Here is a 136,077-nt window from a genome sequence, read left to right as displayed (position 1 = left end):
ACATCAGTTAATCCACATTTACTTCATTATAATATGTTGAAGTAAAAAAAAACGTATTGTCTATTGCCAGTTTATTTGCAGCCAGTTGATGGTGATGTAGAGATCATGCAGGGTCTTGAAATATGCTGTCTAACACGTCTACATAGGGAGCAGGTCTCTGTGAACAGAGGTTGCCATGTTGCACCACCAGGTTTCCACGGTAGCCCAGAACAGACAAACCCGAGGGCCTAAATTTAGTGGGTGGCCCGCTGGAAATGACGAGGAAGAAGAGCGGGTGGCTGCTGTTTCCTACCAAACCATTTGTATTGTGAGAAGTTTGAAACCACAATCGGTGGATCATTTTGTACAAGAAAAGTCACAGGAGCGTGAATTGTTGCTGAAATAACTATCTCCAGGAAGCTAAACAAGATCAGGACAAGTGTTGGCATAAAACAAGAACAAACATTGGAGCTGCCTTTCCCAGATGTAAATCTCTGATGATAGAGAAATGTTTGCTGGCTGATGGCAACTTTTTGCTTTCTGCTGGACAAGCAAGAGTAATGTTAAAGATTACAACATAATATATATTTCCCCCCGCTGCTAATGGTACAAAACCTAGATAATGCACACTGTTTATTAGCAGTACATTAGTTTCACTGATAAGAAATGCTGCTATGTATAACATTAAATATTAGCACACCGTAGCCTCAGTCTGTGCCTCTAAGAGAGCTGGTGGTATGTAGCATTATCAACATTTATTTAGGTTCATTGCTTGTCTGTTGCAGTGAGACAACACATGGAGCGATAACTAACTAAGATATTTAGGGCTGTGTGCCAAAGACAGTCAAAGTAATGACTTAGTATGACAGATCAACTGAGGAGCAGTCTGCCCATCACCATGTTAATAAATTCTGTGAATATTTTTCACAGTCCTCCAGAATTTCTTTGTATGATCCTAATTTATTTGAGTTATAAGTTTGTTTTAATAAGTTATAAGTTAAGTTATAAGTTAGTCTTAAGTTATAAGACTAAATAACTAAATACCTCTTTGACTCATCACTTGAACTAGAAGAAAAACTCTACCCTTAGTCCATATTTTGATAATGAGTTTCTTGTCCTTGAGGGCCACTGTAGCTTGTGGAGCTTCTCCACCATCCTTGGAAAGGGACGGGTGAGTGAGGGAGTGTTACAATCTAGAACCTCACTGCTAGATGCTGACAGTTTGTCACTTATGGATTTTAGCTAACTGAACTGACATTACTAATAACGTGTTGTTTCTCTTTTTACTTAGTGTTAACAGGGTTATGTTGTGTCACACTGGTGTTAAAAGTAAACTGTTAAGCCAAAACCTTTAGTGTTCAGACTTTAACAAACAGGGAACCTGCCATCAGTGTGGACCAACTGAGGACACTTTGATTTGTTCTGATTATAAAGGCAACCTTTTCTAGAAATGTATGTAGCCTCGGTACTTAATGTGTGTGTGTGTGGGTGTGTGTGTGTGTGTGTGTGTGTGTGTGTGTGTAAAATATAGTCAGCATTGGCACAGTTTACTGTATTTGTATTTTCATTATGCATTATGTTCCATACTGCTGTGCTGCTGTGCTGCTCTCTGGCAGCAACTCCTCTATGAATGTGATTATGATGCAGCAGTAGTGTGGTTTGTAATTAGATGACAGATCAAGCAGCGCTGTGTGCTGAAACTATAAATTGTTGAGTCTGCCACCATAATTGGAGGTCTCTGTCTCAGCCTCTTTGTCCTCAGCGCTCCTCTCAACACTAATGATTTGCCACCAGCTCTTGTGATTGTAATCAGTGTAGGAACAGGACAGAATGCACTGTGATGTCAACTTGACTGGTAAATCTCAACATTGCTGTATTTAAGATCAGTGTGGAAACTTGGGGGGAAATGAGAGGGATGTACTGTAGCAGTGTATAATTATCAAAATGGGAAAGATTAAAAAAAAACAATGTTAATATTAATATCCACTGTTCCGCGGCCAGGGCGGAATCCGCATTGTTCAACCTGAATCAGAGGTTCGACGATCGGACGGACCCTCCTTTCTAGCACCCTGGAGTAAACTTTCCCAGGGAGGCTGAGCAGTGTGATACCCCGATAATTGGAACGCACCCTCTGGTCCCCCTTTTTGAAAATGGGGACCAAGTGAAATACAAATACAAGTGAAAAAATGGGGTACAGCAATGATGGGACTAATCAAAATAAATGGTCAGTTTAAAGTTGCACTCGTAGTTTTGTGGAAGACATTCTAGCCAGAAGAGAAAGATGTGGCTGATTTTTTATGTCTAAACAAACTAAATAATCAAACTCTTTGTTTTCATGACTGAATAAACTGATGAAACAAACTGACCTTAAAGGACAAAACAATTTATATTGTTTTACTTTGTGTATATTTGCCACCTTTATAGCTTCAAACAGTGTTCTGGGACCTTAGCTTCCTCTGAGAACAGCTTGTTTATTCACTTATGGAAAAATGCATATTTATGAGTTTGTATTATTACCTCATTAATATTGTAAATTTTTATTCTGGAAAACTACAAGGTGTCCCTTTGAGAATCCATTTGCATGACGACAGTTCTGCTAAAAACTGAAAAGTTTCTCCTTTGGTTTTTAAAATAGTTTTGTGTTCATACGACAAGTTATGAAAACAATCCTCGTGAACATAGATCCGCAAAAACAATTGAAAACATTGTAGTATTCATGCCAGGCCAGTGGGTGGCAATGTAGCTTTGTGATTCACACCACAGAATAGACAGAATACACTTTTTTCTACAGAGTGGTGAGTCATCACATCACAGTAAAATCTACACTTTGTTGGAAGAGCGTCACTAAACTCAGTGAGTCAGTGGCACAAACAAAGTTAGAAAGTCTGCATTATTCTTGTCCTCCTATTCACACATGGCTATTAGGCTGAATACGTAACACACAAACACAAAGTGGGGCCATGTTGTCAAAGTTTTCACAGGAACTGTGTATTGGCAGTTTACATGAAGATGGTAAAGGTGCCGTTTTCAAAAGATTACACTTTGTAACCCATTTTGAAAACTTTGCATTTTCAGGTCCCCAAGACGTCATTGTCACTTGAAGGAAGAGCCAAAACACAGCAGAAGTTCACCCTTTTGTGCAAATACTATTGTCGTTTTATCACACAACACAACGCCACAGAAGTTTTGCGGCTGTGTGCCTTTGGCAGGCTGACTGCAGGAAAGTCTATAAGCCATTTCTAATGTTTTTGAGGATTTGGAATGCTAACAGCCTTTCAGCCGCAGACCTCATGTAACAATAGGTAACATTATTTCCTGTCTCCTTACTTCCTACAAACTACTCCTCTTTCTGTAACAGCTTACAATCCAGCAGAGGAGAACTGCATAAAATGGATGGTGCATTCATTGTTTTGGACTCTGGCTCTTCATTCCGTCACAGCTCAGCACTGTCAAGATGATTTCCTATTAATAAAAGGTACAAGTTCTCGCGTCTATATGTTTGGATTTACTGCACCCACTCAAGCAAATGGTGTGGATTCCATTGAAGTTAATTGGTTTAATTGTGAAATCTTGTTATCTTAAATGCTGGTGTGACGGAGCCTTTGTGAGTGCTGTACATTTAGCCTCCATGCAGCCTCAAGGCAGACCTTTGATTGTGTTATTCCTCCTTTTCAGACAGCCTGTGGCTTCCATTCTTATCTACACCACATGAAAATCCATTTGCATGGACAAATAACTTGCCTGGTAGGGGCGAAGAGGTTATTGTTGTGTGGTAATGCAGCGCAGACTGTTCAAGTCAATGAAAAGTTGGACGGTAGTAAAGTAAAACACGGAAAACATAATACTTCTTTAAAATGTATGTGTATTAGAGTTGTGCAACCCAACTGCTTTCAAGTTACAGGTCAGGTGTGTTTGTTGGATCAAGTTTGGGTTCAGTGATTCTATAACAACATTTTTTTTAACAACCTTCTCCCTTTTTCCCTCTTTGACAATGTGTGCTGTGCATTGTTGGTATGAAATGCCCAGTGGAAGACAAAAGAGAGACAGAGCTCAGTACTTTAGCCTGTCGATCTAATCAGCAAAGAAACTTAAAACCTCGACCTTTTCTGTGAACATTTCTGCCTGAATCACATTGAGATTTTCATAAGATGTATGTGATTGAATAACAATCAAGAAAACAACTCCCACGATCACACACTTCTGACATCTCTTGTTTAGTTTTGATTGAGAGACCTCCAAATGACTAAATTACACCCTGTGCATGACTAAAACACTTTTATTCATGACATCAGTATTGTATGGTTGTGGCCCCGTGAACATTATGAAAACATGCTCAATTTGATCAAATCTACAGTATACCTGAAGAAATAATACATTTAATGTGTAAACGTGTTTTCTACACAAATGCACTGCTTTTAAACTAACTATTGTGAGCACACATTCAAACATGAAACGTGCAAAGTGTAATGTGTCTCAACCAATCCCCCCCAAAAATCTCTTTATGGAACTTCACCTGATAGTTTCACAATATTTTCATCGTCCTTATTTATTATCCATCGTTCAGTAATGAAGTGAGTACCAGCCATGGTAGTGTCAGTCTGGCTGCATTTCCTACTGGTCACCAACAGAGGTCATCGGCTGATCAGAGCAGAAAAGAGACAGCAGAGAGAGGAGAGGCATGCAAAAGACTGATGGGCATAAATCTACAGAAGAGGATCAGGGCTGCATGTGAAACACATATTTTAGTTCTGACTTCAATGTCGTCAATCTCAGACTTCTGACATTAAAGATTGAACTCAAATGAAATTTTCACATACGGCCCTGATCCTCTTCCATAAAAAACATTCTTGGGCTTCTGGAAATGCATTTTTTCATAATTTTCTAACATTTTATTGGCCAGATGATTAACAGATTAAACAAGGACGTCTGTAGCATGATCAAAAACATTGATGACTCAATTCGACATACACAAACCTGCTGGTGGGAAGACTCACTACTGCAAATGTGTATTAATGCGTTTCTGAAAATATCCCCCAACAGATGCACTATTGCGTCCTGTTTGCATGATGTTTGATGACAACTACAGTGACCAGACTATACCACTGTATATATCTATATAAAAATATATATTTGTGAGGAGTTTTTAAAGATTTATATATTCAGTGTGAACCACTGGGCACACTGCTGAGAGAAGTAAGAAAGTATTGAGATTGCTGGCTTTAGAGTCCACAGTACTGCTCTGCTCATCACTGCAGAGCTCTGAGACCATGTGAGTGTCAGTGTTATTAAATGTCCAGGCCTGGGGAGTGACCACTGTCAGAGGTCGTTGTCTTACTGCTTAGTTTTGCAGGCGACCCACTTTTCTCTCTGATTAACTCCTGTGTGTGTGTGTGTGTGTGTGTGTGTGTGTGTGTGTGTGTGTGTGTGTGTGTGTGTTTGTGTGTGTGTATGTGTATGGGCATGTGGGTGGTTGGATATGGCCCGTTATCCCCTCGTAAGGCTGACAGGCTGCAACACATTCCTGCAAAAAATTCCTGCATCCTGTCATCATGGCAAGCGGTTGCCGTGGAGATAATCTCCCTCATCTCATCACTGTGATCCAAGTATTACAGAGCTTGTAGACGGACAGTGCCTGCTGTAAAATGGAACAGCAGGGTGGGGTCATTGTTCGGATGCACTTTTGGAGAAAAGCCCATATAAATGCATATATAAATACATCCATAGACACGTGTGTATGTATATTCCTTTACACGGTTCACTTCACTGTACTCTTAATAAGGACAACGCTTTTAAAAAGCTTTGTTCAGCAATAAACCAGATAATATGGGAAACTGGGCACTGAACACTGTGAACACAATGTTGTTACAGTAGAAAAAAAATTATGATAGCAAACAACTAGTCTAATGAATAAAAATGACAATATTAAAGTAAAAGTGTTATACAACAATAACAATGCTTTAAGAATATTTTAAAATGCATCATAAGATAAGATATGATATGAGATATGAGCAGTTAGCAGCACGGGCATATTGTGTATCAAAAATCACATATTTGCCTCAAGCAGCATACAGCTAGCATACAGCTAGCATACAACACCCTCCGTACATGTAGTCCCCCAAGAAAATCTTGGAGACAATGGAGGAAACCTCAGAAAGAGCAACAGAGTGATCACTCTCCCAGAAAAGAACATGCAATGATGTCCTGTGTACAGGATATGCCATCATAGTAATATTTCAGTGTTGACAATCAGGATGACAAAATGATGAGATTGATCATAAACATGTAAATAATATGAAACTGGGAGTTTTTTAAGCAACATCCAGTTGCCACCAAATAGGACTACACAACCGCCTCTCATCAGTAATATATATATACACACATATTGAGTGTCTATGAAAGATCCCGTTGGCTTTTGGTTGTTTTTCTTCTGCAGTGTATGACATAAAATTAATTTGCATGGCCACATAACTTGGCTGTCATGGTGAAATATGGGTTAGGTTGTTGTTAATTAATAAATATTTTGTGTGTATTCATCTCAAAGCAAGACTCATTGTGTTTTTGTTTCCATAGACTGAGTCCTTTCACCCACAGAGGGAGCAGGTCCTCTTCCAGAGAGTCCGCCATGTTTCTGAAGTTACCCAGAATGGAAAAACCAAACACTCTCTCCAGAGGGGGCTCTTTGTGTTTTTAATGTTTTTATGTTTCATGTTGCAATAAATCTTACACACTGGACCTTTAAAGCCCTGAATGTAGCATTTGAAATCTGACTCAGCCTTATAGAGTCAACATTGCATTGATATTGATGGCTGAAGAAACAGCCAATAAATGCTGTTTTCATTGTGGATCTTTTCGTTCTTGCTGGCATGTAAAACTCAGTCCTGTCATAAATGTAATCTATAGAATTGTTGCCTCCATAAGAACACTAAATGTCAGCAGCCCTTATTTCACTGGAGCTGGAGCTTTTGTCTCCCTCATAACTCAACATTGCCAAAGGTTATTAACAATAAACTGAGTGAAGGCAGTGGCTGGATGTGCTCATCTTGATGAACCAAAGCCTCTGCCTTGATGAACTCAAAGCCTTTTCTAATAGAAAAGCTACTGAGCAAAATCCTTCTGACAACATCCAGGCTGTCTGAGCTGTGGCTGGAAGCTGAAGTGCCTGTCTGCCTCCTGACCAACTCTCAAAGCTCCACTTACCCCAGACTGAGCATAGGCTGGAGCTGCAATCAATTTATACTGTCTGGATTGGGTTATTGTGATAAATCATGCATGTCTCGGTCTTAAAAAAAACTGCAGGAGCATTTACATTTTCAGCAAGGGGCTCCAAAGACTAAACACCTGGATTTATGGAACTTCAATATCCAGGTGTCATCCTGTGTTGTGGGGTGAAAATGGCGAAGGATCCTGATCTCACAAGAAAACTTGTCAATTATATGGAACTAAATCATTTTCCATTACTGGGCCTATATATTGACTGCAAAAAATTATGAAATCATGACCAACCTCAACCAATATTACTGACCCTAACCTAGTTTTGAATGCATACACACAAATGGAAGTTGTACATAAAATGTAAGACAGACAAGCAAAAATTCCATGATGCCTTGGGTCACATAGAGGCTATGCTCATGACTTGTTGAGAATTCAGAGGCAGATTAGGGCGGGTCCTTGAAACAAAAGCAGTGGGATCCATAATGACGCCACTATGTATGAAACATTACCCTCTTTCATTTGCAGCAGACTTCCTTAAAACAGTGCTGCGTTGTTAACGCTTGCTGCAGTGAGCAACACTCATGTTTATTTGTTGCAAATGGTACGTTCAATTCACTGCTCACCAAAAATATGGGCACGTTCAGTGAACATGCTCAGTCCTGAATGGAGAGAGGTCGGTGAGAATGAACAACTGTCTGTATCATTATTGCTCTTTATGGAGGAAATCTGAACCAGGAGCCAGAAGGTACGATCAGAAACTCTGAATGAAAGTTGTGGGAGCTGACTTATAGGATGCATTTAGCCTGTCACACTACCCGTCTGCAGGTCAGTGAGGTTACTTTGACCTGACCTTCGCTATTCTGGAAAGAGCATTTTTGACACTGAGACTGCCATACCAGCAAGTTACAGAAAATGTTAAGACAGACTGAATGTAGGATTTAAAAAAGATGGGTCATGAGGGTCTTATCCACATGGCACTTTGATATTTTGCAAAGGCATAACGGAAATAATTGTGTCAAAGATGAACCAATGAAAGTCATTGCTCACATTGAAGCCTAATGTTAAAGACCACAAAGCAGAAATGTTGGTTTAGTTGTGGCCTAAGTTTACTGTATAAACGTAGTTCTTATGGTTCTGAGTTTAAGTTCAGTGATTTCCTGTTTCATTTTTTAGGGTTTCATCCCAGGTCATGTTATGGTTTACACTATCTCTCATTGCCTCTTTTCCACCTTTATTATTCTGCCTGGATTTTTGCATTTAGGTCCTTTTTTTTGGTCCCTGACAGTATGAATTGACTGAAATGGACCCACTGGACACTAGCTTCCAACTGTGGGTCAGAAACAGCATGCACAATTTCTTCTTGTGTATGAAGAGTAACATGGGCATGAAGGATGATCCGTTTTGAGCCAGCTAGCATCTAGCCTGCTAGCTCCCAGCTAACCTCCCAGACCTCTAACAGCCAGCCTAACCATCTCTGTTCCTGAGTTGGAAAGCCATTAGCCTGCTAGCCTCATGTCAGTTGACTGGTAGGGTAACACAGAGCCAGCCAGTTCCCTGTCTGATCCTGCCATTGAGCCAGCTTCTGCCCTCCAGAAGGGAGCGGGGCTCCTACCAATGTCCTGGCTCTCTGCTACCTAGCTCCTCATCCTCACTGCGGCCCAGCTCCTTGAAGGTCCTGCTGCCCAGTGCCCCTGAGCCTCAACTGTTTGGCTGTCTGGCCGAGAATTCTGACTTTGTGACCAGTTTTAGAAAACACTTTGTTTGTGCAACTTGTCGATGCTTTATATTCAGTAGGCTAGAGTACGGCAATAGTGTCCATACAGGTTTTTCTGAAAAGTGGATCAAACAGATGAAACTTATAGTTATAGTTAACTTATGAGTAATCTCAAAGCGTTCTGTTCCTCAATATGACCAAGAAAGACAATCTCATAACTCCTGCTCGCAGATCTTTACACTTGCTTTTCATGTGTTGGAGAATTAGAGCAGCAGCATTCAGTTTTTATTCACCACATATCCAGCACAAACTCCAAGAAGGTTGACTCTAATTCTCAGTTCTTCTGTTTAAATCCAATTTTTATACTTACTTATGTTTAAAATATATTCACGTTTTATTTGTCTTCATACCTTTTCTATGTCTGAAAAGCACTTTGAACGACCTTGTTTTTGAATGGTACGCTATACACAAACTCAAATTTAAAAAATGAACTGCACTATTATTGAAAGGTTTTCTTTTGGGAGAGTTATTGTTGTGAAGCACTCTGAACCCATCCCGACCTCTGTCTCTGCTCCACTGTGTTTGGAGGGAAACAGCTCTCAGAGATTAGATTTTCTCTTTCTGTGAAGGTTAAAAAAATGCTTCTGCTCATTTTTTAGAATCATCTCCAACTCCAAGACTCCTGGTGAATAAACACACATCCATAAATGCATTCACACAACAATGAAGAAATACGTTCACACAGCGCTGTTATGTGAGTAAATGTTGGCTTGGTGTGTGTGTCGTGCCTGGTAAGACAGGTTGATGAATTAGCCTTCAATGAAGCGAGGTAATGAGCAATGTGAAGCTCTGCCATAATTCTGCATCGGCTGTGTTTTTTCCCTTCGGCAGCACGTGTCTAAAGCAATGCTCTGCTGGATCTGAAAACACAACAGACATGAGAGCAAAACATTTCTCTCACTATTACTGCAGCAATAGCTCAGTGGTATCATATCTGGCTGAGGAATAAGAGAAACCTTTGAGATGACTAAGGTAAGGCATCACCTCGGTTAACACACACAGCAAGAGAAAAAGCTGAGTCTGCAGGTTTAGCTATCGCCCTGCAAGAGCTTCTCATTGTTATGGAAATGAGAAGCAAATGTATGTCAGTGGCAGAGCAACACAGATAAGAATGGATCTCTTCTCCCTCTGAGGCAAGAGAGGAAAAGATGATAATGTAATAACTTGTAATGTCATCATTTGTCAGTAATGTCACAAATGTCACTGTAAATGAGACAAATCAGTTACAAAATCATCACGATGACATTTCTCTGTTTCTAGTGATAGGTCCAAGGAGTGTTTGTGTCTTACAGTCAGATGTCTTATTGATGTGTTATTGATGTCCGAGCTTGTTAGTTGGTAGGATTGGTAAGGTTTTGTTGTGAGGCAGATGGTGTTCAAACCTATGACAACATTTTTGGATGGACTACCAACAGTAACCAGGGGTTGGTGTGCAGGACACCATGAAATAGCTCTAAAGCTAACTGCACCTAAAACTACAATGTGTCATTGTTACTTTTTCAATATCTGCAAATAACAACATATAACCATTTTAAACTTTTGGGGATTTAGAAGGAGTATTATCGAATTTTAAGGCATTTATGCTCACAGTATCACCCTGCATTGTGTCAGTGCGTAAGCAAGGCTGAAGATGTACAGGACTGATGTACAGTATGTAGTGGACACACAGAGATAGAGCTGATATTGATCTTGTTATCTGACTATGGATAGTGGTAAATTCAGACAGACAGGATATCAGCCCATAATGGCCATACCTGATGAACATGGGGAGTCAATGTATCGCGTCGTGGTAAACGATAGTCCACACAATATCTGGGATGCCTCACAATGTTCCAACAAAAAGGATTTCAGAAGTAGTTAGCCTTCCCTCCAAGAGTATGCCAGTTTTTCAGGCCATGGACCCCTTAGCTGACCGAGAGAGACCCCCTGCTAGAAACAAAATTCTGTTGCATATTAAACTGGGCCTACAATAACATGTAGATTGGCCTATAGTGCTATGTATGAACAAGTCAGTAGCAGTTTGAGCGTGGCCATTGTTAGCAGCGTTAGCCTCACCCTCTGCATCTTCTCCAGTGGTTTCTGAGGCGGTGGGTCTTTCAGAGTCTCCTCTTTCATTAGTTACAAAACATTCCACTGTGTCTCACAAGAATGTCTGTACACTTGAGATCATAAAACAGATAACTGCCCAATATGTTTCAGTAATACATAGTTGTGGATGGGTGCCACACAGTGATTTAGAGTACTGTTAGGTGAGCTTGCTCACATGATTGCACGAGCAATCATGGATAGATATTAATATTGTGTTAATAAGATGTTATTTTTTCACAAATTAATCTTTGCTAATAATATGTTGGATTAAATAAAGAACATTAATGATAATTCAAAAAATATCATAAAACAATAAGCTGGTGGCCCCCATGCATTAATCTGTGGAGCCCCTGATAAAGACCCATAGATAGAGAGCATAAGGCACCCATCTGACTGTTGACATGGAGAAACAAAGACAAATGATTTTTTTATTTAATTTCAGTAAACCTGTAATAATAAGACTTAAGAAAGTCAGGAGCTTAATCAGCTCAATCACTAGCTCTGAGGATGTGACATGTCCACTGTACCTGCACACACTCACCTTCTCTATCCTGATGGTGAGGAAACAGAGAGCACACCTTCAACACTGAAGGACATCATCTCAATCTGACAGTGTTAATTTCAAAAGACCAAAGTATTATGTAGTTTGATCCTGGCATAAGGCCTAAAATAATACCAAAAATGGAAGTGTTGACAGAATGTCCTCTTTTTACAGGAGCTCCTGCATGTGAGGAAGTTTTGCTTTTGTATTATTTTACTGCATTTGTTACTATTTACTTTCTACTGTACAGTGTCTCTCACTCCATGTACCTCTATTAATGTCCATGATTGCCCTGATTGACAGTTCCGGTTAAGTCACCCCACTAGTGTGTTCATGCTGAATGCTGTACATGTCATGATCATGACTGATCCAACACATGGTCCCATAGCAGCTTTGCTTTCTGTGGGTGCAGTGTGCTTAGTATCTCTGCCTGATGTATTCCTCCTGTACAATATTTGGATCTCTCCTCAACCCATTTTGTTCTCTGTTTTCTTTTGATTATCATCTCTTCTCACTCCAGAAGAGTTCCAGTGTGTAAATAGCTCATTTTTGGAACAAAGAAGAGGAAATGTCAAGAATCATCAGTCTGATCCAGGAGCCTGTCAGCAGAAAGATCAAGAAAAGAAAGATTCCTTTAGAACTTGAAGAAATGTTGCAGTCTTTGCTGTTTTTTGTTTTTTACTGGAAAATGAACTGCACTGCTGTTATTCCTAAATTGTCTCAGTGAGTAACTTCTCACTTTATAAAACTAGGGAAGGCATAGTTGCCTTCCCTAGTTTGCTAACTCTCAGGTTGACCTGGATGACTAACCTACCAGTCACCGCAAGCCCACCTCCATTAATCAGCCTCCTGGGAACTGCAGGGCACTGGAGCTACCGTCTGCTCTCCCTCCCAGAGAGGTTCCCAGCAGAACCTCATTTTCTCCCACTTCCTTTATGCTCTACTACATCTGTCTCTGCCTGAAAGTTAGATTCTTCTTTGTCAAAAATCTCCCACTGGGTCAAGAGGGAGGAAATGCAGAAGACAGCGATCAGGCAGCAGCACTCTGTTTACAGTAGGGTGTGGTGAATGCTGTATAAATGCAGCAAGTGAACCATGTTAATTGCTCAACCAGCAGATGTTTCCAAGACATGACATGCTCTCTATAGCCCCCCTCATCAAGCTCCTTGGGCTAAATGCAAAAGGTTAGACTACATTGCACTTCTTTTGCTAACATCTGTTGTGTTCTGATAAAATGCACACACTTAAATTAGTTAACAACATACTTGAGAAGTGTACTCACAGAAGACAAAATGACAGATTCTTTTAAAGGATCACAATTGAAAAATTAGGACCAAAGATGCCCTCTGAGATTTGAGCGTGTTATGTTAGCAGCAGCTAATGTAGCCAGGAGCCTCTAGTCTCAATCAGAGATTCATCAGACCTGGCACAGCTCCCTCTGGAGACGCAAAGGCTCTATACAACTTATTTCACATGCAGTAGTCCCCAAATCTGAAGACTTTGATGTGTAAAATCATTGCTGTTCCCCTTTAATCAAGTAATTTTTCCCACCCAACCAGGTTAAAACCTTGACAAACGATACAGTATGTCACTCATGCGAACAATAACGAGTGACAAATGTTGTTTATTTGGGAGGACTTGTTAGGCTTTTGAGGGCTGAGTTGACTATAACTCGTTTCCTGGGCAGACTGCCTTTCAGGATCTCTGGGGAATTATTCCTATTACTTCAGTGACCCCCCCCACCAATAATTTTGTCAAGCACCACCATCAGGCCAAAATGACCATTTACATAAAATATATCATAATGTGACGGATAATGAAATGCACTGAAATTTGATGACCACATCAAATTTACCTTTCACCAGCCTCGGGACAAACTCATTTTATGGCTGGTAAGGCTGCTGGAGTGAGCAAATTTGTCACTAGTATCTTGTCCCAGATCCTCGTATCCCCTACAATTATGTCCGTACTGGAAGATTCCCCCTTCTGTGACTTACACAATGCATTCAGTGCTAATGAAGGAAGTAGTGTGCCCTTTCTGTAGCGAAGCTAAAGTAAAAGCATGTAGCATTCTACAAGGTAACAAGGTCAAAAATGTTTTGTAATTTTTTAAATCACAAGGATTTAAAAAAACAACAGAATGTTTGAGTCCTTTGTGCTACATCTCTTTTATAAAAAGGAGTGTTGATGATGAGTTCAGCAGTCTCACAGCCTGGGGAGTGAAGCTGCTCTGTAGTCTGGTGGTATGGCAGTGGATACTTCTGTATCTGTTGTCAGATGGCAGCAGGGTGAACAGACTGCGTCTGGGTGGGTGTTGTCTTTTAGTATCTTTGGGCTCTGTGCAGACATCTCACTTCACTGATGTCACCAGTGCTCTGTAGATGGTACCAGTGATGGTCTGGTGGTTTTGATCACCCACTGTAGAGCCGTCCTGTCCTGGGCCGTGATGAACCATGCCAGTCTGTGATGTTTCCAGTCAGGATGATTTCTGTTGCTCCTCTGTACAAGTTGACCAGAATCTGGCTCCAGAATGTAGCCTTCCTAAGTTTCTGTAGGAAGTAGAGCCTTTCCTGTGATTTTATAACCAGGGTGGTGATGTGTGATGACTGAGATAGGTTCTCAGTGATGGTGATTCCTATAACTGTTCACCTGCTCCACCTCAGCTCCACCTGCTCCACCTCAGCTCCACTGATGTAGACAGGGGTGTGTATCTTTGCCTCTTTTTTTCTAAAATCAACAATCAGCTCCTTGGTTTTGCTGACGTTTGCCAATACAGCTGAAAGAGTAGAAAAGTTTCATTTTGAACCAGCAGGGTGAGCAGACTGCGGCTGGGTGGGTGTTGGCTTTTAGTATCCTTTTGTGTTACTAAAGATATGCTTACCTGACCCACTCTGCTGACTGAAATTCAATTTTCAAAAAACAAAAAACAAAACAAAACAAGTACTGAACGATTGAATTTACAAATCATATGAACAGAAACTTAAATTTGATGGTAGTTTGGGCAGATTCCAGTTTTTAAAGGTCAACTTTTAAACAAAAAGGTCAACAGACATGGCTTCATCAGTTTTACCCTATAATGTAGATACGTCTCACTTGTTCAGCATATCCATTCAGAGCCTGTGCATCTCCTCTGAGAGACAGTGACAGAGACAGAGATGGAGATGGAGCAGATAAGGGACAGAGAGCTTTGCTGGAAGGCAGCGACCCTGCTGTAGAGGTTATGTACACAGGACTGGAGAGATTTACTGTGAGGGCAAGTGTAGATGGGAAATAGTTGAATCAAATGCCATTAGTGCTCTCATCACTAATTGTTATAGTGGTCAGCCTGTTTGGAAGAAGTGAATCAGGAAAGCATTTATGTAAAGTGCTCGAGGAAATTGTTAATGAGAAGAAGCTAAAATGTGTTTCTGTATCAAACTGGAGAGTCTCTGAGGAATCACATTAAGTAAGATCCAAGTTTTACTCTCTGAGGGTGTTTAATAATGGATCGATCTCAATGTTTGCTGGTCGCAATGCTTTACAGGATATAAGAGCTGGAAATGTTCAAATGATGGCTGTTGAAGCAGGGGGAGAAAGTGAGAGGAGGGTGGATGAAGGAGGCGACAGGGGGAGGTGGTGCTGTGTGTGGAGGGGGTGGGGGTGGATTTGTTTGCTATATTACCTAATCCAGGCAGCATCACACACCAACACCATCTGTCACCATTCACATTTGAAGTCAGCTGCCTGCACTGGACTGCCGGGTACTGACGGGTACTGGCTATTACAGGAGGGTGCTGCTGGGCAAAGGCTGGGGGGTTCGGACACCTCCCTCAGCCTGTGGTCTGCACGGATCGCACGGGGTCTGTGTTTCCAGCCGGGGCGGAGGTGGAGGGGAGGGATTTGTGATTTGCCAAGCAGCATCAGCAGCACTGTGATGGTTGGGTGCTCAGTGAGGAGCGGGGAGGTGCAGAGGAGGGAGAGACCGACAGAAACACAGTGATGCGGTGACACATGGCTGACTGGACCGCCTGCACGCTCTGACTGCGGCTTCCACTTCCACTGACCGGGGAACAGCAGAGGCTGCTGGACACTGGGATGCTGAGAGACGCTGCTGGGAGGCTGGAGGCTGCTGCAACCACCGAGCAGGATCAAGCACAGACCAACCAGCCCTGAGGAGACCGGGGACCGTCCACTGCTGAGCGCACAGCCTGCTGACCATACTGCCTCTTTGGTAAGCCGGATTCTGGCTCCACCTGTCATCACCTGCAGTGTTTTATGAATTGTAGCTGGGGCTGCCTGCTTTCACAGCGAACACAGTGCAGCAACACATGTTCTGCATTTCATTGTTCCTACTTTACCCTCTCATTTTGTTTTAGGCTGTATGCGACCAATACACAGGAGGTGCAGAAAATTCAGCAGTTTTGTAATAGCTTTTAAATGCTTTCATATCTTTAAATTTCATATAGCTTATTAACGGTCGTCGGGGCCTGTGTGGACAGCTCAGCCTACTCAAGGTGACATTCATTCGCTAAAGTTTGTACCGTCAGGTGTTTAACTTAATGCTTAGTAATGGACAGTAGCTTCAGCTGTTCTAATTTATTTTTGTCATTTTTTTAAAAGTTTAATATGAGCAAACTTTCCTATTGATAATGGAGTCCAAATAGTGGAACCACCAAACTAAATGAAAACCTGGACTGATATGTATTCGTGGGTTTATTGTTCTTCTTCTCCTCATAAAGACATGAATAGCCTGTGAAACAACAAAGATAAATGAGAAATCTGCACCTCGAAATGTAAAACGTACATTGTTACAGCCTAAAAATAAACTGTATGAGTTTTATTGTCTTCAAAATAAAAGTAGGCTGTATGCTATTTTGCTGATTTATGATTCTTATATTCTATAATATATAGGCTATATATATATATATATATATATATATATATATATATATATATATATATATATATATATAGCAAAGTTCTCCTTTTTTATTAACGTGTTTGAAATCCATTCAAACATATTGTTGTCTTTATTTTGTAAGAGGAACAGCCGAGATATAAATTTGCCAATTCACTGCGACAGACTAAACGCATAAAAACACATTTTAATGACCATATTCCATCCTCATATTATTAATTTGTGTCATTTTGGTGTGACTTTAATTAAAACATTGCCATTTCTGAAACGCGATTGCTTATTTTCCTTCTAATGGCCGTGCAGTGTGTCTGAGGGTTTTTATCCCTGCCGAGCCGCCGTAGCGATGGGAGATAACATGTCCAAGCGTCTGAAGCTGATCTCAGCTACAGAGGCAGAGATGGAGGAGCGGTCCTTTCCAAACCCCTACCCGGACTGGGACCAGGGAGCCCTCACCTCCAACTCCGGAGCAGACGTAGACTACAACGAGCCGTTTGATGCGGAAGGAAAGGTGAACTCTTTACTTTTAGGCTATAACATTTGTTAAAATAACATGAGCTAACGTTAGCTTAACTTGTACCTCTGTCGTAGCTAAGAGCAGCTGTAGTGTAACGTTACATTATGTGCAGTGAGTAGTTTGAGTGTATCAGTGAGTGACAGTGTGAGGAAACTGTGGCAGGTGGGCTACACGAATAGCAACGGTCATGCTGACTCAGGACAACTCGTGAAACATTGGTTGATGAACGTTACTACGTATCGTTTCTGTGTGAACACAAATGCAACAGGCTGAAGGACAGTGGGCGTGTAGCACTGACAGCAGCAGTCTGTGGTGTTAGGAGGCCTGCAGTTGTCATTACAGTCACCTACATACAGGTCATCAGCAGGGAGGTGGCCCTCATCACACACTTTGAAATGAATGAGGAAACTAAATTATAAACCACATCTGTAGACATGTGTACCGCCCCTTGTTAGCTCCCTTAAAGTAATTTAAAGGTGTAATATGTAAGAATTGGCCAGCTGTCAAATACATGCTCCAAACAAATAGGGGGCAGCATATAATTAGATATAACTGCACACTTGGTGTTGTTTACTATCAGACTGTCACCCTACAGAGTAGCTTGGGGCTAGCTGGTTAGCATGCTAACTTCAATAGACGTCTCTGCAACATTACACATAGATGTGAGATATGTTATATGTTTACAAAAATATAGGGCTGCAGCTATCGAATATTTTTAGAATCGAGTATTCTACCGATTATCCCATCGGTTAATCGAGTAATCTAATAAAAATAATTTTGCATTATTAAACAACAATACCAAATAATGCATAACCAAAATGACAGGCCTGTTAAATAGACCAAGCAATTGGCTTTTATTCCTGAAAAAAACATGCAGGTATTTATTCCAATTCCAACTCTTGGCTGTGTTTGTTTGTGTGCGCATGCGTGCGTGAGGGAGAGTGAGAGAGACGAGATGTGTTGGGAGTTATTTGGTGTGTAGGCTATTACTCTCTTGCAATTTAACACAAATTAGTTTCCACATCTTAACATGATATCTAGTCATAGCGACATCAGGCTACAGCCTCTACAAATGCCATACGCACTAACTAGCGATGGTAGGCTGCGTTGAATTAGCTAACATCATTGTTTACGTTATCTTGTGTTGGCGACACTTGGTGAGCTGGTGTTAACAACTGGATGCTTTTGGTTCAGATGTTGAATCATTGTTGACGTGCTGTTGTGGTACGCCAGTTCTGCTTTGCAGTAGACACATTGTACTTTGTTATCTTCTTTTTTAAGTGTGAAATGATCCCAAACTTTAGACCTTCTCTGTCTTTTACAGACGGTTTCTTGGCTCTCTGCCATCGCGCCCACTCAATTCTGAACGTAGTGGTGTGTGTCTGCAATAACAGTCCGTGTGGAAAAATGATCCCTGAGCTAAGCAGGCCACATAACGCGGGTGATAGGAATTAAACGAAGCCTCGAGGCAGAGATTTTGCTTCGACCATTTTTTGTAATCGAATTACCAGCTTCTGGCAGTGTTCCTGAGGAATCTTAGCCCATTCCTCATGGGCAAGTTCTCTAATATTCTTGGGTTTGCATGCTGCAACCGCCTTTTTCGAATCCCACCAGAGATTTTCAATGGGGTTCAAGTCAGGCGACTGTGATGGCCACTCTAATATCTTCCAGGACTTCTTCTGAAACCAAGCCTTGGTGGACTTTGAGGTATGCTTGGGATCATTGTCCTGTTGGAAGGTCCAATGACGCCCAAGCTTCAGCTTCCTCACAGACGGCATGACATTTTCTCCCAGGATTTCCTGATACTTGATTGAATCCATCTTGCCCTCCACACGCTGCAGGTTTCCAGTGCCAGAGGAAGCGAAGCAGCCCCAGAGCATCACTGAGCCACCACCATGCTTCACTGTAGGCAGGGTGTTCTTTTCAGCGTATGCTTCATTCTTCCTCCTCCAGACATACCGCTGATCCATAGGCCCGAAAAGTTCCAGTTTTGTTTCATTGCTCCACAGAACAGCATCCCAAAACCTCTTTGGCTTATTTATATAGTTTTGAGCAAATTGGAGCCAACTTTTCTTGTGCTTTTGGGTCAGTAGTGGTGTACGTCTTGGAGTTCGGGCATGGAGCCCTTCAGTGTTTAGTATGCGCCTTACTGTGGAAACTGAAACGTCAGTGCCTGCTGCCACCCAGTCTTGCTGCAGGTCTTTTGCAGTCAGTTGAGGGTTTTTGACCACCTGCCTCCTCAGGACTCTGGTGGCAGCCGTTGATAGCTTCCTCTTTCTGCCACGTCCAAGTAGTGTAGCCACTGTTCCATTAACTTTAAACTTGCGAACTATGCTTCCAATTGTATCTCTAGGAACATTCAGTGCCTTTGCTATCTTTTTGTATCCTTTTCCTTGTTTGTGCAAGGCAATGATCTCTTCTCTGAATGTTTTGGACAATTCTCCTAAATTATATTTCACCCATACCCATATTTCTAACATGCAATGAAACGTCACCGTCAACAGTCCAGGTATTTGAGGTGTTCTATCTCAAGCACACCTGATGCAACTAATGAAGTCCTTGATTGCTTGCATGAGGTGTGCTTGGGACCACACCTGATTTCCAAAATCATCTTATGAGGAATTCTATTCAGGGGGCTGAATATTTTTGAGACTGCAGTAGTCATTGAAAGTAGGATTTAGGGTTGAATTTGGATAAAATCCTTGTAATATTAATTTTATTTAACTATTTTAATTGTACTTGTGTAATTTGTAATATGATTATTATCATTGCAAACACCTGAAAAATGTTAAATTTCGCCAACAAACCTAAAACGCAATGGGGGTTGAATAATTTTGATTGCAACTGTGTAAAATATATATATATATATATATGTATATATATATATATATTAATTTCACTGCACTTTACTGCTTTTTGCACTCTGGTTAGACTGAATCTCATCTTATTTTCATTATTAGTCTATATCAGTCTTATGTATAGCACACACCAAGCATCTGTTTTTTTATTAAAATGTAACATCCAGTGGTCACATATACTTCTCTTCTCTCTTCAGATGCACTTTTAAAATATTGAATACATACATGCAGTTTCTGTGTGAGTGTATGCGATGCAAGGGGGCGCCAGCTAAAATCTTGCCTAGGGCACCAAATTGGTCTGGGCGGGGCTTTAGGCTTTCAGCTTTGTGTTTCATTTTCAGTTGTTCTCTCATTCTCCTCCTTGGCTTTCCTGAACATACCATTGTTATGCTAAACAGTAACATTTATTCTTGTGAAACAATCCTGTCTGTCACTGCTGCTTTGTTCTTTTCCTCTACCATTGATCCCTTCTTTCATGGATGACTATAGCAGTGACTCAGAGGAGAGAACAGACAGGCTTGGTCATAATCCTCCCTGTTTGAGGAGAGAGGGTGGACTGTTGGGTCGGTTCTGTTATGACTGGACAAGGAAATTAAAGGATTTTCTGACTGATGAGAAACTGATTTAAAACAGAATGCAAACAAGATATGTTGATGGTAGTGTTTCCTGCGGGATTATTGACTGAATTATTGACCACTGACTAAATTGCTGTTGATAGAAATTCTTGAAAAAAATCTTTGAATATATGACAACCACGTACACTGGAAGTCAGTCACAGTTGGGGGTGCTGGGAGCTAAGTCATAACAGCATCATAGTAAATGGTGTGCCACATGAATCTTTTTTATATAAATTTGAATTGCCAGGATGTCTTAAAACAAGTAGTTATTAACTATTTACAACAATTTGCGTAGCTTTGCAGTACAGGATATGGCAAACTTGAACACCAACATACTATAGGTCAGAGCAGCCACAGCAAAAGAAATTCACCAGACTCCCTTGTAAAATCACTCAATTTTGAGCGTTGTTGAGATGGAACTTTATAAACTTTATGAACTTTGAAATGGTGACTAATGGTAATGAATTCTAAATTGTTTGGGCCTTGAAGTGAAGGAATGGCTGACTGTGGCTATCCTGTCTTGACTTCTACCAGTTTGGGGAAACGAACCCACCATAGGTGATCGCTCAGAATCATGAGCCAGTAGTTCAGGTTTAATTCAAGTCTTTATTGTTGCTGGTAATAGAAAGCATAATAGGTGTGGTTTCCTATAAAGGAAACAAAGGAAATAATGATAAACAAATTCAGGCTGGTGACTGTGCAACGTAACCTTCATAATTGTAAAAATATACTTGTCACTTTAAACAAAGTGCTCTTGAAAACCACCATAAGTGTATCATCAGTGACAGTCAACCATAAATCATTAAACCAGTAGAGCTCCCAGTGAACCAACATTCCAACATATGTGATCAACAACCCCACCACCAGCTCCTATAATGTGTACAAACCTATAGTAATTATCACATCAAGAACACCAAGTTATGACCTTACTCACATAAGTACAGTATGTACGCTCGCACACCATGCTGAGGGACAAAGGGCTGGCTGTGTGGGTGAGGATCAACTATATGGGGGACAGCAGGTGGACTAAATGGGTGCACTGCAGGTAACAATGGCCCATCCCCCGGAATGTACCATTGTTGTGGGGGAGTTTGATTGTCTTTTGTACAGGCCTTCTTGTAAATTTGGCCTATGCTATACGTTTGTTTATTTTCTTTTTTGTGTAAAAATGGTTGTGTTTATTTGCACATAGAGCGATAATATGAGACCCGATCACAAAACCCAATTTTTCAATCAATTGATGATTTTTATAATGGCTTGTTTTAGGGAATGCTAATGATGACAACTATCCGTAGCAGACTGAATCAGCTCTGGCTTGCTAATTAGGCTAAGTTTAGCTTCATGAGTTGGAAGAAAATATTTGACTCCAGCCTCTCAAACTTAAATATGATGGCTGAATACGATACATACTGAACTGAGACAAAAGCTGCATGTCCCAGGAAAACAGTCAGCGTCCTCACTAGTTGGTGATGCATGTTGAATCCATCACTAATGACAATAATTGTTAGGTGCAGGCCTTAGTTTACCTTATACCCCATCATGCATTGAGTAAAATGGTGACTGCAGATGCCGAGTAGTACTAGCTTGGGAAAACCAAGTCTGTACATGAATCTCTTGCAGCAGCAGAGATTGGCTGGAAATGAGAAACCTGTTCTTGAAGTGGTTCCTGTTAATTTCTCAGGCCAGTGGAGAGGAGTAAATGGACCTTGACTACCAACAAATAGCTCTTGTGTTTCTCGTGCAGTCACAGACTACTGTGTGGGTTTGAAGAGGTGGCTGTTGAGAGACACTCAGAGAGACGATCTCTCTTGCTGCTTTGATTCAAAGAGCTTCCCACCTCCTTGTTCCATACAGTTTGCACTGTAGGCTGAATATGAATGGAGCCTGTAGAGAATTAATTAAGTCTGTATCCAGGATCAAACCAGGCATTGAAGCATGGTCTGACCTACACTGCAAAATCTGTAAAGGGTAAATAGAGCCTTGAGCTTTGTGCAAAATAACCTGATTAACATAGCCTGTTTCCTAAATGAATCCTAATAATGAAGAGTCTGGGTCACAACCTACTGGCCGATATCTGAGAAATTATTAGACTTTCCACTACTACCTTCCGGCTTTTAATAACCTCTGGAATTAGCATGGCAGATGTCAACCTGCAGTTTATGGGTTCACTCACCTCTTTAGATAAAACATGCTTTGTTGCTCGTCAGATGAAGTCATTAGTAGCAGTATGATGCCAGCTGTGAGGGCAGCAGGTGACATTAGCAGTCTACAGTCTGGTATCTCTGTTTGGGAATCTGTCTGGCTCCTGCTGCTTCTCACAGACGTTTGTTTCAGGAGCCATTTTAGCATGTCACAGTCGGAAAAGATCAGGCTGGGTTCGACGTTTTTTGGTGGGCAAATGGGTCAGAAATATACCTGCCTGAAGTCAATAGCATTTATTGCTTTTCTCCATTTCATACCATACTAAATTGAACATCCTTGGGTTGTCAGACAACGCAAGCATATGGGTCAACCAACTCACCCAAAATCCAGAACTTTTCCCAGTTCATGTCACGGATTTTCTTGAAAATAATCATGTTGAAACTTCTATTTAATTCATGGGAACTTCTCCTATAGCTGTCCTATAGTCCTAATCCTATAGCTGTACTCCAAATACTTTTTTAAGCTATGAATTTTTGATTTGAAGAGTATTGAACAATGAGTTAAAATTTATAATGAGGATCAAGACCTTCACATACAAAGTTTCAAGGAAATTAAAATTATCTCTCTTGGGAAAATCTACATTCAAAATAATCCTGCAGTGTGCTTTTGAGCTCTGCAGCTTGTGTCAGTGGCACAATTTTTTATGCAGGACCAAATAACTTCAGAAGAACAACAGAACAACATTAATACGACACAGAACTTACATTTGATTGCAAGAATGTGACAAATTAGTATGAATTTTTGCTATTTGGTAACTGCTTAAAAATAGAGGTGTGATCTTCACAGGCCTCACGTTCCCATTCGATTCAGCTGTCAACGATTCGAATGCAAAATGATTCTTGTTGCATCTCAGTGTACGGCATCCTCAATGACCTAAGTTACTGCAGCTGGCTGCTTTTTCATCTTTTAAATTCCCCTTTATTCAGAAAGTTCTTCCAACAATCAGACTACAGCAGTCAAAATAAAAACTGCATCTTTTCAAAACAAATTTACAAAAACATTACAAAAACAAAATATGTGTCCATCTGCAGTGCCTTATATGTTGTAATCTACAATAATATTGTTTTCACACGGCAGCTTTAAGATAAGGCATCTATTGACTCTGCTGCACACACTTCTCTCAGAGCTGGACGGCAGAGTTGACAGCACCTCCTCAGATCTTGGCTGATTAGACGTTAGCTTCAGGTGGAAATGGCTGACGTGATTAGTAATGGTTGTGAGGCAGAAGTCACGCTCAGCCTGGGTCTCGTCTAGTTTGTGCTTCCCAGCAAGTTCATAAAATCCGACATGTGCCCATGTGTCCGTTTTAAAAAAATACTCGGTGAGTTTTTTTTTTTCGCAGATGATTTGTCCACTCACAGTTCAAAGCATGGGAGCAACGTCGTGACATAGCTTTATTGTCCAGAGGCTGGACAGTCAACAATCAACATGAGCTGCAGACTCTCTATTATGCTCCATCTCTGCATCAATGATGAATCTTCCACATCCGCATTGCGATGCATCTTATGATACAGAATTTTCCACCACTCTGCTAAAAAAACACTAGAGGAATATTACTTTTCCATTCTTGCAGTTTGGTTCACAATTATAATACTTCTACTATCCATACTAATGGATACAAAACTCATAAATAAATCATACTTATCAGCCAAGAGTGAGTTTCATTGTCATGATGACGCCTACTCACACCGCTCCCTCACCTGTACAGACCACTGAGCTGTTATTCCTTAATGCTTTAATCAGACAGGGAACAGGTAATGTCAGTGTCATTTCAATGTAACTTCAGCTTCTTTTCACAAGGACAGAGCGTGAGCATTGACTATAAAGCCCTATTCGCACAGGACTAGTATTATCAAGGGACCTCATGTGCTTTTCGAAATTACCATCCAATGTTTGTGTTTCGTGTGGCACATTCACACGGGATAAGCAAAGTCTGGTTCTTACTCGTATTTCTGACATTACTCCTGGATATGTTGTCAACTTCGGTGAAGATGGAATGGTATACACAGGTTTGAACTTCCGGGATCAAAAACTCAACATTGTCAAAACACAAACAATGCCAGATTCATTCAAGATAGACAACAAACTAATTTCATCCAAATTTAACTTAAATTACATTGTTCTCAATATGCAGCCGGCTGTCAGGCCAGTGCACAAAAAAAAGTCTACAAGGATCTTTCACTTTACAAATTACGGAGATGGCGGATTCGCACAGGATTAAGATCCCAGACTTCCTCTGCAATTATTACAAATCGCTAAAGGTCCCCTGGCAAGATGGATACATTTCCATCTTTTCAATGTCTGGCTACAATGCATCTTTCACCTCCTCTGGAGCTGGTTCGAGCAGTCAGATTTAGATTTCTGCTTAATTCTATTTAAAATTAATGCAGCCAGCCTTTTTTCATTGAACATTATTGAATGGTTTGGAAGTGGTTTAAATGTCAGACAATTGTAAATTTCACAAATCACTAACTTCCAGAGCCCAATTTGGCACACTGGCTTCTGTATGGGATAATAAAAGATTTTGTTGCGGATCGCAATAAAAAAACACTCGCAATTAGTTGATTGTGGTGAGTTTTCATTACCAGAATAATTGTGAATGGAGATAATCATGAATATCCTCACATGAATGACTGTCTAGCTCACTGACATGCAGTAGTAGTAAAGTAGTAGTGTTGGTTTCCTGAGGTTTTTTTTTATTGTCTAAGCTTGTCACCATGGCTGAAGGCTTGTCTTGCACATAGTTAAATCAGATGTGTGTAAATACTGCAGATTCCACACTGAAACAACAACAGGGAGACGAGGTCACCACCTCGTTACTGTATTTTCCCTTTATTTGTGACGGAACACCTTTTATGATTCATGTTTACTTATTTAAGATTTTTCGATTGTTTGAAAAAATAAAATATAAATGTGTCATCTGTCATGCAATGAAAATATTAGTTTCCTTACAAAATGTAAGGTTAAAGTTAGCCCAGTATGATTTAGTGCAATCTTAATTTCACTTAAAAGTTTTAAGTTTTATGATATTGGAAAATGTTGGAATCTGAATTATTTTGAGCAGGATACTTATGACATAAAATTGTCATGTTGTTCCATGCAGGGTTTATAAACGAGCTCTCTCTCTCTCTCCACCTCAGGTGAGTGCAGCTTTCCAGAAGAAGGTTCAGAATAAGATTAAGGATCTCCTCCAGCAGATGGAGGAGGGCCTGAAAACGGCTGACCCCCATGACTTCTCTACCTACACCGGCTGGGCAGGTCTGTCTCCAGGACATTAAAACTATGATGACATACCAATTACATGTGTCAGATTCACCCTATGACTGATCCCAGATCTACTGTCTGCACTATAGGTATTGCCTTGCTGTACCTCCAGCTGCACCGGATGTCCCAAGAGGCCTCCCACCTGCAGAGGGCACTAGACTATGTGAAGAGGACCATGAGGATCCTGAATGGTCGCAAAGTGACATTCCTGTGTGGTGACGCTGGGCCGCTTGCAGTGGGTGCAGTGGTCCACCACAAGCTGAACAACACTGCTGACAGCAAAGACTGTCTGTCCAGGTGAGCGTCCGGGCCTGTGGCTGTTTGCATAGATGTGATTGTTCAGCATGTTGCATCTAAATTTGGCCACATCACCTTCTGAAATAAGACGCAAAATTAGTGTTGCCATGAGCACATTTTATGATACGGCTGCATGTTTTGCGAACTTTTCTGTCACTATAGAACTTTTTCTTTCGAAACAAGTGTGATTGGAGAACAAGCGAGGGAGGGGTTTGTCTAACACACACACTCACATACACACACATATTCACACACACATACACACACAATAGAGAGTGTTACTTGGAAAGTTGTGTGTTTTTTCCAGCAGTATTATTTTGGGGTTTGATCTGCAGATGTTAATTGATGTAGTCATTTCTCTGACTCTTGTACCGGCTTTTGGGATATGGACCGTTTTATATTTACTCCCCTTGTGTAATATAATATTGGCTTTGATGTACAATGCTACTGTTATTTTATATCGGTAGGCTGTTTTTGCCTCAATCAACATCGTGTTAGTCTATCTCTCAAAACTGTCCGACCCACCTGCTCAGTCTGTGTTAGTCCCAAGCTCATTTATTACAGGGGGAAAGACAATGTGTGCCTGTGCTTGGGGCATGCAGGTGTCCTGGCCACCAGTGCAGTCAGGTTAACCATGAATGTAACAGTAATGCAGTTTGAGCTACAGTTTGTCAGAAAATAAATCCTAGAGCCCCCGAGTTCCAGAAGCAATAGAGTATTATATGGACCTGTTTATAATAGTAGTTGCAACAGATGTGAAACAAAAAAATAAAATATTAAAAGGTGTTTTTAGCTACTGCATATTTTAAATAAATGTTACTTAGTCATAAGCAGTGTTTCCCATAGGTATGCTTTAGCTTGGCTGGCCACCAGGTGGCTCACCTGCTGTTACAACAATGTAATCGAGCGTAATTAGAATGACCATGACCTGGATGAATGAGAACCTTCGTCAACAACATAATCATGGGTGAAAAAAATGTTGAACATGAGGTGTGTTTTTTGGGCAACTTAATAAAAACATACTGCTAAAGAAGAAAAAGGTGGACAGTTGAAGCAACACTATGTAACGTAGACAAACTCTTAAAGCGATTCCAATCCCTGGCTTGGTTTAGCCAAATAAGTACCAGTTATTGCGTTCATGCTAATGTATTGAACCACAGAAGACTTACTTTTATGTATGCCTGTCCCCCATGACTGTTTGATGATACTGGGGCTCAGTATATTTTCCCTTCAAGTGGATTCAAGTCTGTAAAACCAGGTGTCATGCAAACTCATGTCTGACTGACTCAGGTACAAATGAAAACTCCTGCTGTTCTGTGATGCAGAAACTCTCATTTATAATTGTAGCATCAGTCAGACTATGTATTGATGACACGTCTAGTATTTTACACACTGACCTCAACATCAACTTTATTTGATAATCAAAGTAAAACCAATGTTCAGTTCATGCTAGTTGTAATGTTAACTCCTTGTCAAAGCTTAATGCCATGCTCCTTTATTTGTTGAACGTTGGGGCTGATCTGTGAAAATAAACTAAATTATTTGTATTAAAAATAGTGTAATCAACTGTGGGGGTGGTGGGCAAGTCATGTAATCATGTCTCTGTAAAATTAAAGCCTCCCTTCAGTCGGTATGTCTTCTTGTCTAACGGTCAACGTTCTTTCTCAAACAGAGAATGGGCACGTGGTTAATGGTTAAATGGTGGTTAAATTTGAAGAGTATGATCTAAACCCTGCTTCAATTGAGAAGTATCATGAGAAAACCTTTGTTGTGAATTGGCGCTATATGGATAAAAATTGACTTGACTTGACTGAACACCATGTAACACCAGTAACAACGACTATCACAGCAAGCTTAGTGCACAGGTGTATTTAATGAACCGTTATTTAGTAATCGTTTTTGAGGTAAACATGATGTTGCCCAGCCTCATAGTGGAGCTCTATGGCACAGAGGAATATGAGCAGTCAGTCAGGCTTTGAGTACACACACACAGTACTTGTGAGCAGGACACATTTATTGTTGGTTGTGGTCTTTTTTATGGGATATATCCTCATAAAAAATCGTGGAATATCTGAAGACGAATCATAGAATATATTTGTGGAGGGCTGCCCAAGTATAGTCTGTGTGGGAAACAGAGTTATGATCTTTTGAGCTGTATTTTTCAGTCTTGAATGGTAACCTCAACCCTATCAGCAGTAACACTAACACCAGAGCCTTTGTGTGTGTGTCAGGCTCGTACAGCTGCAGCGCTCAGTGCTGAGTCCAGACTCTGAGATGCCAGACGAGCTGCTTTACGGCCGGGCCGGCTACCTTTATGCTCTGCTCTACGTTAACAAGGAGATCGGAGCTGACACGGTGGATGAGGGCACCATTACAAAGGTGAGACACATACACACTTGCATGCATATTTTCTTTCCCGAATCTCATATTTGTCATATTCAAATGACATCATAGAGAGCACAATCGTGGAAGGAGACAAAGACATAGAGAGTTAAAGTTTTTTGCTCTGAATCACGTCACATAATCACCACCATTCAACTGCAGGAGCCACCTGGCTCTGCTGCCGGGGACAGACGCTGTCTATCAGGCAGAAATGTGACGAAGAGACAGTAGGACAGACAGGACGACAGACAGGAGCACAGACAGGAGGACAGACAAGAGGACAGAGGCTTTTCCACGTAGAACTGTGGTATTTTTTTCCTCATAAGTTACCAAAGACACTACCAGTTGCCACATTACTGTTGTTTGGTCCTGTAATGTTGCTTCGTGGGTTGAAGGGTGGGACATTTCTCTTTTATTTGATGAGTGAAGGATCTGTTTAGTTGTCAGACTGTGAACACCATCAGACCGACTCTGTTCTGCGCCTCCGTCTTTTCCATTCACACAGACGTGGGCTCTCCTCTGCTGTGGCTCTGATTCTACCTCCAGAGGCGGTTCAGAGCCACAGCGAAACGGTCCTCCTCAGACCAGACTCCAGTGATCATACATGCAAGTTTATGTCATGAGTGTCATCTTTGCCTCTGCTCGCTCTCTCTCTAGCAGAGGAGGTGAAACTGTGTTTGGAAAGCATCTTCAGATGGTAGACATGGTAATAATCCCACCACTCTATTTTTATTATTTATTTCAGCTTGCACACACTCACTGCAGAAGCTGCATGACCAGCTGTCCCCTTTGGTAAAGTGCCAGGCCAAAACACATATTTTGTACACACACACACACACACACACACACACACACACGCACACTGAAACACAGTGAGACAGAAGGGATTAGAGAGTAGGTAGCAGCAGTGGGCTCACAGACGCAGAGGTGTTGGATAGAGGTGTGATTCTGACTAATGAAGGAATAAAAGTGTGAAAAATTAAAGCTCCAGTTTCCTGCAGCACTGCACTGCTGTTCATGTCCTCATCATTTGTACACGTATAGCTGTGAGCAGCACACACAGCACAGCAGCACTCTGCAAACTTGACCAGACAGTGGCTGTGCTCCAGCAGCTCTTTGTCTTTGGACTCTTACCTTGGTGTTGTTCTCTCTCAAGTATTGTGAGACTTTTTCTTCTTCAGAACAAGAATTTCTCTCTAGGTTGTTTCATTCTCCTTCTCACTGGGGTATTTTAGTGTGTGTGTCTGTTCAGCCTATTACTCAGTTCTCTGCTGGGGTTGGTTCAGAGTGTTAATCTTCTCTGACTGACAGCTTGCAGCATAGAGTTTTGAAAAGAACATTTCAGCTGAGGGTTATGTTTTAAAGAGGCAGATACAGTATCTCCAGTTTGTACCAGCTCAAAAATGTTTTTAAAGGTGTGTGTGTGTGTGTGTGTGTAAGCGCGCGCGCGCGTGTGTGTGTGTGCGTGCGTGCATGTCTTCTCCAGCAGATGGCAATCTGTCAGCCTACATTCCTGTGGCAGACTGCTGTTATACTGCGTCGGCCCTGCTGTGTTTTTGCTTCTGCATTTGCTTTACTGAGACACAAAAATCTTCCACAATCCAATGCTGAAATGAGATGAACAGTGTGAGTACTGGAATAACAATGACAAAATGTCAAACTGCTGATTAGAACTCTTATTGTGTACCACAGGCCATATTCAGATCTAATGTTGGTAGGGGTGATCAATATGAATGTAATCCTATATTATGTTATATGAAATATGTTATAGAATGAAATAAATACATCGAGAACATCTCTTATGCAGGTGTTCTGCCCTTGAGAGGTTTACATGCCCTTTCAGCGCAATGCCACTTTTCCTGCTTGGTTGCCGTTGATTTAAATTGCACTGAAAGGCCGACTTTTAACTTTAACTACCTGGAAATAGAATTTACCATAATGACCCTTTTTAAGAGTGAGAACAGAAACACTGTGTAGCTGAGACTTCACTGTTACAAAACTGACATTTTAAATCACGTTCAATAGTGAAATCTTTTGAATTGATCAATATTGATCGAGTTGAATCAGAGTTGCTGATATTGGTCCAGTATGCTGGACTACAGTATATGGTCACATATCAGCAGGCTGTTTTCTAAGCTCCAGTGACTGCTTATGTCAGCATTTGACACCACTGACAACCAAACCTTCAAGTAACTGTGAGGCTGTATGTCCCTGTTGTTCCTGTCCTCAGTTTTAGAGTTTGTTTTGACACTGCATCCCATTCCACATGCAAATGAATAGGTTTAGCACTGAAGTTATGTCCACAGCTCATAAATCAGATTTGGTCTGCTCAATCTTCTTGGTGCTGAATCCCACAGGCTTCAATTTGTTTGCAGTGATGAATTTATACTGCAAACAGATTAATTCCCACTTAATTACATTTTCTCCCTATAAGAGAGACAGCTGATTGCTTATTGAATCTGTGTGTGTGAGAGGAAGAGAGATGTGGAGGTTTGGTGGGTGGTGCATTCTTTGAAAAGAAATGGGAATATAGATGAGTATAGATGTATAGGAGTAAAGGGACGTCACACTCAACAAGCTGACTAAATCTGCTCTGTCATGAGGGAGGCTGTGCTGCTGCTGCTGCAGAACGGTTTTCCTTTCTTTTTCACTCACTCTGTCTTACATGGGGACTGCATAAACTGCTGACTCAGAACCCCCGGCCCCTAGACATACACCCCTACACCCATAAGCACACCCACATGTATACACTGCACAGCCTGTAATCTAACCAATACTGCTACACAGCAGTGGTGCCAGAAACTCACAGTATGGCTTGTAAAAACCTCCTACTGGTCATCTGACAGGGTTGTGTTCCCTGTCAGATGACCAGTAGGACCAGCCACAAACCAAACATAAGCCCACTACCTGGCCCTTAACCATTAATTAAGAATTGAATACATGCATCCACAAGGAACTTGAGTTTTTTGGTTTGCTGTGGACAAAAGCAGTATTAGCAACACTGCCTCCTGTTTTAAACATCTTGATGCATTTGTTTTGAAAGTGAATGAAAGAAAAATGCAACATATTTTATGACCACTTTTCTGTTTAAACAAAGCTGCTTGCATGACACATGGTGAAGAGGTGTTGTTTCTATTTGTGGCTGTGTAAGATTAATAACTATAATACGATAATGGTGAAACAAAGTAAACTGTGTTAAAGTGCTGTTCATTGTTAGGGAAATTCTCCTTGTTGAGGTAGAGAGTTGCTAATTCTTTGAAGAATTTTCGACTCCCACGTCATACACCTCGTTACATGTAACTCTGTAAATTTGTTGAACTAAAGCTGAAGTTAGCAACGTTCCATAGATATATTATGTCTTTATAAAAATAAGCCAACAGCACAATATATCTTGGTACATAAAATGTTAGGTTATAAGCCAGTTTTATATAGGCAGAATTATCTGCTGCCATATCACCATACGGGCGGCTGTAGCTCAGGAGGTAGAGCGGGTCGTCTAGTAATCAGAAGCTCACTGGTTCGAATCCCAGCTCCCCTCAGCTACATGTCGAAGTGTCCTTGAGCAAGATACTGAACCCCAAATTGCTCCTGATGAGCAGTTGGCGCCTTGCATGGCAGCCTCCGCCATCAGTGTATGAATGTGTGTTTGAATGGGTGAATGTGACAAGTATTGTAAGGCGCTTTGATCTGTCAGTAGACTGGAAAAACACTATAGAAATGCAAGACCATTTACCATTTACCATACAGCCGCCCTCAGCTTTTACGATCTACTGCATTTGTTCTCCTAAATTATTTGCATGATGACCATCTGAATTTAAAACACAGAGTTAGAGTATGGAAAGATTGTATTCAGATATATTATTGAAAAAGTCAGCAGTGACACTAAACACCAAACCATTATCATTCCTTTACCTTAAACTGTACCACATGCAGGATGTGAACCCTGGTCTCACTGAGTCAGTATTCAAAAAGTGCCTTGTAGGCTTCCTTGGAGGACATAAATTGAATGAGATTAAATATTTGTGGCAGATCTCAACTTAAATTTTAACTTATTCATCTTGTATCAATTATTAATCTACCATGAGAATATCAAACTAATTGAAACGGGTCTTAAATACTGAATGGGTCAGGCTTAGTTTTGGTTTGCTCGAAACTCAACAAACCCAAAGCTTAGTGCACCAAAAAAGCCTCAAACCTGAAAAGAAACCTGATGTGAGCAGGTTTTATTGAAGAAATGAGCATATCTACAGAGCATGTTTATATTGTTGCCTATAGAGGAAAAGATTTGATCTCTGGCTTCCCCATTATTGAGTTCTGTAGTTGACCTCAGCTAATTTGTTCCTCTCAGGGCTTGCTTGGCCTTCTGTTACTTTTCCATATTGCTTCTTTCATTATGGGAGGCAGTGACGCATGTGTGTAGGGCACAGTTAGCCCTGATAAGATTTCAAATGTCAGTGGAGTCTACCATGCTCAGAGTTGGCCTTTATTTTACTGTTCATATATTTACTTTTACCTATTCATAGTGTTTCTTGTACCTTTACAGTTACTGCTCAGCATGAACTCTGTGCATAAACATGTGTACACACGAATCATCCATGTGGAGAATAAGCTTAATGCAACTCCAGAATTCCAAAAACAAGCTCTGATGATCCGAAAAGTGCAAATACTTGGCTATTGTCCATATCATTTAACCCTAACCCTTACTGTACACCAGGCTATATTTTTAGTGTATTTATGGTGTATCCAGCAGTCTTGAATTAAATTACAAGGTTTAATTGCAGCTGAGAAGAGTTATAAAGTTTGATATTGAATCAAGGCTGGGCAATATATTGATATTATATCATTATCGTGATATGTGACTATATATGGTCTTAGATTTTAGACAAAGTTACATGGTGATATGTCATAAGTGTTGTCTTCTCCTGGTTTGAATGGCTGCAATTGAGTACAGTGATATCATTTTCTTACCAGACTGCTTTTTAAAAAAAAAAAAATTACATTGTGTTAATATTTTGTGCAAGACCCAATATATATTATATTTTTTTGCCCAGTCTTAGCATTTATGGAATGCTTTGAAGAGATGATCTCGCAAGAGGAGAGGATAGTATCAGGATATACGGTATATTGTTTATGATACAGTCTTGTAATTTTGATATTATCTTAAGGCCATATTGCTCAGCCCTACAATATTTGTTTATATTTAAAAACCTTGAGTTCGAGTGACACATTTCACACAGTTAATCTTGCAATGCTTGGAAATGTAAGGTTCTAGACTTCAGCACCTTTGTCCCGTAGACTGGATAACATCTTAGTTCATGACCTGTGTTTGAATTTCTGTAGAGAAATGAATGCAAACCAATGAGGTACTGGCTCTAAGGACACTGAAAACAATGTAAAATGGTAAAAATACAAGCAAAAGAAAGAGCATTAGCTGGAACAGTATTAAAAGCTGAGCTCAGATCAAGAGAATCTAAAGTACTTGTAGAGACATGCCAGAGTCTGAGCCAAAAGCAGATTATTTGGGACTTTAGGAAGAGATATTTCTGCACTGTACATGACCATAAAAACCTCTGAAGAAGGAAATCTCTTAACAGAACCATTGCTGCACATGCGTTGAAGGTATGACGCTGCAAAATGTCTAGTTATAAAATAATCCTGGCTGACCATGTTTCTATGTTCGATTTAGCAGTGAAGTTATGAAGAAAATATATACAGTATTGAATATCTACATACCTTAAAGTTAAAATCTGTTTATATTTTCTTTTGAACAATATTGTCATCGTCATTCCAATATGTAAACATTTTTCGACTGGTATCCGTCTTATCTGTAGCAAAGTAGTTATAAAATAATTTCACCCACAAAAGTAGGTTCTTCTTTGAAATTAACAAGAGGGGAAAGAAGAAATAATGATACAGTGTATTTATATCACACTGCATATGGTGGGACTATATGTTCCATTTAAAACCCTGATTTCAGGAAGGTGGGATGCCATATAATAAAGAATAAAAATAGAAGGCAATGATTTGCAAACCTTTCCCAACCTATATATTTCACTGAATACATTACGAAGGCAAAATAGTTAATGTTCAAAAGAATGTTCCAAAAAAGTTGGGACTGGGCCATGTTACCTCTGTGTTGCATCATCTTTTCTTTTAACAACACCCAGTAAGAGTTTGGGAAATGAGGACACTAATTGTTTTTAGAGTTTCCTATTCTTGCTTGATATATGACTTCAGTGGCTCAACAGTCCAGGGTCTCTGTTGTTGTATTTTGTGCTTATTAATGCACCACATATTTTCAAATGTAGAAAGGTCTGGACTGCAGGCAGGCCCTAGAACCCACACTCTTCTTCTCCAAATCCACGCTGTTGTAAAACATTCAGAACATGACTTTGTATTGTCTTGTTGGAAAAAGCCGGGATGTCTTAAAAAGATGACTGGATGGCAGCATATGTTGCTATAACACCTCTATGTACCTGTCAGAATTAATGGTGCCTTGGGTAACTTGGGTAGCTTGCTCTTCACAGCACATTTTTCTCAATAGCATCATTCCATCACTGATGAGCTCTGGGCCAGAGAATGACTGAGCCTTTTCATGGTTGCCCCTTTGATACCCAGCTTTTCCATGTTGGGTATGAAAGGCCCTCCCCTCCCCTCACATGAATGTTTGTGACAGTGAAAACATGAAGACTGACCAAACTGTTGCTTGGAGGAAATGAAAAGGAGGATGACGACGCTTTTTATGATTATAAAACCTTAATTTGAAGGCATAGTGTGAAGGAACTGTCGGTTGTTGTTTATTAAAAAGAAAATGTAAATTGATAAAACAAACTTAAAATGACAAATGTATAAATATGTAAATAAAGTAAAATTCAAAATACCAAAGCTGAAATGGAAATGCTACAACTGAAAGCATTTGTAACTCGAATGGAGAATTGTTCAGCTTGATTAAATTAAATTAAATTACATCAAGAGGAATTAATCAGTAGGTCTTAGCAATGCATATTTTTCAGGCTACAGATGTCAGAATAGTAAGTAAAATATAATAAAAAAAGAAATCTATGAATGTAACTCAGGAATGAGTGGAGTTGTTATTACATCCACAAGTTACAGTGCGCTGACAAAGGAATATTCTGCCGGTCTTCTGCACATTTTATAACCAGGAATTCATATCGTAAACTCTACGATATGACTTGAACAGACACGATCCAGCCAGATAGGAGATTTTGACCCAGTCTTGGTTGTAATCAGGTTTGTAGAAGCACAATCTGATCATGGCAGATTCTGTGTCATGCATTTATTTTTCAATCAAAAGGTTGTATGTGCAATTAATGTGCTATGTCATACACCCAGATTGGTGGAAGAAAACTTCTACTGGTATGTGAGGTTAGGTAGAGAGAGCCACTGACAGTAGCAGGGACACTATTGCGTTTGAAGTGATGTCCACAGTATGTGGTTGTCATGTTGAATAACTCTTGTACAACTGAAAGGTGAGGCCCTGCGTGTCAGATCCTTTTCCTTAACAGCGTTTACTCAGCTTGAATCTATTCTATAAAAAGAAGTGAAAAGTACAGTCTGATATCACATCACTATACTGGCAAAATGGAGGGTCCTGTCCTGTCCATTTTGGGTAAAAGTGGAAGGAGTCAGGATCTCAAAATGGAAAACCACAGAATTATGATTTTGAGAAGACGGTTGAATAAATAAAAGTTGAGGGAATGTTGTACTCTTAACAAGAATACGCAACAAAAATAGTATGCACAGGTGAAGACATTTGAATTCTCATGGAAACAAAGCACTAATTTTACAGTAACTATTGCATTATATTCATAAATATGTGTATTGTCTGACCGTCAGAAAGGTGTGTATTCAGTGCTATTGTAGAAATACAATTTAAGACAGTTTTTTTTATTTTCTAAAAGGTTCAAATTCTCATATTAATATCCGATAAACAAATTGCTTATCTTGCTACCAACAAATCTCTCATCAATGTCCTTGTTCTTTGAAACAGCTATGGTTTTTATCCAGCAAAAATAACTATCATCCCCAGCTGTACTGTAAATAGACCTTTTGGGTGTTGTCTGATTTAATGTTTGCTCTGTAAGCTGATGTCTTCACACAATGCACAAGACTCATTCTGGAGAGTCCAGTGGCCCAGTGGTTAGAATGGTAAACATATAACCATAACGTCATTGGCCTCTTAAGGCTGGTAAGCTGAAGAAATTCAGTTCCCAGAAGGAGAACTAACATTCTCTTTCTCCGGATACAGTCAGACCTGTCATTGACCTTCTGCAACTCTTTCTCTGTTTCCACTCCTCAGGTGGTGATGGCCATTGTGGAATCAGGGAAGAATATGTCAGCAGAGCAGAAAAAGACGGAACGCTGCCCTCTGCTCTATGAATGGCACAAGAAGCAGTACATTGGTGCTGCCCACGGCATGGCTGGCATTTATTACATGCTCATGCAGGTAAGAAATCAGAAGAGGCTGAAGGGTTCCACTGGCTGGTTTTTGGTTTTGTCATGTGGCCTATGATTAATTTGCGGTTTTGTTCTTGGTCAAATCTTCAGTTTGTGGTTTAGGCAGATCTTCAAATATTTGACAGATGCACACATTTATAAAGAATTCTAGTGTCATTCTTGTGGTTATGAGAAGATTACACCCACCCTACCCTACATTATTACACAAAGCCTAAGTTGTTTAACATGATGCTGTGTTTAGGGTGGAGATGTGACGAGATCAAAAAAATGCCAAATTCCCTGTAGTAAGGATGCAGTGAAGACAGCAAGGGATAGTCTGCCTTTGTCAAAGACATTAATCCTTTTAGTTCTGTAGCTTCTGCAAATGTTTTCATGCTAGTGTGGTTAATCAATCTCTGATTGCCTATGGAAATAATTTGGTAGATGTGTTTTTTTGTCTTTGCTGAGGCTTTAATCTTACTGTAAGTACAGAAAGATGCAGATTTGAATTGTTGGACTTTGTGTGTAAACCAGCCACTTCAACTCAGCCAACATGCCTGTTCTGTGTTTGCCCCCATATGTGTTCCAAATGTAGTTATCTCATTAATTTGGGTATTTACATCAAAATTGAAGAAGGGGTTTAGGAATTGCAAACATTTTCATACATGTTGCCTGTTTCGCTTGCAGGCTCCTTTGACCGCATGTTGTGGATTTGCAGCAACAGCTTCCAAATGAAAATGCCACACCGGACCTTTTACCTGCTTACTTGATGATGAAATAACGAGGAAATAGCCCACACCTGCTCATGAAACAGCTTTTGACTTTGGGTCCCTTGAAATGAGGGGACTATGTATGAACATTTTTGCAATTCCTAAACCCTTCCGCCAGTTTTGATGTAAATACCCTCAAATTAAAGCTGAAAGTCTGCACTTCAATTTCATCTCGATTATTTCATTTCAAATCCATTGTGGTAGCGTACAGGGCCAAAATTATAAAATTGATGTCACTGTCCAAATATTTCCGGACCTAACTGTATATCATGGCAGTCTTGAGTTCCATGATTTCTACAGCTCTCATTTTTTCGGTGATGAATGAGTGGAACACAAACTACTGTGTCACAAAAACATTCATGAAGTTTGGTTCAATAATGAATTTGTTTTAGGTCTTCTGTAAATGTGACCAAATCTGCTGGCTCAAAAATATACATACAGTAACTTGAAAGATCAATTTTGGTGATTAAAGTTATAATTGTGTGAATCAAATGTTCTTTGTTGCATCTTAACTTCTCAGTGATTCTGATTGATAACAGCTGATGGCTTCTCTGGGTCCATCTTAATGGGGCTTGTTTGATACAGACATTAGACTCAGCCACAAACACTACAATGGGGAAGTCTAAGGAGCTCAGCATTGATCTGAATTATTGATTTGAACAAGTCAGGAAAGTCACTTGGAGCCAGATAAAGGTCCCAAGATCAACAATACAAACAACTGTTTATAAGTATAAAGTGCATTGCACATTTGTATCACTGCCACAATCAGAAAGAAAAAACAACTATCACCTGCTGCTGAGAGAAAACTGGTCAGGATGGTCAAGAGTCAACCAAAAACCACCAAAAAGCAAGTCTGTGTTTTGTATCAACATGAGCTGAGAGGCTGCCATACAAGAAAGAAGCTCTTGATCCAGACACAGCACCTTAAAGCTCGACTTAAGTTTGCTGCTGATCACATGGACAAAGAACAAGCCTTCTGGTCCACACCAAAGGAAGTTACTCTCTCTTACAGAAAACACTGCACCTGCACTGCCTGAAATGCCTGGTTTGGAGTTGAGCCTTTACTTCCGTAACTTATGTGCGTCTATATGTAACAGGGGCTATATGAATATATATTTTTATATATTTATTATAGAATATATACACTCCAGTCAGTCAGCAGACATACAGTTGCTACTGCTGTAGCGGCGTTATTTTGGATCACACTACCTTGCTCGGTATGACCCGTCCTACTCTGCCACTGATTGGCTACATCCTGCCCGTTAAGTAATGCACATGTGCAACTCCCACCAGAGATTGAACAGAGGCAAGATGTCTCACTCTGTAGCTAAAACAGAGCGTACAAGACACAGTGTGAAAAGGGATGCTGTAGCAATGCACCATATGAGAAAAAATATGTTTTTTGAAAATTAAAGTATGTAAACCTATTCTACTAGGACCCCCAAAAGTATGAACCTGAAAATTAGCATAATATGACCTCTTTAAAAGACTTAGGGCCCTATTTAGATGCTCTGGAGCACATACGGTAGTTTAAAGTGCAAGGCGCTAAAGGATTTAGGGCGTGTCCAATTCCATTTTGCTAGTTAAACGGTGGATAGTCTAGGTGCAAAGTGCGGTGAATGGCACAAAGGGCTTGTATTTAGTCTCTGAATAAGTCATGGGTGTGTTTTGGGCGGAACATAGATTAAACCAATCAATTTCATCTCCCATTCCCTTTAAGAGCCAGGTGTGCCAGGGCCTGGCATGTTAAACAGCAGCACCTGCTTCAGTGACATGTATGTGGTCCTCGGCTGCTGGACCTTCTGCCTCGCTGTTTCACAATCTTCCTTCCCATCAACAACTCTGTTCGACTGCATATGATACACACTGATACTTAACTGAGCTGCTGCGCGCCCATCTGTGTGTGTGCGATTCTCAGTCCATGGATCAGGCGGCACGGGATCAATAACGGGTGGAATGAGAGGGTGAAATGCGTCCTAAATGAGGAAAATATTAATGACATTACCTGCATCGATCCTCCAGCAGCAGATATGATCTGTACATTAATATGGACATTGTGCACAAGGAATCGCCAGTTGCTACTGGTGGACTCGTGCGACACAAACAAACTGGAACTGAATGTTTCTAAAACCAAGGAGTTAGTAGTGGGCTTCAGCAGGAGTCATGTGGACCACCTACCCTTGATCATCAACAACACAGAGGTACAACATGTGGACAGCTACAAATTTCTGGCAGTGACAATCTCTTCTACTTTGAAATGAGGGGAGAACAGCAAGATTATTTTTGAGGAAAACTCATCAGAGAATTTTCTTTTAAAGAGAATTGAAAAAATGTGGTGTTTCCAGCAGTTGTTTGGTGCTGTTTTATTGAGCAGCAGCAGAGAGAATCCTTCCCTCTTTAATTACTGGTTTGGAAATAGGTCAGCAGAGGATGAGAGACGATAAGGTGGTGGGCACTGCATCAAAAATCACTGGTTGTGACCTTCCACCTGTAGCAGAAATCTACAGTGCTTAGACTACATAAAAAGGGCCTTAAGTTTTTAAAGGACTCCTTCCACCGAGCTAACAGCCTTTTCAATTTTCTCCCTTCTCACAAAAGACTAAAACTATTCTGACAAGAACAACCACATTTCAGAAAAGCACATATCCTGAAGCTGTCCGCCTTCTTAACACTCTTAAGTCAACCCTGCAGGCAATTAAGTACATTTTAATTACTGGGCAAGTGGCAAATGTTTTTGCTTTACTATGCACTTACTGCACTTGATGCACTTTATCTAGTGGGTTGTTAGTGGGACTAACCCTAACCCATCCCTGAAATGGGTGCTAGTATGTGTGTTTCTGTCCATACTGTTTTATTGTATTTATATATTTATTTTAATGATCAGATTTGTTTTCCTTATCTGTTCACACTCTTTTAATGTATTTAATGTATTTTATTTTACAAGTGAGTGGTTCACTTGTTTGTGTTTGGGTGAGCTCGTTGACATAAATACCATTCAATTATGTTGATATGGCAATAAAGTATTGAATCTTGAGTACATTTGTGAGTTGACGTGCGTTTGAACCAGGAACATTGCGATGTCCACTGGACATGACTGGGTTGTGTTCCAGGCCTGGCTTGCTGTGGTGGGTCAGGTGAACTTGTGTTTTTTTCACTCATGGCTCACATAAGGTTTTTATCCCTGCTTCGCTATCTATACCATCAGATATATTTATTCCCAGAGCAGCAAAATGTAAAATTCACTTGTTATTGTAGAGGTATATCTGAAGCCATAACATCTTCCAACAGACAGATACGCCTTTAAGTTTGGCGGCTTGGGTTGCCTGTTTGAGTCATTCAACAATAACATTGCTGCATTATGGGTTTTAATCATACAGATTCATTCATTCAATCATTTTCAATTGTTAAACTCTGTTTCCCAAATTCTGTCTCCTGGTCTGACTTCAGCCCCATTTATATATATACAAAATGTGTCATGTTGCCAAAGCAGACCAGTATTAACTGACACACAGTCAACCAGTAGAAATGACACTGAACTATTTCTGTCTCTCCAGCCAGAATCAAAGGTCCACTCAGACATTCTTTCAGAGTTGGTCCGTCCTGGCATCGACTACATCCGCCACAAGAAGTTTCGTTCGGGGAACTTCCCATCATCGCTGAGTAACGAGAGTGACCGGCTGGTTCACTGGTGCCATGGAGCCCCCGGTGTCATCCATATGCTTATCATGGCTCATAAGGTGAGTCTGTTTTATGTAGTGGTGTATTTTTCGTAACATTTTTCGTAACAGTTCAACAACATATGTGTCCTTCTGAACTCACCAGACCAAAGCTTTATGAAACCGCCCTGTCTATCTGAAACACAAGAACAACACTGGCACCTTGTGGCATGGCTCAGCACTGCATGTACATTATATTGTGTTACATATACAGTATGTTGCCATTTTCAAGAGAAAAATAGTTTTAAAAGTGGTTGATTTATTTGATTAAATACACACTTCATCCTCTCACTGTTGAACTAAAGAGAAGATAATGACAAAGAGGGATATGAATACTTCCCTCCTGACTAAACACCAGCTGGCTTTCATTCAAATGCCTGGTTGTTTATACACACATACACCCACACACACTGCAGTAATGCATTGTGGTCAAATTTCTTCTTTTCTTGGCCCATTAGGGAGCTACTTGGCAGCTAATGTGCTGCTTTTCTGGCATTGGCATTTTTCTCACTAATGCAGCGACTCTTTGGCACCACACAGAGAACAAAGCACAATGGGAGACATGATTGCTTATCCCTGTCTCACTACTAACAGAACACACAACAGATCTTCATTTGTTTTCACAGGAGGAGCATTTCAAGGGCTGCATTACTGTTGTAATTTCTAGTCTCCACCAAACAATGATTTACAGCGCATGATGGGTTTGTTTCAGAAATGTTGAGCATGGTCATGAAATCATTGTTTCAATGAACAATAATAATTGAAATCTGTTTTCATAGAGAGAAGTTACAAACTGTTTGAGCTGTAATTGGTTCCTACACAAGCAATGCTGACAGCATCACTAGTTACAGGAAGATGTCAAAGGCTGCATGTTGCTATGCAATGCAGAGCTTGTCATTATATCAACTACTTGATTAATTAGCTCACCTTAAATGCCCCCTGAAATGGTGAAGTATTCCATTTGAAACAGGTCAGTGTGGGGTTATTCTTTATTTTTCTCATCTTGTTACTGATGTTCTGATATTTACCAATCATTATGATTCCATCCAAGATTAAATACATACAGAAACATATTTTTAATCTTAACGCCTCGAACAAAACACATCAACAACACATAGCAGGTATGAAACAACTACATACTCGCAAAAGAAAGCGCACACAAAGTTATTAAGGTCAGAATTAGAGGATATTTCCATGATAAATATAGTAGTATTCCAGTATTTATTGTGCAGAGCAGTCATTTCTATGTGTAAACCAAAGAGCTCTGGTTTGCCCTTATTTAGTTAGGAGGATGACATCCTCTCTGATCATCCACTGTTAAAACCAGGGATCTTCAACGTTTTTCAGGCCAAGGACCCCCAAACTGATGGAGAGATGGAGCAGGGAGCCCTAACTATATAATATATTTAGTAGGGCCAACTATATATATTGTATAAAATTGTGTTTTATATTAAACCGGGCCTAGTGCCATGTATAAACGTACCTTGTTATTGTCCATTCAATACTAAGCTGTTCAAATAATACACAGGTTCATATATTCATGTTTTTATTTTAAACGTGCAAGGTACCGTGAGTAGGGTCACTGTGCCACTGCCATTTATAAACATACCTTATCAACCAATGCCATTATCAACATTGTCTGTCAATTGCATGATAATCATGCATACATGCTACTCAAATCGACGTTTTTATTTTAAACATAAATGTGGAAACGAAAATGAGTGATGGCCTATTAGTGCCACTGCCATGCATAAACATACCCATTATCTTAGATACAATACTGAGCTATTAAAATAATGGACGGATTCATGTTGGGTTTTTTTATTAATTCAATGCCATCTGTTTCCTTGAAGGTAAATCCAAACTTCAGATAATTATCTGTTTATTTTTTTAGCCTTATCTTGTTTGCGCTTACCCTTATCAGCAGCTGCATCAGCAGCAGGCGCCGCTTCGCTACTTGCATTTTCACCGGTGGTTTCTGAGGTGAAGGGTATCTCTCTTGTGCTTGTGGAGTTTTTTGGTCGAGTTACAAAACGATCTATTTTCGCTCATTAAAATGTCCATACAGTTGGCATAATAATATACTGGCCTCAGTAGTTGGCTGTTGTGGATAGGAGCTGCAGCGTTTTAGTGCTAGTCTTGTGCTGTGAGTGAACTGGTGCCCAGCTTGAGAGAGCTCCTGTGTGTCGCTGAATGTGTGCATTTCTTATCATATCTTATGCCTCCATTTATCCAGTCGCTACAATATGTTGGCTTCATGTTTATGCGTATTTAAAGACATTTACATTTTCGGAAAATATACTCAGGTCCGACCTGAGGTGAACCTGATGACACTGAATGCGAAACACGTTGTTCCCTTTTAATAAATTACTATAGTAAAGTCTATGTCAGTGTGCGGAGGATTTGTTTGTTTAACTTATCACACACGTTCCTGCTGCCTACCAGCACCTGACGACCTGTGGCTGTCCAAGGAGATTTCATTGACTCAAATATAAAAAATTGTTGAATCAACCAAAAAAATTCACGACCCCCCTGCAGTACCTCTATGGACGCGGACCCCCTGTTAAAGACCTCTGGTTTAAACAATTTCAAAAGGTTTAATTTGTAGAATATGGCCAATTAATTTGAAGGTATCTCCAAAAACATATAAGCAGCATCTCACCAGAGTAACTGACAACTGCTGCTATTTAATTGCTACCCTTGGCTGTAGTTAGCTATCGTTAGCTCATAGCTCATGGCTCAGTTAGCCGTGGAGCCGGTGGCCCTAGAGTTTGTCTGGTTTGGGTCCTCAGATCACACGTGGACTCACCACAGGCAGCAGTGCCCAGCTCGACTGGATTTGGCTGCCTGACGTGAGAGTGAGGACTTTACTCCAAACTTGGAATGAACACAGCCTATATGACCATTTGAGGTTAGTTTGACAAGAGGGAATACAGTACAGAGGTGATTTACAGCAACTATGACTAGGGCTGAACGTTTTGAGAAAATAATCTAATTGCGATTGCGATTTTTCACGCTTCAGTTGAATATTCACTGTGAAATAGATTTAAAACATGTTATGGAGCATTACCACATTGATATACCATCAAAATATTAACTGATCAATATTCTAATGAAAAGACCAGAACTTAAAGATGTGAATTGCTGTTATTATTTTTTTCACATACAATTATCTCAAAAGTTGGGACTTTTCCGCACCACAAATCTTAAGTCTTACTTGGGTTTCACATGTTGTTGTTGGTAGGCGTATACACAGTCACCTTGGGCCACGTCTGATTGGTGAGCATGATTGTTACATGAGGAACACAGCACTACTGATTGGCGAGCATGACTGTCACATTAGGAAGACAACATGAATTTGTAAAACCATTGACCCCCATGTTTAAACATTGGTCAGACACGCATCCTGCAGCAAAATGAATCGCAGCCTCTGCGATTTGCTAATCGTGTTGTTTCAAATTGTAATTTCGATTCAAAATTGATTTATCATTCAGCCATAGCTATGACCAAGACTATGATTTGGGGACAACAAAACGAGGCTGGCAGGGACGGGAGAGGCATTGAGTGGTAGAGAACTGACAGAGAGATGCTAACAGCAGTGGATGAAAATGCTGTGTAGAAAGGGAATATTTTCACATGTCATTAGGCAAATTGAGGATGTATTTCGATCAAACCAGAGGTTATTGTGTAAAGACGAACCGGACTGTGTTGTTTAGTTTTATTTAGTTCATGTTGAGTAGGTTTGGGCCAATAGACAATGCCATCGTCCATTGGTGATGGCTGACAGTCACTGACCTCTGAGCCCTGTACCATCATAACAACGTGATTTAAAAGGCCCCCTACCAGAGCTCTAAAACGTAGTGTGTCCCCTGAATTGCTGTGAGGCAAGACTTGTGGGAGGGAAAATGAAAGGAAGTTTGTTGCTGCTCAATGTTACGTCTCTGTGTTCTGTTTATTATTTTCTTATTGAAACAGCTCTGTTAGGTGAACCCAAGTGTCTCTGTTACATTGGTGGCAGCGGTGTTTCTCCTCTGCGGACCACTGTTAGTGAATGGTCTTGGACTGTGGGATATAATTTGTTGCCCATCTTGTTACTTTTGTTTGCATGACACAGCAGCTCCGTGAGCACAGGCTGCTGCTTTTCAAAGCACTGCTCCCAGTTTGAAGCCAGTGAAGACCTCACACTGCTGTGGGAGTATAGCTTTTATAACTGCATGTAATCAGAAGAACTGCACTGTGTCTCAGTTTGTCTCAACAGTTTTATACTTGACTGACGGGTCATCTGTCAGCTCTGGATACCATTTACTACCCACTAATGATCATCCCATTGTAGGATGAAGTTGGTTCCAATCAACGAGTATGGTTTAGACCTGCTCAATTTGGAAGGAAGGATGGAAGGAAGTACTGACTGTCTGCGTATGGCATTGATCCAAACACCTCAAACTTCAGTTTGACTGTCCATAACATTTTTTTTCTCATCTTCCTCTGTCCAGTGTCTGTTTTCTTCTGCCAACTTTAATCTTTTCCTTTTATTGGCCAGTCTCCTATATCTTTTTTTTTTCTACTCTGCCTAGAAGGCCAGCATCCTAGAGTCACCTCTTTCCTGTTGACGTTGGTGTTTTGCTGGTACCAATAAATAGAGCTGCTAGTTGAGCACCTGTGAGGTCTAATGTATTTGCCCTCTTGCTCAGCTGTGCACCAGGGCCTCCCACTTCTCTTTCTATTTTGGTTAGAGCCAGCCAGCCAGAATAGAACACACCGTTGTATGACATCTTTAGTTTCTTGGCAATTTTCTCCAATGGAAAAGCCTTAATTTCTCAGAACAAGAATAGACTGACGAGTTTCAGAAGAAAGTTATTTGAGTTATATTCTGGCTATTTTGAGACTATGATTGAACCTCCAAATGTTGATGCTTCAGATGCTTAATTACGTATTGCTTCTTTAATCAGCAAAACAGTTTTCAGCCGTGCTGACATGATTGTACGAGTTTTCTAATGATCAACTAGCCTATTAACAAGATAAACTTGGATTAGCTAACACAATGGGTCACTGGACCATAGAAGTGATGGTTGCTGAAAATGGTCCACTGTATGCCTATCTAGATATTCCAATAAAAATCAGCCATTTCCAGCTAAAATAGTCATTTACCACATTAATAATGTAAATGTAATATTGTAATAACCTTTTAGGCATTGGTGTACATGGTCAAAAGTGGCCAATATTACAAATAATGTAGTTTTTCAACATTACAAATTTTCAGATACTGTACTGAATTTGAAGAGCAATGGTGTCCTTTTTATCTGACTACATAATTGATTGCCTCAGTTGTTAACAGTGGTTGTCTTTAGCTCCTCTGCTGTTTCAGGTTTGACTATTCATTTGGCTTCATCTGTGTCTTCCCAGGTGTTTAAAGAGGAGAAGTACTTGAAGGATGCGGCAGAATGTGCTGATGTGATCTGGCATCGGGGCCTGCTCAGAAAAGGCTATGGTATCTGCCACGGCACAGCCGGCAATGGCTACGCTTTCCTGTCCCTTTACAAGCTCACCCAGGAAAAGAAATATCTGTACCGCTCTTGCAAGGTAAGAACATGAGTCAGCCTACTTCTGCAGGAATACAAACAGCTAAACGGTTTTTTAATACCAACTTGACAACAAATTTTGAAAATATTACACTGAAATAGTAGGAAGTCAAATATCGTGTTGATTTTATTGTGATTTTTTTTACTTTTTATCCCAAGGGGTAAAAAGTAATCTCTGAGCTGTCCTCCTATCAGTAAATGGCTCTGGTTTAGAGCAGAATCTGATGTGACTGTGGGTGTTTATTCACCCAGAGGGTCTGGCTCTGCACCTGACTCTCTCCTTCAGAGCTGGCTGCTCTGAGCAGCTGAGCAGAGGTTGACCTCTGCTCTGCCTGGCAAACAATGACAAGCAAGAAAGGTCAGACATGGCCCAACAAGGCTTAACAAGTATTTACTAAAACCAAGCAAGTCTAATCATTTGCACTAAATTGGAACCCATGGCTACTTCAGATGTAGCTGCTGCTATCTATTGGCACTTATATTTTTCTACAAACTATAGTTGGTTAAGCCAATAACACACATTCACCTGCACTTACTGAAATAGGACAATTATACTTTAGATTAGTGGCATGCACATTATGCAGCTGCATCAGGAGTCTATCAAACCTTTTTTTTTTCCCTTTATTTTGTTCCCGTGGACCATGCCGTTATTGGAGGCTGGCTTTTAATTTGAGTACCATTTTTTCTTTTTTTTACTCTTATGAAGTACCTGACTCTCTCCGTCAGAGCTGGCCACTCTGAGCAGCTGAGCAGAGGTTGACCCCTGCTCTTCCCGACCTTCCCGCACAATACTCTGCAAACATCTTGTGTTTTATTTTGATTGAGAGACCCCTTGTGGAACAAATTACGTATTGTGCGTTTAATGGTCTACTGTCTACTGACTGGATAGCATCATATTTTGTACAGTCCTGTTTAAAATCTTAGTAATGAATCATGTTAGTATCAAGTTATCTTCAGAACATCAGCCCAAATTATCAAAGTAAGACCACAGCTTAAAGAAAGATTTATTTTCTTTTTAAAGAACATATCAGGTGCACTGAATGTGTGTCTACAACAATGACATAATTAAGTAATGACTTGATTGTTTGTTTCTTCCTTTTTTTGTTCCATCGTCTCAAGCATGTACAGATGAATGCTGCATAGATGTCTGTAAACAAATTATTATTACCTTTGTCCAGTTTGCTGAGTGGTGTTTGGCCTATGGAACCCACGGCTGTCGCATTCCAGACAGACCCTACTCTCTTTTTGAAGGTATCAGATATTTATTATTCAGCTTTCCACCACATTGACTCAAAACTGCTTTGACATTTTTCTTCCCTTGCAAGAACCACATCGTTTGAATCAATGTAATAACAATTCATAATAACATTAATCTGCTGCTACCTCCCTGCTCATCAACGGCCAATTACACAGTATCCTGTGTAATTCTACCAGTGAGGAGTTGGAGTAGAAATCAACCACTCAGTGCCCAGAAACAGAAGGTCTATTCATGGCTTTTAAACTGCAGGCTAATGGAGATACAAAATACTACTTATTTGTTGGTCTTCAAAATAATGAATGTTTGTTTTTTTACTTTTGTAAAAAGTGTATAAATTAAGAATTTAATTTTTTCCCTAGCTGCTTGGCTACCAGCTCCAATTATGTTGATGCAGGCAGTCTTTTTGACATGGCGTGTCTCGCCACTCATCTAACACATTTGCTGCCACAGCTTCCTCAACCAGCCCAACCTCCTCCATAAGCACAAATTATACTTATCACATCCACACAGTTTTTACATAAATTTCAACATGTGTCAAACTGTAATTTGACGTGAATATCTACCCATGCCGCGCAGTTATAGTGGACTGCAAGCAGTCGAAAATTTCAGATTCCCACCAATGCAGACACATTATGGAGTACTATATCTGACGCTAGAAACGGGGTTTCTGTGATCTGGTAAGAACGGTTCAACAGAAAATCTGTTGAAGTCCAATATATTTCAATCTCTATGGTCTAAATGGCTGGTGAAACGAAGTATTAAAATTGGCTAAAATTAAATTATAATAGTATTTGGAAAATGAATGTTTTTTTTTTCTGAATGTGTAGCCTATTTGCTATCCAGTGAGACGAACAAAACAACTGTGACATTTGTTTCCTTGTTGCTTCACTCTGATAAAGCATGCTCCTGGACTGAATGTCATATACTCACAGGGATTGAGCGTGGACCCTGCCCAACCACATAAAGGCAAACAAGTATTTACTAAAACCAAGCAAGTCTAGTCATTTGCACTAAATTGGAACCCATGGCTACTTCAGGTGTAGCTGCTGCTATCTATTGGCACTTATTTTTTACTGCAAACTACAGTTGGTTAAGCCAATAACCAAATTCACCCACACTTACTGAAATAGGACCATTATACTTTAGATTAGTCGCATGCACATTTTACAGCTGCATCAGGAGTCTATCCAACCTTGTTTTTCCCCTTTATTTTGTCCCCATGGACCATGCCATTATTGGAGGCCAGCTTTTAATTGACTACCATTTTTAATTTTCTTTTTGTTTACTCCGCAAGGACTGCCTTATGAAGTACATCCTGTTTAAACTTACTAACATGTAAACCTCTACTTAATAAACAATGCACTTTATAACTAGGCTAAGTTTGAACTAGAAACTGGCCACCAATGGTCAAATGTCTCTGACTGAACATACTTAAAGGACCAGTATGTAGGATTTAGTGGCATATAGCGTTGAAGTTGCAGATTGCAACCTACTGAATACCCCTCATCCTACTCTTCCCTTCCAAGCATGCAGGAGAACCTACAGTGGCTGCTAAAACACTAAAAACGAGAGCCGCTCTCTGGGGTCAATGTGTCCCTTCTGGCCTACTGTAGAAACATGGTGGTGCAACATGGCAGACCCCATGGAAGAAGACCTGCTCCCTTTGTAGATATAAAAGCTCCGAAAACACAAGGCTTATACACTAATGAAAGTATAATTATGAATACTATCTAGAGTATTGATATAATGTGTGGAGTTTGTATTAGTTGCATCTTTAAGTGAGACAGGAATGGGTTTACAAATGTTTTTGTTTTTCAACTGTTTTTTTTTTTTTTTTGGCATAATATCGTCAAAGCCGTGAAGTATCAGAAAAGTTCAAACCTGACTGAAGGACAGATCTGCAGCTGACAGTAATGGATGTGTTCCTTTTCTCAGGTATGGCAGGGGCCATCTACTACCTGTCGGAGATTGCAAACCCTGAAGCGTCCGGTTTTCCTGCCTTTGAACTTTGACCTGCCAATTGATGGGACTGAGGATGATGAGGAGGGACGGGGACAAACTTTTGGAATTAACCTGAGCCTTTGCTCGAACACTGGACAAGGATCTATAAGCTTTAACATTGGTCATGAGAAAGTAGGGACACAATTAAACTGAAATGAAGATCAGGCTGGAACTATGCAGAGAGCGTGCAATTGATTGTTTGTATGAAATTGAAAACATTCAACAATTTAAAGGGAGGATTATGTTAGCAAAATTAGAGGTTGAATGTTGATCCAATGAATAAAAAGGACAAGTTGAACTGAAGAGGACGACGTTGATGAATATTTCACTTCCTGAAGATGGACACATCCTGTGGGGCTTATTTTAGAAACACTGTCAAATCTTGTGAGTCCTTCAGCTCTGAGGTCCCCTGTCATCCTCCAGTGTGTTGGGGTGAAGATATGGACCCCATGTCTCCTCCTCACCCATTGAAATTTGTTGCCAGCTGGTATGGACACAGAAGAACACACTCTACACCCTCAGCCTTTAATATATTTGCACCTAGGCCAAGAAAGAGGGTGTGTGTGCACGTGTGTGTACATGTGTGTGCATGTGTGTGTGTGTGTGTGTGGTGTGTTTGTGTGTGTGAGAGAGAGAGAGAGAGAGAGAGAGAACTAAACTAAAGCTGTTTTGGTGTTCTATGCCTCTGCATGCTCACTGTTATTGGCTCTTGGTGCCTCATATCCTGTCAGTGTAGTGCTTTCCTCTTCCTGTAGTCGTAGTTGTGCAGTTTCAGTTCTCCATTTGTCACATAGTGGGTCAAAGTTTCTCTTTCTGACTCTCATTTTTCTTATTTTTAGCATAGTAGAGAGTATAAACTATTATGATACTACAGCTATTGTGTATATTTTTTTTATTTTTCAAAGACAACGATTTTTGGACGAAGTCTCTGGGAGGGTGTTTGCCAGCTGTTGATTTACAGTGGTGTTGCTAGGTGACTGTCCATGGTGTACCACTGACCAGATAGTGTCAGTGGTACTGGTATTGTATAGGCTTTGAATGTTGATACAAAGCCTTTGTTTTCCCTTTTTTGTACATGTCTACAGTCATTAGCTATTTAGGCCTTATGTGCCATTTCTTACCACATGGAGTATTTTGGAAAACCCACTGTGCTGTATTCCATTATTAGCACTGATTCCCACTAGATGGGACATTTTGTCCTAATGTTAAGCAACAGGTAACAATTGGCCCCTTATTTGTGGATAAAGTGATTTCTCACCAAAAATTATTTTTTATTTCAGTTTGACTTTCAGCAATTTCTTCACAAATGAGAGAATTATATTGGAATTAAGTTTTTCTGACAAAGTACCAGCAATAGTGCTACACTTGTTTCCTCAGTCATAAAGCTAGGTAGCTAGTTAGCTAGTTAGCTAACTAGGTAAAGGTGCAGTATATAAGAATTGGCCACCTGTCAAATTCATAATCAAAACAAATGGCGAGAAGCATATCACCAGAGTATCCGCTAAATGCCACTTACTGTTGCTGTTATTAGCTAGTTAGCTATGCAGCTAGCAGGTCCGGACCGGGAGCTCAGGACCAGGACGGGACAGGGCTAGCTGGTTAGCATGCTAACTTTAGTAAATACCTCTGCAACACAATACAGACATCGTAATGTTGAAATTTCTATTTATTCACACTTTTAACTAAAATCCGTACATATTGCCCCTTCAAATGATGAAATTGTGCTGAGCAGTTTCCCCCCAGATGAAGCAGAGGCTTTTTCCCCACAATGTGGTAATAGTTCAGTTGTTGGTGCGAACACAAAATGATTTGGGTATAATATATCATGTGGCATATGATGCTTTTTTAGTTTAGGTGGGAAAAGAAAAAAGGGCCGGATTAAATTTTTAATTTAGTCCAGTTTTCCTTCTTAACTACACCTCACTTTGCTTCCTCTCTTCAGCTTTAACCTACTTCTTCTTTGAACAGCTGTGAAACGAAATGACATGACGATGACATCTGTTTTGTACACACTCATGATTTTTGTGATGTATGTATTTTTTTAATCTGAAATGGAACCAAACATGGAGGTGCTAAAGCTTATTGACTTGTGTGTCATTTGGTTTTGATTGGCAGGTTCTAACCTTAAAACCTGAGGTCAGAGCTACTACCTTGTAGTTTAATTAAACCAAAACCCCATTGGGTTTATACTCAGTTTTTACTCATTTGAACATCCAACGCCAGATATGGTAAACTTTAAGGGACCTTAAAACCTCCAACTTTTTTCAGTCAAACTCTCTACCCGCATTTTCACTTTTGCAGGCCTGGGCAACAGAAATCGTGACGTAAGGGTAAGGGGCGGGAACATCTGGTGACGCAACCAGTAAATACTCCGAAGGCTAGACCGTCCCTTTTAACAACTGTTGACGCGGCTTTTGAAGGTACCTCTGCAAAGGCTGCGTCCTTCGAAGGATGCAGCCCCTGAATTGGGACACAGCTACTGTTTAGAATGTGTTGTGTCCACTCGGCTTTGTGGAACATGTGGAAAATTGAAACTGATGCCATTGAAACAACAGTTGCCGCTAAAAAACAATAATATGCTAATAACGTTACAATAACAGACTAGAGGTCAGGAAAAGGTTGTATGTTACATATGTTAACAGTATACATGAACACTAATAACAATGGCACCTTATGCCATGTTATGCCACATATATATTATGCAAACCATCATTTTAAGATTTTACTTTAAGTTCACTCATTTTTTTTTATGTCTGTTAGTAAAATGCATCAAATGGCAACATTTATGTTTAATATTGTACATGGTCCCTATACTAATAAAGATGAAATAAAATTAAAATAAATGTATTTTACTAGCAGCCATGATTAGATCCACAGCGCTCACACTAATAGTGAAATATTGCTGGGAAAAAAGGAAATTTAAAACATGAAATGAACACAGAGAAGTTATTCGAGTCATCTTTTCTCAAGACAAGTCACGAGTCTTAAACTTCCAAGTTTAGGTTTTTTTTCTGTAAAGGCAAGTTGCAAGTCATCAAAACAGTGACCCAAGTCGACTCAAGTCCAAGTCACAGTGACTTGAGTCCACATCTCTGAGCAGTTGATGTGGTTTAGTCCAGTCGGAGATCAATACACCACTCTTAGGCAGAAAACAACCCTGAGCTTAGATAGTAGCCGACATGGTCTGAGTGGTACCAACAGTGAGAAGGATGAGTACCTGGTGGTGAATGTGTACAGTATATCCAGTTATCCCGACAGCACATGGATGCACATAAATGCCTAATTCTCTTGTCGAGATCTCATCATGAATGTCTTTGCATGAGGATAATGTCACATATAAAAATGTGTGTGTTCATCTGTCAGAGTGTGTCCAGGTTCACTGGTCCCAATGTGTTTACTAGTGATTTGTGTCTGTTCCCAGCAGTAAAGAGTGTTTGACTTAGTCCCTGTCAGTGTATGTGATCAGCCTACAGTAATTGATGTCAAGACATGAAGGTGTGTGTTTGTTTATTTTCTCCATTAACCTCCTTGGCTTCAGTGACAGCAGCAGTGACAAGCGAGATGTCTTCATTGTTCTTCTTAGCCTGCTTTTTGGCTATTCAGTGCTTACAAAGAATTCATGCAAGTTTTATATTGTTGGAAATAAAGAATGAATATCCCTCCTGCCCCTCATCTTTGTTGTTTTTGTTTATTCGTCATTGTTTCAAATAAACCTTTTCTTCATATATTCTGTTTTCTAGGAATATGGTGTGTTTATCTTGGATTGTCAATGAGAGAAAAATGGGGATAAATGGGTGTATGGAATAATTTTTATGTCCCATTTCTTAAAGACATGAGCAAAGAAGATTAGTGTGGCACACACAAATAATACTTTGTAGATAAATTATCATAAAAAAATAATTTACATCCTCATAAGTATGCAGTGTTCACCACTCTCACTCAAAGCAGGATATCTGAGAGACCACAAATAGTGTGCTCTCAAACCAGTTCCCCCTGCTTCCCGAGCTATCTGTGTCCTCTTTCAAGTGTTTTTTCATTTTCCCTTCTTGGACGTGTGGAGGGACGGGGGTATCACAGATAATGCATTTGATTGCGTTGGTTGAAATAGAAAGCTCATTTAGATTGATATGCGATTTAGAATCAAAATCATGACAGCCCTACAGTGTTGGCTGGTCCACACTAAAACAACCATCCATGTTCCTCTCTGAGTGAAATGGAATAACTGGTGATCCGTTGGCCTTTTATCTACCGCCATCATCAGGTCAAAATGACACCAATACTTTGGTGTGTAACCAAATACCTGCAAAAACTAATGCCAACCCCATTGAATGGTATCTGCAGATCTTGAAAAGTCTTTTAAAAAAGGCCTCAGAATAAGTTTCAAATTGCCTGTACAAAGCCAGCTGTGGAGAGTAATATTAGTTTGTTCATAATTTGAGGTGGCTGTCAGGAGATCTTTAAACTACAAATGAGACGAGTTAATCATGCTGCAGAAGATCATTTCTGTATTCATTTATTCTGTGGAGTTTCAGTCAGCCCCATCAGACCTGAAGCAAACTCTGTTGCTAAAGCCAGCTGTAGCAGCTACCAAACACATTGACTCGCAATGGAAAAGTGTCTATTTTAGCAAAAACATGAATTCATATAAGGGGGCAGGACTTGAATCCTGTAAACCTCTGTACATGGCACACCCGCTCTACCAACTGAGCTAAAGGGCACCCATAAAGTTCAGTTTTTATACTGCCAAAGATATTGATATATCAAACTATACATTTATTATTAATTCTTAGTTAGTGATGGTGTTGTACTTGACTAAATTATGCTATACATTTATATATTTATATATAAATAAATATATAAATATACATATGGCCATTAAAAATACCCATAAAATGAATGAAATATCTACAAAGTCATCATTATGCTTTATAAACTATAGAATAGAGCCATCATAAGGAAATTTAGGTCATTTTCCTTACAAAAAACAAGCTAGGCCTATTTCACTGTCAATGTCACACAATCATGTTCCTTCACAGAAGAAGCCAAATTACTTGTATAATCATTGTCAGGTGTGATCGTGGTTAAATTGATGGTGATGCAAGAGTCTTAGGACACAGCTGTGTGATTCTTTTGAATGTACAAGGCCTATCCTGCTCATTAAGTGATTGGTAACATCAGGGTTTTGTCACTGAGGCCAGACCACCAATTGGTATAACTTCAAAACCTCTAGAAGTAGTCTTGAAGCACATGTTGCTCTTTGGCTAATGTGAAGAAGGAGCTAAAGAGTGAGCAACGGGTTTGAATAAAGGCCCTTTTTGATGCTGGCTGGAGTTACCGCCGCATAGCAAAGGACTTGAGATGCAGTCCAAGCACTGTAAAGTACACTTTAGACCGCCATGATGCCACCAATTCACACCAGAACCGAACAGAGGTAGAAAAAAGAAACTTTCAGACGAACAAGTGAAGCATCTCAAAATTCTTCAGTCTTAAGGACCGAAGAAAGACCTCACGAGAACTGCGTGACGAGATCTACACCACAATGACTAATGGTGCAACAGTGTCTTCAAGAATATATATATATATATCTATATATATATATCACTATATATGTCACTGTGAACAAACAACTTCCAGTAAATTCATGACATGGTATCACATTTTATCAGAAGTGAACTTTATTTACATATTTCACAATGTATGATGATATATTTAATGTTGAAAGCGCCAGAGCAGATGAGGAGGAGAGGAGGTTAACAGGAGAGGATGACAGCAGCACAGAGTGGACACACACTTAAGATGCTTTAGCAATTCCAGTACCTGTTGCATAGTTTGACATGATGATCTCTAATATTGTGCTGTGTATTCCCAATATCCAACAGCCTGAGACATAATGACACTTGGTTGCTGCACAGAGCCCTGCTCTCCTTCTTAAAGCTGCTACTGGTTTCCTGTGAGAGGCCAGGAAGCAGACTGGGGTCAGCAGGGTCTCTAAAGTGGCCTTCCATCAATGCTACAGAGGCACAACATCACCACAAGTGTCTGGACAGCAGGAGGACCAGGACGGGAGTCTGTGTGAAAATCTCCAAAATCTCATACAAAACTATTTCAAAGTTGAAATGGGCATGGACTAAACTATCCTTTTATAACCCAACTGTCATCATTCATCATGTCATTTATTTTCTCATAAATAAGTCATAAGGATATTAAGTCAAAAGTATATTGTCTCAAAATTATGATTTGACGACTTAATGAATAATTGAGTAATTCTTTATCAATGATATTAAGTTTCTCATAATAATATTCTAAAGTATCTCAAGATAGTAAGTAAGTCATCTACCAATAATCTCATAATTCTGATATACTCAGTCATAATGACAATACATGAGTACATGAGTCATAAAAATGAGAACAATATTTATAAATGTATTTCTTATTTTTTAAAAAGGAAAAGTTGTTGGGCTTCAATATTTAGCACCCACATCAGGTCAAATGTTTTACTAGTGTTGCGATGAAGAAAACCCTCCTGTAAGAGAGAATATTCATCCTGTGAGGAGCGTAAAGTAGTAAAGTAGAGTAGTTTAGTAAAGTCAAAGCATATTTGTGCTATAACTGGATGGAATTGATTTTACTACACCTACTGTATATTGGCAATGTTTTCTCTTTATTGTGTTTGTAAACTTTACTTAGCCATGCAAGCAACCAAAAAACAACCAAGTCAGTTCAGACAGGTGATTTTAAGGATAGAAGCTGTGATCCATTAATGTAATTATAATAACTCAAAGTGTTCAGTCTACATCGAGGAACAACGGCCTCATCTGAGAATCACACAAACAAACAAACAAACAAACAAACAAACAAACAAACAAACAAACAGATTTGTGTAGCATGCACTGGTTCATTCACCAGTTTCTCCATTCTCATATTTAGTATTTTCTCTTGAAATGAAATGCCGTCTGAGTCACATAGAGATCGCCTGTCCTCCTCCACATGGAGGATTTATGAATTCAAACATTCATCTGAATGAATTTGGAGTATAAATGTGTTGTTTATCGAAATCTACAGAGGAGGATAAGGGCCACTGTGAAAAAATGTATTTGAGTTCTGACTATTTTATTATAATTGTTTTTTTCCTCAAAATTCTGAAGAAAAAAAAGTCAGAATTCCAATTTAAATCTCTGAATTGACTTAAATCTGAGAACTCTGAAAAGCTGAGAACTGATTCTGACTCTAAAAACTGAGGAAAAATTCAGAATTCTGTCTTCAATCTCAGAAAGGACTTTAATCTTAGTTTTATCTCAGAATACTCAGATTTATGTCAGAATTCTGAGAAAAAAGTCAGAACACAAACAATTCTTCTAACCCTCTTCCATACAAACCACCAGAAACGTGTTAATATTCTGTGCAGTTTATCAGTGTGGGGTCTTGTGACTGAAGCAAACCTCACTAATAAAAAAAAAAGTGGGAGGTTTACAAGAAAGAGACAATAATGTTCTTGCATGAGGCCATTGTGCTGCTGCTTGTTGGATGGAGGGTTGTGGGGGATTGGCTACTTGTTGAAACTACCACAGATCATCAAGTTCAGAGGTTTTCAAAGAGGGAGGTGGGCCTCCCCAGGGAGGCTTCAGACTGTTTCAGGGGAGGATGAGTGAATGGAAGTAAGATAATTTACATTAGTTAACACATTACTTATCAAAAAGGATCACATAAAATAGCCTAAATGTGTGTGATTTGGTTAAAGACTTAGTAGAGTGGTGTTGGGAGTCAGAAACTTGTAAATGCCCTTGGACAGACATACTTCATGTATTTGGTGGCGTCAAACAGAAACATCAGGCTCTCTTGGCTCAGCTGTCTGCAGGGAGGCCCACAGTCTCAACTCTGAAAACATGTTATCTACATGTAGATATTTAGTGCAGCACACACGGTCGAAAGATAAACAAAGCACAAGTTACTCCACTGGAGCAGTCATTGAGTCCTTCAGCTAAATAACCACATCACTCTGTACATGCATGAGTCACCGAGGTCTCCTTTTTACTAACACAAACCATAAGAGCCCATGAGCATGTGTAAATTCAGTTGTGATAAGGATTTAACAAATACACTTGTTTGCTCTTCCATGTGACGGGACACAGCTTGTTTGATTCTTGGCTGGTTGACTTCATTAATATTTCAATTAGATTTCAGTTTTCTGTTATGATGTTTTATCCTGTTGTTTTCCTGCCCTTCAGTCTGGCTTTCAAAGGCTTCTCCAGCCTGACAAGTACCGAGTTCTGACTGGAATCTCACACACATCCAGTCCCCTGTACTACCATTTTACAGATCTGCTGGTAAAATCTGCTTGTTGAAAGTAGTAACTCACTGGTTGGTAGAACATTTTGTTTATCTAGTGGTAAAAAAATATTCTTTACGACACAGAAAGCTTATCTTCCATTGAAGTTGATAGATATCATCAAAGATGGCGCAGGACAACTTCCCCACTCACTGTCAGGAGAGCAGCACAGTCCTCAGTGCTGCCCCTGGTGGCCAGAAGGTAAATACTAGTGATTAAAGGAATAGTTAGAAACAGTCTTGCCATTAGCTCGTAAGCTTAGCTTAGCTTAGCATAAAACTGGGAGAAGTGAGCTAGCGTGGAAATATACCTACTTCACCTTTAAAGCTCACTGATTAACACGCTGGACGCTTTTCATTACTCTGTACAAAAATAATGAAAAACGGTGAGAAAAGGGTCTATGTGCTGGACTATAGACCCAATCACTGTGACGTCACGCTAACAACTACAGTCACTTCCAGGTAGACAACTGGCGGATGATTTGCATTGTGGAGATATGTGACATCAGAAAACATGTCGTCATTTTCAGCCATAACTGTAACATCTAAGGATGATCCTGATCTGTGGACATGTTGCTTCAGAGTTTATATTCACAAAATACTGAGTAATGCTTCACCAACTGGTATCATCAACGATGGCTAACCTGAAAACTCAACTCAGTCAACTCAGGTATGACGTCATTCCAGCTCCAACGTTCGAGGTAAATGGAAAACACCAATAGTACAACACACAGTGAGTAGTTAATGAGTGAGCTTTAGAGGTGTGGTAGGTGGGTTTTGTTACCTTTGGACAGAACCAGCCAGCTGTTTCCCTGTTCACAGTTTCAGCTAGGCCTTCCCTGTTAGCATAAATCGTGTTCATGGTTCTCTGCAGCTTTAATGTGACTTAGACTTCCCACCATGTACATTCTTTCCAAGTTACATTTTACAAGCAGATCTAAATTAAATCTATATAATATATTTGACAAGGTCCCTGATTAAGTCAAGTCCTTATCCGTTAATAATGCATGTTTATCCTTAAAAATACACCCAGCAGCGCCCTTAAAGTGATGGTTGTGGTCTTTTGATGTGGGGTTGTATGAGTCAGGGCATGGTTAGCATAGCTTAGCATAAAGCAGAGAGAAGAGCAGCCTTGTCTCTGTCCAAAGTTTAAAACAATGCTCACAGTTATCGTGTCATATCTTGTTTGTTTTATCCAAACATAATCAGAAACGTGAACAATCTGTGGTGTTAGCTGGAGTTTGGTGCTGGTCCCGTGTCTTCCAGCACAGAACTCACCCTCTGACTACGAACTGTCCTCTCTACATTTCTGTTTGTGAACAGATTAACCCACCAGTGAATAAGCAGGCTTTATATGTGTTGCTGCATATTTTTGTAACCTTTTTTCCTATAAAAGATAATTAAGCTAAAATAAGCTAATTGGCTCCCAGATCCAGCTCCATATTTAATAGGAATGTGAACACACATATTTCCCACAATGTCAAACTATCAGTTTGCATTTTAGATTTGAAGCACTTTCTTACACACCTTAGAATTTGCAAAGAAAAAGGTGCCAAGAAAGAAAGTTTGGAGGTAAACTGTACTTTTACCACAACGAACTGGACAATCCTTTTGTTTCTGGCAGATTTGTTAATAAAACAGGTTTCTCCTCCTCATTCCAGTTTGCTTCCACAGATATTTTTAATAACTGAATAGAAAGACATTTTTGGATTGCAATAAAGGTTTGATTGTTTGATTCCCCCTAGCAGAAACTGTTTCCATGACAACTTTACTGTACTCTATTCCTCGTGCGTCATGAGAAATAATTCAGTATTTTACCCTTCAATGCACTTGAGATGTTGAGAACAAACAAGAAAAACGTATATCTTCATGTGAATCTTAAGGAGAATAAGGTGAAGTTAAACCCAGTCAGGTCATGTGGATGAGCAAACAGAAGCAGTCAGTCTCAAGCTACTGACTGATTTCTTCACTTGATTTTCATTGAGAGTGCAGAGAGAAGATGCAAAGTAATGTTTCCCACAGCTGCCCTGAGCCATTCTGGAAGCCAGCTTGATGCACGAAACACTCAATGATTCAGCAGGAGAGTCACATGAGGGATCTGCTGCTACAGCTCCTGCACACGACAACATCAACGTCACAGCCACAGTTACATCCACTTCTCTGCTTCCTCATTCTATTATTGAAATATCACTACATAGCTTTGTTCATGGCAATATGTCCCTTCAGCTGTTTAGCTATTTATTTCAATTTAAAATATGTATCTACATGTGGTCCTGCAGTGCTACGTCATGTAGGTACATTCATGCAGCGGCGTGCTGATGGTAGGCCGCTCGTTTGAGGCTTTTAGTGTTGTATGCAGATTTTCTTTGTCCTACACTTGCCATACCAGCTTTACTGGCTTAGCTGAAATAAAGTTATAGTGTTATTGATGATCAAACTTTATCAACATCTTCTATTTAATATAGATTCCTTTATTCCACTGAAGTCCTTGGCATATTTATTTATTACTCATCTATTTTTGTGTCTATATGTTACTGTATGTTTTATTACAGTATGTGTGCAAGGCAAGCTGTTCCAACTCCAAAACCAATTCATATTTTCTTTAGGTGGCACTTGGCAGAAGCAGTTTGTGTCAGTGGGTCAAACAAATGAAATGCATCTTATGTCCCATCAGCAACATAACAATCATCAAAGTGACCTCTCACTAAGACTCGGCAGCCCGTCCACATCAGGAAAAGGAACATATAGGTCGACTGTGAAAACAGCTTATTACCACCCATATGTACGTATCCAGTTAGTAAATACATCAGCAAAGGAGGATAAAGAGCTACAAAGACCGACAAAGTCTGCATAGGGAGGAAGTCGGTGATGGACGGTCGGGTTAAACAAGCAGAGGACGCCCAATCAGGAGACCGCTGTCAGTGTCCAGAGTGAAACCTGAAGTCAGGAGTGAGTTCTTTTAGCTTACAAATTAGATTTAGTTACGTCACATACAAAAGTTAGCTACGTAACGTAGGTATGTTTGTAACTGATGTTACAAAAGTAACATAGTGACTTTAACTCAAACCATGATGCTTTCCTAAACCAACCAACCCACCTAACCTGTGAGGATACAACAACTACACTACACCTGTCGCTGCTCTGCTGCAACAGTCATGTTGTTTTGGGAACCGTGACATACAGCATGTCGTTTTGAAAAATTGCTGGACATCGACCTATTCAGTCGGTTAGGTTTAAGAATGTGTTGGACTCGGCAGATGACACTAGAACTAGAGTAGCAGAGTATGAGCCACTATACCATCTCAGCATCACTCTGAGTCTGACTCTTCTCATGGTGAACTAAAGCTTCACTGCTGCTAACAGGAGAATGAGCCCGAGACTGCTGGAGTGGCTCATTATGTCATTACATAACTGGACTACACATACTTCAATAAAAAATGTATCAAGAAGTCATTATTTAGTAAAGAGCCCATCTTGCAGTAAAATGCTGGAAAGGAAATAAGCTAGTGTCTTCCTTCAAATTTGCTTTTAACAATCATTCTTACAGAGATAGTCCTTTTCAGAATGTCTTCATCGTATGTTTTTCAGCTGTACAATGAAAATATTTCTTAATTGTTTAACATTGTCTATTAAGACACACAGTATCCAGCATTTTAATACATGATGAGTTTGTTGGACTGTTCTACTGTGCACAGTTGTAGCTGCAGCTGCATTGGAGGGGTGGAGTAGACAGGGGACAGTGGGTGAATCCAAAACCTCGAGTGTCCATCCTCCCTTGTTTTCAGTTGAGCCAGGCTGGTGTCGCGGTCACTGTACACATGGATCCACACAAATCAAGAGTGAATGAAGCACTGCAGAAGAAGCAGTGTATGTGAGTGAGTGGATGAATGTGTGTCTGTGCACTAGATACTGGTTATTTTGTCTTTTCCACAGGACAACAGATTGTGTGGTTTCAAAGTCTTACACAAACAGTTCAGTTGAAAACAATTGGCAGGCTCTCCTCTTCCTCATCTTCATCTGAACTTCCTGATAATTCAGCCTCTTGCTGCCTCCTTTCCCTTTTTTCCTTGTCAAGTTCCATCTCCTTAGCTCTTTGCAGATGTTACTTCTTGTCGCTGTTTTGAAATACTTGTTCATAGGGCGGAGGTGGGTGGTTGCAGTAGGAAGGGGGTGGAGGATAGGAGCTCATCATCATATGTGTCATGGCAACGCCTGGGTCGCCACCCGTCATCCCGTTGACCCCGAAGCCCTGCATGCTCCCTGGCTGCTGGGAAACTGAAAAGAAGAAGAGACGGTTATCATTTAGAATATTATAACACTAAGTGTTAGCCATAACAGGAAACAATGCTTCAAATATGGATGTTGCTGCAAAGAAGCTACAAATTGGAAAACGTGGGTGCTTCACACACGTTCAACGCAGCAGTACAGCAGAGCTCTGCAAACAGCAGTGCCAAGGTGGACACCAAGATTAGTGTCACCAATTCAGTATCTGAAAGGATCTGCTCCTGTTCCTGAGTTATGGTGATGACCAGAAAAGTGTTTTTGCAGAACATTATGATGTCACAGTGATGCTCACCTTTGACATTTTGGATTTAATATTTTACCCTACAGGTTTTTTTTACGGACAAAAAAGTGTTGTGTGCTCGAGTCCAAGTGGACATTTGTGCCAGATGTAATTCCATGGTGTTAGTGTATTCCCAGTGACCTTTGACCTTTGACCACCACCATCTAATCAGTTAAGTCCAATTGGACATTTGTGCCAAATTAAAATAAAAATACCCCGAAGGTGCTCCTGAGAAATTGCCTTCATGAGAATTGTGAAGATGGATAGGTGTACAGACCACAGCTGTCGCCCGCACTGAGACATAAAGACACCTGATCCAACACTGCTGCCTGGTTAGTTCAAGTTATAATCCTAACATCTTAGTCCTGCTTGATTTGGAAACACCTGCAGTTGAGATCCACAATATGGATTTTTTTTTCCAACTGACACTGACAATCGATAAGAAAAGATAATTTTTTGTTTACATTTTTGTATTTTAAAAGGTTCCGAGCGTGTAGTTGTTGTGTGTACCTGAGGGTCAAGATGAATGTTTTAATATTCCAAAGCTCTAAGCATAAGTGCAAACTAGCAGCGGCTCAGGCGAGAAAACTTGGGGTCCAAATGGGCCATTAGCCGGCAAAATCCTGTTGGTAATTGCTTTGTCCTTTAGGTTATCTTTAGAAAACTTCCTGCAGTTTTTAAATGGCATGAATAAGTACGAGTGTAGGCGTTGAGCGCTTGTCTTTTTTAGTGTGGAAAGCTGCTGCTGCTTCGTATTCCTTTAATACACTTTTGTGCTGATGACGACTTTTTAAATGACTTACAAGATTTGTTTCCTCTCTGTGGAACAACATGTTGTCTTCCTCTGAAACTTTAAAAAATGACAACAAAACGACAACTGGAACCACCAGCTTACTGTGCATCCTACATTCTAAACTAACTTTTAAGCGGCATAACGCCACCTACTGAAGGGGGGGATTTATCGGCTGTAATTTCATGATCGGAATAATAATTAATAATTAACATTTATATATTTTATTTAATCATGGTGCATTCCTAGCCTGCAGTAACCAGGAACCTCAAGTGTTTTGACAAGTGTTAATTTTGCCTTTACAAATGTGAGTAAACAGCAGACTTAACTTCAGATTCCTACTCTGTAAGAAGTGAAACAAAAGAACCAGTGTGTGTGACATGGTCAGGGTTAGCGAGTTAGATTTCTAGATGGATCTTTGACCACACATCTTGGTGGACTTAGTTGACTTCAATGAAATTTGTTGGTTTTCTTGCATGGACTCGTGTTTTCAGGGAAGACAACATCCTCAGAGTTTTGCATTATGTGAAATGTCCAATCCATTGGTTTTTGTCGACTACATCATGTTCAGTATGTGCATTTTTAATTTCCATGATCGTGAAATTATTTGTAAATGACACCATAAATAATATGAAACTAATGTAATGTTTGACGTGATTCTCCCAACAATGTGTTTGGTAACACTATCACTAACTGCTTGCTCTGCAGCACACAAGTCCAGAATGACAGCTAAATGGATCATGAGGTAAAACAGCGAACCAAAACCATTCATCGATTCCATCGAACTATTCTCTCTGCGTCTCAGCCACCACAGTAACATCACTGAGATTCCTGGTTTATCTATTCTGGGGTAAAATGTTCATCATCCAAAAGCTTCAACTATTATGAAATTCTGTCATATTCTCACAGCAAAATGTCAGAAATGAACAGGCAGTATGTGACACTTATTTTGGTGTTCACATATTTATGACTTCCTCTGGTGAGTCACCTAGAATTGAGATTTACATGGTGGTCATTATTGGAGCGCCCAATTCAATTTTCTGCTTGGCTGACTGACGCATAGTAAAAATCCATTAATGTAAGACTAAGAGTGTTATATCAGCTGCCCTACTTTCCCTAACTTCAAGTTTTAAATGAAGAATCCTTTACGGCCACAGTGCTGGTGGTAATGAACAGTGTTAATTAGCCCAGGACCAGAAATTCTCACAGCACATTTTCTTAAATTCATCCATTGGTTTTCCAGATAACTTATCTTGACTCATTCTGGATTCTATTATTCTCATCTCCAGTGTGAAGTGCATGCCTGTGCTTGTACTGCAGTTATCAGTTAACATTTCCTTCATTATTTCCTTATTATTGGGCCGCCCCAACAAGATTTTAAAGATTCTCCTGTAAATTTACTTTAAATCCTCCTCCCCTCATACAAAGCCCTTCATGGCCAGGCATCAACATATCCAAAAGAGCTCATAGTACGCTATGACCCGACTTCAACGCTGCGCTCTCAGGATGCAGGGTTACTTGTGGTTCCTAGAGTCTCCAAAAGTAGAATGGAAGGCAGAGCATACAGCCATCAAGCTCCTCTCCTGTGGAACCATCTTCCAGTGTCAGTTTGGGAGGTAGAAACCTTCTCTACGTTTAATAATAATAATAATAATAATAATAATAATTATGCATTTTATATAAAGGCGCCTTTCAAAGCACTCAAGGACACCGTACAAGACACACACAACACAACAACAATACATCAAACAATATAATGCAGGTAACATTGATGTAGAAGTTAGTGCAATTTTGCAAAGATAAATAAATATGAATGTGGCTACGTAGTGCAATAGTACAGTAAATAGACAAGAATGTGATTACATAGTTAGTGTGAGACAAAGTATGCCACTCGGAATAAGTGCGTTTTCAGGTGGAGACAGTGTCAGAAGTGCAAATGTCTGGTGGGAGAGAGTTCCAAAGGTGGGGGGCAGATTGGTTGGAAGCTCTTGACCCCATAGTAGTTACGCTGGCAGATGGGGCAAAGGGCTGGATGGCAGAAGAGGATCGGAGAGAGATACTATGGTGCCAGGTTGTGAAGGATCTTGAAAGTCAGGAGTAGATTCTTAAAATCAATGCAGGATTTGAAAGGTTTAAGAGTAGACTTAAAACTTTCCTTTTTCATAAAGCCTACAGTTAGGCTCTTAGCTATGCTGCCATAGGCTTAGACTTCCAAGGGACTTCCCATGATGCACTGAGCTACACTCTCCTCCTCGCTGTATTATATATATATATATATATATATATATATATATTACCCATTAATGCTTGTCACTAACTTGTCTTCTTCCGCAGAGTCTCTGTGCTTTCTCATCTTACAGGGATCCTGCCTGAATCCTGATGGTGGATCGTGGTTGTGTCTACTGCTGTGGTCCTGCTTGATGCCCACTGCAACTATTATTATTTTATAAGTCATATTTCTATTATTATTCTATTATCTCTGTGTCTCTTTTTCTGACAACCCAACAAGTCAAGGCAGATGGCCGTCCACCTTGAGTCTGAGTCTGCTCCAAGTGGCAACATCCATGGCTGAAAAGAGGAGCCGACAATGGAGTACCAAACACTGCAGCAGTTCCTCAAAAGGCCACCTGAAGCTCGAAACATGATCCAATCCCCACAAGAGCCTATGAGAAACGAACATGTTTACAGCCTGGTACAGAAAATGGTTTTGCGGTTTCTATTTCTATAATTTCCCTGCTCATGACAACTGTACGGGGGGTTTATTCTTCAAATATAAAATGATGCATAATTAAGGGCATGGCAGTTCTGAGTGACAGCTAGTCATGAGCAGTCTGCCAGGCTTCACCTCACCTTACGGATCTTCAGCCCTTGGCCATGTTTGGTGGTGTTCTAAGTCTTAAAAAATATCAGACGAATATTATGGCTTGCTGTGTGGTTGAGACCCTGTTAGCGCTAACCGGCAGACAGCTGCTGAAGCTGGTAAGTTCTGGAGGAGACAGCCATGGGCAGAGCCTGGAACTTCTGGAGGAATGAACACCCGGAGAGAACAGAGTTTGTTTTTTTTTAAACTTTTGTGATTGAAAAGTGGATTTATCTTCAACTTCTCAACCTGTGCAGAGATTCTGAAATCCACAATAATGTACTGTGATTCTTTTTTATTTGATGGCTGAATGGAGGGAAATATCTTGACTTTATAGAGAAGAGATGGGGAAAATAAAGACGCTGCCGGGTAACAGGAAGACCAGTATCTGGTGAGTGCTAACTTTGTTCAGAGACAAAACATTTATTTAACTAACTAGGCTTGCTTCAGCTCCACCCATACTCCACCTCTTTGCACATTTTGGTTTAGCTGGGAATTAGGTGGAGTCTGATACTGCCAAGATGGCGACAGCCGGTACCACCCACTGTGAGCTCCATTCTGGCTCTTCAGAAACCTGTGGGTGACATCACAGTGGCTCTCTCCACTATCTTATACAGTCAGTGGTCTGCTCATGGGGCAATGTTCAGTCTGTTATGGTCTAGACCTGCTTTATAGGAAAAGTGTCATGAGATTACTTTTGTTGTGAATTGGTACTTGATAAATATACTTGACTGAGATTTGTCACTCTCACTAATGGGACGGTATGAATGGTAGCCTTTCCACACATGCTTTTTTAAATGTACAAATTAAAAATATTTAGAGAAACAGGTGGATGGAAACACACTGAGGTGTTACATCGCTGGTTTAGACAGCTGTGTTAATTCAAACTGTTCCAGATGGACATTAGAAGAGTGAAAAACACATCTGTAAGCAGCTGTAGCTGTAATATTTGACCCTGTTTTTCGGCATTCAGGCAGTGAGTTTGCCATCTGTCTTTTGTGTAGTTGTCTACTGTACCTGGTGTGGTGACAGGGTGCCTGGTGAAAGAGACGTTGAAGGCTGGCTCGTCTCTCAGAGGGGACGGATACATCCTCCTGCGGATGAAGAAGCCAGCACCGCAGCAGAACAGTAACCCCATCATCAGCAGCACCCTGAGAGAAAAACAACAGACATCTCAGACCTTTCACTAACCCCACATCATCAACACTGCCATGCAGGTCCAGCAGGGGCAGAAAGGCTCCAGTGAGGAAGGAGGATGGAGGAAGATTTAGCATCTGATGATAAATTAAATGCTTTTTAGATATTATCTGCAACACAGCAGGCAGACACAGAGGTACCACCATGACTCATGCTCATCCCACAGAAACATGCAGTTCAGTAATATGTCCCCTGTGGGGAGATACTGACGGTAAGCAGATTTTTGTTAGTGTGAAGTTTCTCATTTCTGGTGCATCTTTAGATATTTTGTATTGTAAGCAGCACTGAACAACAGCCACATTAATCCACTTTTATACATCTATAGACCTGAAAGGTTCACAAGTTCACACTGTCCGTCTTTCCTCTCTTCTGACTGCAGAGAAACTTCAGTCAATCTGAATATGCCATAGCTGTTCAATTAATGCAAAACCTCATAGTGAAGTGTTAAAAAGTAAAGCTAAGGAACACATAATACAGGGTTAACTAAGTGTTGTTTATGAGCAAAACAGGAACCTGAGGAGAAACTTCCTTGACTCAGTATTTCTTTTCTGAAAAATGATATGTTCAATAGCATCATGAAGTTTCCGTCTAAAACCATGAGATGTCAAAGTCCAACCCTGGAACCCTCACGCTGTCACCTCAGCATTGATCACAGAGCCTGACAAATAAACAGACAGAAGACAGAAGCAGTCACAGAACAAACAGGTGTTCCTCCTGTAAGAGAGAACAGCCTGAACTGTAACTCACCAGAAGTACCATAGTCTCTGGATGGACAGGGCTCTCACACAGCAGCGGGTCCCACAGCAGTCCTCATAAGAACGACATCTGCAACAAAAAGGCACACAGTGAGGCATTCAGGTCAACAACAGCAAAAATACAACAAATATGATAAACCTCACAATATATACACACACACACACACACACGTATATATATATATATATATATATATATATGTACACATTTACATGCACCACTTGGACAAAACACTCACAGAACTGCAGTAAAAACTAGAAATGTAGTTTGTAGTTTATGATTAGACGGGGGGTGTTGGAGCTATGGGTGGGAATGACAGAGTAACTCATGATACGATATGATATGTTTGACGATACATTGCCCACGATAACGATGGTATCATGACACATCGATTCTGCAATACTCGATACATTGCAAAACAATCATCTAACTATACATCATGATATCTGTCTCACTAAAAAAAAACACAATTCCCCTAAAATGACAAAATGCGGGAATTATGTATTTATTCACTGCATTGACACAAACTGAAATGAAACAATGTATACAAAAGTGCATAGAGTCTCTTTATCACACACTGACTGCGACTTGTCCATGTGTACCATCATCCCAATGTAAAATAGTCATAAAGTGGCAAAAGGCTGAACTGACAGAAAGCAGAAGAGTTTTGGAGTTACAATGTTTGACAGACGGTTCATCAAATTCTTTTCTATCCATGTAAATTAAGTTAACAGAAGTTTACACCATGAGGAGTCATGAGCCCAAGATGGCATGCACACTTGGTCATGCTACTTGTATAGTGACAGCTGTCACTGTAAGCACGTTAGCATTTAGCTCAGGGTAGTGCCGTGCCAAAGAAGAGCCTAAGGCCCCGTGTCCACATAGCAGTTTTTGGGGGGCAGAAAAGTGCTGGCGGTGCACTCAGGAGCACTGGGATGAAGTGTTTGTGCATTGAGAGAAAAAACGTTGCACGTGTGCCTTGTCGCTATGACAACAACATCTTGACAATCGCCACTATATGATCAACAATCAATCAATCCCTTTACTATCTGTTTGATTCATATTTGACATCAGAACATCAGTGCTGAGGATGTGGGTGCATGACACGATCCATAGGAGACAAAAATACGGTGATTATTGCCTAGAACAGGAAAAAGAAAAAGACTGTGACATCACCATCTCCTTTCTGAAACAAACGCTGACAAAGCATGACTGCAGATTTATTTGCCAGGTGCATTGTCGAAGTACAAAAGAGTGTGAATGTGTGAGTGTACCCATCCAGACTGGATTCATTTCATTTTCTTTAAGTTAGATTTTAACATACCCTGCTGTTGTCAGTGATTTTATTACTGGCCAGAGGGAGATTCTGGGTCATTTTTCATCCCCACACCAGGACGATTTACAGCCCCAGTTACATCTACATGTTGAGTGTACTGGGTCTCGGCAAGCTCACTGGTCCTGTAGTGTAAATTCCAAGCGACATCCTTGTAAATGAATCTCAGGGATATGTTATATCAATATTATATAAATATCAAGACATTCCAGTGTCAGTCTGTCACAACCACAAACCACAGTGCTCTGTCTCCACAAAACCTCACAGTATACAAACATGTGCTTCAGCCTCTCTGTGGTAATGGTGTTCTATGAGAAAATCCTTTTTGAGCCCAAGGGGAATTTTTCCCCTCAAAACCAAAAGTGGCCACTGGGCAAATTTTGAAGCAACTGCTGTGTTCATATCTGTAATACAATACAAGGTTCAGCCTCACAGAGCTGGTACGACTGTGGACTCTGATAGTATGTGTCCACAGAGCTTTGCACAGGCTACAACCTGTACAATTACTGGCTGCACCTGATTGGATGAACGCCACTCATGGGCTGTCTGCTTTGGGAAATTTTTGTCTTGCATTATAAGAATAGTTCACTGAAATGTGTTTGAGAAGACACTGTAGGTGAGAAATAAGCCCTGCAGTTGCTGAATCTGTCTTCAGTTTAACTTTACATCGGTTAGTTTTTATAGCTCTTCATGCTGTACGCCCCTGATTTGCAGAACGTAGCCCAGACTTCAAATTTAGACAAAAAAGAGCGAGAAACACGCCGACACATCTCTAGAAACGCAGCACTACCAGAATGCATTGCATGGCTGTGTACAAAGGCGATGAATGGAAAGCATGGAAACGATGGGTCCTGTGCACACGCACCATTAGTTCTGTTACTGCTTTGCTATTGAGCACATGGCGGAGGCTTTCTTTATTACACTGTTCATATTGTAAATATTACTGCAGTGTTCATATTGTAAATATTATGTATAAACGAGTAAATTCTATTTCTTATCTTATTATATTGTTTATTTTTTACTTTTTATTATTGTTTATTGTGATTACTGTCCGTTGGCTGCTGTGACAAAGAAATTTCCCCATTTGTGGGACAAATAAAGGAATTCTGATTCTGATGGTAAATAATCTGTTTTCCACTCAGGCTTTATATTTTGTTGACTTACTGTGAACTTTAGACTTTAGGGAAACATACCTTTTGGTGTTTTTAGGCAATTTATATGAAAGTACTTGCAAAATCATTGCTATAATCAAGCTCTGGCATCCAATGTCAGTATTGCTTCAAAGCTCCCATGTTCACATCTCCCCACATCACAAGAAATGTGAAAATGGCTTTATAAATTGAACGACGTGAGGCACAGTTTTCAGGCTCAATTTTACACAATCTAAAGCAAATCACTGTTTTTACTTTGCACTTTGCATTTCCATATAAGACTGGAAGAAAAATGTGTATATCAAAACAAGTCTACAGACTGAGTGCTCACAATTTCTCGCTGAAAAACATGTGAAGGGACCAGAATTAATCTACCTTCTTTTTCATTTGTAGAATAAAGTTCCTCTTTGGGCAAGAAAAATATTACAGTGATAAATTCACATACAGGACGATTCACACTTCACAGTGTAGAGATGAGAGCAGCCCATGTGGGTGCTTTGCCCCTTTAGGGCTGAAAACAGCCTCTCCAATTTAACTGAGGGTGAATGCAAATTCTCAGGTCTTTGCCAGATTAATAGCAAGAAATAAGAACACAGTGTTTTTTGTCCAAATCCTACACAGTCAGACAAACAAGCATGTTATGTTGAACTAGAATCTGCATCATTATACAGAACACTTAAACAATGAGGGGTTGATGAGTGTCCCTTCAGTGTGCCTCCAGTAAAGTGGACGAAATTGACAAACACACATTAACCTTATTGAATGTCCATGTAATGTATTTCTTTCATCTTACTTATTCTATCATTAAGATGTTATTAACAGCTGGCTATTTACACATCACACAGACAGAGCGACAAAAGCATTCATTATGAAATTTGAAATTGTCTTTGTGTCCACCTGATGAATGCAAGTCTAATATTCAGTCTCTTTTAAATAAAGATAAACAGAAAAATGTAGTATATTCACCATGTAGTAGTGGACAGGGAGCAGCTGCTGGTTAAAGAGAGCTCAAAACAGTAAACCTGTGAGCTGTAGCACCAAAACAATGAGCTGAAAGAGGCCGAAACACTGCAGTACTGAGGAGAACTGAGGAGCTGGTGATAATTCTCTGTTGGCTCATCACTATGAACGACTTCTTTCACATTATGTATCATCATTTGAACAATTGTTTTTTTTGTTGTTTTTTTTTACAAAAATATGAACTATTGCAGCTTTAAATGCTGTAGAAGACAGAACAGAGGAAAGAACTACTGTAGAAGGTTTCTGTCTCCAGCTGCACAGAAATACTCATACAGGGTTTTATTGCAGGGCACAGAGCCTCTCTATTGTGCTTTGACATTTCCTCCACTATAACAAGCCTAGAAGCAACAGACACAGGTGAATTGTAGTGCTGCCATCACATTTTCTGCTTCGTAAACAAAACTTTAAAAAGTTTGGTTGCAAATGGCAGGCTGGGAGCTAAATATTTAGAACAGAGGCCAACGGTGATTGATCAGTCTATGGAGAGCAGCAGGAAACCTGCATTAATAGAGCTGAAGTAATAATAAGGTGAGTGAGTGTGTGTGTGTGTGTGTGTGTGTGTGTGTGTGTGTGTCACAGATGAGTCATCATTACTTGTGGTTTGCTTGGAAAGTGTTCCCCTTTGCCTTATTTATGGTTTTAGTCATTGGTCCTTTGTGGGTTTATGAAGAGACTTTACCTCACTCTACACAGAAAGATGAACTTCAGCTCTGGGTTATTCATGTTTTTATACCTTTATGTAAAAAAGGACAGGCTCTAGGTTTATCTGGTCTCCACAGTAACTTTTTATTCATTAGTTATTTCTTTAATGTCCTGATTTTGAATCAGTGGGCATTGCCGAGGTGCCCTTGAGCAAGGCACCGACCCCTAACACTGCTCGTTGGGCGCCGTTGCATGTGGCAGCCCTTTCACTCATTCTCCTCTATACACTGTGCGTGGGTGTGCATGTGTGTGTAATGTGAGTGATAAAATAACAAAAATAGTTTCCCCTTGTGGGATGAAAATAGTATAATAAAATAAAATAAAATAATAAATAAATAAAAAATGAATAAACACTGCTTTAAGATGCAAATCCTTGCACTGTACTTGTTTTTGCAGGCCTCGAATCACAGAAAACATGCCTCTAAATGAATTATCGATTCAGTGAGAGGAGTGAGGCAACACAGGCAGGCCTGATGCAATTCTGAGACTGGGAAAATGTTGATACCAGTAGGCTGAAACTGTAAAGTGTCAGCATTATGGCTTGTCAGATGCTTACACAGCAGAGACAGTGTCATGTTTTTCACCAGAAGAATTTTTGTCTGTTCAGAGAGTTGATGTTTTTTTCTCAGAAGACATCAACATCCTCAAACTCTAATAGGATAAGAAATGCAGCATCATGGAAAAGGTCCAGGTGGAGGAAAGATGTGAAAATAAAATAAATAAATAGGGAACAGATGAATAAAAGATAGGTCTTACCAGGTGAATTAGGCTTTAGGTTTTTGGAAAGGCCTTTTTTATAGTCCATGTTTGGGAATAGGTTTACCAAGGCATTTTGAGTCTGATCCATAGGGGGCACCAAAAATGCTAAAAAAATATGAATTTCACCAGATTTGATGGCAATACTCTGGGGGCGAGTGTTCTAGGAGCAAATCTGAAGTGCCATACTGATTGGTGCATGTGGGCATGGCCTATTTATTGCTATCTATGTTTCCTCAGTTTGCTGTGAGCTGGCACCATAACTACAAATGATGTGCAAACGCTCCACAAAAAAATTATCCCAATGGTGCAGATGGCAGCGCCATAATTGATAGCCAAAAAAAAAGAAGAAAACTTTATAATTATCAAAATGTACTGTATATTTATACAGAAGAGACTGTGCACAAAGCTTCTCTTTCTTTCTCTTTATCACTAATTTATCTGAACATGTTGCCGCTTGATATCTGTTGCTGAATACAGAAACAGAAATTGAGGGCGAGGAAAAAGAAAGTGGAGGAGAAAGGAGGTTTTTCCTCTCAGTTGTTTTTCATCACCAAGGTAATCTCTCTTCAGTGATGCTCTCTGCCTGTTTTCCTCCCTCTAATCACCACTTAAACTGTGGCTAGCAGCTAGAAAGCAAACTAAATGGATGAATGTTGGAGAATGTAGAATAAGAATGAGAGGCCTGCTGTCTGTCTGAATCAGTGAAACAAGCAGAGTTAAAAGCTCCAGTAAGTAATTCAATCAAACTGAATTGAGTTTTGATGAACACGTGTAGTATATACTCTGCAGCTCAATGCAGAGTTAATGTTGATGAAGGGTTTCATCCAGGTCATGGTAATTATAAAAGCTGTATTGTAGGCAACTGGCTGTTCAATGCAGCCAGGACTGCACAGATTTGTACATTGGGGGGGACAAAACAACCTCTCCACAAACGAATGGCACAACACAGGAGGTCAACTCCTCAAGTCAAGACTCTGCCGTCCACTAACATCTGAAAGAGAAAAATCATTCCTTTGAGGACAACAATGTAAACATCTTGTCCAGAGAAGACAGATGGTTTGAAAGAGGAGTAAAAGAATCCATCTACATCTATGTCAAACTGGAACAACAGTCTTTGAACAGAGGAGGTGGCCTAAGACATTACTTATCACCCACCTACAATACAGTACTGAGTTCCCTCCCCAGACAGCTTAACAACCATTCACTCCTGGGCTCACCTAGCACTAGCAACCCACATGAAAGCTGATTGGGTCAATGACCCACAAGAGGCCCTAATGACTCTGTAAGGACACTCCCACACAAAGTTTAAAAGCCTGTAACTCCCCTCCAGTTAGTTAGAACTGAAGAAGCCTCTTGATGAGAGGTGAAACGTCTTCAAGAAACTGAAACATGTCCAGTTGCCTATGATACAGCACTTAGAAATGCAGAGTTTAGCATTTTATTTTAAATACCAGCCCATAAAGAAGCCACTTTTCTATCCAAATGTAGCACAAATTGGTCCAAATTCCAAGAAACTCAGCCACGTGCAGAGTTTGAGTTTACCGGTTTCAAGTTGTAAAAGTGAAACATTGTGGTACTTACATGAAGTAGATGGGGTATCCACCTTCAAAATACCAGCAGTACTTTTTGGCTTCTACACACTGTAAAAGATAAAGACAGATTAAGGTTAACATTGAGAAATTACACTCACAAACACTCACACAAAACGCATTTTTAGGCCAACCACGCACTGGCCGGACAGCAGGGGAACAGCACAGTATGATGTTAGTGCTGGCAAATGACGAACAAACATCTTCTCTACTCAGACAAGGGTCAGTGAAACACTGACACATCAGCTACATTTGATAGCTACAGTGGCATGGAAAGCGAGGTCTATCTCCACCAGTCTCCCCTCATCCAACGTTAATGAGCCAGAAGATCACAGACATCCTGAGCAGGGTCCACCTTTCTTGAACCCAAGGCTGTGACTTGCCTTGTAGGTTACACTGTGGTCCAAAAAAGAACAGGAAAATGGTACAAAGCTAATGTTGGCACTCCCATAGGGCCAGCCAGCAGTTTTCTTTTAAACCTGGAGCAGCTGTTACCTCAGTTGGGAAGCTCATGCCTTAAACATACCTTAGACTCTTGGCTAATTTTGGAAGGATAATGAAGCATCAATTACTTCACTCGATAGCAGCACATCCAGCGTTCTGTACACATGTGGCCAGAGGTGGGAAGTAACATGTTACATTCACAACATAACATGTACTTGAGTAACTTTTTTGAGTAAATGGTACTTTGTGGAGTAGTTTCAATGCAGCACATTTATTCTTACTTGAGTCAATTTTGTAGAAAAATCAATACTTTTACTGAGTCACATTTAGAGCGCTACTTTCACTCATTGCTTTATGAATTCATGTACATTCTGTTAAGAGGCCGGTGGTCGGCTGGTCCTAGGTCTGCTGAAGCTCTGTATCCTACCACTGCCACACCTCCACATGACTCTGTCAAAGCGGGATAATGACTGAGACTGCATTAGGAGAATGGCATTCAAATAGCATTAACTGCTCATATTTACAGACGACAAAACAGCTTTGCTCTTGTTTTCTGCCCTAATTTAAATATTCATGCTAACAGTTTGCAGGCACTGTGTGTGTAACTGGTCAAGCTCATTGGTGCAGCCCAATGAAAAGAGTCACAAAAGTAGAAACTAAATTATGCACATGGTAAAAAGACAAAGTACTTGTATTTCATGTGGACATGACTGATATGTTTCAACCCCAGATGGTCTTCATCAAGTCAAAGTGAAGAAAAGAACACACCTGTACTTAATAGACAATGATGAACGATCACAGCATTATCTCCTAGTTATCCTAAATAAGCCATTCAGATATAGCCACTCTAATCATATTGTCTTCATGTGATTGGACAGACCTGATCTGTGGCAGTCTGTAATGGGAGCTGTAGATCTATCTATACTGGCAGCCATGTTATTACAAGCCACGGGTGCCTGTAGTTCAAGATTTCCAGCCATTTTTGTGGCGACCAAAGCAGGTATGCTAGTTGAAGGCAAACCATGATGGGGTTTTGTGCCTAAACCTAAGCAGACCATACCGTGTTGTGGCAAGAGAAAAAAAGAAAATTGAACCTAAATAAATATCAAGAAGCAACATAAAGAAACGTTCATTTCGAACTAATCTGTAGTTTTGCAGGGTGCACGACACCTAATCCTCAAAAAGCTGAAGAACTTGAAGCATTTAAATATTTGGAGAGGCATCGTCTATCTCATAGAAAAACATTTTCTGTGTCTAATCTGATACCAATCTACATTACCATGCAGAGCAGTACACTCAGCGAGGATCCCCTGCATCCTCACTGCACCCTCCTTTTTCTATTACTGGCTTCAGTTCAGAAAGCACAGAGCGCTGACGCTGGCTGGCTGGAGAGCGCCTTTAATTAACTGTCTTTGAAATGATCGCCTTCTGTGAAAATACAGCCTGCTTTGTAGTATACAGAGGATTTTCAGCTTTATCATTCTGCCCCCTGCAACAAAGCAGTACGGGATAGGCTGTGGGTGTCGAGAAGAAAGAGAGAAAGAGAAGGAAGGTGAGATAGGAGAGAAAATGAGCTGGTTGGAGGCAGAGAGAGGAGAGCGTGTTAAATGAAGTGAATCATACTGCAGGGACATGTCTTGCCTCAGGGTGGCAGGCAGCATACACAGCATCACTCTCCATGAAAGTGGGGACATCTCAAAGATAACAAGCTGAACTGGGGTCTCAATGCAAGTTAAAACATGTGGTTTTTGGATATGGTTATGAAATTGATATGACATTTACTAATACGGCATCGTTATGCACTGAACTCTATTAGCTCCTGTTGGTGATAAAAAGAGAAGTGCTTAGTACCCTGTAAATTAAAAGTAACAGTGAAGTGGGCGCAGACAGTGTTTGAGAGCAAATTAGATGAAGCAGCACTCAGTCAGTCCTCAGTTACATGAACAATCCCCCACATCTCCAATGTGATAACACACAAGGTAGATTTTACTACTGTGGCTGATGCAGTGCCTCTGAACCAAGCAAGTACCATATAGAGAGCAGGATGTCACATCATCTTATTCATCTCTGACACTGAGAGGCTGAATGGGGTGTCACAATTTCAATTTTAGATAAAAAAATTAGCTTTCCATTTCCACAATCGAAATCACTGCAAGACATTTTTATTGATCAATAAATTGTTATTGACGTTGAATACACAGTTTAGCTCGAGATCATTTACAGCCATGCTGTCTACGGAGGAACGTGGTCGTTGACACTGTGGTAAGTTAAGTGCTGGAGAGAGCAGAGAGAGAGTGTGATGTCACTGCAGAGAAGTTACTGTCAGCTCCTAAGTCACAGATACATAATGTGTCTCATTTTCTCCAGGGGTCCGTTTCACAAAGCAGGTTTAGTGAAAACTCTGAGTCTGTTAACCCTGAAATGAGGGAAACTCTGAGTTTTCCGTTTCACAAAGGGAGGTAACTCAAACCAGAGAAAGAGGGGTAACTCTAGCCTGTTTCACAGAGAGGGGTAACTTAAGCTCTCGGTCAGTTACCATGGTAACATACTCTATGACTCTAACCTGGTCGGGACCAGGTTTTCCTCACCAAACCTCGAGTTTCTCTCTGTCTCCGCCTCTTTCAGCCACACGGTATTTGATTTCCTCATTCATTCAGTCAGCAGGCGAGTTTTGGCGTAACATAGTTCTGCCGTCTGTTTAAAAAAAAAAAAAATCAGTCAGTCGGCCTACATTAGAAGTTATATTAGGTGGCGACTATTTTCACTACCATGGCATGTCCTTTTGATAATGATCCCGTGGATGAAGGTGCAGCATTACTGCGCAGAGAATTAAATATTCGTCGGGAGATGATTATCAGACCGAGCATAGATGTTCTTGCATTTCCAGACAATTGTCTTTTTGAGCGGTCCGTTTCACGTCACAGTCCATCATTTACATACACAACCTAATCCGTCCTTATTTCCAACATTACCAACCGAAGTCATGCTCTCACATCCCAGCAGATAGTGTGTGTTGCGCTGCGTTTTTTTGCAAATGGGAGTTTTTTATACAACGTCGGAGATGCAGAGCACTTGAGCAAGGCAACTGTATGCAGAGCGGTCAGAAAAGTGTGCCTCGCCCTGAAACGCCCAGTGGGGTGAAAAACGTAGCCCTCCTCTTCCCCGTTGCCATGGTGACTCGTCGAATCGGGGCTCCATTGATGCTGTCTTTTTATACTTGAGGCGCACGCGCTTAACTCCGGGTGAAACTACTCCGAGTTGATCAAACTAACTCAAATCAGCTGTTCTGAAACCGAAAACTCAGAGTTTCCTATCTCAGAGTAGATCAACTCAGAGTTCAAGGTTAGACTCAGAGTTTGTTGAACCTGCTTTGTGAAACGGACCCCAGTACACAGTTTCTACAACTACTGTAAATGTAGTTGTAAGAATATGTCTTAGTCAGAAAGACAGTCCACCAAGCACCAAATGTGGGCATAATTTTTGTTTGTCGAAGTAAATCTCATATGACTCTCCGCCTTACAGACAGTTTGTATTGAAAGTCATTTCAGTCAGGAGAGACTAGTGAATGAAGTAAAGAACATGTTACAGCAGATGATAAGTGAGAATGAATCTGCCCTGAGCAGCAGCAGCAGCAACAACCCCCCCATGGAGTCCAGACACTGGTGGTGGTGGCTGATGACTCTTCTGAGACAGATAGGCTGATGAAACGATGAAACGATGAAGCTGTTGAAGCTGGTGAATCTGCGAAGACTGGGCGGTGATGGGGAGGGGGAGTGTGCACACAAAACAGCAGCATGAATGAACAAGAGGCAGGAGACAAATGTATTTAAAAAGACAGCAGCAAGATGATAGGCTAAGAACAAAGGTGTTTCGCTGTGCTACTGGATAGATATGCCCGGCTGACGTGAAATAATGAGAAGCGATTATGAGTGTGCATGAGTGAGAGGGGTGAATGAAAGGATGGTATGAGAATAAAACTAAGGACTGAGCATGTGAAACGTTGGTGTTCCTATCTGAACTGTAGCTAGAGCTTCCTTTAATGAAAAACTCTGCTGAGCGTCTCTGTCGTGTTTTGGTGTCGCTCATCTCCGTAGATTTATCTCTGCTGTCTGTCTGTGCTGGAGTTTAACACATTCAGAGGGACTTCATGGTGCATTCAGGTGTAGCTTGTTACATCACTTACGACCAGCCTTTTATTTTATTATGTTCACACTGCCGCTGTCTGACAAAAGATACAGAAGTATCCACTGCCGTAGACCAGACTACAGAGCAGCGTCTTCACTCAGGCTGTGAGACTCCTGTACTCAACCTCAACATCAGAAAAAAATGCTTTTCCTGTGTAGCATAAAGGGACTACAACTTGCATTTTGTTGAACAACTCTGTGGTTTAGAAATGACAATTAAATGAACCTTGAATTGTTGTTTAATAAATGTAACATGATTTACCATGTGTATTAGTGTTACTTCTGTTGTGGCTGTACGTACTGTATGTCTTTCCTACTGTATGCTGTTGCACCTCTTTATTATCCAGCTCCTGAAACTGAGGAATGATAAAATAAAGAAATGTTCGGCCAACACTGTGTCCAACGCTAACATCCATGAGTCTGCAGTCAATGCAGTGTACATATTCATACAGAAACATGCAGATATGCAATTAAAAATGTATTATAATATATATAATACGTTTGTTTTAATGCTCTAATACTGATATTTGCCTTTATATCCAGGATCAGTCTTACTCTTTTAATACACTTCCTTTTATAACAGCAGCCAATAGCTCCTCCAGTTCTTAAATCTCATCCCAGCTCACCGCAGTAACTCAGATGTGTCACACAGGACTTGAGTTCCAAAATGAAATAAATAAAAGGGTCTATACAGGGCCGTTATTGGTGGAAAACAGAACATTGGTGGTTAGATTGCATCAGGGTGGTGTGATATTATGGTTTATAGAGAACTTCAAACAACACAAAGTGCATCCCAGGGCCTGTATTTGTCAAACTGCTGAGGATTACACTGGAAAAAGCTGTATGAGTGAATGTGTTACAGCCCATATCCTGCACAATCTGTCTCATTGCTGGACTCCCTGCTAAGCCTGAGCAATAACACACGTTTATCAAGCAGCTTCCTCATTCTGTCCTAACAGCGAAGTGAAACAACCATCGGATACATTTATAATATACAAATAGAGATTGATTAATTAATTGCAAGTTGCTTAATTTAATACAAAAAGAAAACCAGACTGAAGCAGAACAGAAATTCAGCTGCTTGTTGAGGAGCAACATTAAAGAAAACGTACTGAGTTGACTAAAGGATTTAATGACAATGAAAATACGTGAAAACTGATGACAAACTAAATCAGCATGAGGTATTGTTCTTGTTGTTTGCAACCCTAATACATATATTTTTACTATGGTGTATAATCTTATGAAGTGTTTACATCAAATGCAAATATCCTGTCCTCATTACAAGATACAAACTATCATACTATTACTGATTACAGCGAACTAGCCCCTAACACACATCTCTCTGCTGGCCGGTGAGAGCTACGGGGCAGTCAGTGTCTATCAGAAAGGTGTGTTGTGTTTCGGAGGAGTGGTTCTGAAGGGGGCCCTGACGTTAAGAGGTGGGATTTATTTGGTTGGATACTATCAAAATGTAGCTTGCTATTGCTGGTTTCTCCAATCTTACCAACCCCAGCTTTAAGGAGTTTTAATTTTATCTTCCACATATGTCTTAGAGTTTTTCTTTCAGCGGGTCGAGGAGGATACATCCAACCACGTCTCTGTGATCTGTGTGAAGAGCAGAGCTGCGGGGTGGCATGCCAGGTCGAGCTGTTTTAGTGGCTCACAACATGGCAACACAATAGCTTATTTGTCAGGCTAGTGGTGGAGGATGGGACCATACTGTGACACTTGGACTGAGAGGAAATGGCAGGAACACACAGAGAGACAGAGAGAAAGATGGCAGGGTAGATGTTAACTAGTGATGGGAATTCCGGCTCTTATAAGAGATGGCTCGGCTCACTAAAAAGAGCTGGCTCTTTCGGCTCCCAAGTGGCTCCTCAGATTTTTTGCTGCTTTATTACCAAAAATAAGTAAATTGAATTACTAATGTACAAAACATACAGTATATCAAATGTTTATTATTTATATGGCTTATTATACTCAACATGGAACAGAGTGCTACAAAAAATAAATTTTAAGTACATAGCCTTTTGCACAAACTGTGTCATAGAGCTCTGGGTTGTAGGTCCAGGTGGTGGTGTACTGTAGACACAGTAGACGCTGCAGCAGCAGCAACAGTTGCAGCAGACAAACTGGCACTTTGATTAGTAGCAGGTTCACTTGCTTGTCTTTTTTCTTCCAACTGCACTGATGGATGTAGTTCTAATGTGCCTGTGCAGGTTATTTGTAGAGCCTGCTCTATATGAGACTTTAACCTTGCTTACTCTACACTCATTTTCTCACCTTCCCAGTGTGTTGTCTCTGTAGCGGCTCTCTGTCTGCCTCTCCTCCCTCCTGTTTCTCTTTCTGTGTGTGTGTGCTGTGTCTGTAACCCCCCCCCACCCCCTTTAGGTGCGGCAACAACCTAAGCTGTTAATGTTTTCACCTTGTAAGTGTGTGTGTGTGTGTGTGTGTGTGTGTGTGTGTGTGTGTGTGCGTGCGTGTGCTATCATGGCAAAATGTGTTCCTGGAGACACCTCTTGTAAAAAGAACCACCCAGAGGCAGTTTTGACTGGCAGTTGTTTTTATGTCTGTCCGTCCATCCATTTGTCTGTGGACAGATTTTGTCACCGCGATAGTGTCCCAAATGACCAAGATGCGAACAGCTGTTTAATGAAGATCAAAATGACAGCCAAGTTCATAGATAGGTGTGGTTCCATGTATTAAGTTATTAATGACTACTGAGTACTGGCAGCTGGTGTGATGCCACTGCAAGATGGTCTCTAGTTGGTCTCTATTCCCCTCTTTCTTATACTATATTTTTATTTAAAACAATGAACAACAGCTGGATGGATGGCCCTGCTTTCTGTACCACTGAGTACTGAAGTTTTGTTAAAACAAAACTAAACTACAACAACAAAAAACACCTGACCAGAGAGTGGCAGAAGAGTAAAGGTCCCATTAAAACTATGGGGTCATCCTTGTGGGAGCATGAACGCGCTCTGTACATTTCTGTCTACAGTCTGTCTGTTAGTCTATGAGAGGGGCTAGAGGAAAGCCATGCTAGCTGCTCTCTGAGGCTGCACTTAGGCACAGAAGCGCTTTGAGCTAAATGCTAAATTGAGCATGCTAACACTCACAATGACAATGTTGACATGCTATTTGAAAAAATGCATCAATTTTTCCCATTTTCTGTCAAATTGTGCTTCTATTCCTACATTAAGTCTCCAGATTGTTTGTCTTTTTCTGGCATTTAGATGTATTTTTAAAATCAGGCTGTTATGATCTGATATATCTGCCCCTCCAATTTTACACTCGGACACTCTGCACCTATCACCTATACTTAGAAAGAAGTAATCAATTCTTGACTGTACATTGTGTGTTGCCAAATAATGTGTGAAATCTTTCTCAAGGGGGTTGAGATTCCTCCAGATGTCTATCATTCCCATTTCTTCTAAGGATAGCTCTACAAATTTTGACATCTGTTTTTTATTTCCTTTTAAACTAGTTGTATCTAGACAGTGGTTCATGACTATGTTGAAGTCCTCCCACAAATTGAAATACCTTCTGTTTCTGTTGCTATAACATAAAATAAGGATTTGAAAAAATGCTTATTGCTTTCTGGAGGTGCATATACATTTATCAATGTGACAGGTTCAGTCTCTAGTTTTCCCTTGACTAATACAAATGTAGTTTTATTTGGAATTAGTATCATAACTCCTCTTTTACGTCCTTGTTTATATGAACTGTAATATGAATTTTTAAAACCAAACTTAACTACATAGGACTTCCATATGGGGGTAAGTCTTCTCTTCTCCCCCAAGTCCCTGTTGGTGGGTGGATGGGAAATCCTCTTCTGTGAGGGCCCATCCCTAGACCCAGAGCCATGTCCGTTTAACGGTGTCAACCCCGCCTAGACCAGTCCAACCTTTGCTGGTTCTCGCACACCCTGTCAGTGTTTTATAAATGTTGAAGTCAAATAAATGAAGCCGACCATATTATCTTGCAGCGCTGTTAGTTCTTTTATTATCAGGGCGTCAGTTTTATCAGGGGGGTCTCTTCTGATATCCTTGCAACTTTTCCTTTGCCCGCTGTTCCGCCACATCTTGCCTGGACCCGCCACGTCCTGCTCGTTGCCATCCCCAGGCGCCACGGGTCCACCCCTCCATAAGCCCCAAGTCATCACTCGGTACATCCACGGCCAAGCCCCTTGCTTACATGTCCTCCGCTGCATCCCATGCGTTGTCGTAGCTCTTCACGCCATTATTCCAATGGATTTGAATTTTTGTGAATGGGGTTTGGAAATGCCCCTCTCCTGAAGTGTCTTCCTAATGTTTTGGTACATTTTGCATTTTTGGACAATCTTGGTGGGGTAGTCGTGGTCAAAATGGATTTTTTTGTCGCCCACCAGCAACCCCCTCTTTTCCCATTCTTTCCCATATTTCTTGTCTCATCTCGCTCTTAAGTTCGTCTTTAAATGTTATCAGTTCGTTACAGAGTTCCCGCTTGAGGTCTCTTTTATCTTTACCAATGTTACAAGTCCCGGTCTCAGCGTTTCAGCTTGGTCCATTTTTTTCGCTGCGTCACTGTCATATTCACTTTCGTCGTGTTCGCATACCTCGACCATTGTAGCCTCTTCTTCTGCTTTCTTCAAGACACATTAGAACTGTACAATCCTTCAGTGCAGTGCTTTTTTGGTGTTTCTCCAGCTTCAGTGTCCACTCATCTCCTATTTCATTACCTTTATATCTGAAGTTATTTAATTTGAGTGGGTTTATTTCAACCGACCTGAGCGAGCTGAAAGCTAAACTGCCATCTTGTAGGAAGTGTGCATACAGATGTTTACTTCTCTTTGCACTTTTTTTATATGAAGGAAATATGAGCAGAAGTGCTGCCAGGGGTCTGGCAAGAAATAAAGTACAAAAGTATTTTATTTGTTAGTTCAGTGCAAGGTTTCAGTAAGTTATTTAAGAGTAGGAAAAAAAGATTTACACTCGCTGTTATAAATTATTATTTATATATTTAGCACATTAGCATGTCAACATTTGCTACTTAACACTAAAGTACACATGTGCAGCTGAGGCTGATGGGAATGTCAGTAGAACTGCAGGTATTTGGGGGAATTAAAATGACTTCTGATGATGGCACCAAATGAAAAGTCAGAGCATCATCAAAGTGATAACATTTCATCCTGAGGCCAATTTGAATATCTGTACCAAATTTCAGGGAGAAGCAGAGTAAGGGTTTCTGGCACAACTTCCCCTACTTCCAAGGTGCATGGAGAGGGGAAATTTTCCAAATTTCATGGCAGTCCATCAAAAAGTTGTTGAGACATTTCAGTTAAAACTACAAATTAAACCTGTTACTACTGCTAAATGACAAGTCATGGTATCACCAAAGTCAATAGGATTAATTCTCTGGGGACCTTAAATATAAGAACCAAATATAATACCAATCCATGTACAACACAGTAGATGTGATATTTCACTAGTTGAGTTAAAACTTTGACTTAATCACCATAGTGAGTAGGATTCATCCTCTGAGGAACATGAATGTGTGTACCAAATCAAACGCTAATCCATTGTAGATTCTTCTAAATCAAATCATTCAACCTGTTTTAGGCACTAGTCATCAGAATTCATCTCATCATATCTACACCAAATGCAGTTAGGATACTTCAGCCTGGACCAAAGTGGTGGGCAGTCTGACCAATACTGCCATCTAAATTAGAATCATCATATTGAAAACATATCAGATTTAAATATTTCTTGTGAAAATTAAGTATTTCCTTTAATGCAATTCAGCATCTAGTTTTTGATACTGGTAGGGTAGATAGTTTTGGACCATTTGACCCGGTGGTGCTGGAGATTTATCAGAGGGTCGCCAATGTCACCAAGATTCATCTTCTTGAGACCATGAATGTTTTGTTAAAAATCAGCCACAGCAATTAAAAAGCACAAGTACTAAGGCTTATGAGAGGATGTGCCATTAACTTCAAGGGCTTTCCATTTATGTGCCTACCTCTCTGCATCACTATGCCCACTATTTTGGCTGCACTCAAATGCTGTTGCTGGCCTCAGTGCTACTGAAGCAGATCCTATGAACAGCTCAGGCTCTGATAAGAACATTCAGCCTTGATCCTCCCTCTCAATCCTCCTCAGAATCTAAAAGCTTTTGGCCTCTCCTCTCATCAACATTAGCCTTCTTATCACTCAGTCATGTCACCTCTGGTGGGATAGATGAGTGTAGGCAAGATAAATGAGGACCTTTTTATTAACATACCGTGTGCAGTACATGCAAAGAAACAGGACATAAGTACAATGCTCATATAATATAAACATGATATTTCTGCTATTGAAATACAAACAATTGCTACAATAACAAGCTTTAATTTCACAATATTACACTTTGTTGCTATAAATCTACACTAGTTTGGACCTAATTGTTATCCTTTCCCCACTACTCTGCCAGCAATGGTCACCATCCAGCTCTGTTCATTGTCTTTCTCTAATTAGAGCTCAGTGAAAGCGCTGACAGCGGAAGAAAATGTCCCTCTGTGCTCCCACAGGACAAAAATGACCGTTACGCAACCAGAGAATGTGTTTTCCTGCTTTAAAAGCGGCTCAGATGGGTTTTGGCTAGAGGACATACGGGGGATGAATAGTTCAAAAGGTTCTTCACTGAACATTAAAGCTTTAGAAGCTGAAGTGTGTGCGGTGATCAGGATGTGTTTTGCCTTTGAAGTTGCAGGGTGCGATAGATAGATAGATAGATAGATAGATAGATAGATAGATAGATAGATGGTCAATAAAGAAGCTCCCTGTGAACACACCTTGGCTCCCATGCAGGGGCCTTCTGACTCATTTCAATTTTTCTAACTTGTAATGTCAAACAACATTTTTGTGACCGGACATTTTGATCACACAAAGCATTAAATGCTTGCTTCTTAGACTGAATTCAAGGTACTTTAGTCTCACATATGATCTAACTGCGGGTCCAACCTGCCAGCAATGAACTGTAATCCTTTCAATTTTGTAATAGCCCACTTGGAATTATCATTATCTTGGCATGAAAATGCTCAAAAGGAGATTTTGAATATTGACACATGCACCAATACCAGCCTGCAATCCCCTAATGCTTTAATATGTGTCCTTCAACTCTTGAAAATCTCCTCATTGCTTGACTGTAACATTCTGTTTCATCACTCCCGCTCGTCTATACCTCACTCCTTTTATCCCTTCCTCTCATGCATCCGTCTCTCCTTCCTGTCTCATTGATCACTGCTGACCACATAGATGCCTCTGCCATTAGCAAGCAGAAACAGGCGAACAAGCATCGTTTCATTCTCAGTGTGTATTTGGCCTCAGATGGAGAAAACAGTGAGGAGGAATATCAGCCAGGGGAAGCCTCTTATTTCATGTGCAACAATTATAATCTACTGGTCATGAATTAGCAGGCAGTTGTTACTGTCTAAGAGTACTGTAAAATAAGCAGGTTTTAGTACCTAATATTGGCCAAATTACTAATCTACTGAATGTAAAATGTAAATTTGCTTATATTTCTACGTGAAAATGGTTGAAATATAATTTCATGAGAACACTTTCATTACTATAGGCTGAGTCCAGTTACAGTCTGAAATCAATACTGCAGAGTGGAACCTGGCTAGCAATCCCGCACAAAGTGCTAAAACAAATGTCTAAAAAGGTTACAACCTTATGATTCTGTATGAATTATTTCAGCAACTTTGTCAGACACTTGTCTGTCAGTAGCCAAATTGTTTTTAAAATTCACTTGAAGTGGACGTCACTGTTGGTCGGAGTTGCCCCAAAGGATTACGTTGCAGCAGTTGCAGCCATGTTGCAGCTGTCAGCTGAGGTGATCTAATGGACCAATTCCAAAACTTTTGGTAAGTATGAATCATTTACACACCAAAACATGTAGATATAGGCTGACAGCACCCACAATTTGTTCAAAGTTATTTATTTTATATTTAATATGACATATTTAAGATATATACAGGGTCAATGCTGAGAGAATATTTTCATCAGATTCAGATATGTAGTAAATGATGCATCTGATTACAATACAACCAATCCTTAATCAAAGGTTTGTTGCTGTTGTAATCATCAGGAGTAATGCCAGTCAGGTTCATTTACTTGACTGGACCTTCACATCTACACTGGTCGGACTAAAGTGGTATGTTACTGTTATTTTCCCCAGAGCCTTTGTCACAACCACTTTCTCACTAGTGTTTCACACATTTATACAAACAACTCTGATCTGCCGGAGGGGGGGACTGCCATGTGGGATCAACCCAAACGTCTCTGTTTCCACTGACTGTGAAAGTTTGGGTCTGCCACCAGAGTAATGGCAGTGTAACTAGACGATACTTGCTAAATCAGCTGACAGCTTAGTCTATAGTGAGTCTAAGCCCTGTCATCATCTTCCAGTTAAACTGCCACTCCGCTAGCATCTGTATCTCTGTATATTCCCTCATTGAGAGTTTCTTTCATTAGCCTGTAATGTATATTAATATAAAGTTTATATAAGTAGTACAGTATATTAAAGGTGCACTATGTAGTTATGTAGAGTTATTTAGTGCTTTGTAGTGGGGAAGAAATTTTAATCAGAAGAGAAAGATCACTATCTATGACTGAATAAACAAACTGATCATAAAGGAAACTTAAGAGGGTTAAATTCCTGTGCCAAGTTCTCTTCAACTTTTATAGAGCAGCAATAAAAATCATCTTGACTGGAAACATCACAAACTCACAGATCTACAGACATCAGTCTGTAGATGGTACCAGATATCATACAGATGTCGGTGAAGTGAGATGTCTGCACAGAGCCCAAAGATACTAGAAGACAACAGCCACCCAGCCACAGTCACCCTGCTGTCAGCTGTTCACCCTGCTGCCATCTGACAACAGATACAGAGTATCTGCTACCATCATCCCCCAGCTGTGAGTCTCTTGAACTCATCCTCAACACTCCATAAAAAATAGTATATTGTATAGCATAAAGGGACTGCAACTTGCATTTCGTTGTACAACCCTGTTGTTTTAAAATGACAAACAAACCTTGAGAACACTAAAGACTGAAAACTCTTATTTACAGAAGATACTGTATGCGAAACACAGAGCGATTAAAATTTTGAATTTCAAGTCATGAGGCTGGAGGAGCATTTTGTTTTTTTTCTTAAATATGTCACTTCTGTTCTTAAACAGGATTTGGAGAAAACAAAAGCATGTTATATATTAAAATATCATGATGTGGGCTATTTGTTGTTATTCGATTTCAAAGCCATTGCAGAGAGCAGACAAACCGCAGAGAAAAAATCGTTAACCATACAGGCACAAGATAATGCAATCATATTCTAATTATACAGAAACGACATCCTTGCAAGCCTGGAAATGACCTGTTTATTTACTGGACACAACAAGCCTGCTCTAGCACGAGGAGGGATATGGTGGCCTAAACAGGTCAAATCAAGATCACAGCCTGTCTCTGCTGGGCAGGAAAAAAAGGGGTAAACAGAAGGCTGTGGAACATTCAGAGTGTAAGCAGGATAGGACAGATGGTGCAGAGGCTAATTCATGTTAAACATCACACTTTGAGAAGACAGAAACAACAAGGAGAAGGATCCAGCTGACTACTGCAGTAAGTGAAGTGAGTGTTGAGTCGGTGCTCCCAATTATTAAATGTTTATTTTTTATTTTGTGTTTATGATGGGCAAACTTAATGTTATGTTATGTTATATTATGTTTACTGATTGATTGTTTGAGTTGATTGTTGTTTGAAACATCTGGGTGCCAAATTAGTATAACATAACCAAATGAGTTATGTTGTGGACTCTGTAACAGTTGACATTTTAACAAATTAGCCCCGTTAAATAGTTCCTGTTTGCAGAGCACCCATGGATATGCAGACCACTATCACTGGATTATTTTGACAGTGAAGAAAAGATTGTCAGATGAGTTCTGGATTATAAGAAGCATATTTTTTTTGATGATCAGGCACAAAAGGTTTTTAAGTATCTTACTGCCAAATTTAATCCCATCCATGAGCTGTGTGTCACAGCCACTGCTGCTACTGAAAGTGCTGACTGAGTTGATGAGCGGGCCAAATGAGTGGGTCAAACTACAATAAATAACTTCTTGTTATTTTTAGAACGTTAGCATGCACCTGTCCCTTTCAATTCATGTGGTATCTTGGCCTCATTTTAAAAACTTCTGCTATAGATCCAAAGGAGCAGGGGGTCCTGTTTCTGATTTTCACTAAATATCTGTATACATTCATAGAATTTATATAATCCTTGAAATACTTTCTTTTAACTGTTGTTATGCAAAAAAGATTAAACTAACCAGAATTGAGTATTACTCCTCTAGCACCAGAGCCCTGGCCCTTACCTACCAGAGCAGTCAAATGAATGAATACAAAGAGAAAGAAAAATTATCAGAAATTTTCACAGGCTTCTCTGTGTACCTAAAATGTTTTAGAGGGGGTGGGGTTGCACTGGGGAAAAGTTAAGCTCATGACCTCAGCATTTAGGCTGGGCTACAGCCCTGCAGTAACCTTTTATAAAAATAAAATACTGTATAACAGTTTAATTTGAAAAAAAAAGTTGTCATTTAGGGTGTCCTCTGGTTTGGAGTTTCTGACAACAGAGCTCTGTAATGTTACGCTGATAATACAGATACTCTTCATCTCCTGAATGCACGCAAGTTTCAAGTCTCTTGAGTGTATACAGTGTAATGTAACTGTCAACAGTAAATACTGTTTCATGCGGTTAAGATTAAGTCCTGGGCACATGAAGAAGATAAATTAAATCGTACTGATATGGCCACTAAGAGCATTATATACCTGAAGAGCAGATGCAGTAAGTAAGTAAGTAAAACTTAATTTATATAGAACTTTTCTAAACACAAGTTACAAAGTGCTTTACATCAACAATACAGATTAAAATCAAATCACAAAGGAGATACTAAGCACAGAGTCATACAATCCAAAGCATAGAGTCATGCAGTACAAAACATATCAACACCATTAGAGATTCACACTCCCTCAGATGAAGCCTAACGATCATGGGAAGGCCAGCCTATAAAAGTTTGTTTTTAACAGATTTTTAAAACTGTCTACAGACTCAGCTGATCTGATGGGAGGGGGAAGACTGTTCCAGACTCTGGGTGCCATGACCGCAAAAGAGCAGTCACCTTTGGTTTTGAGATTGGCTAGTGGAATTACCAAGAGGTTTGGATTGGATGACCTGAGAGGCCGGTCAGTGATATATGGGGTCAGAAGTTCAGAGATGTAAGCAGGGGTTAGGCCGTTTAGTGCCTTGTAAACAATTAAAAGAATCTTGAAATTAATTCAAACTTTAACTGGCAACCAGGGCAGAGAGGCTTAGATTGGTGTGATATGGGATTGTCGACCAGTTCTAGTTAACAGTCTTGCTGCTGCATTTTGTACAAGCTGAAGTTGAATAGGGCAGTTTGATTTAAGACAGGTAAAAGTGAATTACAAAAATTAAAACTAGAGAAGATAAATGTGTCTAAAGTGGATAGTACTGATCTGATTTTAGAAATTTTTTTTAATTGAAAGAAACAGGATTGAACCAGTCTATTGATGTGATGGTCGAATTTAAGGATAGAATCAAATATGACGGCAAGATTTCTGGAGTGTGGTTTGACCGAGGGGGCATATGGACCAATATGCTGAAGGATATTATTTGAGTAATTATTGGGACTGATGATAAGAATCTCAGTTTTGTCAGAGTTTAGTTGAAGGAATCATTGACATCCAATTCTTTATGGCTGTTTTGGTGATTGTTTAAGTTGGAGTAATCATTATCTATATATATTCGCAGTTATATATATATATATCATGTATATCTGCATATCATCTGCATAACTATGATAGGATAAACATCCAAATTGAGATATAATCTGGCCCAGGGGAAGCATAAACAGAGAAAACAGGATGCGACCGAGGATGGACCCCTGAGGCTCCCCATATGACAGTGGAGCAGATTATGACACAAAATTGCCCATAGAAACAAAAAAACCTTCTATTTGACAGATATGAAATAAGCCATTCTAGCACTTTCCCTGAGATGCCTCCATATGAAGTTAATCAATTGATGAGGGTTTTGTGATCAATTGTGTCAAATGCAGCACTAACTTCAAGAAGAACCAAGATGGAATGTTCTCCCCTATCAGAATGTATAAGAAGGTCGTTAGCAACTCTTAACAAAGCTGTTTCTGTTCTGTGTTTTTGTCAAAAACCTGATTGAAATGTATTTAAAAAAATAGCGTTTCCCTCAACAACTTGAAATTGAATGATATGAATTGCCATGAGATATGTGTTTCAGGTATGTTAGTATGGACGGAGATTATTTCTGAAACAGTGCTAAAATGCTCGTCTGGACAGAGATCTTTTTTCTTCTAGAGCTCTGTTTACAAAATAGCCATGTGCATATAGACTACGCCTCAGGCTCACTCCTTGCGTTTTTGCCTTTTTGTGATTTTTCCCGTGCTCTAACCTACATTCCTCTTGTGTCTCAGCATCACCATTCACTGCTCATCAGTGTGCCAGCCGGCCATTCCCTGCCTGCCACGCTTCCTTCCCTCAACCCTGCTCACACCAGCCTCACTCTTCCATCTGTCTCAGCTGCCCTGAACTTCCCTCTCCACTGCCATCATCTAACCCTGCACTACATAGAAACACCTTTTACTGCTCTACCATTCCATGTTCCATGTCCTGCACTTACGTCCAAACTTGTATTCTGAAGACCGCAAGCTTAATAAATCACTTTTAATCATTCTAAGTGAATTAGTTTGTATTCAGCATTTTAATATTATCTATGTAGGAGGTAGACGCAAATACTTTTGAACGTGGTGCTACATGTCCAGAGATAAAGGGCTGTGCAATGCCCTTTTGTTCAAGAGGTAGAAAACCTACATTACCCAGAATGCTCTGTGCTGCACCAGACCAATAAACGCTCCCACTGATGGGTGACATATTGGGAGTTGGGTGGTGCTTGGTTTAGGCATTTGAAACAGTTAACAGTTACTCCTGCAAACGGTCTAACTTGAACATATACATTTGTGACATTCCTGTACTAAACCTTCATCTTTGAATGAAAAAAAAAAAAAAGAATTAATGCCTTATGGTTGTAGCCTATACAGTGAAGACCTGAAGAAATTAAATAAAAGGTATTAAGTGTAGTCACCATATTGACATGTATGAGTAATTTCCAGTCAGAAACATCGCGTCTTCACTAAAAGACTGTTATGTCCCAGTCAAGGAGTGCAGGAGCATAAAATAAATATGAGACAGAGAGTGGAATTTGGTGTAAAAATGTATTTACAACATACAGTCAGCAAGATATTTACAAATGAAGCTTAGCTTCAGGGTGAACTGAAGGACAAAACAACAAACAAAACCTGAACTAACCTTCACCCTCAACAGTAAAAGGAAGAAACAAAAAGACATTTGCTGAACCTACCTCCCCAAACTAAACAAAAACAGGAGAAAATAGTACTACTGAAAACTGCAGCTCACCCCTGTGCTTTGTGCTCAGATATATACAATATATGTACAGAGGACTGAGCTTCATCACATGGAGCAACAACAGTCACCTGAAGATCAAAACCAATGAGTATGTAATGAGATATGTAAGTTCATTGAGAGAAACAGGAACAGTCACATTCCTTGCTTGTGTTCACATGTTGGACAATAAAGCTGATTCTGATAGAACTCTAGGAAGCTACAAATTGCAAAAGGTGGACAGTTTACACGCACACGTTGAACCCAGCAGCACAGAATATCTCTACAATCAGAGGAGTTTTATAGCGTACACCTCTTCAGTATCTGCCACATGTGAAACATGGTCTCGGTCTCCTTCTGTTGAGTTTTGGTGATGAATAATGGACACAAAAGTGTTTTGTAGAACAATATGACCTATCACTTCATAATTTTATCCTTAAAGACATTTGTGTAAAATATTGTCATAATTAGCATATATATTATTTAGCAATGGCTAAAAAACTTGTTTTGTGATGTCAAGTGACCTTTGAGCACCAAATTCTGATCAGTTTGTACTATAGTCCAGTTGGACGTTTGTGCCAAATTTGGAGAAATTATCTTGAGGCGTTCTTGAGATATCGCCTACAAAAAAATGGGGCATAGATATGTATGGATGGACAACCCAAAACATAATTCCTAACCTCGTTTCCTGTCTATCTTCACCTGCACTATTGAACAAATCCATGAAAAGGCCAAAAAATTTGTTTTAAATTGGTTGTAATATCAGCATGAGGGGGTACACACTGTGGTAGGTTGGCCTTCAACTGTCTTCAACTCCGTTCTGTTTACATCTGGTACAGCAACCCCCTTAGGACACAATACATAGCCAATACTACAATATTTGCCCATGCAGCTCCACTGGTCCAGTGGATATTTCATTGTCTTTATTAAATATGGGAAAGAATGTACACTTGGCATTAAAGTTGAATTTAAAGCTTTAGATTGAATTTGAACAGCTCACTTTTATCCTATAATAAATCAAAATACTGCACACACACAAAAATAATGTCAGCAATGACATTATTTAATCGGACTGCAGCCAGACAGAGAAGGAACAGATTTGAGATTATGCTTGGCACGAGTGTATCATGTTTTAAACTTACTACACTGACCCAGTATTGGGTATCAAAAATATTTGATTAGATATCTTCTGCAAATTGTACGACTTCTTCTTCTTGCTTCTAGCATGGTGTTTGGACCATTTGAGTAATGCTTAAAACTGATTTCCATAGAATTAAGAAACAACCCATAGCTACACACCTGCTCTTTAATACTGCTGATGTTTTAACAGCACTGATTCATGCTGTATGCTTAGTCCCTACAACCATATGTACATTAGAGCAGTGTAGGATAGGGCCAAGAGGAAGCCATTAAAACAGTAAAGTAGGTCCCATGCAGCAAGATGCTTTGCTAAGCACAGTGCAAGGCCTCTGGAAGGTAATGCAGTCACATTCTGAGGATCTCTCTCTCTCTCTCGCTCTCTCATGCATCACACTGAAGAGAGAAGCTGCTGAACAGTAACAGTCATAATGTGTTTTGTGCATCTTCTCCTATGTATTGTTACCATGTTTCCATTTAGCTCACACCACAGCTGACTTTAAAATCGGGCTGATTTAACACCAATTTGCTCCTCCCAACAATTGGAGGAGAACTCTGGGTGGAGAGCTTGGTTGGTCCTGAAGGTCAGCACAGATTATCTGTTAATGTGACCTCCTGCACTGCTCCAGACTAATCGGGGTCTCCCTGATAAATATCAAACCTGTTTGACATTTACGATTCAAAATGTGGACGACCAAGATTGTCATTATGTCAGTACTTTCACAATAGCCAATGATAGCGATATCCCCGAGCAGCTGATGGTGTTGCCAAGCAGCGATAAACAACCCTAGCCCTCAAGGCTAATGTTAGCTAGCATACTACTGTTGGTAGGTAATAAAACTGAGTCTGCAGGTTTGAGATTAAAGAGAAGAACATCTGTGACGATTTTCCATATGTGCCTGATGCAACCGGATTTCAGGACTCCCACTTTCAGGATTTTTGGGCTCCCACTACAAGACTTTAAAGTCCTGTGGCCAAAGACCAGACTGGACAAGCAATACCAAATTTTACCACTAGGTTTTGCACGCCACTCAGCTGCTCCCAAAAGGAACATATCAGCCACTGCATCTGCATGTCCCACCATTGTAAAACTCATAGCAATCAATTAAATATATTTACTTTATAAACATAATATAATTTTAAGGGAATTATAAACAATTTAACTTTTAATACATTGTCATTTAAGTTGATAAGCTGTATAATAACCTGTAAGTAATGCCATTTTCCATGTAATGTAACATGCTGGAGCAATGTTGGAGTATTGAGGGGCAGTCAAAAGAAATTGTGTGAAATAACAACAGTAGTATGCAACATCAACATACTACAATGCAAGCTGGCTCTGTTGTTAATGTTACACTGGAGACCCTTCCGCTCCATGACCCTCACCAGGATGTGTATCATGGTAAATATCATTCATAACTTTTGCAAGTTTTTAAAATGTTTTTACAATTGTGTAGTTAGTTTCAAAGACTGACTACACATGACATTGTCATGGCAATAGTGATCACGGTTTTTGAAACATGATAAATGCTAATGACGCGTCCTTGGGATATTAAATATCTTTTAGCTTTAAAAAGATTGCAAACGGGTACAAAATCTCTTCACACTTAATACATGTTTTTCAATGCTGTTCCTGGGGGCCTCCTGTCCTGTACGTTTTCGATACATCCCTGCTCCGACACACCTGATTCAAATGATCAGCTTGTCATCAAGTGCTGCTGAAGCCTGATAACGACCCATTCATTTGAATCAGGTGTGTTGGAGCAGGGAAACATCTAAAACGGCAGGGCAGGCCCCACCCCCATGAACAGGATTGAAAAACACAGCCCTAGGTTTTATAAAATCCTGCTCTGCACTGAAATCCTAGCACTTACATTTCCATTCAACAGAAGATCAAACCAGCAATGGACAGCCACGGCGTGGCAGTGTTTACTGTCTCCCCAAGTAGCTTGCATCACATGATATGCACCTGCTGCCCTTTCACTAGATGGCAAGTCATTATGTTTTGACTCATGTCACTGATGGTACAGGCATTTAAAGGCCCCCTGTGGAGTTTCTGAGCCCTAGTAGCCCAAATGGAGCTGTTTTTGTGTGAGTGGGTCCCCATTTTGTTTCATGTGGATGTAAACATGGATGTAAACAATGGTGGATCTAAAATATTTAAATCTGCTTTGCAAATGATTCATAGGGAAGAAAATGTATTCGACACTTTTGTTAGAGCTCAAGGACACACACACACACACACTGCTGTTTTGGTGATTATATACAACTTTTGTGTGTTTACAAGAAAACACACAGCACCTTGAGTCTGTGTGTGTTCATGCATCCACCAGCTCTTTTCTTACCTACCAAACTGCTGCATGGGGCCGGAAACCACGTCATTGACCCTGACATCACTCACACATTTACAATCACACACCAGTCGCCTTAACAAGTGTTTTGGCACATAGATCATCTGAGTCCACTGGAAAGCTCGGTCATGACACACCGTACACCTCATTTTCATGGTATCAATCTAGCTTTGCCGTGTGTGCACAGTAGACATCCCAATCTGTGTTTCCACAAGACGTGGTTGCAGTGAAATTTAAAGAGGTCACCCAGATTACCCTTGAAAAACACAAACATGAATCACGACTTACAAAATTGGATTGAAAGAATGTTGAAACTCCAGAGAATTTAAACCTGAACTTCAAGTGAGACATTTTAAGCTAAAATTGTAGAATCACACTGGAAAAAAGAAAAAAAACAAGGAAGTTTCATGCTTACACACACAGGTGTCGAACCATTCAGCGTTCTTTATGGAACTAATGGCAGCTATGGGCATGGTTTAGATGTGATGACCAGCAAGAGCAGTGACTGTTTCTAAACAACAATGGCGGCTCCTCAAGAGGTCACCATAGCTGCTGCAACAGCATCAGTTACATCAGAACTGGAGAATGTATTTCACTAAAAGAACAGCACTGAAGGCTTTTCGCAGTCGACAGAAGCTTTTGTTCTTTGGATTGGATTGGAGCATTTTGGATTGGATTTGTAAAACAAAAAATCTGGACCATCAGATTAGTGTCTTCTTCTTAAAATAATTTTAAAAAAATGAATAAATACAAAAACAATTAAAAATCCGCCAATTGAATGAGTGACAGCTTCTAAAAACAAGTCCCAATTGTCTAACTGAAATGCTCCTTTCAAGGTGATTGTGTCTTTTACTGAGAATTGAATGAGATAGCTTTGAATAGAAATTAGCCAAATATACTTAGTAGGATTTTGAAGTTTTGCAGTGCATGTCCCAGTGCCTAATTGCTGTTTCAGCCCACCTTGATAGACATAAGATGACATAAGCTGTAGCTGGTCAAAGCTGTTAAAAATGAAGCAACACATCAGCCTCAATCCAAACGTACTTATCAAAAAGAACACAGCAGCAGCACTACATGGTCTAAGGGCTTGATTCCCTGTAGGCTGCCTGCTCACATTCAAAGTGGATGTGCTCACTAAGTCAGCTGAATGAAATAAAATAATAATGATGAGTTAATAATACATGAATAGACATGAGTGTCGGCAGTACAAGACTGGCAGGAAGAGTGGGGATCGTGACCACATTGTGCTACTTTCTAGCCCTGTAAAATAAAATTAGAGCTCATTGTCATCCTCTCATTCTCCCTGAATGATCCAGAGATCTCTCATGGCAGTCAATCCCATGACTGAAAATCAGAGTCGTTTTCAGATGATAAGAGTGATGTGTTGTAAGGTAAAGACAAGGGGAACACTGTGGTGGCACAGCACTGGCTTCAGAGAGAGTAGATGCACCAATGCAATAACATTTATTTTTAAAATCACATAAGATGAAGTACAGCATAATGAGACAAAGAAACAATGAACAGCATTTCCTGTATCCACCCTCCTGTCTGTCATATACCTTTAGTATGTGTGTGTGTGTGTGTGTGTGTGTGTCCTACAGGCCCAGTAACCTAGTGAGTGAGTTATGGGGGTCTGGCAACAAGGACAAAGGATGGCGGTATCTCAGGTAGCTCGGTTAGCCCACTAACAGAGCATCTGAGCGGACAGTTCACTGTGGACTCACCGTTAAAGGACCTCTGTCTCGTGTCCTTTAAAGCACAAGCGAGATGGTGGTCGGGAACAGCGTCAACCAATCTAAAGTTAAGATTTTATTGATATTAAGTGCTTCTTGGTGGGTCACTTGCATGCCGAAGTTACCGGAGGATGCCATGCATCATACAAATATCCCCATTTGTCCTCTAGGATGTGAGTGATTTTAGCTCTTAGCGAGGGAATATTGAATTATGCTCGTTTTAAATTGAATTTGGCGAACAACGCTCTCAAAACAGTACCGAGCAGCACGTATCGGAGGTACATCGCAGGCAGACCGATAAGCCCCCAACAAAACCACTTATTGTCCGTCCACGATGAACACCCTCACCGGACAGCACCGCCCTGTCAACCACCAAAGCTTTAACAATGTCGTCGCTCATGACAATAACGGCTCACCTCTAGAAACAGCCAGAATGTCAGGGCTACACCGGCCACTGGATTCCTCATATCTCCGCCGAGCTCCGCTTCTGGAGAAAAGAAAGACGAGGAGGAGATGCCCCTTGATCACTATGTCGGTTTCATCCCGCTACTGGAGACACCCAGAGATCAGATCCAGCCGGTCCCACACGGAGTCCTTCGGGGGACAGGACGGACGAAGGCAGCCTGGGTGACAGTCAGACGGTCCACAGACGGAGATTAACGGCATGGTGGGGAGCCGCATCAGCCTGTGATGTTGTTGCTGATTCCACGCCCCTTTCCCAGCCCCCCCTCCGCCCTGTACGCACGCGTGCACGTACACACACACACACACACACACACACACACACACACACACACACACAGATTTATTATCATTATTATTATATTTAATGGGAATTCCTGTCTGTTACATGAATTGGCTGGTAGTTACTGACTGAGAGCTTAAGGAGATTTCAAATTATTATTATTTTCACATGCAATTATAAAAAAACATAATTGTGAAAATAATAATAATTTGTACATTACAACAGGAATAATTTGAATAGGGTTTTTTTTAGAAGCACATTGTATCTTTTCCATTTGGCAAGAGCCCATGTAGTAATCTCTTGTCTACAAAGCGGTGACCACTGACCCATCCTTTCTAATAATTCCATATTATGAGTTTTGAAAAATTGAGTTAAGTGTGAATAGTTTAAACTCCATGTTTACAGTTGTGACTTAAACCTTACTTAAATCTTGGACTTAAACCTTGGACGTGGCTTCCGCAAAGGCCGCTGCAGCCTCTGAATTGAGACACAGCCAGAGTTCTCCCTCATGTCTTTGTCAGTTCGTTCTGTCTTGGTCCATCATCCTCCGTGTCCGTCTGCCTTCCCCTGTGTTGCCACCCTGCTTTCTTCTCCAGTGTTTCCTCCAGTGTCTCCTCATGTCTCCCGTTTGGTGTATTTCTGGTTTTGGTTTCTTGTTTCTCTTTTGATTTGTACTTTGCTTCTGTTGCACTTTGTTTCAACCTTTTTGTTTTGTTTTTTGTCTCCAGGACTCGTTTTGGTTTATCTTTATTCCTCATTTTTTGTATCATTCAGCTTTATTTAATTAAAGCTCACCTTTTGTTTCCCCCAATCCTGCCTCCTGTGTGTTGTCTGCATTTGTATCCTCACCTCGTTTGACAAAGTGTAACAATCCTAACATGTTTGGAAGTGGGGCTGTGGGGCAAGGTAGCCAAAGCGTTAATGTGTAATGGCTTACTGCAAACCATTTGCTATAATTAGCTGAGGCTACACATACACAGATCAATTTTAAAAAGTTATACATGAGAGTCCAACAGCTTTTATCTTGTGTTCTAGGGGAAAAATATGTAGTCTACGAGAATCTTTAAAGGGGCCCTATGTAACAATTTGTAGCAATTAACATATATAAATCACTTTTTTTATCGACCATAATGTGAGCAGATTGTAGGGTGACCTTCTCCATCTCTCTCGGTTGTCAATACAAGCCTGTAGGCGATTTGTTGAAGTCGTCTAATGATGCTGGACTGAGGAATGCTTGGTGAAGCACTCTGGTTGGATTTACCGCGACAATCCAAACAATATGACTTAGTGCATGTTTTCGAGTGCCTCGTCTAAGTGACTCTCACTGCTCCGCAAACAAGCTCTTCAGAGCCTTTTTGATTTGCAACTTAGACATTGAAGACATACCACTCTCTGTCTCTTCACTTATTCAATCATTTACAAACAGCAGGGGGACATTTTCTGCACACAAGTTGGGTGTCTCAGATGATCCACCAGCTATTCTCTTCTACATACCCAGGTACCAGTTCGTGTCTTTTCTTGCACCAGAGCATTTTTAAATTTGCATGGGTAAGGCAGCCTCTACCTGAATGTATTAACTGAGCTTGGGCCATGTAGCCTCAGCGCTAATGTGTACTAGCTAACCAAGCTAAGACAAGAGAAAACATTGGGAGAGAGAGCAGGGTGGGAGGTATGACATGCAGCAAAGGTCACCGACCAGAAATGAGGTGGGTACGGTGTAGTTACACAATAGGTGTTTTAATCACTAGGCCACCAGGGCATCCATTTTACATTTTTAAATCAACAAATCCTACAAAATAATCAAAACTAGCAAAAGAGTGGTGTAGCGATGATGTATTTTTGTAGGCAAACCAAGAAGTTAGCATTGCCCTGGTTCCCTCCACAAAAAGTCTATGGGATTTTTGTATGGCGTTATATTTGAGTCAAAAGTCGCGTGAGCGATAACACATCTGCATGCGCGCAGTGAATTATTATATGTCAGGCGCGCAGATTTCACCTGCCACGCACACTTGTTTGATCTTCGCGCACATATTCAGCAACAGAGTGAAGCAGAGGCAGGTGCGAGCGAGTAAAAAACAACAGCGACACGCACAACAACACTGTGCAGCTGCTTTTCGCGCTCGTGCTTCTCTGTGTGTGTAAATGTGTGCATGTAAGTGGATGTGTTCTGTGTGTGTGTGTGTGTGTGTGTGTAGTAATAATAGTAACACATACTGTATATATATATATATGTATATATATGTGTGTGTGTGTGTGTATAAATACATGTGTGTATATATATATATATGTACAGCTCTGGAAAAAATTAAGACACCACTGCAAAATTATCAGTTACTCATTGCAATGCTCTGCATTTCTCAGAGCATATATTTGCAGAATGGTCAAAATAACAAAAAAGATGCAGTGTTTTCAGACCTCAAATGAAACAAAGAAAACAAGTTCATATTCATTTATAAACAACACAATACTAATGTTTTAACTTGGGAAGAGTTCAGAAATCAATATTTGGTGGAATAACCCTGATGGTCAATCACAGCTTTCATGTGTCTTGGCATGCTCTCCACTTTCACATTGCTGTTGGGTGACTTTATGCCACTTCTGGTGCAAAAATTCAAGCAGCTCAGCTTTGTTTGATGGCTGGTGACCACCCATCTTCCTCTTGATCACATTCAAGAGGTTTTCAATAAGGGTCAGGTCTGGGGATTGGGCTGGCTATAACAGGGTCTTGATCTGGTGGTCCTTCATCCACACCTTGATTGACTTAGCTGTGTGGCATGGAACATTGTCCTGCTGGAAAAACCAATCCTCAGAGTTGGGGAACATTGTCAGAGCAGAAGGAAGCAAGTTTTCTTCCAGGATAACCTTGTACGTGATTTGATTCATGCATCCTTCGCAAACATGAATCTGCCCGATTCCAGCCTTGCTGAAGCCCCCCCAGATCATCACCGATCCTCCACCAAATTAATGGCTTGTAGGCCTCTCCAGGTCTCTGTCTAACTATTAGACGACCAAGTGTTGGGCAAAGCTGAAAATTGGACTCATCAGAGAAGATGACCTTACTCCAGTCCTTATGGTCCAGTCCTTATGGTCTTCTGCAAGCCTCAGCCTGGCTGTTCTTTGCTTTTCATTGATGAAGAGTTTTTTTCTAGCTTTACATGACTTGAGCCCTGCCCCTAGGAGCCTGTTTCTAACCGTTCTCGCCGTGCACTTCACCCCAGCTGCCACTTGCCATTCTTTTTGTAGGTCACTTGATGTCATCCTACAGTTGCTGAGTGCCATTCGAATGAGTTGTCATCCCGGTCAGTGGAGAGTCGTTTTCGCCCTCTGCTGGTCTGTAGCTTTGTTGTCCCCAATGTTTGCTGCTTGACCTTGTTCTTATGAACCGCTGTCTTAGAAGTTTTAAGGATGGAAGCAACCTGACGTTCACTGTATCCCTCTGCCAGTAAAGCCAGAATTGAACCCTTCTTTTCCTCACTCAAAACTTTTCTTTTCAACTCTTTTGGTATGGTCAATAGTTATTTTTTGATTCCAATTACTTTTGAGGTACTACTAGCACTGTTTTTGCCATCCAGCTGGTCCTATTGCAAGAGGATAGTGATGACCACAGCAGTGGTCTTTATACTTTTCCTCGTTAAATAAGATTTGGGTAGAGGTGATCACCTAATCAGTACCTCATTAAGTAGAATGAGGTGTGCTTGTGTTGGAATTCAACAGACACTGGAATGGAATGGATGTCATACATGTAGAGATGCTGATTTCAGAAAAATTTGCAGTGGTCTCTTAATTTTTTTTTTTTCCAGAGCTGTACATATACATATATATATACACACATATATATAAATAATACACACACATATATATATATGTATTAATTTCACTGCACTTTACTGCTTTTTGCACTCTGGTTAGACTGAATTGCATCACAATGATGGTAAAGTTGAATGAATCTCATTGTATCAGTCTTATGTATAGCACACATCAAACATCTGTTTTTTTTATTAAAATGTGACATCCAGTGGTCACATATAATTCTCTTCTCTCTTTAGATGCACTTTTAAAATATTTCACCACTACTCCCAGTGACACAGCATCAGGTACTCCTGCCCCCTCTACCTCAGCACAGCAGAGTGACAATATTCATTAATATGTTTGTACAATACCTTATTTATATTGTATTTTTAATTTATCACTTGTTTCTTTCTTCAGTTTTTATTTGGTGTGATATTTTTGACTTAAAAGAAATAAAATCTTGAATACATACATGCAGTGTCTGTGTGAGTGTATGAAAATTGATTGTGAACTGTGATGCGAGGGGGCACCAGCTAAAATCTTGCCTAGGGCACTGAGTACCGCCATAAGCTAGCCAGATTTCAAGTTGACAGATGTGTAAAGTCAAAGAACTTTGGCCAAGTGAAAACTGCACAGCTGCATAACTTCTGTGATGCCAGCAAAAAGGGTTACGGTGCTGTCAGTTACCTGAGGTTTACGAATGACATGGGAGAGGTGCACATTGCATATGTGATGGGGAAATCAAGAGTCACACCACTCAAAACAATGACCATTCCAAGACTGGAACTCACTGCTGCCACATTGGCTGGACAAAATGCTTTGGTCAGAGCTCCAAATAGAACTACAGGATTCCATCTTCTGGACTGACAGCCAATCAGTGTTGAAATATCTTAAGAATACGACCAGGAGGTTCCACACATTCGTGTCCAACAGGATTGCAGTGATCCACAACCTGACAGACTTGAACCAGTGACTCGTTTTTGGTTTTGCTTGGTCTCTTGGTTGTTGTATGATTCAGCTTTAATCATTAAAGCTTGCCTTTTGTTCCCCTATTCCTGCCTCCCGTGGAAGGAAGCTCTCTGTACAAACTGGATCCTATCATTGACCAGGGCATTCTGAGAGTGGGAGGGAGGACAAGGAAGATGATTATGCCAATTGAGATCAAACACCCGCTGATCCTACCTAAACACTCCCATGTATCAAAGTTAATATTGAGCCACATTCAACAACAAGTTGGTCACTCCGGGAGAGCTTACATGCTTTCCAAACTTCATCAGAGGTATTGGCTGCAAACTCTTCAGCAAGGAGGATTATTAAGAACAACTGCAGACAACAGCAGGCCAGAGCCGGAGAACAGAAAATGGCTTATCTCCAAATAGATCGATGAAACACCAGATCTACCACCCTTCACTCATTCTGTAAGGAGAAAGTTTATGGCCCGGTGTCGCAGACAAGGCTAATATCAAGCCAGGAGTAGGCCTAAGTCAGACTAGTAAAGCTAGGTCATTTAAGTGGCTTGCATGAGCGTGTCTTACATTTGTCTTAGTTATTCCCAGACTGTGGAGTCCTGGAGTAAGCTTAAATGAGAACACCTGGGTCAAGCCTCATTAGCCTAAGTGGGAGCACAGCCTGTTAGCCTATTGGTGCTCATAAAACCTGGAATGGAATTGAGGATAGCTTTGCTGGAGGGAATTTTGACACCAAACATGGCTGAAGCTAAAAGAACACGCTCAAAGAACTATACTGAGTATGAAAAAACTCTACTTAAACAAATTGTGGGAAATCATGCTGTTATTGAAAGTAAAGGCCATAGTGCTGCTATTGAACAAAGGAAAAGGAGTGCTTGGGCTGCCATTTGCAGTGAATTCAATGCAAATGAAAATGTAACCACAAGAGGGGTACAGCAACTGCAGGTGAGACATGTCTATTATGATCTGTATATCACAGATGTCATATAGTTTTGTGACATTGTTTATATTAAATGATATCTGCCTTCATAGACTCTGTGGAAGAACATCAAATTAGATTTGAAAAAAAGGAACGCTGAGGCCAGAAGAGAGAGATTTACTACTGGTGGTGGACCCCCACCTAGTAAAGCCAAGACCGATCAATCAATCAATCAATCAATCAATGTATTATTTAAAGTGCAAAATCACCATGGTACATGGTCTCAATACACTTTACAATCAAGTACAATAATAACAGACAATAAAACAATATTAAAACACCACAGGAAAATGATAAAACAGTTAAGAATTAGTTTAAACCAAAATATTGAGTAAAGAGGTATGTTTTAAGACGGGACTTAAAAATTGCAGTGGATGTAGCTTCTTTGATATCAAGTGGGAGGCCATTCCATAAAAAAGGAGCACGGTAGGAGAAGGCCCTGCCACCAGCTGACTTTTTATTGATTGGTGGGATGACAAGGAGGTTCGAACTAAGAGAATGAAGAGGACGTGGTGGAATGTAGGGAGAAAGTAGTTCAGTTAAATAAGACAGTGCAAGTCCATTTAATGCCTTATAAGTTAAGAGAAGAACTTTAAAATCGGCTCTAGCCTGAATGGGCAGCCAATGTAATGATGCAAGGACAGGAGTTATGTGACAGAATCTACTTGTTTTTGTTAAAAGTCTGGCGGCTGAATTTTGCACAAGCTGAAGACTCCTAGTAGTACAGATGGGGAGGCCAGAAAAAGGACATTACAGTAATCTAAACGGGAAGACACAAGGGCATGGAGAACCACGCCAGGACAGAGCAGGGCGGATTTTGGCAATATTACGCAGGTGAAAGAAAGCCGTCCTGGTGATTTCCTTGATGTGAGTCTGGAAAGTCAGGGTTGGATCAAAAATAACACCTAGGTTTCTAATGTGCGTGCTTTCAGAGATTGAACAACCATCAATATTAAGACAAAGACTCTCAGAGAAGTACTTGTAGTTATAAGTCTTGATCACCAGCAAATCAGTCTTAGCAGTATTAAGCATGAGAAAGTTTTGACTGATCCAGATCTTGATTTGGCTTACACATGTTCCCAGATTTTGTATTTGAGAGGGGTCATTAGGCTGTAGTGGGATGTATAGCTGTGTGTCATCAGCATAGAAATGGAACTGTATACCACATTCTGCAATTATCCTACCCAGAGGGAGCATGTAAATACAAAACAACAGAGGGCCCAGGACAGACCCCTGGGGCACACCAGCGGTAACTGTAGAGCATTCTGACAAAGAGTTATTGAAAGTAATGCATTGGGTCCTACTAGATAAGTAGGACTGGAACCTTGAGAGCGCCAGCCTGTGAACACCAACGTAATGCTCCAGTCGGTGTAGAAGCACACAATGATCTACGGTATTGAAGGCCGAACTTAAGTCAAGAATTAAAAGTAAGGGGGCTGATCCAGAGTCAACAGTGACAAGTAGGTCATTAACTACTCTAGTTAGGGCAGTCTCAGTAGAGTGACAGGAGTGGAAACCAGACTGGAAATTGTCAGAGAGATTATTGGCAGAAAGGTGGACAGTCAGTTGACAGTCAAGTATTTTAGAAAAGAAAGGGAGAGTGGAGACAGGTCGATAATTGGCAAAAACCAGTGGATCGCTATTGGGTATTGGCTATTCTTTAATGATAGCTGATTTATAGGTTAAGGGGACACACCCCTCAGAGAAGGAAATGTTCAAAATGGCACGTATAGGGGCATTCAGAATAGGAAAGAGTTCCTTAAAGAGGTCAGAAGGGATGGGATCTAGTGAACACGTTGTTGGCTTTGAGGCGGCAACCATTGAGGCCAAGGCCTCAGCAGAAATAGGTTTAAACTGAGAGAGTGAACTCGTGGACACAGAGCACTGTCATGGTACTAGAGAGCTGCTGGCTAATGATATTGTTCCTTATTTGGGAGATTTTATCAGTGAAAAGCTCAGAACTGGTGAAGAGTGTGTAAGCCTGGCCACAGTATTAAACAGGACCCGATGATTATTCTTATTGGTTTCGATCAAGTTGGAGAAATAAGAAGATCTAGCAGCAGAACGTGCATATTTATAACGTTTAAAGCTAAGAGTCCAGGCGAGGCGTGAGGACTCTGATTTACAGGTGCACCATCTGTCTTCAAGTCTACGACAAGACTTTTAAAGAGCGAGTGAGGTCGGAGAACCAAGGCACAGATTTAGTACAAGTGCCTCTACTAGTTCTAAGCGGAGCAAAGGACTCGAGCGATTCTGACAGTGCACTGTTTAGGCCATCTGTGAGGTCGTTGACAGACATAGCCGTGTCGGAGAATGACTTAAGTTTATCGGGCAAATGATCAGCTAGAAGGGACTTAACATGGTTGTTAATGAAACGAAAAGAGTGAGGGTTAGATTCAAAGCGAGTAGTCTGTGCATGCGTGAGAAGGTTAAAAAAAACACAAGAGTGATCCGAGACCGAGACCTGAAGAATAGAAGGGAGGCCAGCAGTAATATCCTTTGTACAGACTAGATCCAAAGTATTACCGAGATTATAAGTGGGGCCAGAGACATGTTGGATGAAGTTGAGACTAAAAAGAAGATCCAGAAATTCGGTTGCTTTGGAATCCAAAACATCATTAATGTGAAAATTCAGGTCACCGAGCAGAACAATTTTCTCATATTTAATCAAAGCGGTAGATAAAAATTCAGAGAACTCTGTTAAAAAAATGGGATTAAACCTGGGTTGTCTATAAATGAGTAATGCCAGGAAATGTTGGCGTTTTCCAATAAGCATGGCCAGGTACTCAAAGGATGTGAAGTCACCAAGTGAACATACTGTACAGGAAAATTGATTAGAGAAGATAACCGCAAGTCCCCCACCCGTTTTGTCTTTCCTAGCGGAGAATAAGAAGCTATAGTCAGGGGGAGACGCCTCAATAAGAACAGCACTGGCAGTGGAGGAAAGCCAACACTCAGTGAGGAAAAAGAAATGCAAACCATAGTGAGTAATAAAATCATTAATATAAAATGTCTTGCTGGAGAGTCACCTAATGTTAAGTAAAGCACAACTAAGGTCGACAGGGGGAAGAGCAGGAGGGACAGGAACTGTTTTTATACTACTTAGGTTAGATGTGACCCTCCCATGAGTGCTAGTACGATTAACTTTGCTGGGATCAGGGTTGTTCCTATGAGGACAGTGAGAGCGTTTTGACAGGATGCAACGCCTGTCAGTAACTCTAATAGGGATATGAGAGCAGATAGGAGTTGGAATTGACATTGGAAAAGAGGTATGAGGATCTGCTACAGGTTTTGCAGCTGCAAAAGAACTAGGTGGAGTAAGGGGGCCAGAAGTGGAGACAGTGCAAACATTAAAGATGACAGCAGGACCAGCACTATCAAAGACAGTGTTGTGACAGGAAGACAACGTGTGCACGGCAGGGTCTTGCTGGGAAAAGCATCATTCCAGGCCTGTTGCAGTGGTGAAGTTCTGCATCCACGTGTGCAGACTAAAAAGTCGACTAAAACGCTCTGAGCTTTTGAGCAGGGTGGGAATAGGGCCAGAGAGAACACACCTCTTCCCGAGGCTTTCAACAGTGTGAATCAGCGACTCAAGATCATGGTAAAGTTTGCAGGAGCGTCTGGACATGACTGACTTCAAGCTGGACAGCTCATGATCCTCCGGGGTGAGTGGGGACATTCTTGGGTGGAGCATATGGTGGCTGTGGAAAGAAAGAAAAAAGCTCCGGCAGCAACAGCGTTTCTAGTAGCCAATGCTTGTTTGGCTAGCGGCTAGCTAGATTGCTAGTGTAACTTCAGGGAGGCAGTGAAGACTTACACACGAGGACTCCAGATGGAGTCCACGGCGTTGAAGAGGCACATATAGCAGACTGTTTAGATGGTGAGAGGAGGCGAGACTTACCAGCACGGGCCCAAAATACTGGGCCCGGTGAGGTGGTTGGGTGTCCGGTAAGCTAGTTGGTTGAATCTCACAGGCTCTTCAGTGCAGCACAGCAGTTTGCAGTCTTCTGTCTATTTCTATTTCTATTTGGTAAGGTCACTTCTTGCGTTATGTTTAAGCTAAAAGCTGTGAGCTCTTGAATGGCTGCGATCAGCCAGCCACAGACATGATAATGACGGGGTCTGTGCAGAGCAATCGACTCCAGTGTCCAGTGACATTGTTTATATTGAATGATATCTGCCTTCATAGACTCTGTAGAAGAACATCAAATTAGATTTGAAAAAAAGGAATGCAGAGGCCAGAAGAGAGAGATTTACTACTGGTGGTGGACCCCCACCTAGTAAAGACAAGCCCGATGAATTGGCTGACTTGTTGACTGGGATAATAGAGGACTAGCAACCTCTGGATGGTATACCAGATGATGACCATTTGGACAGTGGACATGAAGAACTGAGCACAAATGGTAAATATACCATAGAAAGTAAATTAGTTACCTCATTCTGTACATACAGATTATTCCACTGTCTGTGTCTATCTTTATTTTTATTTCATTCTAAGGACCATGTGAGTTTTTGTATCCAACAGTGTTCTTTTCAGAGGAAATCATTCTAACCCTGGTGGAAGAGCCAGTGCACAGTGACTGTCCACCCTCCACATCTGGTATGGCATCCCAGAGAAAAGATGCTGCCACCACCTTCCAGCAGAGACCAAAAAGGATGTCCATGCATGAAAAGTTAGCCTTAGAATTTCATGAGTAGAAAATGAAATATCTGAAAGAAGAGCATGACATGAAAATGAGAATTCTACAGGTCGAATTGGATATGAAATTAGAAGAGAGCTGTTCAAAGAAAGATGCATGAGAGAATGTAATAAAATACGTTGTGAAAATAAAATTTTTCTCACTTGACAAGAGTGTGAGTATTGTAGTCACCACAACCTACATTTTAGAACAGCCTTGGTTAAGTTTCTCATTTAATTTTTCAGCACACTATTTATATATGTTGTACACAACAAACACTATTGTAGTGTCTGGCAACTCACGTTGTGACTATGCGTGATGACGTCACAGTACGTAACATGTATGGAAGCGGAAGAGAAGTCAATAAAGAGTGTAATGACTGTCCGAGTGAGTACGAGAGTTAATGTTAATAAGAAGAAGTGAGAAACATTTCAAATGGTGACGAGAATCTAAAATGGTACGCGGAGAAAGCAAAACCAGTTGGACATAAAGTTGAATCTGACGAGGAGGAGGAAGAAAAGTGAACGGACTGTGAGCATGGCGCTACCGGCGGTAACTCCCTTTGAGGTGTTGAGTGACCATGCTAATGTCGGCATCCGCTGGCAAAAATGGCTAAATAGTTTTGAACTCTATTTAGTTGCGTCGGGAATCCGGCGACAATGCACGGAAAAGAGCTCTGTTACTACATTTAGCAGGAGCTGAAGTCCAAGATATCTTCTTCACTATGGATGGCACTGCAAACGACGGCGGATATGACGGTGCAGTAAACAAGCTGAATGACTATTTTACACCGCAGAAAAATATTCCCTATGAGAGACACGTGTTCAGACAAGCAGAACAAACACAAGGAGAGTCCATAGACAGTTTTGTGCGCAGATTAAAGAAGCTTGCAGCTACATGTGAGTTTGGGGATAACAGAGACGATTTCATACGTGATCAAGTGATTGATAAATGCTCGTCAAACACACTGCGCAGACGCTTGCTGCGAGAAAGAATTTAAAACTCCCAGACCTCCAAGAAATTGCAAGAGTGATGGAGACAGCAGATTATCAAGCTGAAAGGATGGAGAAATTAACAGTTAATGCTGTGGAAAAGAATTGGGACAAAGGTAAAGATAAATCTGTAAGACCCAGATTCTCCAAAACCCAAAGTCAGTCACCACGTGATGAACACAGCATGAAGTGTTACAGGTGTGGACGTACAGGACACATGAGCCGTGAGTGCACAGTGACAAAAAACAAAAAGTGTAATAACTGTGGGAAAGAAGGACATTTTGCAAAGATGTGTAAGACAAAGAAAACACATAAAGTAAACAGAGTCACAACCACAGTACCACACCAAGGACCCAGCGACAGTGAAGATGACCATGTGTTTACAGTAAATGAGTGTGCTGCTGAGGGAACACTGTCCATATTAATAAATGACCAACCAGTTGACATGTTGATAGATTCAGGGGCTTCATGTAATATTGTGACAGAATCCAAGTTTAAGCAATTGAAGTCAAAAAGTTGCATCAAGCTACAGCGTCCGGTGAAGAGAGTCTATCCATTCGGCTCTACATCACCACTCCATGTAAAAGGTGTTTTCACTGCTGGATTCAAAGCTAATGAAACATCAGAAACAATCACAGCAACGATTCAAGTGATCGAAGAGGCACAAATCTGTGTGTTAGGCAGACACACTGCTGTGAAATTGGGACTTCTGCACATCGGCCCTATTGAACATGTGAACACAGTCCAGCCACAAGACATAAAAGCTTTCACAGCTGAGATAGAGGACGAATACAAAGACTGTTTTCAGGGCTTAGGAAAACTGAAAGACTTTCAGCTGAAGCTGCATGTGGATGACAGTGTACGGCCAGTTGCGCAGCCTGTTCGCAGGATACCTTTCAGTGTGAGAAAACAAGTGGAGGACAAATTGAAACAACTTGAGGAAGCTGATGTCATTGAGAGAGTGAACGGACCAACACCGTGGGTATCACCTCTGGTTGTGGTACATGGTAAGAAAGAGCCTATATTGTGTGTGGACATGCGCAGAGCGAATGAGGCCATAGTGCGAGAAAGGCACCCCATCCCCGTCATAGACGAAATACTGAAGGACATGACAGGCGCCACAGTATTCTCAAAAATCGATCTGAAGTGGGGATACCATCAAATAGAGCTGGAGCCAGAGTCAAGGTTGCTCACCACTTTTGTAACACACACAGGGCTATGGCGTTACAAGAGGCTGATGTTCGGTATCTCATCTGCACCTGAGATATATCAGCACATCATTGGACAAGTCCTACAAGCCATTCCGGGAGTGCACAACATATCAGATGACATCATTGTATCAGGAGAAACCATACGGCAACATGATGAGAGGCTACACCAAGTCATGCAACGGTTGCAAGAGAGGCATCTGACAGTCAACAGCAAAAAGTGCCAATTCAGAATGTCACAACTGGAATTCATGGGACACGTCAGTCTAAGATCGAGGCAGTGGAGAATACAGGAGCTTTGAGGCTTTGAGGAGCTTTTTGGGACTTGTGAATTATTGTGGCAGGTTCATCCCTAATCTAGCCACAACGTCTGAACCGCTCAGGAGGCTCACAAGGCAGTCCTGTAAATGGACATGGGGATCAGAGCAGGAAACAGCATTTGTGGAGTTAAAGAGACAGCTGGCCAGTTCTCATGTAATGGCATATTTCAAACAAGATGCAGAGACACACGTGGTTGTGAATGCTAGTCCAGTGGGATTAGGAGCTATACTGAGCCAGAAACAAAGTGACGGAACACACAAGCCTGTCTACTATGCTAGCCGAGCCTTGTCTGATGTAGAGCGTTGCTATTCCCAGACTGAAAGAGAAGCCCTCGCTATTGTGTGGGCATGTGAGAAATTTCATGTATTTCTCTATGGAAAAGACTTTGTGTTGGTCACCGACCATAAACATCTGGAAACAATCTATTCACCAAAGTCCAAACCGCCAGCCAGGATTGAAAGATGGGCTCTGCGGCTGCAGCCCTATCGCTTTAAGGTCGTGTATAAGCCAGGCCCACAGAACACAGCTGATTCGCTGTCACGCCTAACAGTCAACCAGCCAGTACAGAAAGGAACAATGGAGGACCACGTTTACTGGGTGGCTCAACATGCAGTGCCGCATGCTTTCACACCACAGCAAATGGAGGAATTGTCAGCAGCAGACCCCACTCTAGTTACTTTACGGAGCTGTATCAAAACTGGTGACTGGAGTAAATGTGAACCTGTTTATCAGACAGTTAAATCTGAGCTCTCCACTGTGGGGAAAATAGTGTTGAGAGGTTCAAGAATTGTGATTCCTCAGGCTGCACAACGACAGACACTGATGTTAGCTCATGAAGGTCATCAAGGAATCGTAAAAACAAAACAGAGACTGAGAACAAAAGTGTGGTGGCCAGACATTGATCGAGAAGCTGAGGAGCTAGTGAGGTCATGTCATGCATGTCAAATCAACAGTCCGACTTCACAGGAGGTTCCTACCACTAGAACAGAGCTCCCAGCAAAACCATGGCAGATGCTCGCTATGGACCTGTGTGAACCATTTCCATCAGGGCATCATCTGCTGGTACTGACTGACTATTACTCCAGGTGGGTGAGTGTTGATATCCTTCAGAACCCCACCTCTGTGAACATAGTTAATCGTTTGAGACACTCATTTGCAACACACGGGCTCCCAGAATGCATTGTGACGGATAATGGCACTCCATTTCTGTCAAAGGAATTTAAGACATATCTGCAGGAACATGGGATAACACATCGCCGTGTCACGCCATACTGGCCACAGGCAAATGGCGAAGTTGAAAGGCAGAACAGAACACTTTGTAAGGCCATACGTGCAGCTCACGCTGAAGGAAAGAACTGGCGCGCTGAACTGGACTTTTTCTTCTGGCTTATCGCAGCACTCCGCACTGTGTCACAGGTCGCAGTCCGGCCGAGCTACTGTTCAACCGCCAGATCAGAACCAAACATCCTGAACTGTCAGAATCTCAGCTGCAACCTGCAAGACAAGACGCTGCTGTGCGTGCAGCTGATGCTGTGAGGAAGGAGAAGGGACGTGTACATGCAAACAGAGTCAGAAGAGCAGAAGAAAGCACGGTGAAACAGGGTGACAAAGTACTGTTACGGCAGCAGAAGAAGAACAAATTATCAACGCCATATGAACGTGACCCCTACACAGTGATAAATCGAAAAGGTCAATCAGTCATCATTGAAAAGGATGGCAAGAAGATGATGCGTCATGTATCATTTGTGAAGCTATGGGTTGAGCCTGAACAAGACACTGCTGAGCCGAATCGTCGAACTGAACCTGCTGAAATACTGCCGGATGACGCTCCCCAGCAGGACGGTAGACCTCAAAGAACCAGGAGGCTACCAACTCATCTCACACACTTTGTCACTTAGACAGACAGTGCCATAAAGGGGCAGAATAATCCCCGGCGCATGTCTTAATGGCAGGGTAGTCCACCTCTCGCCATTCAGGTTGTTATAATATGAAAAGAAGAAGAAAAAACTGGGAAAAAAAATGCATCTGAAGTAATGTTGGAAAAGTAAGAACTCTGAGCTAAAGATTACTGCTTTGTTACATTTTGTGTAAAAGGAAAAGTTTAAGTTTCTTAAATTGAAGATTTCTGATATATTTTTGATAGCTATGTTTTGAGTAAACTGAAGTTTTTGTGAAATTGAGTTTATGGTAATAATAAGGTTGTGGTTAAACCTATAAGTTTGAATACATCCCTAGCCTTTACAAAACTATTTTGGTTACAGTATAATAAAATGGAATTTATGTTTTCTATGCAAGAGTATTGAACACGAAGACGTGTCACAGTAAAGTTATAATTGAGTCTGTTATAAGTGTAACATGTTAGGAAAACAGTATTACAGAGTTACAGATGTTATTACAGGTTGGTACATTGTCAACACTTAAGTAGTGTTAATGGTTGTATAATGGGTTATTGTAATCATTAAGTCATTATCTAGAAGGGGAGGGATGTAGTGTCTGGCAACTCGCGTTATGAGTATGCGTGATGACGTCACAGTACGTAACATGTATGGAAGCGGAAGAGAAGTCAATAAAGAGTGTAATGACTGTCCGAGTGAGTACGAGAGTTAATGTTAATAAGAAGAAGTGAGAAACATTACAACTATTAAGGCAAAAACAAGCCATAATCAATACATTCCAGCTCTGAGCGCACGTCCTCCTTGGTTATTTCCTGCCAAGGGCATGGGCACATCTGGATCATTCTGGTCTTCCATTGGAGGGTCAGGACAATTATGCTGCTTCAGATAGTTGTGCAGCACAGCTATAGCAATGATCACCTTGCAGCATCGTCTTGGCTCAAACCGAAGTGTATTGCGTAAAGACTGGAATCGGTTCTTCCACACTCCAAACATACGCTCGACCATCCCCCTAGTGCGAATATGAGCTCTGTTGTATCTTTGCTGCTCAGTTGTTGTGGGATGTGGCCAAGGTGTGAATAAATAGGAACTCTGAGCATATCCACTGTCACCAAGTAGTAGTCCACTATGTTGCCTTCTCTCAAACTGAGCACACAATGAAGAGTTGTGAAAAATCCTTTAATCACGTGTTGCTCCTTTCCAACGGCCAACAATGTTGGAAACTCTAAATTGGGAGTGCATACAGCCTGAACATTGATGGAAAACCAGTTCTTACAGTTCCTGTACTCCTCAGCATCAGGAGTTGATGGACACTTGATTTCAACATGACATCCATCTATACAGCCAATCACTCCCAGGAAGTTCCCATATTCATAGAATTGCACTTTATAGTTGGCTTGCTTAGCAGCATCAGGGAACTTAATGTACAGATTTCTCAGTTCACAAATGGCACTGCAGACATTGTGAACTATTATACACACTGTTGCTTCACTGACACCACACAAATCACCAGTCTCACGATGAAAGGTTCCAGATGCCAAGAATCTCATAGTGATCAGAACTTGGAGAGAACAGGGTACAGGCCTTCCTCTTTGAGACAAGGAGGAAAGTTTAGGCTCAAGCGAAGTAATGATCTCCAGTACATCTTCTTTGTACATACGGAAGAGGTCTCGGAAAGTTATTTCATCAAACTGATTCAATGGATTACTCCTATCCACAAGTATTTTTCTGGCTGGCGAATATTGGTCTTCATTTAGATATTCCAAATACTCCATGCTCCCAAACCATCTGTGCTCCCTTTCACAAACAGTACTAAACTGAAGTTAAACCTGCCTCTTTGCAGGATTAATATAAACTTCAATTTAGTCCTGGAGTAGCTCTAATCTACCCTCTTGCAATTGGCTTTGTTTAATCCAGAACAGACTAAATCTATGACTATTTTAAGATAAGTCTGTGCAAGTGACTTAAAATTAAGCCAGCTCAAAAAGCATTTTAGTCTGGGACTGGGCTTAAGCCTTGTCTGCGAAACCGGGCATATGTTTATGAGACTGAACGCTGTGAAGACAAAACAAAACACTTTACCATCACCCTAAAATAGTAATTTGCTTAGCCCCAGAAACCTATACATTACCCACTCCATCTTATCAATTAATTGTTGCTGCTGCTGCTTTTAATTTCTGTAAAGCACTTTGAGTTACATTAACATGTATGAAAAGCGCTCTACAAATAAAGTTTGATTGATTGATTATCAGAAACACAACTGGGCCTATCCAGAGGTGAACCAGTGGCCCGCTCTGTCTGCTGACGCATCCTCTCCACAGCCAACTCCTTCTCCAATTCTGCCTTTAACTTAAACTTGTCATGGTCCAGTTGCAACATGAGCAGCTCTTTTTGCTGTTCAAACGTTAAACCTGTTGCCGATAAGGGCAGAGACAACACGGTACCAGGGGAAACCTTCTTTTCCAACAAATGTAATTTCAAAGTGGCCTTCACTCTTTCCTGTAGGCGTTTATCCCCCACATCAACCTGATAATATTCTGCTATCTTCAGCAGTTGCTCTTTAGTGCATATATCTTAAAACTCCTCTGAGGGTGAAACAATAAACTCTTCCACACTCACCATACTTACCAACGTGTGTGTGAAATCAATGCAATGAGCAGTGAAGGCTAATCAGGTGCACCAACCACACTTATGGCAGAAACAGCATACGAGTGCGCCCCTCTAGCTGACTACCTAACCATAGTCTACTTACCTAAGCTCAACCCTGGTCTTCATGCAGGTACTGGTGGGTGGGTATTTATGCACTGAAGCCCAGTGGTGAGGGAAAGCAACCAGAAACTCCCATGGCAAAAGACAGGAGGACGCAGACTGAAGGCAAATAATAAGTAATTTATTTAAGTGAAATAATAACGTTAAACACAAAAATCAACTAAGAGTACAATGAGAGGTCCTCAGTCAAATCAGCGGTGTGGGTGCGTGTATGCATGAATGCAATGTGTCGTGTGGTGAGAAGATGTTGGATGGCTGAAAACAAAACAACAATGAGCAGGGAGAAGAGAGAGCCTTTCGGAGAGGAAGGCGGGTTATAAAGTGGGGGAGCACCGGGCCCAGGTGCTTCCAACTATGTGATCAGCTAGCACTCCACCCTCCAGGTACCTGCAGCGTCATAGAAACAAAAGAATAAGCCAGGGGACCGTCACAATTACAAAAATAAATGGATGTGATGCAATGTACCAGAGATCTCCGTGATTGTTTGAAACAAAGAGTGGTGAGTCAGAAACCACATGTAACCCACATGGTTACGAAGCCCATATATGTCATTTGAATGTAGCTCCCGTGTCCTGCCACTAGGTGACGAATCAGCCCCGCGTTCATGTTCACTGTCGTTGAGCACGCTCTGCTCACGCCCATACACAGAGCCACACTCATTGCCGATACACCGATGCCAGAACAACACACCCGCTAGTGAGCTGCCGGTGAATTCACTCAACTTTCAACATTCAACTCATGAATTCACAATTATTCTTCGCACAGTGTGCTCATAAACCTTTCGTTTATTAGGAGAGAGTCTGTGAATGTTGTGGAAAAGAGAGAGGAGCCGCTACGACCGTGTTAAGCCCTTGTTCGGACTCCGGTAAGCTAAGAACTACATGCTAAGATGCTAAAATACTAGGCCTTGGTATTAGCCTGTTGTTATTAGCTCGTGTGAAGATATTGCTTACTGAAACACTTTAATAAAGCCAGTCGGAGTTATTATCCAATGTTTTTATCCACTTTGGTATTGTTATATCATTGTGTTATGTGAGAAAAACAACTTTAAAAAGATCGGTAGCTCAGGTAGCCTGCCAAGCAGGCAGTATAGCTGCTAATGGTGTAGCCGGCCAAGCTAGTGGGCCACCACCATGTTGAATGAGAGAAATACATGGGATATAATGATAAGTTGCAAGAATGTTATGCTACTGTACTGTTTTGTGTACAAATTGTGAATTATTTCATTGTGGTTATTTAGTTACTCATGATAACTAAAAAGAGTGAATTAATTAAATTCATTTATGGTTTAAAAGGTTAAAAAGAGAGAAATATATTGAAGTTAAAAGATAAGTATTCATTTAAAAAGCTGTTTAAAAATATGAATACTGCTTAAAAAGACAATTAAGTCTATTTATGTTAAAAATATGAGTTCGTAAGGAATATTTGCGTTAAAATAACTCTACTATGAGTGTGTACACTATCATTTATAATGATTTAAACTGTGTATGTACTGAATTTGATTATACATATTCAGAGTATTAGAGAAGAAGTAGTAGAAGGTCAATATGAACATGGTATTAATGGAATGTGTTTTCTACACCATTTGTGTAGACTGGTTTTTATATTCTACCGGATCAGGGATTGATCAGCAAGAATTCTGAACCTTCCGGTTCAGTGGCGAGCCAGGCGATCGACCGAAAGGAGAACGGGATCCACTCCGAAGATAGACTTCTACTCATTGCACTCTGATACAGATAAGATCGTTCACCACAAAATCTACCCGGGTAGTAGAAGAACTGACAGACACACATACACCAAACACAGAACTGAACTTTATTCTTCTGATAACGAAGGAAAAGGACAATTTATTTTGAACTTTGTTTTATTTTTTTATTTTATTATTTTTATTAAAGAGCTCTATTTGGTTTTTGGGTGTTTTCTATTCGATGTGCAGTGAAATAAAATAGGTTGTTTTTTATGCAATAAATGGTCGCTGTTCAACTTCTACATCGAGTCCAACTTTTTGAACCTAGAGAATGTGGTTTCTTTCTAACATTGAGGTTAAAGGTGCTACACACATCCCCGACAAAGGCAAGTGTCTTAGTTAATTGGAAATTTGCTAAGAAGACACTACAACAGATGAACACCACTTTTGTCTTTTTTTTGCACTTTGTGAAGCGTAAACTAAATCACTAGAAGTAAAAAGCTAATGTTAGGCTATAAACAGATGACATCACGGTCACATGACTTCACCACCACAACGTCACCACCACTAAGCGTCGTACTACACAATTGACCTATGGCTAAGCCCCGCCCCCTCCACTAACTCGGACAAACAGTCAACATTCGGTGACAGGCGCTATTGGCAGCTGTCACAGTAGGAGACATTTCACAGGAGGCAATTGATGATTTTTGGAGACAGAAAGATTACATATCATCTCGAAGTCACCAAAAGGGCCTTTACTATGTGTTGGAGGGTTAAATTAATAATTTTATTGTTGAGAAGGTCGATGAAAAGCTTCAGCTCCAGGCAAAAATTTACAGGTCACAGTGTAAACGTGATAAACCACATCTCGTTGCCATCACCATCTCAGACAACAAGATAGAGGATCAGCATTGCATCTACCAAGAGAAATATCCATCTAGACATGTACATGATGCTGGCCTAATGCTACCGCCAGAGCTGCTGTTTCTTGGTGCAACCCCGGATGCTATTATATGTGATGATGGGGAAACTGGACTGCTCGAAATCAAGTGCCCCTTTGGATCAAGAGACATGACCATAGAAGAAGCTGCCTCAACTATCAAAGACTTGTATGTCATCAACAATGGACAAGACATCAAAGTATAAAAAAGCCACAACTGCTAACTGCTTCTACAACTGCTTTTAAGTGGACTTGATTTCTGTGATTTTGTCCTTTACACAAGAGCAGATCTGTACATTGAGAGAGTTCACAAAGATGTCATGTTCATCAATTCAATGATTGCAAAGCTTCATGAATTTCATGTAAATAACTTTTGTCCCAAGAAATAGATCTCACCTCATCTCCTGATTTTTCTGTCCTTCTTGGTCGTTCTGGGAGTTGATTCACACCTGTAAATGAAAGAAAAATAACATCATTAGGGCTGCAAGAAACAATTATTTTCATATCAATGTGTTTTCATTATTTTATGGATTAATTGATATTGTCAGAACCGGCTCAGTTCTCTGACAAACAAACGCAAGAGGGAGAAGATGCCGGCATACATATTTATTTAACGGAGACTAACAATGACAAAATACAACCTATATCTGTAGTGAGAGCGATCAGTGGTGTGTGTGGGTGCATGGCTGTGTATGGGTGTTGGATGTAAACTAAAACAAGGAGGACAGCAACAGGTGAGCTGCAGGGTGCCAGGCTGGGAATGGAGAGAGAGAGCTAGATAGCGTTCTCCACATGGCTTTTAAGGACGTGGCCCCGCCCTCTCCAGGACGCACACCGGAGGCCCATGATGAATCAACCTGCGAGGAACAGAAGGGAGAGCGAGAGGGGCACCACACACACACACCCATCCAAACAACCACACAAACAACCACTTGGGGTTGTCACACCCCCACCCCAAAGGGGAACCATCACAACAAACCCACAAGCTACCTAAGGGTGACTGGGCCAGTTACATGTTAACTATTTACAGTTGTAACAATACACTAAATCACATGAACCATCACTTGAACAATTCCCACTGCCAAACCCAACCTAACTCACCCAGTCATCCCAGAACTCTGCAACCTGGTACCGGGGAAGCCTATTTAAGAGACTGAGAGGGATAAAGTTACATGTCATCACACAAACACACAGGATTAAACCATGCACAACTGACCCAATACCCCATCACTCTAAGGCAAAGGCGCCCTAGACAAAGCATCTGCCAGGATATTATCTTGCCCTTTAATGTGGTGTATATCTAAATCATAACCCTGCAAAAAGAGAGACCGCCTGACCAGTCTCTGATTTGGAGTTTTGAGGGAACCCAAGAATGTCAAAGGGTTGTGGTCTGTATAAACAATTAAAGGTGCCGTCCCACCTACGTACAACTCAAAATGCTGTAAGGCCATAATGAGTGCCAAAGCTTCCTTTTCTATGACTGAATAGTTGGTCTGATGTCGGTTGAACTTTCTTGAGAAAAAACAGACTGGTCTCAACAACCCCTCGTCCCCTCCCTGGAGCAGGACGGCACCGGCCCCGACCTGGCTGGCATCTACCTGCAAGACAAACTGACTGTCAAACTGGGGAGCAGCCAACACAGGACAGGAACACAGTAAAGATTTCACATTATCAACGGCCTGCTGGCACTCACTAGACCACACAAACTTAGCTCCAGTTCTTTCTTTGTAGTCGGCTGTGGAAACTCAGACACAGCTTGCACCTTGGCCTGAACAGGAACAACATTACCCTGACCAACCACACACCCCAGGTACGTAACAGTGGCTCTAGCAAACTCACATTTGGCCAAGTTTACTGTCAACTGTGCCTCAGCCAACCTCTCAAACAAATCTTTCACTCTCTGCAAATGTGAATGCCATGTGTCACTATACACAACCAGATCATCTAAATACACTGAACAGCCCTCTAACCCATGCACAACCCGGTTCATAAGCCGCTGAAAAGTGGCCGGAGCGTTCTTTAAACCAAAGGGCATAACAGTGTATGAGTAGAGGCCTGCAGGAGTGACAAATGCAGCAATCTCTCTCGCGCGCTCTGACAAGGGCACCTGCCAATAGCCCTTGAGCAGGTCGAACTTAGACACAAACTTGGCGGACCCCACCCTGTCTATACAATCGTCCATGCGCGGCAATGGAAATGAATCGGACTTAGTGACAGAATTAACCTTCCTCATATCTGTGCAAAATCACAGAGTCTTATCGGATTTAGGCACCAACACACAAGGAGGCACCCAGCTGGACGCAGATGGAACGGCAATGTCATTTTTCAGCATGTAATCAATGTCAGTGTTTAAATGCCCAAGCTTCTCAGGAGCCATGCGGTAAAACCGCTGTCTGATCGGCTGCGCTTCCCCCACATCAATATCATGTAGAATCCAGGAGGTGCGAGAGGGAACGTCACCAAAAAGCTGCGGAAACCTACCGATCAGCTCCACCAACTCGACACGCTGCTCTTCAGGCAGGTGTGCCAACAGGGAATGCAGATTACACAAAGACTCAGAATTCTTCAACCTACCACTCAACAAACAGTCATCAGGCTCGGGAACGCCGTCTGTCTCCGGCGCCATACTACAGGTGTCCACGGCGAGCGCTGGACCAACGTCACCTTTTACGTCCTCACCATACCCCGAGCGCTGGTAATATGGCTTCAGCAGGTTCACATGATATAACTGGGACGACTTCCTTCGACCCGGTGTAGCAACAAGGTAGTTAACATCAAAAACTTTTCTAGACACAGTATACGGGCCAACAAATTTAGCCTGAAATGGCGACATGACCAGCGGTGTCAGCGCGAGGACCTGGTCCCCAGGACTATACTCATGGCACACCGTACCCCGGTCATACTGGGCTTTCATTTTCACTTGAGCCTGCCCCAGTTTTTGTTTTGCCAACAGACCCGCCCGAAACAATCTGTGCCGAAAACCATTAACAGAGTCGATCAGGTTTCGGGGCGCCTCGGCCGGAACCAATCCACCTTTCAGCGCTGCCAACGGCCCGCGCACCGAGTGCCCAAAAACTAATTCGTTCGGACTGAAGCCCATGCTCTCCTGCACGGCCTCCCACGCTGCCGACATCAACCAGGGGAGCCCCTCCTCCCAGTCCCGATCCAACTCTGTACAGTAAGCGCGCAGTAAGGACTTGAGCGTCTGATGGAAACGTTCTAACGCGCCCTGACTTTGAGCATGATACGCAATGGACTGGTTGTGGCTCACCCCCAGCGATTTCAACACTTCTGCAAATATACGCGAGGAAAAATTGGAACCCTGATCACTTTGTATGACCTTGGGTATCCCGAACACTGAAATAAACTGTGCAAGTGCTTTAACTACCGCTTTGGTGGTGATGGTACGAAGCGGATAGACCGCCGGGTAACGAGTACACTGACACATAACAGTCAATAGATACTTACAACCCGACTTGGCACTAGGCAACGGCCCCACACAGTCTATGATCAGATATTCAAACGGTTCACTCACCACAGAGATGGGCTGCAACGGCGCCGGCTTTACTCGCTGGTTGGGTTTCCCCGTCAGCTGGCAGACATGACATGTTTTAATATACGCCGCCACCTCTTTTTTGGCCCGCGGCCAGAAAAAATGTTTAAGCACCGACAGATACATTTTACGCACCCCAAAGTGACCACTTTCATCATGTGCAGTTCTCAAGACATGCGAACGAAAATCCTGAGGCACCACTACCTGAAACACAGGCGCTCCCACAACATCTTCATCACAAGGCAACCATTTGCGGACCAAAATCCCATCTTGCACAAAATAGCCCTGGGCTACATCGCCAACCTGGTGACACGGCACAACCTGATCCCACAGCGAGGACAACGAAACATCAGATTTCTGAGCCTTAATCCACTCCTCTCTTGACACAAGTGTAAGCAAATCAGGCAGCGTAACTGGTTCCACTGAGGCCGCAGCCTCCGATGGCACAGACGCACATGTACTCTGAGCGCGCGTCATGGCACAAACAGGAAAAACTTCCAGCGCCGAACTGTCAGATGCCACCTCTAACGGTTTGGACACCATCACAGGTGGCGGGGGACCACTGGGCCAAACCCGGCCACCACAGATATCATTTCCCAGAATCATTGACACGCCTGGCAAAGGCAACTCAGGCCGCACACCCACAGAAAACACACCTTTAGCCAGATCACAATCCAACACCACATCATAGCGTGGCACGGGGACGAAGCCAAGCTCCATCCCCCGCATCACAATGAAATCTCCAGACTGCGTATTAGAGGAAAAAGGGAGCACAGACTGCACAATGAAAGAATGTCGGGCCCCCGTATCACGCAACACTCTCACACGAACACATTCAGCACTGCCCACCTATGATGAAAGGCTCAAACCCAGACCTGTCACTGATGGTCACCTCCACCGCCTTTTCCTGCACACAACATAGCAGGTTGTGCTATGTTGTGTAGAGAGTGCAGAGACTTGACATAGCAGGTCAAGTCTCTGCCCTCACGCTCGGTCACAGACCCCGACTCACCGGACGCACCAGGCCTCCTACCATTGCGGTCCCAAACCCTCAGCTTTGTCCGTTCAAGCTCTAATTGCAACTGCAAAAGGTCTCTCTGCCATTCTGCTCTTTCTCTCTGTTCCTCAAACGTGAGCCTCTCAGCCTGCTCTACAAATGTTGACTCTGGCCTCAGCGCCGCCGCAGCCGCCAGCTCTTTCTTTCCCGGACGAGCCCCCATTTGTCAGAACTGGCTCAGTTCTCTGACAAACAAACACAAGAGGGAGAAGATGCCGGCAATCATATTTATTTAACAGAGACTAACAATGACAAAATACAACCTATATCTGTAGTGAGAGCAATCAGTGGTGTGTGTGGGTGCATGGCTGTGTATGGGTGTTGGATGTAAACTAAAACAAGGAGGACAGCAACTGGTGAGCTGCAGGGTGCCAGGCTGGGAATGGAGAGAGAGAGCTAGATAGCGTTCTCCACATGGCTTTTAAGGACGTGGCCCCGCCCTCTCCAGGACGCACACCGGAGGCCCATGATGAATCAACCTGCGAGGAACAGAAGGGAGAGCGAGAGGGGCACCACACACACACACCCATCCAAACACAAACAACCACTTGGGGTTGTCACAATATTAAGTGGATTCATAAAATGTCATAAAATGTTTCTATGTGTTTCTCAAAACCCAATGTTTTGTGCTATTAAAGCTGCTGGGATTTTTTCAACAGTGCGCAGATCCTTTTTCTGATGTTTGCCTTCAGCTTGATATTATGTCATCAATGATCAAGTGTGACGTGAACCTGTGTGTGTTCATGTATGTGTGCACCCAACACGTGTTTGAAGTACCTCTTTTTTGGAGATGGACGACACCTCTGTCCTACAGTAGATCCAGTCCTTGTAGCTTGGTGAGGATGGGGAAACTCAAAATGACAATGACAAAATGCTTAAACAAAAAATATAGCATTTTATTAGGAGTTATTACTCACACTAAATCAGCATAAATCAATGACCTTTTGAACATCCTGACCTCTTGTCTATTGACACTGTATGTAAACAGTTTGAATAGTTAGTTATGTTGAAGAGGAGTGAAAAGGTTACATGTTTTGCTAAAAAAAAATATCACAAAGTTTGTTTTGGCAGAAAGTTGTCTAAAATGTTGTGCTTCAATATGCAATTAATGGTTCATGATCAAATTAAATATGTACAGGTCTAAGTTGCATACGTTTCCAGGACAAGCCTTTCTACCATCTTTACCAAGAGTACCTCTCTGTTAGTTTGGTGCTACAGTATTTACATGAATCATTCAGCACAACATTGCTAACATTTGTTATCTCAGTTATTTACAGATACATTGATGAAGCTAAGCTCCAAAAGTTAACGTTAGTACAACCAGAGCCCTTTGGACAACAGCTAACAATGATGTACGATTGCCAAAGTACAAAAACTAGCACATAACTCCCAATGAACTCCATGCAAACAAAGTGACATGATGTACAATGCAGCTAGAAGCTAACGTTAGGCTAACGTTAGAGATGTTAAAGATAACTTTAACATCTCTAACATCTAAACATCTCTAGCAGAGTGACAATATGCTACCTCAAATACTTTGTTGACTTACCTTAGAACAGGTGTAGACATCCTTGTTAATGCTATCCACGTTTAGTTGGTGTCGTGGTCTACCGCATAACTTTATCTAGAGCCGACTCTTCTCTCGGTGGAGATGTGGCTTGGGAAAGGGTAGAAAATACACCCCGTCGCCCAGCCTCTCGGGATACCTTGTGTCGGAGTTGCATGCACCCCATGCACACCGTTTGACCATTTTAAACTTAAAATGTCAAGAAAAAACATAAAAACGAATGAAAACTGACTAACTGCAATGCATTTCAATGGACGCGGAAGCAGAGAATGTCCGAGTTTATTGGGTTAGCTATGCGCACTGTATTTGGCTCATCGCGTTTGGGGGCGTGGCTTAGCCATAGGTCAATTACTATACAGGTTTTCTATAAACTGATCAATGTACAAGTTGTAAAGTCAGAGTTAGAATAGTTTGTAACTAAACTGGGCCTGTAAAGAGGGACTAGTGAGTAGATGAGTCTCTGTGTTCGCTGTGATGATGTTTAATGTCCCTGACAACCTCTGTAAACTGTGGGACATTTTATGATGGATTTTATGTTGTAGAACAAAACAAGTAAATATCTTAAGCCTGTTGTAACCACACACCTTATTTCAGGCATTTAGCTGAAAACCCATCAAAAAAGCTCACAGACTTTGAGATGAGGGAACAGAATTTGCAACAATGCTAACTGATTTCCTGGTTTTAGGACTACAGACTACACCACTCCATAAAGTAATCCTACTAAAAAATATTGAGATTAAATTAGCACGTTTGTTATAAAGGCATCTGTAAAGTTCTCTTCATTGTCTTTCAATCTCTCACAATCTTTCTAGTATGCAACTAGAGTTCGTATTCTGAAGGACTTCATGCACGTCAGTTGTGGCTCTCGTGGGGTGTTTCAGATTCAGCACCATGGAGAGCACCTGAGCTGACCCAAGCAGCTGAAACAGAGGACACAGCTGCTCAGGTGCTGACAGGAGACACAGCATAATCTCAGAATCACAGGTGAGTGTTGCACACTATTATTTTACTTCAATCTCTCTTTAAAACTTACCGCTGACTGAACAATGTTGAACGGAGACAGTTGGAAAAGCATCTTCATAGTATTGTCCTGAAAAAGTTAGAAAATTAGCGTGTACAGCGTGAGTACTTCACAATCATTTGATGAGGGATTGAACGCTGATTGTACCTTTACTGTTGAGCACAAAAGCCAGGTGTTATTGGGCTTTTTGTCCAGTGTGTCCACATGTGCACAAAAAATTAATTTCTATTTTGGAGATCTTTTGGTGGTTTCATTTTTGGTGTCACAGATTTTAATTCCTACCTGTGGAGTGTGTCCAGGTCACTACTGTGGTAAATCCAGCCCTCACTTCGAAAAACATGGTAAAGCTAGCCCCCACTTTGTTTTGCGGTACGTGTATATGCCATTACGGTAAGAGCTATGAGGAACCAATTTCAAAATTAAAGCGTGTGGTGAACATGTTATCACATTCATTCAGTCTGTCAATAATAATGAATGAATGAATGAACAAATAAATTAATAAAAATACAAAATGAAACAATATTAAAATCAATACTGTTAAAACATTATAATAAGTTAAATGCTTATAGAGACACACCCTATATAACACACTATATAAACCTGAGGTTTATATAGTGTCACGAAAGCCCTATATAAAAATGCTATATTCTATCAACATTAAGATACATAATAAAGTAAATTATCTGTTTCCACAGACCAGTGCCACTTCACATTGGTAGAATAGCACCTCAGTGTGTCACCCAGAAAATATCAGGATGTTCCCGTGTAGATTTTCAAAATCTAAGTCTTCTATAATGTCATACATCAGTTATATTCTGTCAAAAGCAAATTGATATTAAATGGAAACTTTTTCTTCCCACATACCAATTTCACCTAAAAACAGAGGCTCAGCAGATGGTTTGGTGCAGTCACAACCTGTACCTGAAAACGCTCAAGGCATACTCAACAGCCATGCATCAGCAATGGAGTCCTTCAGGTTCCTGGGTACTATCTCTCAGCACCTGAAGTGGGAGACTTGCATCGACTGCACTGCAAGAAGGCCCTGCAGAGACTGTTCTTCCTTTGCTTCTTAGCCTTACTCCTACTATTATAGATAGTTTTGGTGACACATATCTCTGATCTGTGATGTACACTATATTTGGAAGTAGAGAAACATGGAGGACCATGTGTGTTCTTCCTCCATCCGCCAACATCCGCTCCACGTCAGCCTTTAAAGAGCATTGTCGGTAGGCAAATTATTGGTTTGATTCGTATCTTGTATCTTCTTTGTTATTTGTCCAAATAATATTTCATAGGAAGAGTGATTTATTCATATTTGATTGGGTAATACATAGCCATGTAAATCGGCCATGTTTTGAGTTATTGATTGTAAACTACATGTGGACGTGAACATAGTATCATTTACTAATACTTACATTGAAGGTCTTATTTATTGTTTTCTCTTGTGAATACAAATAAGAGGATTTATTTTATTATCTTGCACATATGTTTACATATGATTTGTGTTCTTTTACAGTCTATGTACAGACTACTTACCGCATTGTATATTTTACAGTTTTACCCACCTCTTGATGACCAATAAACAAGTTGAATCAGACATTGACTTCTCGTGGTGATTGGAGGAGGAGTTAGCTGCCTGTTAGCTTATGCAGGGAGCATGAGAGCAACAGAACAGTAAAACGACAGCTTCCAGAAAGACTGATCTACAGCGGACCAGACCAGTTCCACTTCTACATCGTCACAGCGCAGAGAAGGCTAACGACAGCACAGCAGTTTGTGGGCAGGTAAAACAATGGACGAAAAGGAGACATTGTCGCATCATTCCTTTGTCACCAGATCAAAGGTATCTTCAGCATCCAAGCGCTCTAGCCGATCTAGTAGTGGTAGTGCAGCCGCACTCAGAGCTAGAGCTAAAGCTGAAGCAGCTAAAGCTAAAATGGAGTTTGCTGAAAAAGAGATGGAAATGAAAATGGCAAAGGCTCATTTAGATGCAGAAAAGGCATGTTTAGATGCACGGTTGGATGTATTAGACGCACGGAGGTCTGCAGCAGTTGCATTAGCCAAGGCAGAGGCCTTTAGCAGTGGCATTTGAAGGTGATAAAAGGTCTAGCTGTAAATCCCACAGTCTATGTGGAGGCCAATCACAAGACTCCTCACAGCGTGTGGAAGAGTCCGTTCAAGAACAAGCTGAACTACAGGCTAAGCAACTTACACCAGAGCTACAGCACATGGACCTCACACCACCAGAAATCCCTTTGCAAAGTGGGCCGCATACGGATAATATTCCTAGTGCCACAGTGGATCTCTCTCATCAGCATAAAACAAGTGATAGAAAAGATACAACTGATATGGCAAGTGCTGCTAAGTTAAGCCTCAACAGGCAATGTTTTCCCAAAAAAGAGGAGGCTTGCAACTCCTTCCAAAACTATGTGCAGCAATCAGGCGATTATATCGCTCTCAGCCTCATAGTTACCAGTATGACAATCCACAGCAGTGGACCAACCAGTATCATTCTCATAGACATGATGATCCTCACCTACGTGCACAGACTTCCCATGTACCTGCACAACAGTTAAACAGAGGTGAACATCAGAATATGTAAGATGTGGTCAGATTCATGGCCCGGCGTGAACTAGTAGCAACAGGCCTTCTACATTTCGATGAGTGCCCTGAAAATTACAGAGCATGGAAGGCGTCCTTCTTAAATGCTACTAGGGACCTCAATTTGACAGCAAACGAAAACATGGATCTTATAGTGAAGTGGTTGGGCTCTGAGTCAGCAACACAAGCGAAACGCATTCGAGCTGTAAATGTGAACAATCCCGAGAAAGGTCTTCAGGGCCCAGTATTTCAAAACTTGTAATCTGGATCAGAGTAATCCGGATAATGAAATCCTCCTTTTCTCAGTCATGGATCACGGTGATCCTGCTGACTTTATCTGAGTATTTCAAAACACTGGCAGGGTGGATCACCGTGATCCCGACCTGGCCGGATACGGATTTCCAGATCTCAAGTCTCCGCCTCCGGGATCTGAAAACATGGCGGACTACTCCGCAAAAGGAGTAGCTGAGAGCGCGACTTTCACGTCAAAAGTCTGAGTTTACCGTCGTCTAATGTGTAGGGGTTTAAGACCATACGGACGCCAACCAACATATCATGCAAGCTAACTATTTGAATCATCACCTTATTCAAACCAGGCCGTAGCGATCTCTAATTGAGCCGCAGCCGTGCTGACGGGAGCTAACCCGGCTCCATTGACTTGTGCATTAAGCAGCTAGCGGGCTGTCGTTAGCGTCACGTCATTGGCAACACAGCAGACTTATAAATAGGTTCCATGTGCACAGACCTGCTGCAGTACTTAGAAAACATAACGCTACACAGTATGAGTATTAACTACACGGTTTGCTCAGAAGTGTCAGAGTGCTACAGTAATGCTGGTGATGTTGTCATGTTTTTGTGTACATAAACACAATGTGGGATTGTGGATTAAGATACTCATACACCTTCTACTTCCACTCACAGCCATGGACACTCAGCTACAACAGGGCGAGTGCTGGAAATCCTTGGAAATGCTTTAATTGCATTGATACATTCAAGGTTTTCAAGTAATTGGAGTTTGAATAAAGTGCTTGAAACTGCTCAAACTTGTAATAGCATTGCTTTCATAGTATATACCTTGGTCAGTGATTTAAATAACATTTTAATATTTTACTATGTTTTAAATTTCTTACAATTACTTTAATTATTTGTTAAAAGTACAACACTGACACTTTAGATTAAGTGTAATGAACATCTTGAGTAACAATATCTGGGAGAAGTGGAGCTGAGACTTTGTCAATCCAAGTCAAATCCACCTCTGAGGTGGGATTCAAATGATCCTGAAATTTTGGTATCAAGTTGATCCAGATATCTGCCTTGTGTTTTGAAATACCCAAATCCAGCCTTTTATCTGGATTCAAGGGAGGATTGGATTACCAGAGCTGGATCCTGATCTTCAGGATCAGGATTCTCTGGATCTGTGTTGAATTACCCAGTTTTCAGATCAGATCTAGATTTAATCCAATCCGACCAGGATAATCCTGTCAGATCACTTTTGAAATACTGGGCCCGGATGATTTGGGAACGTCTTGATGAATGTTACGGAGCCCCTGAGGTAATTGAAAACTAGCTACTGGAGAGAGTAGACAATTTCCCAAAGATCTCTAATAAAGACTACAAAAGGCTCAGACAGCTAGGGGATATACTGATGGAACTCCAAGCAGCAAAATCTGAAGGGACTCTTCTAGGCCTCGCATATCTAGACACCGCACGGCACGAGGCATTAGTGGCATTGTGCAAAAGCTACCATTTGGCTTACAAGAAAAATGGATGAGCCTGGGTTATGCATATAAAACACAATATAAGTTTGCTTTTTCTCCATTCTCTGTCCTTGTTGATTTCATCTGTCAGCAAGCAAAAATGCGCAATGATCCAAGTTTCTTCTTTCCAACTGCTGACAACACCAAGCCAGAAAGACACACTTTCAGGACAGCCAATAGAGCGCCTATTTCAGTCCACAAGACTGAGGTCTCTCCAGATGTTTCTCCAACAGATGACATGCAGAAGACAAAGATCAATCCTACAAAGCTCTGTCTCATACACAAGAAACCACACCCTTTGCATAAGTGCCGCGCATTTAGAGAGAAGTCCCTGGAAGATAGGAAAGCCTTTCTGAAACAAAATGGTGTTTGCTTTAGGTGTGTAGCATCAACAACACATCAAGCTAAAAATTGTGAAAAGAGGGTTCAATGTACTGAATGCAACAGCGAACGACATCATTCAGCACTACACCCAGGGCCTGCTAAAGAGCCCTTAAAAGCCCCCACTCCTCCTGAGGAGAGTGGTAGGGAAGACAAAATCGACATGCCTTCAGATGCAGTGTCATCTAGGTGTACTGAGGTTTGTGGCAAAGACCTCTTTGGAAAATCGTGTTCTAAGATTTGCTTAGCCAAAATCTTTCCCAACGGTCAGAGAGAGAAGGCGATCAAAATCTATGTGATCATTGATGATCAAAGCAACAGATCATTAGTGAGGTCAGACATCTTTAACCTTTTTGACATTAAAGCTGACAGATCACCTTACTCACTGAGAACTTGCGCTGGCATAGTTGAGATGGCGGGGAGAAGAGTACAGGGTTTCAACGTGGAATCTATGGACGGACAGGTCATACTCCCTTTACCAACCCTGATAGAGTGTGACCAGATCCCTTCGGAGAAAGGGGAACAGTGGGTACAATGGAGAAACTCACTCAAAGAACTCCAGCATCTTCAGGTCTTTAGGCCTTATGTACAAGCATCTCTTCAGTTAGCACAACGCAGAGAGCTTTGTGTCTTCTCTGATGCTTCTGTGAAGGCTGTGGCCGCGGTTGCCTATCTGAGGATCTTGGATGGGGATGGACGTTACCACTCAGGCTTCATCCTTGGGAAGGCACAGCTTGCTCCTCGTCCAGATTATTCTAATCTAGCTTTCAATGCCGTCTGCTACCGCCGATCTCTTTCTCCAGCTTTGAGCTGCAGACTCTAAGCGAGTAGGAGAGCCTTGGCTTAATGACACCACTCGCACGTTAAGACGCACATGCAGACGTGCTGAGAGAAAGTGGAAAAAAGATCATCTACAAGTTTCCTTAGAAATCTTAAATGAGTGTCTGATTAACTATCAAAATGCTGTCAAATTTGCTAAAAGTCAGTTTCTATCCAATCTTGTGTCAGCTAACAACCATAAGCCTCAGTTTCTCTTTAGTACTTTGAATAATCTTCTGAACCCCTGTGATCACAGTGCTATTATTCCTTCATCCAAACTGTGTGATGATTTCTTGAACTTCTTCATTGATAAAATTTCTGTCATTAGGTCCTCTCTTTTGCCGTCTGCATCAGATCCTGCTGTCCCTCCTATATGCCCTGCTGTCTTTGAGAATTTTGAGCAAGTCTCCCTCCCATCTTTAACTGATATTGTACAACACCTCAGGCCTTCCTATTGTCCTCTTGACAGCATCCCACCCCGCCTTTTTAAGGAGGTTTTCCATAGCATTGGCCCCCGTGTTATGGACCTCATGAATTTATCTTTGGTGACCGGCTGTGTTCCAGCTGCTTTAAAACATGCTGTGGTCCAGCCCCTCATCAAAAAGCATAACCTTGACCAAACAGTTTTATCAAACTTTAGGCCCATCTCCAAGCTTCCTTTTCTCTCTAAGGTCTTGGAGAAGGTGGTATATGAACAGCTTCAGTCTTATATTAATCAAAATGGTATCTCAGAGAAGTTCCAGTCTGAGTTTAAGTCACGCCACAGCACAGAAACAGCGCTTTTAAAATTTTTTAATGACCTTCTTTTGACAGCTGACTCTGGTAACTCTGCTGTCCTGGTCCTTTTAGATCTGACAGCTGCCTTTGACACAGTGGATCATAAAATTCTTCTGTCGCGTTTGCACACCTGTGTGGGCATTAGGGGCACTGTTTTTAAGTGGTTTCAGTCCTACCTCTCAGACCGGAGCTTCTCTGTCCAGCTTGGCCAGCATTTTTCGGCAACTTCCCCTCTAAGTTGTCGAGTGCCCCAAGGTTCTGTTTTGGGCCCCCTCCTTTTCTCGATATATATGTTGCCTCTGGGATCCATATTTAGAAAGTACAACATCTCTTTTCATTGTTTTGCCGATGATGTACAAATCTATTTACCCCTAAAGATTAATGGGCGAGCCTCTGTTCAGACTCTACTAGACTGCCTTAAAGATATCCAAACTTGGATGGAAGTTAATTTTCTGTCTTTAAACAAAAACAAAACTGAAATCATTTTATTTGGTAAACAAAATCTACTTGATGGATGTGACAGCGCCATTGGCTCCCTTAAGTCTTACTGTCATCCTTTTGCAAGGAACCTTGGTGTTATCTTAGAGAGTGACTTTAGGTTTGACAAGCAGATATCCTCCATTGTCAAAACAAGCTTCTTCCAACTACGGCTGTTGGCAAAAGCAAAGGTTTATCTCCCAAGACATGTATTTGAGAGATTAATTCATACCTTTATTACATCTCGTTTAGATTATTGTAATTCCTTGTTTGTTGGCCTTGACCAGAAAGCACTGCGCCGCTTGCAGGTTGTTCAAAATGCGGCTGCCCGCCTGCTGACTGGAAAGAAAAAACGCAAGCACATAACTCCTGTCCTTGCATCTTTGCACTGGCTGCCTATTAATTTTAGGATTCAGTTTAAAATTTTATTAATTGCTTTTAAATGTATGAATGGTCTGGCACCACCTTATTTATCTGAGCTTTTACAGTTGCACACCACTGCTAGGGCACTCAGGTCATCTAACCAGCTGCTCCTGGCAGTACCCAGGTCCAGACTCTCCACTCGTGGAGACAGAGCCTTCTCAGTCGCGGCTCCTAAGCTGTGGAACAGCCTACCTCTCCATGTTAGAGCTGCACAGTCCGTTGAACATTTTAAAACACTCCTAAAAACGTATCTTTTTTCCTTGGCGTTCACTCCCAGCTAAGCAAACAATCTTGGCTCTCTCTTTTTTCTTTTCCCTCTCTCTCTCTTTTTACTCTCTTTTTATTCTCTTTTTAATCTAAATTTGTTTTAAATTGACTACTATCCCTTGTGTTGTTTTTAATTGTTTATTGTATTATTGTTGTTTATTGTTTTTGTGATTAACTTTGTTGTGCTTTTGCAATTGTACAGCACTTTGGTCAACTGAGGTTGTTTTAAATGTGCTTTATAAATAAATTGTGACTTGACTTGACTTGACTATTCCCCGGCTCTAACTTTGTGCAGCCGTGTTAGCCGCAGATATGGCAGAGCTCATTACATCAGAAATGGACATCAAGTTTGACACCTTGACCTTCTTTACAGATAGTAATGTTGTCCTTGGGTATATCTATAACGAGAAGCGTAGATTTTATGTCTTCGTGAACAACAGAGTTCAAAGGATAAGAAGATGCTCCCACCCACAACAGTGGCACTATGTGTCTAGTGAGCAGAATCCAGAAGACCACGCGACAAGGTCTGTCCCAGCAGCTCGTCTAAAGGATTCGACGTGGCTTTCAGGTCCAGCATTCTTGACGAAGCCAGGGTCAATCACTTCTAGTACCGACACCTTTGACCTCGTGGACGCTGGTGACGATGTAGAGATCCGTCCCCAAGTGTCAACTCTCAGTACTGCCGCTAGAGAGGTCGGTCTTCAGTCACAGCGCTTTGAGCACTTCTCTCGATGGAAGTCTCTCTCGGGCCGTCACATGCCTCATACACATTGCTCGTCTCTTCAAGAAGGACAAAACTCAGGAGTTTGCATGCTGCAAAGGATGGCATCATTGTGAAATGATGCCATCCTAATCTTTCTCCTTCTGATTTTATACAGGGTATACTCATTCAGGTTATTTGGGGTGAGTGAGTTAATCATTCAACTGTATATGGCACACCCATTATGTAAGATTTAATGTCCAACTATGAGCTTGATCATTGCGAATGTAATTATTTCCCCCCAGAGGTTTAGGTTTGGGAGATCGGTTCTTAAATTGCTACAAGTGTGGGTCCAGTGCACTGGCACAGAGGCCTGCCTAAGGTTGCATGTACCCACACTCCCCATACTATTATAGAGGTACATCAGGTTGTGCATGAGTGCAGCTGTGTAGTTAAATGCCTATAGAACAAAAAAAAGATTAAATACCAACATAAATATTGTATCACCACATTTAATTACATGATTTGTTTGTTTTCTTTTTAGGCCTGCAGACCAGCCTGAGGCCTTTGGAAAGCAGGATGGGAGGCGAAAAAACTCAATTGTGGTGAAAGGAGGACCCCTGCTGGCTGAAGCTGTGTAGGACCCTGTTACTCCAGCCCTGGTTTTGAGGGCAAGTAAGTATCAACCAAATTTAATTTTTTTTTTTTGTGTGTGTGTGTGTGTGGTGAAAACAATGCACAGTAAAAGAGGCAACACACAAGCATACACATATGTCAAATCAAGACTATATAGGCAACATGATCATAACATTAACAATTGCCTTTAATTTAGGCTCTGTTAAGGCCTAAAGGCACCTTGGTCCTCAATATATTGATCCAC

The 136,077-nt window shown here is 41.0% G+C and overlaps 2 protein-coding genes, 1 long non-coding RNA gene and 1 pseudogene across 6 annotated transcripts; 1 reads left to right on the top strand and 3 right to left on the bottom strand.

Annotated features, from left to right (window-relative positions):
• The first annotated feature begins 15,304 nt into the window (after nt 1-15,304).
• lancl2 (LanC lantibiotic synthetase component C-like 2 (bacterial)) lies at nt 15,305-54,071 on the top strand. The gene is made up of 10 exons (XM_084341184.1): nt 15,305-15,804; nt 16,795-16,999; nt 25,823-25,940; nt 26,036-26,243; nt 28,475-28,622; nt 36,946-37,092; nt 41,407-41,589; nt 46,972-47,148; nt 48,326-48,398; nt 50,341-54,071. Exons 2-10 carry the CDS (start codon nt 16,835-16,837, stop codon nt 50,415-50,417), a joined length of 1,296 nt encoding a protein of 431 aa, XP_084197310.1. The 5' UTR covers nt 15,305-15,804; nt 16,795-16,834; the 3' UTR covers nt 50,418-54,071.
• Nucleotides 54,072-56,058: 1,987 nt separating this feature from the next.
• Nucleotides 56,059-99,521, bottom strand: vopp1b (VOPP1 WW domain binding protein b). 3 transcript variants are annotated; one of them, XR_014621212.1, is made up of 6 exons: nt 99,245-99,521; nt 75,445-75,503; nt 68,890-68,967; nt 67,963-68,096; nt 62,696-63,006; nt 56,059-62,582 (listed from the first exon to the last, which is right to left on the bottom strand). XR_014621212.1 is itself a non-coding variant. In XM_084340958.1 (5 exons), the coding sequence occupies exons 1-5, from the start codon at nt 99,293-99,295 to the stop codon at nt 62,834-62,836; spliced, it is 495 nt and encodes a 164-aa protein (XP_084197084.1). In that variant the 5' UTR covers nt 99,296-99,521; the 3' UTR covers nt 56,059-62,833. The 3 variants fall into 3 exon arrangements, 1 of the variants encoding a protein (XP_084197084.1); XR_014621213.1 differs by having other exon boundaries at nt 56,059-62,541; XM_084340958.1 differs by having other exon boundaries at nt 56,059-63,006.
• Nucleotides 99,522-115,172: 15,651 nt separating this feature from the next.
• On the bottom strand, nt 115,173-116,176 carry LOC311249838 (putative nuclease HARBI1; annotated as a pseudogene). Its single transcript has one exon. The product of its transcript is annotated as a putative nuclease HARBI1 (transcript).
• Nucleotides 116,177-117,382: 1,206 nt separating this feature from the next.
• On the bottom strand, nt 117,383-126,121 carry LOC311249476. Its single transcript, XR_014621189.1, has 4 exons — nt 125,957-126,121; nt 125,185-125,258; nt 120,194-120,246; nt 117,383-117,557 (listed from the first exon to the last, which is right to left on the bottom strand). It is a non-coding gene; the product is annotated as an uncharacterized lncRNA (long non-coding RNA).
• Nucleotides 126,122-136,077: the final 9,956 nt, after the last annotated feature.

Source organism: Pagrus pagrus (genome assembly GCF_965226575.1).
Source record: "Pagrus pagrus genome assembly, chromosome: 20".
Classification (NCBI taxonomy): Eukaryota; Metazoa; Chordata; class Actinopteri; order Spariformes; family Sparidae; genus Pagrus; species Pagrus pagrus.
Note: the sequence above shows the minus strand (reverse complement) of the source record. Positions and strands in the feature narration are given on the sequence as shown.

Coding starts and splice junctions, on each gene's coding strand:
- lancl2 (XM_084341184.1), top strand. CDS start 16,835: ATGGGAGATAACATGTCCAAGCGTCTGAAGCTGATCTCAGCTACAGAG. Junction 25,941..26,035: donor TACCTACACCGGCTGGGCAG/GTCTGTCTCCAG, acceptor TCTGCACTATAG/GTATTGCCTTGCTGTACCTC. Junction 48,399..50,340: donor ACCCTACTCTCTTTTTGAAG/GTATCAGATATT, acceptor TCCTTTTCTCAG/GTATGGCAGGGGCCATCTAC.
- vopp1b (XM_084340958.1), bottom strand. CDS start 99,295: ATGAGGAATCCAGTGGCCGGTGTAGCCCTGACATTCTGGCTGTTTCTA. Junction 68,968..75,444: donor GGATACCCCATCTACTTCAT/GTAAGTACCACA, acceptor TTTTTGTTGCAG/ATGTCGTTCTTATGAGGACT. Junction 63,007..67,962: donor GCACCCTGTCACCACACCAG/GTACAGTAGACA, acceptor TCTTCTTTTCAG/TTTCCCAGCAGCCAGGGAGC.